At 40.8% G+C, this 135,962-nt stretch overlaps 1 protein-coding gene and 1 non-coding gene across 3 annotated transcripts; both read right to left on the bottom strand.

The window, feature by feature from the left end:
• Nucleotides 1–47,818: 47,818 nt before the first annotated feature.
• LOC112934188 (U6 spliceosomal RNA) lies at nt 47,819–47,926 on the bottom strand. Its single transcript, XR_003237849.1, has one exon. It is a non-coding gene; the product is annotated as a U6 spliceosomal RNA (small nuclear RNA).
• Nucleotides 47,927–72,404: 24,478 nt separating this feature from the next.
• MFAP3L (microfibril associated protein 3 like) lies at nt 72,405–110,830 on the bottom strand. 2 transcript variants are annotated; one of them, XM_072719678.1, is made up of 3 exons: nt 110,634–110,830; nt 89,589–90,013; nt 72,405–78,180 (listed from the first exon to the last, which is right to left on the bottom strand). In XM_072719678.1, exons 2-3 carry the CDS (start codon nt 89,881–89,883, stop codon nt 77,249–77,251), a joined length of 1,227 nt encoding a protein of 408 aa, XP_072575779.1. In that variant the 5' UTR covers nt 89,884–90,013; nt 110,634–110,830; the 3' UTR covers nt 72,405–77,248. The 2 variants fall into 2 exon arrangements, with proteins under 2 accessions (XP_072575779.1, XP_072575780.1); XM_072719679.1 differs by lacking the exon at nt 89,589–90,013 and having other exon boundaries at nt 110,634–110,794.
• Between the last annotated feature and the right edge of the window lie 25,132 nt (nt 110,831–135,962).

Raw genomic sequence — 135,962 nt, 5'->3', positions numbered from 1 at the left:
TTCTTCTGGTCCTTATTTCATTGAGTTCTGCTCAAATCTTTATTAACTCTCTTTTTCTGCTTGGTGTAGGTTTTATTTGCTGTTCTTTCTCCAGGTCCTTTAGGTGTGAGGTTAGCTTGTGTATTGAGTTTTTTCCAATTTTTTGAGAGATGCTTGGATTGCGATATATTTCCCCTCTTAGGACTGCTTTTGTTTTATCCCAAAGATTTGAATGGTTGTATCTTCATTTTCATTAGTTTTCATGAATCTTTTTAATTCATCTCTATTTCCTAGTTGACCCATTCATCTTTTAGCAGGATACTCTTTAAACTCCACGTGTTTGGGTTTCTTTCAAATTTCTTCCTGTGATTCAGTTCAAGTTTCAAAGCATATGGTCTGAAAATATGCAGGGGACAATCTCTGTCTTTTGGTTTCAGTTGAGACCTGATTTGTGACCCAGTATGTGGTCTCTTCTGGAAAAAGTTCCATATGCACTTGAGAAGAATGTGTATTGGGCAGCCTGGGTAGCTCAGCAGTTTAGCACTGCCTTCGGCCCAGGGTGTGATCCTGGATACCCGGTATTGAGTCCCACATCAGGCTCCCTGCATGGAGCCTGCTTCTCTCTCTGCCTATGTCTCTGCCTCTTTTTATCTCTCTCTGTGTCTCTCATGGATAAAATAAATAATTTTTTTTTTTAAAGAGAAGAATGTGCATTCAGTTGTGTTCAGATGCAAAGTTACGTATATGTCTGTGAAATCCATCTGGTCCAGCGTATCATTTAAAGCTCTTGTTTCTTTGGTGATATTGTGCTTAGAATATCTGTCATTTGCAGAAAGTGCCGTGTTGAAGTCTCCTACTATTAGTGTATTATTATCTAAGTGTGTCTTTACTTTGGTTATTAATTGATTGATATACTTGGAAGCTCCCACATTAGGGGCATAAATATTCATGATTGTTAGGTCCTCTTGTTTAATAGGCCCTTTAAGTATGATATAGTATCCCTCTTCATCTCTTACTGCAGTCTTTGAGATAAACTTTAACTTATCTGATATGAGCATTGCTACCCCTGCTTTCTTTTGAGGACAATTTGAATGGTGAATGGTTCTCCAACCTTTCATTTTCAGGCTGGAGGTGTCCTTAGGTCTAAAATGAGTTTCCTGTAGACAGCAAATAGGTGGGTCTTGCTTTTTTATCCAGTCTGAAACCCTGCATTTTTTGATGGGATCATTTAGTCCATTTACGTTCAGAGTTACTATTGAAAGATATGAATTTAGTGTCATCATCATACCTATTCAGTCCCTGTTTTTGTGGATTATTTCTTTGGGCTTCCTCTTTCTTTTACAGGGCCCCCTTAATATTTCTTGCATAGCTGGTTTGGTAGTCACACAGTCTTTCAGTTTCTGCCTATCTTGGAAGCTCTTTATTTCTCCTTCTATTCTGATTGAGAGCCTTGCTGGGTAAAGTATTCTTGGCTGCATATTCTTCTCATTTAGTGCTTTGACTATATCCTGCCAGCCCTTTCTGGCCTGCCAGGTCTCTGTGGAGAGTTCTGCTGTTAACCTAATATTTCTCTCCATATAAGTTAAGAATCTCTTGTCTCTTGCTGCTTTAAGGATTTTCTCTTTATCTTTGGAATTATCAAGTTTCACTATTAAATGTTGAGGTGTTGAATGGTTTTTAATGATTTTAGGGGGAGACCTCTCTATTTCCTGGATCTGAATGCCTGTTTCCCTCCCCAAATTAGGGAACTTCTCAGCTATGATTTGTTCAAATATGTTTTCTGTCCCTCTGTCCCTCTAACCACTCTCTGGAACCCCACTTATACATAGATTTTTCCTTCAGAAGCTGTCATTTATTTCCCTTAACCTCTCCCCATCATCTTTTAATTGTTTTTCTGTTTTTCTCTTTTTTCCTCAGCTTCCTTCCTTGCTATCAACTTGTCTTCTATGTCAGTCATTCTTTCTTTTACCTCAGTAACCCTTGTCATTAGGACCTCCAGTTTGGATTGCATCTTATTTAATTGATTTTTAATTTCAGCCTGATTAGATCTAAATTCTGCAATAATGAATTTTCTTGAATTCTTTATGCTTTTTCCCAGAGCCACCAGTAGCTTTATAACTGTGCTTTTGAATTGGCTTTCTGACATCGAATTGTAATCCTAATTCTGTAACTCTGTGGCAGAAAGTACTGATTCTTTCTTTTGTTGTGGGTTCTTCCTTCTAGTCATTTTGCTCAATGCAGAGTGGCTGCATGAGTGGGCTGAGTCAAGAGTTCAACCACGACCTAAGTAAATTTCATCCTAGATGATTCTGCTGAGGTCAGAGACCAGAAATTGAAAAGAAAGATCAGAACAAAATAAAACAAAAGGACCAACAAAGTGAAAAACAAATTTTAAAACAAAGTAGTAAAAAACAAAAGACCAAGAATCTTAAAGAAGAATTGAAAAAGAAAAAAGGAGAAGAAAAAAAACATGGGGTCGGGACTGGGAGAAGTTGTAGTAGAGGGAGAATGTAGTCTACCTGATGGGTTCTAGAGGGTGATCCTCTTGTTTCTGAGTATATTAAGTTCTGCATGTTAGAAGATGCTCAGTCCCAAATTTATATAAAGCAGAAATACTTGTAGAGGGTCCCAACATTGACCACCAAAACATAAACGAGGTAAAAGAGAGGGGCAGAATGGGAATGAGGAATCTCACAGAATGAACCAGCACAGTATACCACTTGGTTTTGGGTGCATACTGGTCATATTTTAGAAGGTGTTAACTTCTGCCATTGTAGAACAAAGTGAGACAGAGAAAATGAAAAACACAAAACCAAAAAAACCTATCTTGTATATCTCCCCAAATAAAGTTGAGTATGTTGAAAGGAATCTAGAAGTGGAAAATCTATCTAGGGCCTGTGATTGTAGAAATATGAAAGTCAAAAAGGAAGAATCTTAAAAATGAAGAGGTGGTAAAATATTTTAGTTAAGGTGGGAAAAGAGAAAAAAATTGGAAATTTACAGTCTGATATAAAAACGAGTTGTACTGGAAAAAGGAAGGTAAAAAATAGGAGGGGCACCCTCTAGTTCTATATACTGTAAATCCCTCGGCTTCCCCTGGAGCTTTCCAGCACTGCTTGGTCAAGAACTTACTCTTCTCCTGTCCTTCCAGCTGGTCTTCTGGGGGAGGGGCCTGTTGTGCTGACTCTCAGGTGTGTGCACCTGGGGGAGCTGCCCCCCACCTGCCGGATGTTGGGCTCAGTGGGAGCTGTTGACCCTATGAGGCCCCTGTCCCCTAGGGCCCCACCCCTCCCAGACTCACGGTAACACCAGGAGGAATAATACCACTGGCAGCAGCCAGCTCTCCAGCCCTAGAGTCAGCTCCCGCAGTAACTACCACAGTCTCCTAGTCCACACTGACCTGATGCTCCTGGGCCGGCATGGGGGCGCTGATCTGCACAGGTGCCCCGCGGCAGAAGAGGCCTTGCTGTCCTGTGCCCTCCCCACATCCTCCTGTCCTGGGGGGAGTGCAGGATCCTGGGCTGTGTCCCCAGCGCCCTGGGATCCGGGGCCTGTGCTGCTGGAATCGCACTCCTGGGGCGCGGTTCCTGAAGGCGGCAGGGCGCAGCCCCCTCTGTCCGGAGCCGCCTGTCTGACCCTTCCTCTATTAGTGACTCCAGGAGACTGGAGGCTCCACTGCCCCTCCTGCGATTCTGCTCAATTTCCCTGCTACATGCCTTTCTGTCCCTCAACATTTATTACAGCTTCTGTAAAGTCTTCACACTCTCTTCTTGCTCTACTACATTTCTGTATTTGAATCTCTGCATATCTGTACTACACGTATGTATGATTATAGTTCTCTAAAATAATCATTATACTGATGATAATGATCCAGAATGGTCATAAAGATGGTCTCTGATTACATTTAACAGCAAATACAAGGACACACTTCTTCCTCTTTGGGCATATTTAATAGTAAATGGTATGGTAATGAAGCAGACAGCCGTGATGACCAATTTGGTCAGTTTGTTACCTGAGTAGAATAGAAATCAACCAATGGGTACAGAAACGCTTCCCCATTGCCTTTATTATATTGCTGGTCCATCACATACTGCTTAAGCTAATAAACAGAGGACTTATTAATCAAAAGAATGAGTTTGGATCCTAAAGCTCACATTTATTATAATGCAAATGCATCTCCAGGGTGTATGAGTTAGCTAGATATCTGTCTGGTGAGACCCTCTGTATCTTGTGCTCCCCCCTCTCCTCCCACCATGGCTTTGAATGGAACTTGTGTCAGCTTTTAAAGTCTCAGAATAAATTATGTTCCAGAGCTCAGACAGACAGTATTAAGAGGGCCTGGATGAAAGTATGTTTTTACATGTTCTTTGGAAGTACATTCATTGATCTCCTTTAGCCTTTAGCGGGGTTGTCTTCCTTTCTGGATGAACAGGAACAAATTTGGAAGCCAATTGAAGTGACACAATATGAAGACCATGGAAGCTGCTTGTGTGTCTGGGTACTTTATAGACTGTGGTAGGGAGAGCATGGTTAGGCAGTGTCTGTCTTCTTCCTGAAGTCCAGGCTGTATCTGTAAACATACATTTCACTGCTTCTCTGCTCTTTTCTCTCTTTCTGCACTGTTTCTCGCCTTCTCTTCTCCCCTCTCCAATCCCCCATAACCATGTTACAGGATGGAGTGAATTGGTGTTTGCTCTACATGCAGCATGGGAAACAGCAGATGTGTGTCAGATCAAGGAATAGAGTTATAGGGCACACTGCCCTGTACTAAGAATAAACAGGGGAATTTAACTACCATTATTATTATGAAAATGTTATTTTAATTCCAATTAGTTAACGTACAGTGTTATATTAGTTTCAGTTGTACAATATAGTAATTCAACAATTCCATATATCACCCTGAGCTCATCATGACAAGTTTGTTCACTCCTCAATCCCCATCATCTATATTACCCATCCCCCAGCCACCCCCCTGTGGGAGCCATCAGTTTGTTTTCTAAGGTTCTGTCTCTTGGCTTCTCTCTCTCCCTCCTTTTTCCTTTGCTCATTTGTTTTTTCCCTAAATTCCACATATGAGTGAAATCGTGGTATTTATCTTTTTCTCTCTGACTTATTTTGCTTAGTGTAATACTCTCTAGTTTCATTCATGTCATTGCAAATGGCAAGATTTCATTCTTTTTTTGGCTGAATAATATTCATATATATATGTGTATATATACATATATACACACACACACACGTATACACATATAGACTTTGTTTTTAAAGATTTCCTTATTTATTTGAGAGAGATTGCATGCACATGTGAGAGAGAGGCAGAGGGAGGAGGAGAGGGAGAGGGAGAGGAAGAAGGAGAGAAAGAATTCTCAAGCAGACTCCCCACTGAGCACAGAGCCTGATGTGGGGCTCCATCCCATGACTCCAAGTTCATGACCTGAGCCAAAACTGAGAGTTAGACACTTACCAAACTGAGCCACCCAAGTGCCCCTAGATTTCTTTTTTATACATTTGTCAATCGATGGATACTTGGGCTGCTTCCATATCTTTCCTATTTTAAATGATGCTTCTATAAACATAAGGGTGTATGTTTCCCTTTGAATTTGTGTTTTTGTATTCTCTGGGTAAATTCCCAGTAGTTTGATTGGGGCATCCTAGGGTAGTTCTATTTTTAACTTTTTGAGGAACCTCCATACTGTTTTCCAGAGTGGTTACACCAGTTTGAATTCCCACCAACATTGCTTGAAGATTTCTTTTTCTTCACATCCTCTCCAATACCTGCTGTTTCTTGTGTTGCTGATTTTAGCCATTCTGACAGGTGTGAGGTGATATCTTGTAGTTTTTTTTTCTTTAAATTTTTATTTATTTATGATAGTCACACACAGAGAGACAGAGGCAGAGACACAGGCAGAGGGAGAAGCAGGCTCCATGCACCAGGAGCCTGACGTGGGATTCGATCCCGGGGCTCCAGGATCGCACCCTGGGCCAAAGGCAGGCGCTAAACCCCTGCACCACCCAGGGATCCCAGATATCTTGTAGTTTTGATTTACATTTCCCTGATGGTAAGTAATGATGAACATCTTTTCATGCATCTGTTGGCCATCTGTATGGCTTCTTTGGAGAAATGTCTGTTCATGTCTTCTGCCCATTTTTTAATTGGATTATTTGTTTTTTGGGTGTTCAGTTTTATAAGTGCTTTAAATGTTTTGGATACCAACACTTACCAGGTATGTCATTTGCAAATATCTTCTCCCATTCCATAGGTTGCCTTTTAGTTTTATTGGTTGTTTTCTTTGCTGTTCAGAAGCTTTTTATTTTGATTTAGTCCAAATAGTTTATTTCTGCTTTTGTTTCTCTTGCCTCTTGAGACATATCTAGAAAAAAGTTGCTATGGCCCATGTCAAAGAGGTTACTGCTTGTGTTCTCTTCTAGGATTTTTATGGTTTCCTGTCTCACATTTAGCTCTTTCATCCATTTTGAATTTATTTTTATGTATGGTGTAAGAAAATGATCCAGTTTCATTCTTTTGCATATTGCTGGCCAGTTTTCCCAACACCATTTGTTGAAGAGACTGTTCTTACCCCATTGATATTCTTTCCTGCTTTGTCAAAAATTAATTGACCAGATAGTTGTGGGTTTATTTCTGACTTCTATTCTGTCCTATTGATCTGTGTGTTTATCTTTGTGCCAGTACCATACTGTTTTTACTACCACAGCTTTGTAATATAATTTAAAGCCTGGATTGTGATGCTTCCAGGTTTGTGTTTCTTTTTTGAGGTTGTTTTGCCTATTCAGGATCTTTTGTGATTTCATACGAGTTTTAGGATTATTTGTTCTAGTTCTATGAAAGATGCTGTGGTATTTTGATAGAGATTGCATTAAATGTGTAGAGTGCTTTGGGTAATAGACATTTTAACAGTATTTGTTCTCCCAATCCATGAGGATGGAATGTCTTTCCATTTCTTTGTGTCATCTTCAATTTCTTCTATTAGTGTTTTATGGTTTTCAGAGTACAGGTCTTTCACTCCTTTCGTTAGGTTTATTCCCACATATCTTATTTTGTGTGCAATTGTAAGTGGGATTGTTCCTTAATTTCTCTTTCTAATGCTTCATTATTGCTGTTAGAAATACAATAGATTTCTGTATATTGATTTTGTATCCTGCATTTTACTGAATTTATCAGTTCTCGCAGTTTTTTGGTGGAGTCTTTTGGGTTTTCTACATATCGTATCATGTCATCTGCACGTAGTGGATGTTTTACTTCTTCCTTACTATTTGGATATTTTCTATTTCTTTTTTTAAATAATTGTTATTTATTCGTGAGAGATACAGAGAGAGAGAGGCAGAGACACAGGCAGAGAGAGAAGCAGGCCGCTCACAGGGAGCCCGACGCGGGATCCGATCCCCGGATCAGGATCACACCCTGAGCGTAAGGCAGACACTTAACCACTGAGCCACCCAGGAATCCCTCTATTTCTTTTTGTTTCTGATTTTTGCAGCTAGGACTTCCAATACTACGTTGAATAAAAGTGGTGAGAGTGGACATCCTTGTCTTGTTCCTGACCCTAAAGGAAAAACTCTGTTTTTTCTCATTGAAAATGTTAGCTGTGGGTTTTTCATCTATGGCCTATATTATATTGAGGTATGTTCCCTCTAAACCTACTTTGTTGAGGTTTTTTTTTTTTTATCATGATAGATGTTGTTCTTTGTCAAATGCTTTTTCTGTGTGTATTGCAATGATCATATGGTTCTTACCCTTTGTCTTTTTTTTTAAGATTTATTTTATTTATTCATGAGACACACATACACACACACACACACACACACACACACACACCGAGAGAGAGAGAGAGAGAGAGAGAGAGAGAGAGAGGCAGAGACAGGCTCCCTGCAGGGAACCCGATGGGGCACTCAATTCGGGATCCCAGGATCATGCCCTGAGCCAAAGGTAGATGTTCAACCACTGAGCCACCCAGATATCCGTATCCTTTGTCTTACTGATATAATATATGACATTTATTTGTGAATATTGATGCATACTTGGCATTCAGGAACAAATCCCACTTGATCATGGTGAATGATTTTTTAAAATATATTGTTGGATTTGATTTGCTAGTGTTTTATTGCACATTTTTGCATCCATGTCTTTCAGGGATATTGGTCTGTAGTTCTCTTTAGTGGTGTATTTACCTGGTTTTGGTATTAGGATAATGCTGGCCTCATAGAATGAATTTGGAAATTTTTCTTCCTGTCTTATTTTTTGGAATAGTTTGAGAAGAATAAGTATTAATTCATCTTTAAGTGTTTGGTAAAATTCAAGTGTGAAGCCATCTGGTCCTGGACTTTTGTTTTTTGGGAGTTTTTTTTTTAAAAGATTTTATTTATTTATTCATGAGAGACACACACAGAGAGAGAGGCAGAGACATAGGCAGAGGGAGAAGCAGGCTCCATGCAGGGAGCCCAACATGGGACTCGATCCTGGGTCTCCAGGATCACACCCTGGGCTGAAGGCAGCACTAAACCACTGAGCCACCCGGGCTGCCCCTTTTCAGGAGTTTTTTGATTATTGATTCAATTTCTTTGCAGGTTATCAGTTTATTCCTAGGTATCAAATTTTCTGTCTCTTCCTCTTTCACTTTTGATGGTATTGGCCTGCTTTTGTTGAGTTCTCTGTCCTCCTGGATCTGGATTTATATTTCCTTCCCAGATTAAGGAAGTCTTCAGCTATTATTCCTTCAACTATATTCTCTGCCAGCATTCTCTCTCTCTTCTTCTGGGATTTCTATAATATGAATGTTATTATGTTTGATGGAGTCATTGTGTTCCTAAAGCCTATTTTCATTTTGTGTAATTCTTTGTTCTCTCTTTTGTTCAGCTTGATCACTTCCCATTACTCTGTCTTCTTGGTCACTGATTTATTCCTCTGCTTCTTCCATCCTTTAATTTATTCCATCAAGTGTGTTTGTCACTTCATTAATTGAGCCTTTTATCTCTGCTATGTTATTCCTTATCTCTGTATTAAGGGTCACCCATGTCTTCCACTCTTTTCTCAAGTCCAGTGAGTATTCTTATGATCATTGCTTCAAATTCTCTATCATTCATGTTACTTATATCTGTGTCACTTAGATCTCTGGCTATTGCCTTGTTCCATTTTCATTTGGGACAAATTCCTCTGTCTTCATTTTGCTTACCTCTCTGTATCTGTTTCTGTGTATGAAGAAAGCCAGGCTGTCTTCTGCTCTTGAATATAGTGACTTCATGAAGAGGAGGTCCTGCAGTGCCCTAGAGTGCAGCGTGCCCAGTTGACTAGAACCTGGCGCTTCTGGAGAGTAACCTCATGGTACTTACTCCCTGTTGTATCTGAGTCACTTTTCCTCTTAATGCAGTCATATGCACTGACTCTCACCTTGTTGTGGGCTGTGCTTGCTCTCTGTGGTGTTAGTGGGACTCAGGCAGGCCAGCTCTGAGGGAGGATCCTTCCAGGAACTTGGGATTGGAGTGGTGGTGTTAGCAAAATTTGCTTTGGGTCACTAGCCTATGCCAGACCCCATGACGTACTGCTGGGCCTGGATGCAGTGCAGAGGCTGGGTGCTGTGCACCTGGTGGCTAGGTGCTATACATGATGATGGCGCCTGGGGGTATGTGGCTGGGCTCTGCACTGAGGCCAGGTAGGACTTGCCTGCAGCTTTCACAAAATTTGCCCTGAGCCCTGGGCAGAGGCTATAATTGTCTCTGCAGCCCCCTTCCCACAGGTGGCTCTGTGTTTATGCTGGAGATAGGAGAGGAAAATGGAGACTGCCAGCTCCTTCATTTTCAAAGACATCTCCCACCCAACCCATCTCAAAATCAGTATGAACAGATTTGTATCCTATTTTCTGCCCCCAGCCTACATCGTGCAAATTGCCTTTTTTTTTTTTTTTTTTTTTTTTTTTTACCTTGCTCCTCTGCAGGCTATTCTCTCTTTAAGGGCAGAGACCCAGCTGTCACTCGCCCAGTGCTGAGTCAGCTGACTTAAAACTCCAGGTCCAAGTCCCACTGGTTTTGCAAACTCATGGAATTTAGCCCCTCTGGATTTTAAAGCCAAACCTTATGGGTACTTGTTTTCCCCATGTGAATTCCTTGGTATGAGGGCTTGTTCTCTGCCCTCTCTGCCTGTACATCTTCCTCCCTCCTGCAGGCAGCCTCCATCAGCCTTTCTGACCTTCCTAACCTTTCAGCTGCAGCTTCTTCTCTATATTTAGTTGTGGAATTTGTTCTGCCAGTCTTTGGATTGCTCTCTGGTTTATTGACTTGGGCATGGATGATATCTAGTTGAAAACGCAGGACAGGGTGAGCTCAGGGTCCTCCTACTCCACCATCTTCTGAAGTTCAAAAAACCCTCTGATCTACCATCCTTATTATTTATTATAATGTGTCCTAACTATATTTTCATTGATCTAGTGACTTAATATTTCAGTGGGACAGGCAAGACATCTTAGACCTAAAATATCAAGCACTTAAGAAGGTTGTGATTTAGATACTATTCAGAACCCTAGGATAAAAACAAAAACAAAAATCCTTTAATTTCCCCTCTGAAAGTTCCTGAATTTGTTCTTTTTCTTTGGTGGGAAATGATTGCTCTGCATACAAATAACTCTGATTGACTCTAAGTGGTGCTTGAGGTCCAGGAAGCCTGCAATCCTATTGCGAATTGCATTAGGAATAGAGAAGAGATAGAGATGGGGATAGAGAGAGATGGAGAGGGGGACAGAGGGAGGGAGAGAGATAGAGGGAGGGGCTGCAGAGAGCGTAGGGTGATGGGAAGGAAAGTAGAGAATGAATTGAAATCTTTGTCTGGAATCAGAATGTACAGTTTTACTGGTCTATAGCATGATTCCACTTTGGCCAGGTGATCACCATGCTGATACATACTATAATTTCTCTTTTAAAGCATAAACAGAAATGAAGGCTTTAACAGCACTATGAGGCTATGAATTAGGAAACAGGACACAAGATGCTCCTGTTGCTATTGGGGCCTCATGTTGTTCCTGAAATGTAATTGTGACATTTGCAAACTCATGGAATTTAGCCTGTCTGGATTTTAAAGCCAACCCTTATGGGGACTTGACTTGACACCTGAGGACATGGTGTGCTACAGAATAGTACAGGCTAGGTGTGCTGGTATTTCAGTGGGCAAAACTCGTGCCCCTGCCTCAGACTCTTTCTCCTGCTACCGAGCCTCCAGACAGTGACAACTAAATATTGCTCTGCACAGTCATTTGTCTGAAAAAAAAAAAAAAAAAGCTTTAGAACTGTACCTGCCTTATGGCTCAACAATTGTCTAGCCATCAAGAGATCTACTAGAAAAAAAATTACTTAGCAAAATCAAATTTCAAGTCAGCATCACTTACCATAAAGAAAACCACAAATTCAGCCAAAGGGAAAGCAGAACTGAAATTCACCTTCAAAGCTAAATATTGTAGGCCAATTGTAACCTCTAATTCATTGGAAGTTTAATAATCTCCTCTATGTCTCATTAAATCTGAAATTAAGTAGTTAACAAAAGATCTTGGCTTGTTAGATTCTTCTTTCCTTACAGATGAAATTCTTGTAAACAGAGATGAGTTACTGGTTTAAATGTTTCCCACAGCTGGATTCGGAAAACCACTGTTTTATTAGTTCTAGCCTGGAAAAACTAAGTTCTTGTGTGAGGGAGGGGGAAGCCAGACTCACAGAGGGTGGAGTAGAGGAAGGGGGAAGGGATGAGTGGTGAGAAGGGTGTGGCTCAGAGCAGCAACCAGATTGCCTAAACCCCAAAGCAGAGGCGTGGGAAAGAAGAACCCAGCCAGACTTTGAATCTCCCCAATGATTCCGCCTAACAATTTCATTTTGCCTTGGGGAGGTACAAACTTTCAGAAACAAATATTTATTGAGCGCTTCCTGCGTGCAAAGTAGACAAAGAGAGGCAACAAACATAAGGGAGAAAATATGTACATGATGACAATGACTACTTAAAAGTTCATGTCTGTGACAGTAATGGAACAGACTAAAGTGATTCCCAACTTTTTTGAGCTGAGCCACTCTTTTTTATTTCTAGTGAGTATAACTTTATTAATTAATTACTTTTAATTAATAAAGTTAAATTCTATGTGTTAAAAAATATGTATATTTAACAAGCAGTTAATTTGAACCTAGCTTTTATGTGATGTAATTTTATTTATCACAAAGTGCAGTTGTTATAAAAAATGGTTCTGGAGGTTGCTTCAAATTAATCCTTACTAAAGCCATAGCCAGGTGCTGCTAAGAAAAATACATCTGTCATGGCCCTCTTTGGGTCCTCTATTATTTGTGTCTAGCTGGCAACATGTCATTTGCTGATCTTCTATATATTATTCCTCGTCACATAACATCTCGAGTGGCTCCTTTTTAACATTAAACATTTGGGGCAGATCCCCACATGTAATACTTACTTGAATTATTTGTTGACTGAGGAAATATATATTTATATTTATATAAAGCTATTGTGGAATCAAAATGTCTTTCTTGATTATAACAATGACATATTTAAAAGTAGTAGAGAATATATGGGTGAGACATGTTATTGACTTGGCTTAGTGATCAGATTGGGGATTCACAGACCACGTTACAGTACTGTCAGGCCCCAAGGGCAACCGCTGCAGGATTTTGAGGTAGATAGTACATTTAGCTGGATGCCCGGGGAAGACTTCATTGATGAGACTGCCTTTGAACATCGTGCTGCCAGTCCTCCTGTTTGTAAACTTTGTACCATGAGAATGTAGCTGAAGGTGTCATCTTGTCAGATTGCTGAGCAGGATCTAAAAGCTGTCACTACTCTCTATAGTGGCTTTTAGGAAAAGGATGACTGTTTTACCGGCCAAATGTGACTTTAGCTGGCATTGGAATTTGAGTGACTAGAGGAATTTCTCCCTCTGGAACTCTGGAATGCTTATACTAATCTTTTTCTAAACAGAATTTGCACCCAATATTGGTTTCCTATTCTTTAAAGCAGGACCCCGTGCCCAAGTCATTTTCATATTTAGCCTAGGAGAAAGGTCTAGTAAAAAGAACTCAGTATAAAATGTGTTGCTTAGGAGATGATGGAGCTCTTTCCCTGAAGTGGAGGGTAGTAGATTCCTTGGGGTCATTGTCTAGATCACTCAGAGGACCTTCCAGCATCCCTGAAGTTCCATATGACACTGTCCCCTGCCAAAAGCTTCTTGGTACAAGGTACCTGCATGCCCCCAAGTGCATCATTTTAATTTTTTATCCAGAAACTTAAAATTTGGACCTGGGAGAGATGAAGCTGAGTTACATTGATGATGGCTTTCTATAGAGGAGGCCATGGACTTTAATTCATCCTTTAGTTCCATGGGTTTCTCCAATATCTTCCCAATAACTGCCAACCTTTTTTTTTTTTTTTTTTAAATTTTCTTAAGCTAAGCAGAAGTGAGTTCTATTATTTGCAACCCAGAGAACTTTAGTTATATAATAGGTGTTTTGGGTCAGGGAAGTGAATTATTCTGTGTTGGGCTCTATGCTAAATCCATTGAAAAGTTTAAGGATTCTTAAAATTGAGAGTTGTACCCCACATATGCATTATAAAGTCATGGGATTTATAATACCAGTGGGAGTCTGAATAAATGATCATTTATGACCAATCTTGTGTTTTATTAGAGGTGGATGGAGAATAGCTATTCTTCCTCCCTTCCTCTTCCAGTTACATAAGACTTTCCCATGTGCATAAAGGTCTTTTCACTGACCCCGTGGAAGGCTCATCTAATGGTTTGGCATCACTAGACTTGACCAAGCTTGTCTGGCTTAATACCATTTTTAAAGGGGGAGTGCTTCTATTTCCTTCCCTAACCATCAGAACTATTTCTAGAAGGAATGAGTAAAAACAGTACCTTATTTAAAGCACTAATTTTATATTGGTAAATGTAAAAAATAGAAATGTTATTTTTAAAAAAGGAATATACATGCACATATTATATAAATAAAGGAAAAAATAAAACAAGTATTTTTGTTAGAAGATTTAAGAATAAATAGAGCAAAGTGCTAGTAGCTATTGGAAGCAACAGTGAAATCACAGATGCTCCCTTCCCCACCATTTTCTCCAGTTTCCCAGACTTTCCAGAATGTGGTATCATTGCATCTATAATAGTTTTTGAAAACATGGAACACAGGCATAATAAACAAATACACCTAGTCCACTCTAGGGCTTAAAAATTAAGGGAGTGAGGGAGTGAGAGAGAGAGGGAGGAGTAGAGGAAGGAAGGAAGGAAGGAAGGAAGGAAGGAAGGAAGGAAGGAAGAAGGAAGGAAAGAGTGAAACCAAATATTTTCAAGTATTATCAGGTTGTCAGGGGAAAAAAACCTGGTAAAACAGTCTTGAGAAACTTTAAACTTTGATTTTTGGTCTTGAAGCACTGGGAGATTTTTGTGTTTATTTTCAGTTTATGAAAGACTGAGACATGTTTGTATCAACATTTAAAAAAAATGGAATAGAAACTAATGCACCTTTTTCTTCATTGTAACTATTTGCAATGCTTGATACCCCCAGGGATGAAGCAGTTGCTGCTCAGAGAACTGCTACAGGTTTTTAATTTCAGGGTTATTGGACAGAGTTGTCCACTTTATATATTTGCCTAAAATAGGTTATATGAACAACAAAGATACATAAGAGAAACCTCTTCTAGGTAAAAAAAATGATGATAATAACCTTTTTTAAAGTGTAGGTGACAACATCACATTAGTTTAAGCACAGTTTGTAACATAGTAATTCAAGTTTATATGTTATGCTATCCTTACACAAGTGTGGCTACTATCTGTCACCATACAATGCTATTACAATACCACTGACTATATTCCCTATACTGTACCTTTCATCCCTGTGACTTATTAATTTTGTGACTGGAAGTCTGTATTTCCCACTCCTCTTCACTCATTTTGCCCATCCCCCATCCCCTCTAGCAACCCTCAGTTTGTTGAAAACAGCAACTGAAAGGTTATCATTCGAATCCATAGATTTCCTCCCTCATGATCAGTCCCAATATGGAAAAAAAATACCAAAATCATGTAGCTCTTGCATATAAAATAGGGAAGAATTGAAGACCAACATTTAAAGTAAAAATGGAATGCACATGATTACTTGTTGCACTGTCTGGTGAGAAGAAATGCCTAACACTAGGAAACTATAAAAGCACCATCCTGGGAGGTAAATCTCTGGTCTGTATGTAATCTGGGTTAGCATAAATCGCTCCAATTCCATTAATTACCATCCTTTTAAGAGCACTCCAAATCAGCACATCCTCCCCTTTGGATGAATCAAATGGGCAGAATGGTTGTAAAATACTTTGACTAATATGGATAATGACAAGAGGAGGGTGTAGTACCATTAGGGCAGAACATAACAAATATTTAACAAATATTTAATAATTGCTATGATCAGTGGAGTGCCATGTGTCTCCATTCTGGTCAGAGTTCATATTTTTGTTTTTCTAAAGTTTACATCATAGCAAGAGTGTAGATAGATACCTATAAAGCTTTTTCAGCAATTGGAAAAAAATATTCTGGTTTAAGCATGGTGCTAGTGTAATCAAGATCACAATTTTGATCTCCAGATAGGCAAATTAAATAAAACAGTCTAGTTCACATTTATAAACTGAACCCCCAACTGGAACTGGCCTTTTAAGCAATGTGCAGCACTAGACATAAGATGACTGGGCTACAGAATATTTATGCCATATTTGCCTGTCACAATTACTAGAAAAAGCAATACAAAGACCTTGGCCTTATATTTGGGGGATAGCACATTATTAACAATACAGTGAGAAAGTGCTAGACCTAAGTTCAAGCCCAGGCCACTTACCAGCTGTATGACCTTAGGCTCTTGAGCCATTGTTACATCTGGAAAATAGAAAAAAAATAGATTTCTTCCATTATTACAAGAGTGTTGTGGAGAATAAATGAAACAATGAATAAGAAATCTCTTTGTAACCCTTAAGTGTTTATATAACTAGAAGATACTATTAATATTTATAGCATAAATGCTCAGAGGTTGTTTTTTTTTTTAAGAGTTACTGTTATATGTTCATTTTGTTTTCCCCTGGGGTAGCTTGAAAAAATGTGGCCTGCATTTCTGTTATGATGGCATGTAGACCTCTGCTTCTTCAAAGTCAGAGACAAACTTTCATAAATCCTTCTTCTTTATTGAAACAGAAACCCCATATGTCTCCCATGGCACATTATCACCAACAAATATTCAGTTATGATAAATGATCGTGAGGCAAAGTTGATGGCCACTGCATAATTATCCTTCCCTGTAAATTACACTAAAAACAACATTGTGTAATACCTGCAAGACAAGGCTGGCTTTTAGGGAAGTTATTTTTAGTTAAGAGGGTGGAGAGTAAAAGAGATGGGCATGGCACACAGAACTGCCTCCCGACGATCTGTAAAATACCAAGGATAAGTAGCAGTGAGCATTGCTTTGCTTTCTGTTTTACATCCACCCTTTCATCCTGCACAGCTGAGTTGTAAATATTAAAACCACAGACACAGAGAAAGAAGCTCTTAATTGTCTTCCTTCCACTGAAGTAGGCTTTGGTCTGAAAGTCACACAAGATCGCAGAAATGATCTCTTTAAAAAATTAACTTGGTGCAGAGAGAAGCACTTCAGTGACCTGCGGGGGAAAGTGAAAGGGAGCAAGATGTTTCTTCTTGTATTCATATCTTAAACTTAAATCTTTGCAAAGCCCCTGGGTACCAGTTGGAGTATCAACATCTGGGTCACAGAAAAGTGCTGCCTCGTGTTCTCAGAAGTCCTGAGATATGTCAGGAGGAGGGGAATCAGATGAGGAGGGCTTATCAGAAAGATGACTTCTCACTCCTATCAGGATTCATGCTAAATATATTTTCCTCAGGCTTTTAAATAGAACACTCTCTAGTTTCTTGAGATACAATGCAGAGCTTCTGGACATGAGGAAAGGACCGAGATTCTTGTTGAGGAAGGCATTGCACCTCCTTTGGGGAAGGCTTCAGTTTTGATCCATTTCTCATGAAAGAGAGAAGAAGGCCTTTGCCAATTTTTTTTTCCCCTCTGGATAATATGTTCACTAAATCATCTGGTAGAGGCTGGTGAAAGATAAAATGAATATTAAAAATATTGACATAGATGCTTATTTAAGGATATACATGTATGGGATCCATGAGAATGTCTGTTAACACCTAATGTCCATCAATAACCAAGAAAATATTGCGTGTGCTTGCTTTGATATTTCTTTTCTCAGTTTTTTGTCCTAATGGTTGATATTTTTACAAAGGGTTATTAGGATATCTGACAATGGCAATTATGCTGGTGGTAATTTCCCACAACCTAGACTAATTGCTGGGTCATTAAAAGAATCATAAAGATCTTTTAAAATTATTTTGCAAATAGTCCACTATAAGCATGATTTAATATCTCATTTTCCGATGGCTTTTAGCTATGATATATATTAATGAAAACAGTGCAATTTTATATGAAAGTAGCCCTGGCTTTTTTTCTAGGATGAGTTTAGGAGCTGGATATTATTTGATAGTATTTAGCTAGAGGATGCCGCCTCCTGCGTAGTTCTGAAGGGAATCATTCATAAAAAGAATAACATCAAATAAGATATAGCACATTTGCTTTTTAAAATACTTTTTGAGTCTGATCTAAGTATGATACTACCACCTACTCTCTTCAACATGAATCATTTCACCCCATGAAAAAGAGGTTTGGCAGTACAGCACAAAGGATTTGGGTAACTTCAGAGAGTGAGACAATATTAAAACAAGCCTCAAGATCAAGTTGTGTGACCAACAGGTACTTTCTAGCCTTTTCCTGTGTATGCTACATATAGGTGGGGGTGCAAAAATACATACAATAAATTGTATAATAAATGGCTGTGATAGAGGGATAAAAACCTAGGCTCTAGGATCATATGCTTTTGGTCCTAATCAAAGTAACATTCCTTGGTATGAGATGTCCATGCTCCTAAGATGGAGTATGTGGCTTACACTAGAGGCTGATGTGGCGCTTTTAATCTTTCAGAATCCTTAAAATTGAAGTTCTGCCCTTTTTACCTCTGGCTAGCTATGTGATACAGCACCACCCCACCCCCCGCCCCCTGCCCACTGCCTTACTGAAGCAATGATCGGCCAGCCCAAGTAGCATGCAGAAAGAAAGAAATGGCTGCTGGTTTCTAAGACATGGTGGCATCATTGATCCTTCTGCATGGCCTTAACTGAATGTCTCAAAGTAACCTTAAAATTAATGTGTCCAAGACAGGGGTCTCCATATCCAACCCTTATTTTATTTATTTTTTTAAAGATTTATTTATTTGAGAGAGAAAGAGAGAGAAAGAGAACAAAAGCTGAGGGAGAGGCAGAGAATCTCAAGGAGACTGCATTTAGCATGGAGCCTGACGTGGGGCTTGATCTCAAGACCCTTAGATCATGACCTGAGCTGAAACCAAGAGTCAGAGGCTTAACCCACTGAGCCACCTAGGTGTCCCTCCAAGCCCTATTTTAAATGTGCATATCCCCAAGTCTTTCCTGTATCAGTTAATAATACCCAATTGATTAGGCTAAAAATCTGTTTTGCCCTAAATTCCTCATTTTTCCTTCTCCCATCTACAATATCTGGTCCATCAAGAAGGCCTCTTGATTTTACCACCAAAATGTCTTCTAAATTCATACCCTTCTCACTGTTCTTATGCTACTATACTAGTGCAGGCCTCCACAATTTCTGCCTGGATTATTGGGACAGTGTTATAACTTTGACCCTGCTTCCATTCTTGCTTTACTACAGTCATTCTCAGCACCAAGAGTCAGGGTATAAAATGCAAATCGATTCACATCCATTCCTCTGTGCAGTCTTCTTGGGGCTTCCCACTGCATTTCAAATAAAATCTCAACCTCCTGGCCAACTTGGCCATCATGGTCCTCATGGTTCTTCATAGTGGCTGTCCACTTCTTGCTCCTATTCTTGACTACCTCCACCCTACCCCTTACTCTGCTCCAGTCTCCTTGGCCTTGCTTTATCTGATCTTTGTTTGACTGATTCCTTTTTACTTAGCTAACTTGACACCTCCTTAAAGAGGCCTTTTCTGATCCCTTAAACTAAATAAGCTGCCTCCATCCCAGACCCATTACTCCACTCTATTTTATTCTTAGCATCTTGAATCTAAGATGATCCCATTTGTTGAGATGTATATATTATCACCACCTGCTGCAATAGAAGTTTCAAGTCTATTCATTGCCACATCCCCAAGGACAGAAACAGTGTTGGGCTTGCTCAATAAGCCAGCATTATTTATTGAGCTTTTCAGTAAGTAATAATTTAATAAATGAGTAATTTTAAAAAGTCATCCCTTCAAAGTCAATGTTGTCCCATCAGTGTTCTGCAGTAGGACCAGTGAATTTGGCATTTTTGCCTTTTGGGAAGAATCAAGAAGGAAGGTAACAGAGATGTGAATACATGGGTGAATATTTTCCTCTCACTTTAGACAAAGCAATTAATAAGCAAGTATTGAGTTCCTGCTGTGTATTAAGTAGCATGTGTTAGGTACTGTTACAGACAGGAATTACTGAGCGTATTCTGTAGTGGGATGTGTGTGTGTGAGCAACACAAATCAACAAAAGGAGAATTATATATGCTAATAATTACAATAGAGATTTAGAGGGAAAGATCAGTGTGAAATACAATAGTTGGTCTAGGCTTGATGAAAAAAAGAGGATCATTCTCTGACACATGAAGACAGAGAATCTGAAAAAGCAGAGAAAAGGAGAAGGTCTTCCCAGGCAGAGGATGGGTCATAAATGAAGAAAAAGAAGAGGAAACAAATATTGATTTGGGCCTCACTTTGCTGTTAGAAAGCCAGGAAGAAACTGGATTTGATTCTGCTCAAACTATGCATATTTAGAATGCTCAGATATTTATAGAGTCCACAGAATTCAGACTGGGCCTATAGAAACAAATAAGTGGGATGGAAGGTGATTTATTAGAGCATTCCTTTCCTCTCTAAGGCTCTGTGGTATTTTTCTTGGGAACTGGATTTCATTCATTAAGCAAGTATTTATTACCCGCCTCTTCTGTACCAAGCACTGTGCTTGTCACTGGGGATCAAGAGTAAACAAGAGATCACAATCCTTGTTCCCAGAAGCTTATAGTCTCTCCAAGGAGAGAAACAGTATGTGAATAAATTCTTAATAATGATTTGAGCATAATTTAGAAATTGTACATTTCAGGCAAATTCTTTTATACTAATAATGTGGGAAGAGATAGAGAAAGAGGGTGGTTTGGAGAGGAAAGGATACTATTAATAGGTCATTTGTACCTATTTGTCTGTTTGTACCAGTGTGTTAGAAAGGATAGCAATAAGGCTGCCCCCTTTTGTAGTTTGTGATAAAACAGAAAAGCACAGGGGTATCTGGGTAGCTCATTTCGTTAAGCACCTGATTCTGGGTTTTGATTCTGATAGAAAAGGATTTCTTAGAGAATTATGGACTATCTCAGCTTTAACTTAGTTCTTTATCTTGTACTTTGGACTAGAATTCCATTCTGCAAAGGGAGTGATTTAAATACTTGTTGGTTATGTTAGATTCATGTTTTATCCTGGAGTCTTACTCTAAAATCTTCCTGATGGACCTTGAAGATCTGTTTTCATAAATATACATAGTATATTTAAAAACATAAATTCTCGGGACACCTGGGTGGCTCAGTGGTTTGGCGCCTGCCTTCAGCCCAGGGCGTGATCCTGGAGACCTGGGATTGAGTCCCTCGTCAGGCTCCCTGCATGGAGCCTGCTTCTCCCTCTGCCTGTGTCTCTGCCTCTTTCTCCATCTCTCATGAATAAAGAACTAAAATCTTAAAAAAAAACAAAAAATTAAAAAAAATATATAAGTTCTCAAATATAAAACCAACTCTAAACAAAGCCAAGTACACTTTGCCATGATTGAACAATTACCAATTATCAGGTGTTTATTGCAGCTTTATTCTTCCTGTGTTAGTCTGCTAGGGCCACCATAACGAAATACCACAGACTGGATGGTTTAAATAACAGAAAGGTCTGTTTTACAGTTCTAGAGGCTAGAAGTCCAAGATCAAGATGTTGGCAGATTTGCTTTCATCTGAGGCCTCTCTTCTTGCAGAGAGCTGTCTTCTCCCTGTGAGGCCATGGTCTCCTCTGTGCATGAATCCTGATGTCTCCTTCTTTGTGTGTCCATACTTCCTCTTCTTACAAGAGCAGCATGCAGATTGGATTAGAGCCAACCCCAATGGCCTCATTTTAATTAGTCATCACTTTAAAGACCCTGTTCTGAAATACAGCCACATTCTGAGGTACTAGAGGTTAGGGCTTCAACATTTGAATTTGGGGGGAACACAATTCAGTCATAACACTTCCCAACCCTAATATACAGTTTTGGTCCTACAAGCAATGAGTGGGACTCAGAGAATTGGTAGACTACTTTCTTTGGGGCAGTTGGTGGCTTCTCACCGTCCTCCTAGAGCTCAGTGATAGAACGGAAGAGTGCCAGTAGGAACTTTTAAAGTTCTGCATTTCCTTTCTGTTATGCCCTAAAATTCTACAGAAAGAAGAGGCCTGAGCTCTAATTTTGTCCTGATCTAGAGAGATAAAGATGGCATGCTGCAAGATTTCATTCAAGGAGAAGGATGTTACTTGTAGTTGGTGAACGACAGCTTTGTGGAAGAGGTGACATTCCAGCAGGGCCTTGGAGAATGGGCAGCCGTCAGATGTGAAGAAATCAGAGTGTAAGAGGCAAGACAAAGGCCTTGTCTTGTGGGAAAGTGTATGTGTAAGGACATTATTTCTTGTAAATCTTGCAAATACATGAGGCATTTATGTAAGTTATTACATTGAATTCCCCCCAGGACCCCTGTAAGCTAAGCTAAACAAGAATTTACAGTCCTTTTCAATGATGAGGAAATAAAAACTCAGAGAGGTTGAACGGCTTAGAAAGATAGGTTTGAACACACCTGCCTGAGTTCAGAGTTCTCAGTAAGAGGCACGTGTATTAATTTTCTATTGTTCCTGCAACAAATTAGTACAGATTTTATTTTAAACAACTACATTTTATTATCTCACAGTTTTTTAGGTCAAAAGTCTAGGTGTGCTCAATGGCTTTTCAGCTCTGGGTCTCACAGGGCTGAAATCAAGGTGCTGGCTGGCCTGGATCCTAACATGGAGGTTCTGGGGAAGAATTTGCTTCCAGCCTCATTCAGGTCATTGGTAGAATTTGGCTCCATGTATTTATATGACTGAGGTCCCTGTTTCCCGGGTGACTGCTGTCAGCTAAAGGTCAGTTCCAGCTTCCAGGGGCTGTTCACATTCCCTGTTTGTGGTCCTTTTTATTGGGCAAAGCCAGCAGTGGCAAGTTGAGTCCTTGTTAGACCTCCTGTCTTTCTTACCTCCCCTTCCGCTTCATCTCTCTTGCCTCTAGCTAGAGAAAGGTCTTTGCTTTTAAGGCTCATGTAATTAGTTTGGAGCTACCAGATAATCCATGATTATCTCCTTACTTAGGGCTCATACCTCAAATCACATCTGTAAAGTCTCATTTGCTATGGAAGGTAATATATTCACAGGCTCCACAGATTGGGGTGTGAACATGGGGACTGTTCTGCCTACCACAGTAGTGGTGGGAAGGATGACATCACTAGAGACTGGAATTCTAGGGGCTGGGCTGGGCTGAGGCATTAGACTTTCTTTTGGATGTAATGAAAATCTATTAGAACTGTTTGGCAGCTAGACAGCCAACAGAGAGGACAGGGTAGAGGATAGGGCTGTGTCTTGTTAAGAAATGATTCCATTTATATAACATTCTCGAAATGAAAAACAATTGTTGAAGTGGGTAATAGATTGACAGCTGTCAGGAGTTAGGGATAGGAGTAAGAATAGTTAAAGGAAAGGTTGGGGGTATGAGGTAGGTGGGAATGGTTAAATATGGTGGCACGGGATCCTTGTGATGATGGAAATGTTCTTTAACTTTTCTACGGAGGTGGATATACAAACTTACACATGAAATTACACAGAACTAAATAAACACACATACACACAAATGAGAACAAATAAGAGTGGGGAAATCTGAATAGGATCAGTGGATTGAATCCATGTCAGTAGGTCTTGATTGTGATATTGCACTGAAGTTTTTCAGGATGTTGCCATTGGGAAGCCTGAGTGGAGGGCTCAAGCGATTTCTCTATATTGTTTCTAACAACTGCATGTGAATCTATAATGATCTCAAAATGAAAAGTCTAATTAAAAATAATACAATGAAATGCATTTCATATCCATCACATTGACAAAAATGAAAATGTTGGACAATAAGTGTGGGCAAGGAAACGTGAACTTTCCTCCCCTGCTGATGGGAATGTAAATGTGTTTAACAATCTTTGGAGGAGGGAGGGAGGGAGGGAGGGAAAAAACAACAACAACAACAACAACAACAAAAACAATCTTTGGAAAACCATTTGCATATTTAACAACTGCCCAAAGTATACTAAACATGACTGAAAAAGTCTATTCTCGGATAGGACCAATTACATCTTTATGAGTCTTGGTGCAAAATAAAAATGCAAAGCCCCTTATTCAGAAATTAAGAATTCAAGATGGAATGGTAGAGCTTTAAAGCAAGTGCAGTGTCCTCCCGAATGCAGGGCCCTATATGACTGCATATGTTTCATACTGTCCCTGCCTAGGGAATACACCTTAAAGAATCTCTTGGATCATGAATTCCAAAACATGTACAAGAATGTTCAGAGCAGTACTGTTGATAATATCAAATGACTGGGAACAGCCCAAATGTAGATGAATAAATTGTGGTACAGATGCACTAAGAGATTAATCAGCAAGGAAAGTGAATGACTTTCAGTTACTTATGAAAAGGTTTAGAGCATGCTACCTTCAAATATGGCATTTGACATATTGAATATTTTAGGCTGAAGGGTTTTGAGAAAACAGCAAAAACAGGAAGGCCACTCTGATCTCCTCCTGCCTCCCCTTTATTCCCTTAAACAGGTAGTAAAAGCCTTATTTGAGAGGTGCCCTGCCTACCTGTCCCTGGAGCAAGGTTACATCTTATCTCTGAAGATACAGGTTTTCCAAGAAGAATCCCCAAATACAGGCCTTGCTGTTTCCCCCAGTTTACTACTCTGACCTCATATTCATCAACCTGTCATATTCCTCCATGACTGTCCACTTTTCATCAAACCAAGCATAAAATATGTGTCTGTTTCTTTGGGTCTTCATTTTCTTATGAAGGCTCTTATGTCGCATAAAACTTATATTAGCTAAATGTATGCATTTCCCCTGTCAATCTATCTTTGTCAGTATAATTTTTAGAACTAGGAAGGGACCTTAAGAGGGTAAGGAAAACTTTTTCCTCCTCTACACTTACAACCTCATGGAAGCATCTGAATAAAATGCTGACTAAAGAAAGTCCCCCAAAGAATGCATACAATCCTATATCCACATAAAGTTTTAAAAAACTGCAAAACTGAACTATATATTATTTAGGGAAACAAATATATGTAATAAAACTATTAAGAAAAACAAAGAAATGATGAATTTAGAACCCAGAAGAGTGGTTCCTTGTAAGGGGAGCAAGGGATTGGGGCTGGGGAAGGATGGCTGGGAGGGCCATCAGAGTTATGGGGGTGTCCTTTTTTTATAAACAGGAGGGGTGAGAATGGGGAGAGAGGGGAGTCCTCTTACACTTTTGTGGGAATGCAAACTGGTATAGTCACTCTGGAAAAGTGTGAAGGTTCTTCAAAAAGTTAAAAATAGAATTACCCTATGATCCAGCAATTGCACTACTAGGTATTTACCAAAGCATACAAACATAGTGATTTGAAGGGGCACCTGCACTCCAATGTTCATAGAAGCAGTGTCCACAATAGCTAAACCATGGAAATAGACATAAATACAAACTATGGAAATACACATAAATACACACACACACACACACACACACGAATATCACTCAGCCATCAAAGAGAATGAAATCTTGCCATTTGTGAGGACATGGATAGAACTAGATGGGATTAGCTAAGCAGAATAAGTCACTCAGAGAAAAATAATTATATAATTTCATTCATGTGAAATTTAAGAAACAGATGAACATATGGGAAGGGAAGGAAAAACAAAGTAAGAACAAAATTGAGAGGGAGGCAAACCATAGGAGATGCTGAACTCTAGGAAACAAACTGAGGGTTTCTGGGTAGGTGGGGGGGAAGGGATAATTGGGTGATGAGCATTAAGGAGGGCACTTGATGTAATGAGCACTGGGTGTTATATGCAACCGATCAATCACTGTACTCTACCTCTGAAACTAATAATAAAAAGGCTCATGGGTATGTGGGTTTTTGTTGAATCACTATTTTCCATGTATTCCACATATTATATTAGTTTTTATTAACTATTTAATAATTTAAAAACCAATTTAAGCAAGTTGGCATTATTTTGTGGGGGGAAAATGGACAGTTTATTTACAGTAGGAAGTTTCCAGACCTTTCTGCCTTTTTACAAGCTTTTAGATGCATTTTCTACTTTTATTATGTGGTGGGAGTTGATAATTTAAATACACCCACTACTCAGATGTCCAAAGAAAATATAATTCTTTGTTTTCTATAATCTAATTTTCCTCACCCACCCTCATGCTGCTGGGTGGTGATAGTCAGGGGAAGCAGGGGCCACAGCCAGGCCCTCTGTGTCTGTGGGTTTCAGTGGTCTTTTTCAGGTGACTCACTCTCTTGGGAAATGATGAGTCGTTCACATGTCTTCTTTCTTTCTCTTATCCTCCTTAGATATATAGAGCCCAAGAGTGTGACATGCTGGCAAAGGGGAAGAGGTTTCTAGGCTAAACCTTCTTGTTGTCCTCTGGAGCCTTGCTGGTATTCATGGGGGATTTGCCTGCTTCCTGGCCTTCTGCCAGTGCCCATGTGACAAAGGGAGGAACTTCTGGTTTCCTCTTGGCTCCATCAGGTCCTGGCAATCCTGCTCATCCTTCCCCTGCTGATTCTGAGAGCGTAAGTGGCTACTCTGAGTCTCAGCAACAATCTCCAGCAAGCCCTCTGAAGTTCTTCACAGGCACCTTTCCCCTTGCTGTGACAGCTCCCAGCTCAGGCCCACTGTTCTCAATTCCATGGCCTTCCTCTTAGTCCTGGCATATGAAAGAACTTTTCCTCATGTTACACAGGAGTGGTAGGTGGTTCAAGAGTGGTAATCAGGCTCTCCTCATCAAACCAGGTGACCCTGCATTTTTTTTAAAGATTTTATTTATTTATTGATGAAAGACAGAGAGAGAGAGAGAGAGGCAGAGACACAGGCAGAGAGAGAAGCAGGCTCCATGCAGGGAGCCTGATGTGGGACTCGATCCTGGGACTCCAGGATCACACCTTGAGCCAAAGGCAGCCGCTCAACCACTGAGCCACCCAGGCATCCTTGACCCTGCATTTTTATTCAGCTGCAGGTATGCCTGTTGCCTGGACCACCCTGCACTGCTCTGGTTTTAGCTCTTCTCTCTTGTGCAATACTGCTCCCCTTCAGGAAATCGGCCTGGAAGGGAGTTTTCCCACTTTTGTCTGACCCTTGTCTCCCCAATCCCAGCTTCCTCTTTTTTGCATTCTATGAAGGCAGAAGGGCTGGGCCTGGCATTCCCTCTTACCTTGTGACTTCTATGCCACTCCCTCCTTCTTCCTACCTCCTTCCCTGGGCAGGGGAAGAAACTACCTCCGAGAAAGGGAAGATGGGAGTCCTAACATTAATTTTTGGCATTTAAGGATTTTCAAGCTAATTTGTCCAAGGACATTTTTGCCTTAGTTTCAGGTAAATAAACCCATTTTAAGCTACTAATAAGAAAGGAAGGTCCTGCAGGGAAAGTCAATCAAAGGTAGAAAGTGGAACAACTACTCACTTGTGAAACAGCAACCAAAGCACTTTGTGCATCCTGGTTATCTTCTTTGATCTTTATGCTTGGCCTGGAGGGGAATAAAATATAAGTGGCTAAGAACTTAAACTTGTAAATGAGGAGCGTTTCCCCTTTTGCAGTAAGTGGGCATGTAATTTGACCTTCACTTTACACCAAAAAACAAAACAAACCACAGATAATTCGAGTTCAATGTGAGAAAATGAAAATGTAGAAAAACTGGAAAAATAGGATTAAGTATTTATCAAACATCAGGACAGGCAAGGACACAGTAAACTTAGAAATGGCAATGGAAGTCATGAGGAAAAGAATGGGCAAATTTGACCATATGAAATTAGTTTTTAAATTAAAATTAATTTTTACTTAATATTTCTACCTATGATTTAAAAATGTTAATATAGAAGTATCATTAATTATATTTTAGTTATATTTTCATTAATACTGAATTAAATATTAATTTAATCTTAATGTATTTTTTAAATTAAATTTGCTTTATTCTAACTGGCTATTCGTGGAATTGGTCATAGGCAAATTGGATTTTAAATGATCTGGTTTGGGGGGAAATTGGCCAATTCCACCTCAGTGGGGCATGGTGATAGGAACAGAGAGAAGAGATGTGAATAATGTTATTAGAGGCAAAGACAGGATTGGTGACCTACTAGATACACAAGGCAAGTAGGATGAAGGAGTCAAGAATGATGGGATGCCTGGGTGGTGGAGCATCTGCCTTTGGCTCAGCATGGTGTGATCCTGGAGTCCCAGGATCAAGTCCCACATCGGACTCCCTGCATGGAGCCTGATTCTCCCTCTGTCTGTGTCTCTGCCTCTCTCTCTCTGTCTCTCATGAATAAATAAATAGAATCTTAAAAAAAAAAAAAAAGAATGAATCTGAGGTTTTGGCCCAAGGCCACTGGGAGGGTGGCCAAATTGCAATCTGGGAGAGAGAGAGAAGCGGTTTTGGCTATTCTAAGTAGAAATCGCTACCAGTCCTTGGTTCTCAAACTTCAGTCTGTAGCAGAATCACTGTAGGATTTGTTAAAACACATGTTGCTGGTTCCATCCCCAGGGTTGATGATTCAGTGGATATGGGTTGGGTTAGAAATTTGCATTTCTAACAGGTTCTCAAGTGATACTATGCTGCTGACCAAGGGACCTCACTTTAAGAATCACCATCTAGTTTTTGAGGTGGAGGTGGTGGGAGGTATCCAGTAGAGAGGGCCTGGAGAGAGATCATGCCCAGACAGAAGATAATAATTGCTCCTATTTACTGTAAAGCTTCCCATTGGTGTGCCAATATTGGGCCTAAGTATTGATCATCCCCTGGGGAAGGGCTACAGGGTGGGGAGGGGTTGGGAAGATGGAGAGGCCAGAGACCTTGAGCCAATTGTCTTTGACCTGAGCAGCTGTCTCCATTTACCCTAGAGTGCATACAAACATTATCATTTTGCTTATGTAAGCAGTGGTATGAAAAACTGTAAAATATTGGAAAGCACTGATTTGCTGAGTGCTTATTCTGTGGCAGGCTCAAGTGATATCTCCATGAGCAAGATGCTATTATTATCCAGATTTAAGAGAGGAGAAAATGGAGGTTTAGAGAGGATAAACTACTTCAGTGGTTCATTTCAATGTCACATGGCTAGTAATTGGCAGATTCAGGATTAAAGCCCTGTCTGGCCCATTTCCAAACCTTGAGCTTCTAATTATTATGCCTCTTAAAGGATTTGAACATTATCTGCATAGAGGTGATATTTAAAACAATGGGATTTGATGAAACTACCAGGAAAGAGAGTTTAGAGAGAAATGTTCAAGTCTAGTACCTGGGGGAAAAAATCTAGGTTTAGGGCATATGGAGAAGAAATTGAGTCCTAGGCTATATCATAGAAATGAAAAGAGAAGAAGGCATAAAGAAAGAATTTCACTAGTGTCACATACCTTGGAACTGTCAAGAAAGGAAAAGGCTGAGGAAAGGCCACTGAACTTTGAGACTAAGGTCACTGTTGATCTTTATTTATTTTATTTTTTTTTTATTAACTTTTATTGGTGTTCAATTTACCAACATACAGAAAAACACCCAGGGCTCATCCCGTCAAGTGTCCACCTCAGTGCCCGTCACCCATTCCCCTCCAACACCCGCCCTCCTCCCCTTCCACCACCCCTAGTTCATTTCCCCGAGTTAGGAGTCTTTATGTTCTGTCTCCCTTCCTGATATTTCCCAACATTTCTTTTCCCTTCCTTTATATTCCCTTTCACTATTATTCATATTCCCCAAATGAATGAGAACATACACTGTTTGTCCTTCTCCGATTGACTTATTTCACTCAGCATAATACCCTCCAGTTCCATCCACGTTGAAGCAAATGGTGGGTATTTGTCGTTTCTAATTGCTGAGTAATATTCCATTGTATACATAAACCACATCTTCTTTATCCATTCATCTTTCGATGGACACCGAGGCTCCTTCCACAGTTTGGCTATTGTGGCCATTGCTGATAGAAACATCGGGGTGCAGGTGTCCCGACGTTTCATTGCATCTGAATCTTTGGGGTAAATCCCCAGCAGTGCAATTGCTGGGTCGTAGGGCAGGTCTATTTTTAACTCTTTGAGGAACCTCCACACAGTTTTCCAGAGTGGCTGCACCAGTTCACATTCCCACCAACAGTGTAAGAGGGTTCCCTTTTCTCCGCATCCTCTCCAACATTTGTTGTTTCCTGCCTTGTTAATTTTCCCCATTCTCACTGGTGTGAGGTGGTATCTCATTGTGGTTTTGATTTGTATTTCCCTGATGGCAAGTGATGCAGAGCATTTTCTCATGTGCTTGTTGGCCATGTCCATGTCTTCCTCTGTGAGATTTCTCTTCATGTCTTTTGCCCATTTCATGATTGGATTGTTTGTTTCTTTGGTGTTGAGTTTAATAAGTTCTTTATAGATTTTGGAAACTAGCCCTTTATCTGATATGTCATTTGCAAATATCTTCTCCCATTCTGTAGGTTGTCTTTTAGTTTTGTTGACTGTATCCTTTGCTGTGCAAAAGCTTCTTATCTTGATGAAGTCCCAATAGTTCATTTTTGCTTTTGTTTCTTTTGCCTTTGTGGATGTATCTTGCAAGAAGTTACTGTGGCCAAGTTCAAAAAGGGTGTTGCCTGTGTTCTCCTCTAGGATTTTGATGGAATCTTGTCTCACATTTAGATCTCTCATCCATTTTGAGTTCATCTTTGTGTATGGTGAAAGAGAGTGGTCCAGTTTCATTCTTCTGCAAGTGGAGCACCATTTATTGAAGAGACTGTCTTTCTTCCAATGGATAGTCTTTCCTCCTTTATCGAATATTAGATGACCGTACATTTCAGGGTCCACTTCTGGGTTCTCTATTCTGTTCCATTGATCTATGTGTCTGTTTTTGTGCCAGTACCACACTGTCTTGATGACCACAGCTTTGTAGTACAACCTGAAATCTGGCATTGTGATGCCCCCAGCTATGGTTTTCTTTTTTAAAATTCCCCTGGCTATTCGGGGTCTTTTCTGATTCCACACAAATCTTAAAATAATTTGTTCTAACTCTCTGAAGAAAGTCCATGGTATTTTGATAGGGATTGCATTAAACGTGTAAATTGCCCTGGGTAACATTGACATTTTCACAATATTAATTCTGCCAATCCATGAGCATGGAATATTTTTCCATCTCTTTGTGTCTTCCTCAATTTCTTTCAGAAGTGTTCTATAGTTTTTAGGGTATAGATCCTTCACCTCTTTGGTTAGGTTTATTCCTAGGTATCTTATGCTTTTGGGTGCAGTTGTAAATGGGATGGACTCCTTAATTTCTCTTTCTTCAGTCTCATTGTTAGTGTATAGAAATGCCATTGATTTCTGGGCATTGATTTTGTATCCTGCCACGCTACCAAATTGCTGTATGAGTTCTAGCAATCTTGGGGTGGAGGCTTTTGGGTTTTCTATGTAGAGTATCATGTCATCGGCGAAGAGGGAGAGTTTGACTTCTTCTTTGCCAATTTGAATGCCTTTAATGTCTTTTTGTTGTCTGATTGCTGAGGCGAGGACTTCCAGAACTATGTTGAACAGCAGTGGTGAGAGTGGACATCCCTGTCTTGTTCCTGATCTTAGGGGAAAGGCTCCCAGTGCTTCCCCATTGAGAATGATATTTGCTGTGGGCTTTTCGTAAATGGCTTTTAAGATGTCGAGGAAAGTTCCCTCTATCCCAACACTCTGAAGTGTTTTGATCAGGAATGGATGCTGTATTTTGTCAAATGCTTTCTCTGCATCCAATGAGAGGATCATATGGTTCTTGGTTTTTCTCTTGCTGATATGATGAATCACATTGATTGTTTTACGAGTGTTGAACCAGCCTTGTGTCCCGGGGATAAATCCTACTTGGTCATGGTGAATAATTTTCTTAATGTGTTGTTGGATCCTATTGGCTAGTATCTTGTTGAGAATTTTTGCATCCATGTTCATCAGGGATATTGGTCTGTAATTCTCCTTTTTGGTGGGGTCTTTGTCTGGTTTCGGAATTAAGGTGATGCTGGCCTCATAGAATGAATTTGGAAGTACTCCATCTCTTTCTATCTTTCCAAACAGCTTTAGTAGAATAGGTATGATTTCTTCTTTAAACGTTTGATAGAATTCCCCTGGGAAGCCATCTGGCCCTGGACTCTTGTGTCTCGGGAGGTTTTTGATGACTGCTTCAATTTCCTCCCTGGTTATTGGCCTGTTCAGGTTTTCTATTTCTTCCTGCTCCAGTTTTGGTAGTTTGTGGCTTTCCAGGAATGCATCCATTTCTTCTAGATTTCCTAATTTATTGGCATACAGCTGTTCATAATATGTTTTTAGAATCGTTTGTATTTCCTTGGTGTTGGTAGTGATCTCTCCTTTCTCATTCATGATTTTATTAATTTGAGTCTTCTCTCTCTTCTTTTTAATAAGGTTCGCTAATGGTTTATCTATCTTATTAATTCTTTCAAAGAACCAACTCCTGGTTCTGTTGATCTGTTCCACAGTTCTTTTGGTCTCGATATCATTGAGTTCTGCTCGAATTTTAATTAACTGTCTTCTTCTGCTGGGGGTGGGGTCCATTTGTTGCTTTTTCTCTAGTTCCTTTATGTGTAAGGTGAGCTTTTGAATTTGAGTTCTTTCCAGTTTTTGAATGGATGCTTGTATTGCGATGTATTTCCCCCTCAGGACTGCTTTTGCTGCATCCCAAAGATTTTGAACAGTTGTATCTTCATTCTCATTAGTTTCCATGAATCTTCTCAATTCTTCCTTAATTTCCTGGTTGACCTTTTCATCTTTTAGCAGGATGGTCCTTAACCTCCATGTGTTTGTGGTCCTTCCAAACTTCTTGTTTTGATTAAGTTCTAATTTCAAGGCATTATGGTCTGAGAATATACAGGGGACTATCCCGATCTTTTGGTATCGGTTCAGACCCGATTTGTGACCCAGTATGTGGTCTATTCTGGAGAAAGTTCCATGTGCACTTGAGAAGAATGTGTATTCAGTTGAGTTTGGATGTAAAGTTCTGTAGATATCTGTGAAATCCATCTGGTCCAGTGTATCATTTAAAGCTCTCGTTTCTTTGGATATGTTGTGCTTAGAAGACCTATCTAATATAGAAAGAGCTAGATTGAAGTCACCAAGTATAAGTGTATTATTATCAAAGTATTTCTTCAGTTTGGTTATTAATTGGTTTAAATATTTGGCAGCTCCCACATTCGGGGCATATATATTGAGGATTGTTAAGTCCTCTTGTTGGATAGATCCTTTGAGTATGAGATAGTGTCCCTCTTCATCTCTCACTATAGTCTTCAGGGTAAATTTTAATTTATCTGATATAAGGATGGCTACCCCTGCTTTCTTTTGAGGACCATTTGAATGGTAAATGGTTCTCCAACCTTTTATTTTCAGGTTGTAGGTGTCCTTCTGTCTAAAATGAGTCTCTTGTAGACAGCAAATAGATGGGTCCTGCTTTTTTATCCAGTCTGAAACCCTGCGCCTTTTGATGGGGTCATTAAGCCCGTTCACATTCAGAGTTACTATTGATAGATATGAGTTTAGTGTCATCATATCTATTCAGTCCTTGTTTTTGTGGATTGTTCCACTGAACTTCTTCTTAAAGGGGAATTTTAAGAGTCCCCCTTAAAATTTCTTGCAGAGCTGGTTTGGAGGTCACATATTCTTTCAGTTCCTGCCTGTCTTGGAAGCTCTTTATCTCTCCTTCCATTTTGAATGAGAGCCTTGCTGGATAGAGTATTCTTGGTTGCATGTTCTTCTCATTTAGGACCCTGAATATATCCTGCCAGCCCTTTCTGGCCTGCCAGGTCTCTGTGGAGAGGTCTGCTGTTACCCTAATATTCCTCCCCATAAAAGTCAGGGACTTTTTTCTCTTGCTGCTTTAAGGATCTTCTCCTTATCTTTGGAATTTGCAAGCTTCACTATTAAATGTCAAGGTGTTGATCGGGTTTTGTTGATTTTAGGGGGGGATCTCTCTATTTCCTGGATCTGAATGCCTGTTTCCCTTCCCAGATTCGGAAAGTTTTCAGCTAGGATTTGTTCAAATACATATTCTGGCCCTCTGTCCCTTTCAGCGCCCTCAGGAACCCCAATTAAATGTAGGTTTTTCTTCCTCAGGCTGTCATTTATTTCCCTTAATCTATCCTCATGGTCTTTTAATCGCCTGTCTCTTTTTTCCTCAGTTTCCCTCTTTGCCATCAACTTGTCTTCTATGTCAGTCACTCGTTCTTCCACCTCATCAAGCCTCGTCGTTAGGACTTCTAGCTTGGATTGTATCTCATTTAATTGATTTTTAATTTCTGCCTGATTGGATCTCAATTCTGCAGTCATGAAGTCTCTTGAGTCCTTTATGGTTTTTTCTAGAGCCACCAGTAGCTGTATAATAGTGCTTCTGAATTGGCTTTCTGACATTGAATTGTAATCCATATTTTGTAACTCTGTGGGAGAGAGGGCTGTTTCTGATTCTTTTTTTTGAGGTGAGGTTTTCCTTCTAGTCATTTTGCTCAGTGCAGAGTGGCCAAAAACAAGTTGTATTGGGAAAAGGAGAAAAAGAGAGAGGAGGAAAGAAAAGAGAAAAAGAAAAAAGAGAAAGAAGGAAAAAAAGGGGGGAAAAGAGAAGAAAAAGAGAAAGAAAAAGAAAGGAGAAAAAAAAGGGTGGGGTGGGGTGGGGGAAGCAATCCGAAATCAAGAAGAAAGAAAAAAAAGCACAAAACAAAACAAAAACAAAAACAAAAAAAAACAAAAAACAAACAAACAAACAAAAACACAGGGGAGTATCTTCCGATTCTGTATACTTTAAGTCCCTTGACTTCCCCTGGAACTGGTCCGTGTCGCTGGTCTTCTGGGGGAGGGGCCTGCTGTGCTGATTCTCAGGTGTTAGCACTTGGGGGAGCTGCTCTGCCCCTGCCTGGTGCAGGGCTCAGTGGGGGGTGTTCACCCCGTGAGGCCCCGGGAGGAAGCCCCAGTGGCCGGGGCAGCTCTGGGACCCTGGAGTCAGCTCCCGCAGTAGCTCCGGGGCTCTCCGTCTGCAGGGCCTGGGGGCTCCCGGGCGGGGCCGCTGATCTGCTCAGCTCGGGGCAGGAGCGTCCTCGCTGTCCTGGGCTCTCCCGGCCTCTGCCTGTCCAGGGGGAGGCCGGATCCTGGGCTGTGTCCCGGCGCCCTGTGCTCCGGGGCCTGCGCTGTTGGATTCGCGCTCCTGGCGGTGCAGCTCCCTCCGCGGAGCCGCAGACCGAGTCACTCTGAGCTGCTCCCAGAGCCGCGCCGCCCCCTCCGCGGAGCTTCTTCCTCCGCCCGAGCCGCCGCCGAGCTGTTCCCGGAGCCCCGCAGCCCCCTCCGCGGAGCCGCCCCCCGAGCCCCTCCGAGCTGTTCCTGGAGCCGCGCAGCCCCCTCCGCGCAGAGCTTCTTCCTCCGCCCGAGCCGCCGCCGCCGAGCTGTTCCCGGAGCCCCGCAGCCCCCTCCGCGGAGCCGCCCCCCGAGCCCCTCCGAGCTGTTCCTGGAGCCGCGCAGCCCCCTCCGCGCAGAGCTTCTTCCTCCGCCCGAGCCGCCGCCGCCGAGCTGTTCCCGGAGCCCCGCAGCCCCCTCCGCGGAGCCGCCCCCCGAGCCCCTCCGAGCTGTTCCTGGAGCCGCGCAGCCCCCTCCGCGCAGAGCTTCTTCCTCCGCCCGAGCCGCCGCCGCCGAGCTGTTCCCGGAGCCCCGCAGCCCCCTCCGCGGGGCCGCCGCCCGAGCCCCTCCGAGCTGCTCCGGGTCCCGCCGAGCGCTGCAGCCCTTAGGGAGCTCGGGGCATCCCCCGGGGCGCAGTTCCTGTGTTACTGTCCCAGGGAGCCCGAGGGCATCCCCGCCTTTCTGGGGATCCTGCTCCAATTCCCCGGGAGCCCCTTTCCGCGGGGAAGGTTGGTGCAGCTCCTGCTCCTCCGGGACGGGGCTCTCCTGCCCTGGGGACACTCGCCCCGGCCTCAGCCCGGCTCCTCGCGGGGCCCCTCCCCCTTGGAGGCCTTTTGTGTCTTTATTTCTTTTTTCCCGTCTTCCTACCTTGATAGAAGCGCGAACTCTTCTCACTGTAGCGTTCCAGCTGGTCTCTCTTTAAATCTCAGGCCGAATTCGTAGATTTTCAGGATGATTTGAATGTTTTCTAGGTAATTTGTTGAGGACAAGTGACTTGGAGACCCTGCTCTGCCGCCATCTTGCCCCTCCCCCAGCACAGACGTTTTAGGGAAGGGCTTTCCTAGGATATAGATGAGAATATAGATTATGTAGTACTGTGCACCAATATGACCTCAAACTTGTAGCCTAAAACCACAACCATTATGATTTTAATTTCTGTGGATCAGGAGTCTAGGCATGGCCAAGTTGATCCTCTGCCATGAGGATCTTACAAAGCTGCAAAGTGTTGTTTGGGGCTGCAGTCTCATCTAATGCTTAACTGGGGGACAGCCCACTTCCAGGCTGTCATAGCTTTTAGCAGCACTCAGTTCCTTGTGGGGTATTGGACCAAGGCCCACAGTTTTGGTGGCTGTTGGCTGGAGGCCACTCTTAGTTCCTTGCCACATGAGACTTCCCAGCATGCACTTGCTTTCTGAAAGCCAGCAAGAGAAAATGAGTGTCTTTAGAAGACAGGCATTATGTATTTTAATCACATACATGTAATTATGTACATCCTGTCTCATTTGCCATATTCTAATTGTTAGAGAACAAGTCACAGGTACCACCTGCACTCAAGGGCAGGGAACGCACAAGGTCATGAATACCAGGAGGTGGGCATTATAGGGACCATCTTAGACTTGGTTTGTCACAGAAGACTTGAATTTATTTATAGTGTGTAAGGCAATGACCAGAGTAGAGGAAAAATATCAATCATTAGAGATAGGTCAGGGATAACTGGTGGGCAGTGGTTAAGGTCACATGTAAGTTAGATTTGGAAAAGAGGAATTTTCATCTTAAATATATAGGAAGAGGGAAGTAATTGAAGAAAGTAAGAGAAGTTTTAAAGTGTGAAGACAGGAAGTTTCTAAGAGAGTCCTCATCAGTGGATCTTCCTGACAAATAGGAAGTGATACTATTTCCTAAGCCTGAGTGTTGAGGAGGGATTCGTGCTTTGAGGAAAGTGGAAAATATTTGAAATAGGTACTATGGAGAATGTTATAGATGCTGAATAGAAGTGAAAATAGGGGGAGAAAAAGATAATAAACAGAAGATTGGGCTATATTAAGTTGTTTATCATAGATCAATTTAAAACTACTGACAAACAGAATGAAGTTAAAATACCATTTTATCGCATTTTATCGCACATATCATGTGCGATGATGAGATTCAAGCTATGTAAAGAGGCAAATAAAGTCAAGAAAAGTAAAAAAATGCTAAGAACAGAGAGTTTGAAGGGTGTGAGATTTCCAAGAAGGCAAATAGTAGGTTCAATAATACTAAGAAAGTGGTATAGCAAAGAGAATTTTTTAAATTCTTAATCTTATTTGAATTTCCAACAAAATCAGAAACACTCTGTTCTTGAAATATTCTCCTCCCTCAGCTTCCATAACACATACTCTCTGGGTTGTATCCTACTTTTTTGGAGTCTTGATTTTGTTCAGCAACTCTTGTCCTCTCTTCATCCTGAGGGTTTTCCCGTAGGCCTGCTTCTCTTCTTAACCTCACAGGATGCTTTCATCCAATCCCATGGATTTAATTACTCTCCAAAGGCTGACAAGTTCCAAAAGTAATATTTCTGGTCCAGATTTTCTCATTAGTTTCAGCCTATGCCCAGCTGCCTTCATGTCCTGGGCAGTGAAGCTGGACATTACAAAAATAGAAAGCATCATTTTCCCCTCTCTTCTTGCCCTCCTTTTCCTCTAGTGTTCCCTATTTTGGAGAATGGCACCAATACCCACTTATTTGCTCCACTAGGAAACTCAGTGTCATCTTTGACACTACTCTTTTTTTCACCTTATAGCCATCTGTCACACTATCACTCCCCCTTTCTATGTTGCCACTCTTCCACTCCACCGTCATATTTTTTAAGATTACTCCATTAGGTTTCTACACTACCTCCCTACTTCTAATGTAATACTCTACAATCTGTTTTCCTCCTTGTAGTCACAGGGAGCTTGCAAAATGCAAATCTTATTATGTCCATACACCCTTCCTGACACACATACACCACTTAAAATCCTTCTCTGAAAAAAAAAATCCTTCATTGACTTTCTATTGACCCTAGAATAAATTATACAGGATAAAATTTACTGAGAACTTATTATGTAGTAGACACTAGGATTCACACTATACATGTTAAAGAACAAATCCTTAGCATGATCTTTCAGGACTTTCATTATCTGGTCCTTATGTAACTCTATAGTCACATCTCTGTCTATACTTCCTTCTTCACCTGGCTCATTCCAACTCATCCTTCAGATAACAGCTTGGAGATTTCTACCTCCAGGAAGCCTCCCTTTTTTGGGGCTCAAATTGTCTTATGGAACATGAACCTAGTACATTCTTCAGAATTAACCTTCTCATTTGTCTATCTCCAAAACTATTCTGTCTTATTAGTTATTGTACATGCAGTGTCTTTCACAGTACCTTGGTCATAGTGGTTGTTCAATAAATATTTGTTAAAACAATTCCAAGCATTGATAGAATTCAAAGGAATTGCTCTGTGTGTGGCTTTACACCTTCCCTTATCTCTTTTCCCATATTGTTAGCCATTTTTCACACTCAAAAAAATAGATATATAATATTCAGTTTTGAGTTTATGTTAGGAAATTATGAAATCTACCATTATCCACAAATATTCAGTAGACTCCACAATACAAAAGAGCTTTGAATTAAAAAAAATAGAAGGAAATAGGGGTTCAACAGCTGTATTTCCTATATAGGTGATTAAACTGTGTAGATAAAGGGTAGAATTCAAGAAGTAAGGAATGAGTGAGATCTAGAATTAAGTTGAAGAGAAAATGGTAGCCAGAGGTGACTAGGCAAAAACATAATCCCATGAAATCTATGGAGATGTTGGGAGGGTCAGAGGATTTCCAAGACTATATGAACTGTAGATGTGAGCCAATTTTATTTTAATCTCAAAACACGAAGTGACTCCAATTGACACTGCGTTGTGAAAATCAAATGTATGTCTGTGATTATCTTTATCATTAATGTTACAACCGCAAACAATTGAGCATTGTCTTTAGCTATGTGGAACAATCGAAGGGATGGGAGGGAAGGATTATCAACACATTTGGGTAAAGACAGTGTATTTTTGAGAAGATTTGAAAAAACTTTTGTAAATGCGATAGCTTTAAGTCCTTGTAGAGGAGCTCAAAAGAAGGCACGCCCTACCCTTGACAGAGTACAAATTTTGGTGTTGTAGAATGCATAGGATGTCTGTTTTTTTTTCTTTCCAACTAAATGTATATCTTTCCTCACTTCCCTTTTATCATAACTTCATCCCTTTGTTATTTTAGATATAGCATGCCTGGGCATTGTTGACACTCATCACCTGGCATCCCATCCCATTAGACCGGAGTGGTAGGAAGAGTTTATGAGAAGGCATGTAGACCTCCGTGATCCTGCCTGGAGACCAGCATGAGAGATGAGTGAGGGCAATGGTTCTAATGAGATCCCCAGTCAAGGTGCATTAATATCACTTGGGATGAAATTTGCTAAAAATGTGTTCTTGGGCCCCAATTAAGATCTACTAAGTTAGAATCTCTGGGGGTGGGACAATTAGTCTATGCTTTCATAAGCTCTTCAGGTGATCCTGTTACATGTGAAATTTTGAGAACTAGCCTGGGCTGGGTTTTTGCCATGAGTCATTTAGTAACCACAAGTGATAGGTGCATAAGATTAATTTTCTGGTCTCCTCAAAAGGCTTACTACTGAGATGTCTTTGGGAGTTAGATTCTTTAAGTAATGATGATAAAAAAAAAAAAACATACCTGTAGAATACTGAATAGTAGCCTGAGAAACACAATGGCTGCCAACTAGGCTTTTTTATGTGGAACACAGTTCAGTTCATAAAATTCCAGAGAGTACTTGAAGTAAAGCCTACCTCTCTAATTCTCACTTTGACCATCCCATGTCTTGAGTTCTGTTGTATTTCTAGTACAAGCTATAAAAATCATCCCACTTCCTTTTTTACATTTATCACAATCACTCCCAATACAAATGAACCTCAGTTTACTGTGAAGTGTCTGGATTTCCTCTAAGCTGCAGAGCTGCTTTTCTCGGCATTCTTGCCTCCACATGACTAGGGATTAAGAAATGTCTTTGTGCATGCTCCTGGGCTTACATTTAGTTTCCCTGTTGATACTGGGTACGAGGGAGTAATGGATAAAAAAATGGTGACAATTACTTTCACTCTGAAGGAAGCTGGAAGGCATGAATTCAACAAATATTAATCATTATCATTTTGCGTGCTATGTAATGAGAAAGGAATATAGATAAAAGACAATGATAGGTAGTATAATAAGGATGTATATAAAATACAGAAAACTAGATGAGGAACAATTAATGGGGTGCCTGGTCCTTGGCATGCATGATATAAGCTCTTCCAGTAACATCCTTTGATACACAGTTTCACATTATTTTGTGTATATTTTTATTTATATCATATGAATGCTACATCAAAACATCCATATGTATTTTTACAGATTTTATTTATTTATTCATGAGAAACACGCACAGAGAGAGACAGGGAGAGACACAGGCAGAGGGAGAAGCAGGCTTCATACAGGATGCCTGATGTGGGATTTGATTACGGGACTCCTGGATCACACCCTGAGCCAAAGGCAGACACTCAACCACTGAGCCACCCAGGCATCCCAAAACATCCATATTTTAAGTAGATAAAATACAAATTAATTCAATGTAGGGAATATATTGTAATAATGTAATAAAGCATAAGTATATATTCTCTTGCTTATCACCTAAAACTGGAGTTAATACTGAAGTCATAAACAACCAAGACATATATTAATAGTATTTTAGGAGAAAGAAAGAAATCTTAACCAATATCCAGAACATTATCTAATTCAGTATAGAATCTTGGGTTCCCAATACCTAATCACACATATACATTGAGATTGTAACTATCCTCAGAGAGGCCTTCTCAGGCCTTCCTACATAAAGTGGTCCCCTGTATCCCTTTGTTTTTGCAGAGAACCTCAATACGTCTTACTCTTATTTTGTTTATTACTTGTTCATGATCTCACCCTCCCACTGGAATATAACTTCCATGAGGACATGTGCTGTGTCCTTCCTGCTCACGACTATATCCTAGCACTCAGAACAATATCTGACTCCTAGAAGGAGTATAATGGTTGAATGAATGAATATACACATGACAAGACCAAAGTACAACATGAAAAAATAAAGGTAGTTGTGTGATTAGAAGAAGTACTTTTTAATGCAGGACTTCCTTCAATATTAGCTTAGTATTTCAATATTAAAAATATTTTTAATGTGAATTTTAATTATGGAGGCATATTCCAAAGGAAAGACCTGACAAGCTGATTTCCATCTGTGTTATTTAGCTTGCAAACTCTAGTTCTCACCCTAGGTTCTATCTCTTAATTAGAGAGGAAGTCTGAGAAATCAAAGACCTTCCTTCATGGAATTCTGTTTTCTTACACAGCCAGGCAAGTCTCAGCATCATGTCTTCTAGGATTAATGAAGCTTGTCATGCTTTTCAGTTAATACCCAATCTCTCGCTTTTCATGTCTTTTCTTTTATCTTCTTGTGTTCTACCATCACATCATCCCTGATTCATGCTGGTAGATAAGCGCTATTTTCAGAGCCCCATCTTAACTTCAAAATTTAGTTCAAGTCCCTAAACAGACGTAGCAGAACTTAAACTGCATTTTAATAAATGACACCAGTTACCACCTATTTTATGTGCTAATATATGACCAAACATTTCATAGAGCAATTCTGTGAAGTCAGTCTCTATGTTCATGATGAAATATTAAGCAATTGTCCCAAACAGCAGAGTGTTGATGGGAGATATAGTTCTATGCCAGAGGGTTTGGCTAGCCTCATGTGTGCTGCCTATGATATAAGGCACTCAGCATATGCTCTCATCCCTACCTCTACCTTTCTAAAACACAAATAGCTGAAAAGCCAAAAGCAACATTTATCTTGACTCCCTTGCAGCTAGGGTTCTGGGAGTGAACATATTTCAGCAACAAGATACACTTGTGGAAGGTGGAAGGCAAGCAGAATTCATTTTGTACTGCTGAGGCCTGAAGTTTACAGTTGGACTCAGCCCAGTGAGTTTGGAAGGCATTTGTTTTAGCAGAAGAGGCAACAATAGTATCAACCTTCTGATTCTGTCTGATTTTCACCTATGGTGGTAGTATATCTTTGAAATCGGAAGTCTGGTGGTGGCTTCCCAACTCTTGCACTAGGCTGTGATTTCATAGGTGCTTGATATCCTGTATGAAATCTCATTCTGCTTGGAAACACTGACAGCAACTATTCTCTTGGTAAAAAGCCTACTAGGAAGTCAATTAAATTTGCTCTGTATGACTGCTTTGGGCTTTTTGTTTTTGTTTTAGGAGTAAGCATAATGCATAATAAGTGCTCAATAAATACTTATTGAATGTAGTACTTACCCAATACAAAGAAGTTTTATTGAAAAATCAAATTATGTGTTCTACATTAAGCAAATTATAGTATTTTAAAGTCTCTAAATATTCCAGTATATTAATTTATAAGACAAATATGAGGCATACAGTAATGACCAAAACTTACTTCTTGACATACAAATGGCCAACAGACACATGAAAAAATGATGCACATCACTTGGTATCAGGGAAATACAAATCAAAACAACAATGAGATACCACCTTACACCAGTCAGAATGGCTAAAATTAACAAGACAGGAAACAATAAATGTTTGCTAGGATGCAGAGAAAGTAGGAATGCAAGCTGGTGCAGCCACTCTGGAAAATGGTGTGGAAGTTCCTTAAGAAGTTAAAAATAGAGATACTCTATGAACCAGCAATTGCACTACTAGTTATTTACCCCAAAGATACAAATATAGTGATCCGAAGGGGCCCCTGCACCCCAATGTTCATAGCAACAATGTTCACATTAGCCAAACTGTGGAAAGAGCTGAGATGTCCATTGACAGATGAATGGATAAAGAAGATGTGATATATATATATATATATATATATATATATATATATATATATATAATGGAATATTACTCAGCCATCAGAAAGGACAAATACCATTTGCATTGACATGGATGGAACTGGAGGGTATTATGCTAAGTGAAAGGCAATTATATGGCTTCAGTCATATGTGGAATATAAGAATATAAGAAACAGTGCAGAGGATCATAGGGTAAGGGAGGAAAAACTGAATGGGAAGTCATTAGAGAGGGAGAAAAACCATGAGAAACTCTTAACTATAAGAGAGACTCTTAACCCTCTTAACTGAGGATTGCTGGAGGAGAGGTGGGTAGGGAGATGAGGTACTGGGTGATGAGCATTAAGGAGGGCATGTGATGTAAAGAGCACTGGGTGTTATATGCAACTATTAGATCATTGCACACTAAATCTGAAACTAAGTATGTACTTTATGTTGGCTAATTGAATTTAAACTAAAAAAAGAAAAAAACCCTTACATCTTACCTTAAATAAAAGTGGTACAAGATGTACTGTGCTTCATGCTATCATAAAGATGCAAGTAAAATACCATGAGGTCAGATTTGCAATTTTTTACTTCTTTCCCTGGAAGAGGATTATTCATCTTTATCCCCATAGACTTTGGACTTGGCCATGTGATGTGCTTTGGCCAAAGAAATGTGAGAGAACCAAACATGTGTCACTTCTAAGCAAGAGATGCAAGAGTTATTATGAGTTTCTAGCAGCTCCGTTCTTTCTTTCAGCTAAAGAGTAACCCAGATTGGGTGATCCTTTAGGCTGGATCTCAGAATGGAAGGATACACAATATATATGTAATGAGAGTAAGAAAACTTTATTTTAATTCACTGAAATTTGGGGTTTTTTTGCTCTTGCATAGAAATAGGTTGGTACTCATGGAAGACAGAAATTTTATTTTGTGGCAATTTTGCGTAAGCAGGAAGAGGTGCAATGTGAGATTTACGCTGAGACATAAGCAAGATTTCAATGGACAGAGAAGAAAGAAGAAAGAAGAAAGAATATATCCATATATGCAAAGATACAGATGTGGAAAAATTCAGCCTGGGGCAATAGAGTAATAAATAATCTGATAGATCTAGAAAATATGGTATGAATGGAGAGAAGTAGAAGAAAGGCTGGGAAAAGTTTTTCAACCATGTTTAAGGGATTTGAACCTCAGGGGCTTGAGGTTGCAGCCTTTCTTGAAGTAGACATTGAAGAGTCTCTGGAAGAGATAGCCATCAAGAAGATGTCTCTGGATTGAAAACCATTTAGAGGCCAAGGGGAAAGGGCTGGCTCAGAGGTAATAGTTGAAGAAACAAGAGAGAGGAAAATTGGGATCAAAGAAGGAGGCTTGGAAAAGTTCTTCTGATGTTAGGAAAGAAAAACAGTAACAAACATAAACAAAGATAATGAGAAATTCGGAAGCACAGTGACTTTGCACCAGATGCCCTGATCTTAGTGAAGGGAGGGGGGGAGTGTTGAAAGTGATGGTGGGTATGGGGTAAAACAGCCTTGGAAGTGAGAACCATTGCCTCAGATGAGGAAACAGACTCAGAGGGATCACATGAGTTGCCATGAGAGTGAGGCAATGCACACGGGCCAACAAGTAAAGTACCTAGAAAAATTCCTGGCACTCAGTAAATGTTTGACTCCTCTTTTATTTTTCTTCATGTAACTTACCAGATCCCTGAATATGGATTCTTTCCAGTCCAGGGACCACGGGTCAGTGACTGCTTTGCTAATGCATTCCTTCTTCCTGACCCATGCTTTTTACTGTATGGTCATGCAGGCACTGCCCCATCCCAGAAAATCCCACCTTTCACTTTCAGGGTTCACAGGCTGGCATCCTCCCATAAATCCCAATCTCAGAGTCTGTGATGTCACTTTTGAGTCAATTTCATGTTTGCTTCAGTCTCAGCCCTCTTACATGCTTGTTGACTCACATGGTTTCTTAAACTCTATTTTATAGAATCAGACATTTGAGAAGTGGCAAAATTGGTTTGCATGTAGACACTGAATCAAAGATTTACCTCAAACCCAACAAAGTAAATGAAGCCAGAATGCAGCTTCTGCTTGGCATTTAGCAGGGATGGCACAGATTTCCCCAGCATAGCACATGGAGGAGCAAGTGAACAGCATTCCCTGAAGTATTACCAGGAGCTCTCAACTACAGAGTCGAGCCAAATCAGGCTGCTAACCCGATGGAAAAAACTTGGTGTGAATATACATATATATGTTACATGTCTACGTGAGCATATTATACCGTGTCTATATATAGTCAGCTAAAGCTGGCAATGAAAACAAAAACTCTGCACTTTCTTGGCTTACTTAAACTGAGTAAAAATAGAGAACAATATGCAAGCCACTGCTAGTTAAAGGGTGTGTGCATATCTCATGAAAGAATCTGTTAAGAATCTTACAGTCTGACTGCCTCTTGGTTTGGAAGTCAGAGGCCAGCTTCTCATCATATTCTGTATTAATTTAACAAGGTTGACTTCAAGGAGGGATTTATACTTAGGCATGATTTAGGGCCAGGAAGAAAGAAGAATTTTTCCTAAGCTAGTCCAAATTAAGTGATCCCTTTAAGTGAAGAGCCCAATAAATATGTAGGTGCTGGTGGGTGGGGCAGGGAGTTCAAGGGTGAACGAATGCACACAAAATGGGTCCATACATTTGCATGTGGTAAATGTACATACAGATATATAAGCACTGCCATCCATTATGTGCATTTTTGAGAATTCATAGAGATTGAGGCACTGAACAAAAACTTCTGGTGATTATAAGCTAAAATTATATATTTATTTAATTTCTCATAATTTAGGTTAACATTATTTGACATCTGTATTCTCTAAGAAATAATTTGTCCAACAAACATATGTTGAACGTCTATTATGTACCAGGTACCATATTTGGTGCTAACATAAAAGATGAATAAAGCATAATTCCTGTCTTTGTGGAGCTCACAATCCAGAGAGTAGGACAAATAAAAATCATTATTCTGCAATGTTATTGAGTGCTATAATGCTTGATATATACAGTCTTTTGCAATCATAGAAACTTGTAAATTAGCCCAGGACTTAGTGGCTTGAAGCCACCTTTTTTTCATTTCTCACAGATTTGATGGGTTAGGAATTTGGAAAGCGCTTGGAAGAGATGGGAAGGAGATGGCTTGTCTATGTTCCACAATGTCTGGGACCCCAAATGGGAAGGTGTGATGACTCCAACTGCTGACCAAAGTGCGTACACATGACCTCTCCATACAGCTGGGTTTCCTCATGCATGGCAGCATCAGGCTCCACGTACAGGTGCTCTAGCACACAAGGTGGAAGACGTATCACTTTTTATGACCCAGCTTCACAAGGCACTGGTTTCATGTCTGCCACATACCCTATCAGATGAAGCAGCTACAAGTCCACCCAGGAACAAGAAGAAGGAACACAGATCCTAACTCTCAATGAGAGGAATGTCCAGGAATTTGTGGCCATTTAAAAACTGCTGTGAAAAGACAGGGCCTTACCAGCTGGTGGAGTCAGGGAAGGCTTCACAGGAGAGGTGGTATTGAAAGAAGAATGGAAATTTGCTGGAAGTGGCACGGGTAAGAAGTGATTCTTTAGAGGGAATGTCTCTCAGGTGTACACATACACAAGGAACAAAGAAATGTAAGACAAAACATGAAAGATGACTCTGAAGTGGATCAAGCATCAAAGGAAAGTCAGTCTTATTGCTTCCAGACACCTCAAACACATTAACATGTTTGAGCTGCTAATGCAACTCAACAATTGTCCATTGATTCTGAAAGTGTATACATTCATTTGGGAAAGCATAGAGGAGCAGATGGGTTTAAAGTGTGATAGTGAAGAGACTCCTTTTGCTTTAATAGACACAGAGTAGTTACTCTCTACAGATACTATACTAAGGACATGGCAATTTCAACTCAATCCTCACCACAGCCTGACAAGGCAGTTATGTTTATGATTTCTCACTTACAAATTAGGAAGTTGAGTCCCAGAGGGATGAAGTAATTTGCCCGAGGTCACACAGCTGGCCAGTGGCAGACTTAGGATTCACAGCAGAGTCTGGACACCTTACCACTTAACAAGATCACCCTGCAGACATTTGGAGCAGAACAGTGGCTGAAATTGAAGGCCACGCTGGGAGCTTGAATTTGGTCTGTATGGTAACTGGGAGCCACTTAGAGCATCTAAAGTGGACATAAATATGGTCTAAATTGTGTTCACATAGCTAGTTATTGGCTGAGCCAGATAAGAAAACAAGTCTTTTGCTTCTCAGTTCAATGTTCTTTGCTCTTCCCCAACTCTCTTGTGCCTGGAAAGAGTATTTCATGGTTCAGTACAACTTCTCAATCTGTTCAATAATGATTTAAGAACCGGGACTCTTGAAGAAGAAGCAAGCAATGGGGGTAACTCATGCCTTGCCACTCAGGATTTATCTGCAAGGTACTCTCCAGGTTAAGTCAAATCAGTTGATTTCCCTACATAGGTCATTTTGAGGCTAATCTAGAATAATGCAAAGCATCGTTTGTAGTTTGACTCTCAAAACACAATATATAATTAGAAGCAGTTAAATTTTTCCATCAATTCAGCACTGTTTTTTACTGCCATGAGCTATGGCTGATCTAATATTTTGCTGCATGGTGTGGTACAATTTAAATATACATGCTGACATCAGGACAGACAGCATTAATGCAGGCAATATGTCTGAATGAAAACACCATTATATTATTACTATGAAAAATGGCTATATCAGCAGAGTATTAGGGATGGAGCCTGAGTAAAAGAACATTAACCTTGCACTCAATTTTGGTCTCACATCTCTGACTCCCTCATGTAGTTATTATAGAACATAAAATGCATAATAGTTTAAAAAGTCAGGGGAGGCACAATATAATGGTTATCTTAGAAAAATGGTAGGAGCAGCTGGCAGCTTAATTTCAAGTTTTGTGGAAATGGTTTAAAATGGACACTGTGCTAATGATTTTCTACAAAAAAATTTAAACATTTTACTTTTGGATGAATTTACACTTTCACTGAGATATATTAAAAGGTGCTAGGAATAATAAAAACAATGAAAACTGGAGCAGCCTGGCTCAGTGGTTTAGCGCCGCCTTCAGTCCAGGGCCTGATCCTGGAGACCCGTTATTGAGTCCCATGTCAGGCTGCCTGCACGGAGCCTGCTTCTCCCTCTGCCTGTGTCTCTCATTAATGAATAAATAAAATCTTTACGAATTTGTATGTCATCTTTGCGCAGGGGCCATGCTAATCTTCTCTGTATCGTTCCAATTTTAGTATATGTGCTGCCGAAGCAAACACTAAATAAAATCTTTTTTAAAAAAAAAACACAATGAAAACTATAACATCAAACCCCCTGTCTTAAAGATGTCTGCCAAGGAAATTAATGAAAAAAGACTGGATGAGGTGAAGTTAATTTTGAAATTGAAGGTGGTTTCAAAGAGCAAAGCAGTACTAGAATTTGTATATGGAGTGTAGAAAGACATGACATGGAGGAAAGTCAGGCTCATTTTGGCAGAAGGTGTGCAGTTCCTGGGCTGGAAGTTGGTGGACCAATGTTATGCACCCTAATCTTACAAATCATCTCTGGTGAGCTTAAGTGGACACATACAATATATATTTTTGGTGAGTTTTTTCAGAGTAGTTAACTATCAAATATACAACCCCCAAAACTATGGTTCCTTGAACGTGTGTGTGTATGTATATATTTCTTTCACTAAGCATCTTTTTCCCCAGTGAATGATCTATACAGTTTACCTCCCTGACTCTATGCCCACTTCCAGCTGGCAGCAGAAATAGGGAAATCAGAGTATCCGGTTCTGCTTTGTCAATTAGGCCAGTAATCTGCATATGGATTTCCTTTTTTTCTTGAGTCCATTATACATGTTGATGTTGTTGTTTTTAATGAAGAGTGAAAGAGAGCTGAGAATACACATTTGTATGTGACAGGTCTTTTCTATAGACTATTATTTTAAAAGGACATTTACACACACTGTACTCATCTTTTGAAAAAGCTAATGAGAATGTTTACTGATTGCCAAGCTGTAATTTCAAAGACGAAATGGTGGGAAAATTGATCTACAAGTATTAAAGTGTTCTTGGTTTTGTGGCATTACGGTGACGGGGAAAGATCACATATTTCCCAAGACTCAAATCTGTTAAGTACTCATTCTGGCCTATTACAGAGATTTTGAATTTTTCTTTCAAAAATTTTTCTTGCTGACGAAGCCAGGTGCCACTAGCCATGGGATTTCAAAACTTCCCCTTAAATGGGCTTAGAATGTATATAAAAGAGAAGTTGAGCATTCCTTTTTATTTGTGGTTATCTTGGTAACCGAGAGTTGAAGAAAGGTCCATCACACTGCCAGGGCATCAACATCACTGTTGTTCTCTAGCACTTACTCCTCAGGTTTTCATACATATTAGAACTTGGCTACTAACATGGTTATGCCATGCTGAGGCCAAATGCAGAATTTTTGGAAAGAGATTATTATTCAATAGGCTGAGTTTTGGGAAGGAGTTTGTTTCACCTTGCTGACTGAATTGCTTATAAGAAAATGAGGCTATTTTTGGATCTCTTTTCATTCTATTAATGTCAGCTCTGTTGAAGCTCTTTGATTCTTCTACTTTGTTGCTTAGAAACATTTTATTAAATATTGTCAGTGCTTCAATCTGATCTGATTTAAAATGTTGCTTTTATCTGTCAATGTAGAATGAACTTTTGCTTTGCCATTTTTTTCCAGTAATTGTGTTCTAAGTTATTTATAGACAGAAAAATGGTAGGTCAGTGTAAGTTTTATTGACAGAAGAATGATAGGTCAGGGTAAGCCAATATATGCCATATCTATTTTAAGGGCATAGGATGGGGGTTGGTCTAGCAAAAGTTTGTGATAGGCAAAAACAGTAATGATGGGTGTTCTTAACATTCTTCATCTCTGACCTTTAGAAATTAAGAGGAGGCAGACGAGGGATTCAACCCCATTTCAAAGTCCTTCCAACCACTGATCCTATTTCCATCCTGGCCTGTCACCATCTACCAGAAATTCTACTGTTAGTGATATTTCTTTGATCTTGTTTAAAAAGTTATAGGGCTCAAAGTTACTTGGAAGTTTGTTGAATAGCTGGATGGGCATAAGATCTAGTAGAAGTGGGATATAAGATAGGAAGCTGGTGAAAGCTGAGGCATCAGGAATGAGGAGGAAAAGATGAAAGTTAGAAGGTGGAGGAACTGACAAAATCAAGATTACGTATTTCACCTCCCCCAACCCCCACATTTAATTTGGCCTGATTTCCTCAAATTGCTGCTTTATAAAAGGGTTAACTGGGTTAGTAACTCATGTTAAACCTGACCTGCTAGTCTGGGAAAACTCCAAATGCTGTCTTTAAAAGTCACACCCAACTCATACCCTCTCAATAATGAAACAAAATATTGTTATTAATAGCTACATTTCAAATTAACATACTTATATTATGTCTACCATTAGAAAGGTTTTTAGGTGGTTTAGAATTGTTACCGTAATGTTTGAAGTTATTTAAACCAAATGAAATAAAACTTCCCAAATGGCCACTCCAACTAATACACACATTTCACATTTTTATGTGATGCCTGTACTTCATACTTCCTAATAGAGAAAGAGCATTGCCATATTATACCGTGGACTTGGCTGTTTTGATTCTCATAGTCTGTGTAACATTTAATTCTCACTGTTTCAGAATCTCTTAGCTTGCTGGCTGATTGGCTTCAACTTTAGAGCCGTCGACCTTAAATAATAGTAGCTACATCTAAAACCAATGTTTCATACTTAAAAAAAATCTTGTTACTGAAACATACACAGGAGGTCAGACTTCCTTAAAGGATCAAGTTTTATGAGTAAAGTGATGATGTTTAAGGAAGAATACTTTGTCCATTTATGAAAAAATTTCTAACTGAGAGATGCTAATGGGGGCACAAGCTAGGAAGAAAATATTCAAATTAATTGTAATCTGATTATGTCAATATTACTTCTAAAAACAAATAGATTTCAAGCCATGATTCAGGAAGCAAAAGCCAATAATAACTTGGTGTGGAATTACTATTTTTGCCCATATACATCTGGGTGGTTGAAGCATTCTGATTGTATGATTAGGCACAAGTCCAAGCTGTAGAAATACTATGCTCTAAAATAGTTATGTGGGAAACCATTGGAAATGTGTCTCAGCCTCTGAGAGATTTCAACCTGATGAATCAGTACATTCCCCACTCCAGATATTTGACATTTATACTTCATTAGCAAACAAACATACAAAGAAACAAACAACAACAAAAAAAACCCCGCATGTTTTCTAGCACTTTATACTAATGGCCATAATCGTGGTTGACAATATTATGTAATTCTAGTATTCTGGGGATATCATGATGTTTGATGGTTATGTTTGCCTCCCTGAGCTTTAAGACAGCTGGGAAACATAAAGGTAATGAATGGCAAGATATTTCTAGACAAAATGTGGGCCTTCTAAGTGGAAAGCTATTCATAAATAATTAATCTGTAAATATGTGGGATCTAAAAACCTAAGTGTCCCTGTGAAATGTTTCTCTTTGTATATGATAACTCTCAACTTTTAAATTTCATGAACAGTCAAAATGTATAGCATGTACTCTTAATTTGTTTTCTTCTTCTTTTCCCTCTTCTCCTCCCCTTCTTCCTCCTCCTCTTCTTCTGTTGTTGTTATTGTTGTTATTGTTTCAACTGATGGTCAGTTTCAATGCCCTAAGATCTAGGACTATGAAAAAGAATTATCCTTTGATAACTTTAGTGATATACTGCTTATGACTTATGACTGACATATTGAAGATAGATGGAGGTATCAGGTTTGTTTGAGGCTACTGGAAATTTCTTCCTCTCAAGTAGCAACTGAGGCAAAGTGCTAGATCTGAAAAAAAAAAAAAAAGAAAAAATATGTATGAATGTAATTTTCATAGACCGAAGATTCTATGGTTACAAAAACCATGAACTGATTTCAGGGATGATAACAGTAATAGGAATTCTTTAGGTTTAGAGAATTCAAGTCTTTTCCATGCATATATCATCAACTAATTTATGACAAAAGGGTCAAGAATATAAAATGGTTAAAAGGATAGGTAGTGCTGGGAAAACTGGACAGTCATATACATAAGAATGAAAGTGGATCCCTATCCTACATCATATACAAAAATAAACTTGAAATAGATTAATGACTTGAACATAAGATCTAAAACCAGAAAACTCATAGAAGAAAACATAAGGAGTAAGCTCCTCGTTATCAATTTTAGCAATTATTTTTTGGATTTGACACCAAAAGTAAAGGAAACAAAATAAAAAGTAAACAATTGGGGCTACATCAAATTAAAAAGCTTCTGTGCTGCAAAGGAAACATCAACAAAATGAAAAGACAACCTGTGGAATGGAAGAAAATATTTATAAATCATATCTCTGATACAGGGTTAATATCCAAAATATAAAAAGAACTCAATAAAAAAAACCCCAAATAATACAGTTTAAAAATGGGCAGAGGACCTGATTAGACATTTTTCCACAGAAGACATACAAATGGCCAACATGTACATGAAAAGATGCTCAACAAAACTAATTACCAGGGAAATGCAAATAAAAAAATACATTGAGATATCAGCTCATACCTGTTAGAGTGACTATCATCCAAAAACAAGTGTTGGCAAGGATGTGGAGAAAGGGAAACTCTTGTGCACTATTGGTGGGAATGTAAGTTGGTGTAGCCACTATGGAAAACAGCATGGAGGTTCCACAAAAATTAAAAAATTGAACTACCATATGATCCAGCAATTTCATTCCCGTGTACTTATCCACAGGAAACAGAATTACTATCTCAAAGAGATATCTACATCCTCAAGCTCATTGCAGCATTATTTTTAATAGCCAAGACATGGAAATAATCTAAGTGTTTATCAACATATAAATGGATGAAGGAATGTGAGAAGTAGGAGAGGAAAATGGTGGCAGAGTAGGAGGATCCTAGGCTTGCTTCATCTCCTGAATATAACCAGATAACTATCAAATCATTCTAAATATCAGAAATTGACCTGAACAAAACCAACTCCACAACTAAAGGTAGAGAAAAGGCCACATCAAAGAAGTTAGGAAGTGTAAACCACCATTTGGGAGGGAAATGGACTGTGGCCACTGTGGTGGGGAGGGAGACAGTTTCAGAGAAGGGAGAGAGACAGACTGAACCACAGGGGAAAATGAATCTCCATAGCCATTGGCTTGGAAAGCGTGAGGGCCTGAATTTTGTGAGCTCTTGCAACTAGTGGGCTCAAAGCCTAAAGTTTTAAAGGTCAGCATTCCTGGCTCTGAGAAAGCTTGGAGGACATTGAGGCTGCTTTTGGACAGAGGAAGGGCAAACAGCCTGTGTATATACAGCATGGAAACAGTGATCCATAGAATGCCTGGAACACAGAGTGGGGATGTTAGTTGCTTATCTTGGAGCAAGTCCCCAGAGAGGCAGTATGCATGGAGAGACCTCTCTGGGAACAGAGTAACTGTCAGGCACCATTTCCCTGCCCTGTACCCATAATAAACACAGGACCACCTGTGAAAACCAGTGAAGCACCAATACTCACTACCTACCTTGCTTATACCAAACCCTGCCCCTCTGTGCTCCTGTGGAACTGCCTTTCCCAGTCACACTTACCTCAGTCCCAGTGTAGAAGGCCCCCTTCCCCAGGAATTTGTCCTGAATAAAAGAGCAAGATAAGGCCATAGCTGGAGATCTAAGTGAAGCTTAGATATAGGAAACATGCTTGATGGAGAGCTTAAAGCAATGATTGTAAAGATACTCTCTGGACTTGGGAAAAGGGTCTCATCAGTGAGACCATTAACACAGAGATAAGGAATAGCATAGCAGAGATTAAGGGCTCAATAAATGAAATGAGAAACACACTTAATGGAATAAACAGCAGGCTAGAGGAAGCAGAGGAATGAATTAATGGCCTAGAAGACAGAGTAATGGAAATTAATTGAGCTTCACAAAAGAGAGGAAAGAAGAATTTCACAAAATGAGAATAGACTCAGGGATCTCAGTGACCCCATCAAATGTAATAACATTCATATTATAGGAGTCCCAGAAAAAATAGAAAAGGGGACAGAGACTATATTTGAAGAAATAATAGCTGAAAACTTCTAATCTGGAAAAAGAATCATATCTAGATTAGGAGGCACAGAGAACTCCCAAGAAAATAAAAAAAAGGCACATTCACACTGAGACATATTATAATTAAAATGGCAAATATTATGATAAAGGAAAAATATTGAAAGCAACCATAGAAAAGAAGACAGTTACATACAAAGGGAACCCCCCCCCCCCCCCCAATTAGGCTATCAGCATATTTTTCAGCAGAAACTTTCCAAGCCAGAAAACAGTGACATGATAAATTCGACTGGGAAAAATTTGCAACCAAGAATACTCTATCCAACAATGCTATAATTCAGAATAGAAGGAAAGATAGAATTTCCCAGACAAACAAAAACTAAAGGAGTTCATGACCATTAAACCAGTCCTAAAAGAAATATTCAAGGGGACTCTTGGAGTGGAAAGGAAAGACCAAAAATCACAGTATGAAGATAGGAAACACAAAAGCAGTAAAAATGACTATTTCTGTAAGAAAAATCAAAGAACTCACAAAACAAAATATGTAAAATATGACACCATATACATAGAATATGGGGAGGAGAGAGGAGTAAAGAATGGGTTCAAACTTAAACAGCCATCAACTTAATATAGACTGTGATATGCAGAAGATGTTATATACAAACCTAATGATAACCACAAAGCAAAAACCACTAATAAATGTGCAAAGAATATAGAGAACAAAATCCAAATATACCACTAAAGAAAACCAGCAAACCATGAAGGAGAGAAAGACAAGAAAGGATCAGATAAAATATTCAGAAACAATCACAAAACAAGTAATAAAATGGCAATAAATGCATATCTATCAATAATTACTTTGAATCTAAGTGGACTAACTGCTTTAATTAAAAGCCACAGGGTGGATAAAAAAACAAGATCCATCTATATGCTGCCTACAGGAGACTCATTTTAGACTCCAAAAACATAAACGTTGACAGTGAGGGGATGGAATATATAAAAATACATTTGGAATGGATTAAAGACCTAAATGTGAGACCTGAGACCGTAAAAATCCTAGAAGAGAGCACAGGCCATAACTTCTTTGACTTTGGCTGTAGCAGCTTCTTTCTAGATATATCTCCCAAAGCGAGGGAAACAAACACAAAAACAAACTTTTGGGATTACATCAAAATAAAAAGCTTCTTTAAAAAACCCTTCTGCTCATGAAAGACTCCTAACTCTAGGAAATGAACTAGCGGAGGTGGGCGGGGGGTGGGGGTGACTGGGTGGCGGGCACTGAGGTGGGCACTTGACGGGATGAGCACTGGGTGTTATTCTATATGTTGGCAAATTGAACACCAATAAAAAATAAATTTATAAAAAAATAAAAAATAAAAAAACCCTTTTTGGGCAAATGGCATATCCAATAAAGGGTTAATATCCAAAAAATATAAAGAATTTATAAAACTCAATACTCCTAAAATGAGTAATCCAACTAAAAATGGGCAGAAAAACATGAATAGACATTTCTGCAAAGAAGACCTACAGATGACCATCAAGCACATGAACAGATGCTCATCAGCATTTACCATCAGGGAAATGCAAATCACAACTACAATGAGACATCACCTCACACTTGTCAGAATGGCTAAAATCAATAACACAAGAAACAACAGGTATTGGCAAGGGCGTGGAGAAAGGGGAACCCTCTTACACTGTTGGTGGGAATGCAAACTGGTGCAGGCACTCTGGAAAACCGTGGAAGTTCCTCAAAAAGTTAAAAAATAGGGGCACCTGGGTGGCTTAGTTGGTTAAGCATCTGACTCTTGATTTTGGCTCAGGTCATGATCTCAAGGTTGTGAAATTGAGTCCTGCATTGAGCTCTGCACTGGTTGTGGAGCCTTCTTAGGATATTCTTTCTCCCTCTCCCTCAGCAGCCCCCCTTTAAAAAGTTAAAAATAGAATGACGCTACAGCCCAGGAATTGCATTGCGAGGTTTTTACCCAAAGAATATACACTAATTTAAAGGGATACATGCATTCCTATGTTTTTAGCAGCATTATTTACAATAGCCAAGATATGGAAGCAGCCCAAATGTCCATTGGTCGATGAACAGATAAAGATGTGGTATATATATATATAGAATGGAATATTTACTCAGCCATAAAAGAGATTGAAATCTTGCCGTTTGCAATTTTGATGGAGCTAGAGAGAATAATGCTAATTGAAACAAGTCAGAGAAAGAGAAATACCATATGATTTCACTCCTATGTGGAATTTATGAAACAAAACAAATGAGCAAAGGGGGATTAAAAAAGTGAGAGAGAGGGATCCCTGGGTGGCGCAGCGGTTTGGCGCCTGCCTTTGGCCCAGGGCGCGATCCTGGAGACCCGGGATCGAATCCCACGTCGGGCTCCCGGTGCATGGAGCCTGCTTCTCCCTCTGCCTGTGTCTCTGCCTCTCTCTCTATCTCTCTGTGACTATCATAAATAAATAAAAATTTAAAAAAAAAAAAAGTGAGAGAGAGAGGCAAACCAAGAAATACACTCAACTACAGAGAACAAACTGATGGTTACCAGCGAGGAGGTGGGTGAGGGGTTGGGTGAAACAGGTGGTGGGGATTAAGGAGGGTACATGTTGTGATGAGCACTGGGTGACTAAAATAAAAACTTAAAAAAAAAAAGAGAGAGGGACTGAGGGACAAGAAGGCAAAGAAGGCATTGAGGCAGAGATTGGAGTGATGCATCATAAGCCAAGGAATGCCAGTAGCCTCCAGAGGCTGAAAGGTTTAAGGAACAGATTCTACCCTAAAAGTTTCAGAGGAGCCTGGCTCCACTGACACCTTGATTTTGACCCAATGAAATTGACTTTGCACTTCTGGCCTCCAGAACTGTGAAAGAATGGACGCTGGCTTGTATGCATTTTTAAACATTTGTGTACAAATTGGTGTGTGGTTATTTATTTTCATCTCTTCTGCTTTGATACATGGGGTGGAATTGCTGGGTCATATGGTAAGTGTAGAAACTGCTGGAGTGTTTTGCAGTTGATTTCAGACTTCTGGCCTCTAGAGTTGTGAAAGAAAAAATAAATTTCTGTTGTTTTAAACCACCAAAAAAATATAAAGTTTTCTCCCCAAAATAAAGGGGAAAAAAAAAGAAATGTGAGTAGAATATTATTAAGTCAAAATAAAGAGGGAAATCCTGCCATTTGTAACAACAAGGATGAAACTTGAGGGCATTATGCTAAGTGAAATAAATCAAACAGAGATGCATATTTATGGAATCCATTAAAAAAACGATTATAGAAATAAAGAACATATTGGTGGTTACCAGAGTTGGGGGATATAAGGAGGAAGGTGGACAAAAAAGGCACAAACTCCCAGTTACAAGATATGTGAGTCCTGGAGATGTATTATACAACATGGTGTCTATAGTTAGTGGTACTGTATTGTGAATTGGAAAGTGTGCAAATAGTCAAATAGTTGTAAGAGTGGTTTTTTGTGAAGACAATAGATAACTAGAACAATGCACTACCTCTATGACTGGGTAAGGACACTGCAGCTTGTACCGCTACAGTCACGTGGGTTAGCATGAGTAGTTTGGCAAGACCTCTGCCACTGTTGGACCTGGAGGAAGGAAGGATGGACAGTGCCTGGCCCCTGCTTCCACAGGCCACTGCCTTCGTACTGGATCTCTAGATATGCTATGTCTTATTTGCAGAGCTATGTCCTAGGTGCAAGGGAAGCTGGTAAAGTATTAAGCATTTTAATCTTCTAGAGTGAGAGCTACCCTCTGTCTCATGAGGTGGAGGATTCTTGAAACACAAGAAGGGGTCTTAGATATGAAGCTGCCTAAAAGAATGGCAAAAGACCCACCTTAGTGTGCACTGCCAAAGGCAGAGTGGAGATGGACAGAATGAGCTGCTTTCTGCCAGACTCTGCTGAGAGCACAGGCTCTGTACTGCAGAGGAGTGGTATGAAGGAATCTTGAGTTCTGAAAGGAGGTGCCGTGCTCTACTAAGGCATGACTTTAGGGTTGTTGCACCACATGATTTCATTTGAATCCTTGGACTTTGAGTTAGTACTGAACTCCCTCATTTTGCAGATTCCCTAGGTCATATCATTACTGTGACCAAAGTCCTCCAGTGGTATCCCATCTCAAATTAAAGTCACAGATCTCAAAATTGTTGACAAGGGCTTGGGAGATTTGCTGCTTCCTCTCTTACCTCCTGCTGCTCCCCATCACTAGCTCACACTGAATCCTTGCTGCTCCTGGAACACACTGCATACTCTCCTCTCTAGGCATTTTGTACTCATTCTTCCCTCTACCTTGAAATTCCTTGTTTAGATATCCACTTTGGCCTGCTCTCTCAATTTCCTCAGGGTTCTGTTAATATTACCCTATTATTGAGGCCTTCACACAAAGACCACTACATATGGACTGGGACCTGTCCCCGCCTACCACACTTCATTTTCTCTTTACCCTGCATTATTTTTTGCCCTAGCAAAAATAAATAAATATCATAAGAGCAAAGACTTTTCCTTGTTCACTGCTTTGTTTTAGGAACCCAGAATAGTACCTAGCATATACACTAGTAGGCATTTAATAATATTTGTTAAATGAATGATTATTGTCATCATGATCATCACCATTATTTTGTGGTATCATATTTGATTTTGATATATTGATATATATTCTTCGTATTGATCTAAAAGAACATGAATAGAGGAGAATGGAGAACAGTACAGCCAACAAACAGGCTAGGGTGTCCTTGATCACTTGGCTGTGGTAGCATTCGTATATGATCCAGTGAGTAGATATTGGATCATCTATTAATGTGCTGGTAAGGATAGGTATCCAGTCAGTTGGATTTAGACACTTGGGCATGAATTTACCAAGGTTTCCATATTGTCTGGAGATGGCAAATGCACAAATCTATCAGATTGACATGCTAAAGGTACCATGTGCATTGATGTAAAGATACCAAAAGCTCAGCTGTGTTGGCACTATTTATCTTACCCAAACCTTAGACATGTATCAGCCTTCACTAATCAAGTAAGAACATTCCCAGAGGCACGACAAATGGAAATAAAAATTGGATTCATGGGTAAATACTTTCATGAATCTGAGATGGACAGGTTTAAATAAACCCAAGACAGTCTGATTTATTGGTTGCTTTTACCAAGCAAGTGTACAGAGAACATCACAGGAGATAGGGCTGGTAGTTCTTTGGGTGTAGAACTTGTATTTCTATTCTAAACCACACCATAATGATCATTAGTCATTCATGATAGAAATCAATGATTCCACTTTTCTGACAGCGTTTGTTCACTGTTCCCAGGAACTGCCTTTCCTCTTTTCTCAAGAGAGCATTTAGAACTTAAAGCTCTTTCCCTTGGCTTGTTTATTGTGTACTGTTCATTTGCAGAGTGGCCACAGTGTCCCGTGCCAGTTTGGCAGAGGGAGGAGGGTTCACGCTCACATTCCCTCAAGAATCAGCGCTAGCTCTCTGGTGACTGAATTCCCTTCCAAATGTTGGCTGTGGCTGGAGAGGCCAAGAACTTTATTCTAATCAGTTCTAGTTTCTATGGCTACAAAAGTCCCCTGAAAGAGTGATAGAAAATAAGGGCAGATTGTTCTCAATTTCTGAATTCAGTGATATTAAATGTAAAAAAAAAAAAAAATCCACCCTCTCAATCCATTCTCAAGTTGATTATTCTCTTTCTCTGTGTCCCACCCCCCCCCCCCCCACCATCCCCCTCTTTCTCTCTCTCTTCTGCCACTGGGATTATGGCAAATACCACTGGTTGTCACCCAACTACCGTTCATCTGAACTGTCTTTCTTTTTAATAGAACCTCAATTATGCTCACCCCTCTTTACCTCTCTTAATAGTTGCGGATTTCAGGGAGAGGTTGGCCCTATTAACAGGGGAGGTGTTATGGTTGCTATAAGCCAGTGACCGATTTAGGAATGGATGTTTCACTCAGTGCCAGAAATGAGATGTGACAGGAAGTCTGCTGAGTGCACTTATGAGAAAGATTTTCCTTCCTTAAAACAAAACAGAACTAACAGGAATAAGAAGAAATAGCCCTTTTGTATTTTCTGTTTCCAAGTGGCAAGTAGGAACGGACCATATCTGGGGTTGCTTTTGCTACCTGGAGCCTCCATAAGGGAGCCTGGTTGAGGGGCTAAAGAAAAAATGGGGCTATTGAAGCCTGGAGAAATCTTAATACTCAATTATGCTGATGATTTAATCAATCTGAAAAACTCTCCAGAGTTCTTGTTATGTGAGATTAAAAAAGAATAATCCTAATGCTGTTTAAATCATTTGGAGTGGGTTTTCTCCTATGACAGCCAAAAGCATCCTAACTGAGCCATTTCACTTCTGGTTGTTTGCTCAACATGTCTTTATAATCCCCTTCTTTTCATTGTTTTGAGGACTTTTGAACAACAGTTAAGACTTCCTAGGAATTAATAAGTCAAGGTACTAAATAGGATGAGTCTTTATTTCCTATAGAAGACAAATCATAGATTCTATTTTTAAATGCTAGAAAATTCATTGTTGTTTGTATTTTATTTTCAGTATACAAAATGCCATTGCATATTCTCATAGCACAGCGGGCTCTTAAAGTCCTACTATGTGAGGGCGTCCTGTTACCCATGGGAGAGCCTGTGATGTGTGAATGGAAGTCTTGGTTCTTGAATTCCCCACAAAAGGTTTATGCTCAACTAAAGACAGACAGAAGGAAGGTAGCAAGCACAAAGCAGTTTACAGTACACTCTCAACAACAGAGAGCAGGCAGGCCCATGGGTGTCAACTGCCTGAGGCTACAGAGGTTTTTTTCTTTTTATGTGAGCAGGATATTGGGTCATGGACAGGGGTGGTCTCTAATGAAGGCTGCTTCCAGTCATTCGGGGATGAGGACCTTCCACAGGTCAGGAGGGGGAAGTTCTTGACCCTATAAGGTTTGTACCAGAACTCTCTGCAGCCTTCCCCCAGGGGAATGGGAGCTAAAATCAAAATACAAATGCATGATGATGAGTCTAGGGGTTACCCTGGGGCAGAGGTGGAAGAGGAGAGCACTTGCTCTATGCCTGTGCCTCTTGGTGTGTTAACCCCCGGGGTCTTGGGAGCCATAAGACCAGGATGGTGAGTGGTCTTAGAAACCATAAAGTCAGGTTGTTTCTCCAGGTTTCTAATGTGTCCCTATTTATCACTGTTTTTGCCCCCAGCTCATATCTAACTAACTGCCTCCTCTCTCAGTTCAAGGACAAGAAGATATTTAATAATTCCAAGTGTACTGAAAGAAAACATTTCTGTCAAATTGCATGTTTATATACTCATATATGTCAGTTTTGAGTTACTAAAAGGACTTTTAAAAATCACATTAATAATTATAATTGTTCCAAATGTTCTATTTTCTTTATGTTCTCCTTCCTATTTCTGCTAATGACACTGTAATTCTCTTAGTCATCCAGACTTAAAATCTCCAATTTATTTTTGGCTCCTCCTACTCTCTTACTCCAGAAACAATCTGTTGCCAAGCCCTCAATAATGCCATCTTAGAAATACTCATACATCCTTTCCATTTAACTTAGTTCATCTAAAGCCTTCTGAATTGCTTTGCAGAGAGCCTCTGTGTTCTCTCCATTTTTCTTTCTTTTTGTTTTTGTTTTTTTAAGATTTTATTTACTTAGAGTGTGCAAGCAGGGGGAAGGGCAGAGAGAAGGGGAGAGAAAGAATTTTCAGCTCACTTGCTCAGAGTGTGGCACCAGATGCAGGGCTCCATCCCACAAGCCTGAGATCATGACCTGAGCCAAAATCCAGAGCCTGAGGCTCAACTGACAGAGCCACCCAGATGCCTCTCCATTCTTCTTTCTAAAGCAAAGAACTGTCACGCTTACTTTCTCCTTAGTGAGTCCACATTGCCCAAGGATAAGGTCCAAGCTCTACATGCTGGCATTCAAAGTCCAAAGAGCTGGCTCAGCTGACCTCTCAACCATCCTTGTTACCATTGTCCTCTTCACATTTTATGTTCTAGTCTGAGACACGGTTCTTTATTGCCCTTTTTTTTTTTACTTGACCTCTCATCACACATGAGTTTCTTTTTTTTTTTTTTTTTAAAGATTTTTTATTTTATTTATTTTTTTTAGTCACAGAGAGAGAGAGAGGCAGAGACACAGGCAGAGGGAGAAGCAGGCTCCATGCACCGGGAGCCCGACGTGGGATTCGATCCCGGATCTCCAGGATCGCGCCCTGGGCCAAAGGCAGGCGCCAAACCGCTGCGCCACCCAGGGATCCCCACACATGAGTTTCTTATCTTAATTCATTTAAATCCTAACTACCCATCACAGGTTATCTGAAATTGCCTTTTTCTTTATAAAGACGCCCTGATTTCGTCCAGTCAAAACTGTTATGCCCGTCATCCCTTGGATTTTACTGGGACTTCATTTCCCTATTAATTAAGGCATTTATTACTTTGTAACTATCTATATTACTATATATCTTATGTGCTTTTTACAAAGGTGAACTTCTTGAGGACAGGAACCAAATCTTGTTCATTTTTGTGTTCATTTTGGGGCCTAGTATTTCCTTGATTGTTACAAATACCCAATAAATAGAGTTGGATTACTAACAAGTGACCAGTTTTCTGTTAAATCCCTTTCTTATCACTATCTGAGCAATTAAAATATAATAAAGTTTTGGAAAAAAGAGAAACTATTTGGTTCAACCAGTCCATAATGGACCACAAGAGGGAGAATTCTTTAAGAGTAATGAATTCAGGACTATGTTAACTACAAACAGGATAGATTACTTAGTTTTTCATTTCAGAGATGTTCTTCATCTGGAAGAGAGCTTTAATAACATATATGCTTCAGCATTATTCTCCAGATTTATAAGTACTTTTTGGTCTTTCATCCAAAGATGATTATTTGAATTTTACAAAAGGATGGTTGTTTTGTTTTATTGGAAAACACCACTTTTCAATGAGTCAAGAGTCACATGCACCAATACCAAGGTGAAGGACACTTTTATTTTAAAAAATGTCTGGTTCTTCCCTAGGCAGGCTTTTCTGTTTATCAAGGTTAGTACACTGTGGTTTACTAGTAGGTATTGTGATGAGATTCATAACTGCCTAGTTAACATTTAACATAAGGGAGATTTTATTGAACTTCTGGAATCTCTAATCTGCTGGTCTACAGAAAAACAATGCAACATGTACCCATGCTTGGGGGAATTCTGAGAAATATTTAGGATTACTCTCCACATATTCTCACCCTTAATTTTTTCCTGCTGTCTAGCTTAAATTTAATACACAGTGTAAAATAGTAGACCTAGAGGTTATTAGATCAGAGAAACTGAATGGTAAATGTACGCCATTCATTTCCAACATTGTTTATTGGGTAAGAAGATAATGTAACACAGTACCACAGTAGGATTTATTCTGACTCAGCTTCCTGCACGCAGCCTGCTTCACCCTCTGCCTATGTCTCTGCCTCTCTCTATGTGTCTCTCATGAATAAATAAAAATCTTAAAAAAATATTTGTCTGACTCAGTTTAAGGACAGATTACAAAGTAAGACTGTGATAATTGGTAAAATTAAATTCCTGAGTATTTAGCATGAACAATTAAGATTTTATTTGCATAATATTCTCATAAAAGTAAAAAGTAACTGGGCCCACCTTCAATCCATAGCTGGATCTAATAGTTCTTTTGTCAGGTGGTGACAAAGAGGTCAGGTGGGGCTCAGAGAAACACAGCAAATAACTAGAGAGAAGCGATTTACAAAGAGAGTTCAAAAGGATTTCTACTCTGTCATTAAATAATACCAAGGGTCCAGCCTCTCATGACTCTGCAAATGCTAGAAAAGAGGATTTACAGTGAGATTGGGCAGACTGATGTTATATAAGAAGGCAGCAGCTGAGCCACCCTGCCAGATGCCAGGTCAATGGAGCACTCTGTGATCCCAGAACTTTCTCAGATTCATGTAGCAGTGATTATGGAACTAGGCCGCTCAGAGGAGTGTGAAGAGTGGCCACGAATGGACTCTAGCTGAAACAAGTTTGGAATCTGTCTCTAGAATGTTATTAAACTTTAGAACTGGGGATCCCTGGGTGGCTCAGTGGTTTAGCACCTGCCTTCAGCCCAGGGCATGATCCTGGAGTCCCAGGATCGAGTCCCACATCAGGCTCCTTGCATGGAGCCTACTTCTCCCTCTGCCTATTTCTCTGCCTCTCTCTTTCTCTCTGTGTGTCTCTCATGAATAAATAAATAAAATCTTTAGGACAAAAAATAAACTTCAGGACGGAGGATAGTATTGGGACCGGACAAATAACTGGCTGATTTGGTTATGATTGTGTTTCTGTCTGGATGGGGCATCAGGGAGGATGTGAGAGGGGATAGGTAGATTTTCATGGTTATAGATATCAGTCCTACTATTGCAAGATCACATGTGTATTGCATTGTGATGTGGTTCTGCCATTCTGAGATCTATCTTTTTGATGATCTATATTTACTGTTTCTGAGAATGCGCAGAATGGCTCACATCCCTGTTGGCACTTCTTTATCTTCCTTGTTTGCCTCTGGTTGCCAGTAGGGTGCTGGGATGTACATACATGTGTGTATACACACCTGAATACATGTGCAAGTGTGATGGGGGAGATGGGGTGCCTAGGTACATAAGCAGTTAATCACATAGGGAAACAGTTCTGGGCCTAATAACTCAGGGCTTCTAAGACAAGTTTGCTCAGCATCCCAGAGAACAAGGATGAGCGATGATGATAATATCCTGGAGGTGGTAACAATGTTCAGGGTGTGGGTCAGTGGAGGGTGGGCTCAAGAAGAGGAGAATGACAATGAATTTGTGAGGTCCAGGGGTCAGGACAGTAAGGCGGAGTCAGGGTAGTGGAGATAAATGGAGCCTAATCAGTTAAATTTGGAAAAAGAGGTGGGATTAAGGGAAATATGCAGCTTATCTTTCAAAGTCCTCTGTAATATATGGAGGAAAAGTTAGCCCACAACACAGAGCAATTCATGTTTGGACATTTTTGCGTTGTAGTGGATACATATGGTGACCAAGAATGGGTGGAGGGGCCAGAGATAATTAAGGCAGAATTATGAGTAAATGCCCAGTACCTCTCGAAGTGTACTCAGGAGTCAGTCGCCTGTGTAAATGTGAGCAACAGCTCCCTGTGAAGCAGCCGGCTAACTTGAAGACAGGAGGAAAACAAAGGTGTTCATTACCCGCTGGGGTTGAGGCCAGAGCTGGATAACTGGTCCAACTTGCAGACCAAGACCAAGAGGAAGGGGCATAAAAAGATAAGGGGAAACTGGATTTCTCTGAGAAAAGAGAGGAGGTAGGGAGACCGTGGTGAGAAAATGAAGCAGCAGTGATCTTCGGAAGACCTTCCTCTCCCCATGAGTGGTGCCATCCAACGGTGGCCCTTCACACAGACGCTGGCTGTGTATAGCGAGATGCATGCGGGCAACACCAGAATGTACAGGCTCGGGATTTCAGAATCAGTATATGCATCAGTTGGTATATTGTGCCAGTTGTGTTTATATCCTCTGCCTTCTCAATCTTGAATTAGTTCCCTTACCTAATGAGTCAATTTTCTTGCTCCTACAATGAGGTCTGTGCTGCCCTGTTTGTGCCTTGAGGACAAATCGGGGAAGATAAACACCTTATCATTTAGGAAAGGAAAATTAAAAAAATTTTTTTAAAGATTTAATTTATCTATTCATGAGAGTCCGAGAGAGAGAGAGAGAGAGAGAGAGAGAGAGAGAGAGAGAGAGGCAGAGACATAGGCAGAGGGAGAAGCAGGCTCCATGCAAGGAGCCCGATGTTGGACTCCATCCCAGGACTCCGGGATCACGCCCTGAGCTGAAGGCAGATGCTCAATCGCTGAGCCACCCAGGCATCCCAGGAAAGGAAAATTTAAACTCATCAGCTATTTTAGGATTATTTTTCCATCAGAGCTAGTCTGCCTCGGTGAAGATTTACGGAGGAGGTAGCACAAGCTCCAGGAGCTGGATTCTCTAATCCAATTTTTCACCAGAACTTTATTTTGTTTTTTTTGTTTTTTTGTTTTTTTTTTTGAGGTGACAGAAATCTAGAGCAAAACCAGGGCAATCTGAACAGTTAATGTATTAACCTATAACTGGGATGCACTGACTGTCCCCACCACTCTCTGCACCACAGAAAGGATATGGTTTTGTTCTGCTCCATCTTCCAATGACTGTAAAGTTCTTGCAGAGAACAAGACGTGATGACATAGAAGTAATTTCAATGTCACAATTCATTTCTCTTGAATTCGTTGCAGATTTTTAATTGGAGAAAATTGTCTCACCATGACACCACTAGAGTGGACAAAAGACTTTTAAACAGCCCTTTTAAGTATTAAGTTAAAGCATGAAAGAAGAGAACATGGGAAGAAATTTACAGCTATATTCTGTTCACACAAAAAGAAAAAGAAATTTACCCAGAAAAACCATCCCGAGAACAGGGGAGTCTGTACAAGCATGGTTTTAGGTTCAAAGAGATTCTTCAAAATGAATTTTTACCCTTCACTGGGCCCTATAAATGAAGACATTTAATCCAAACCTAATAAATCCTAATTAGCTAGAAGACATATGAGTTTTTATTTGGTTAACATTTCCTAATGACCAGTAATCCTTAAGGTTCTGTAGGAAGCATTGTGGCAATATGGCAATATGGGTGTGATTCCTGTTTGTATAGAGCTCAGCCTGAAGAATCTAGTATGGGCTTAGGAAAATTGCTTTTTTGTTTTTTTTAGAACACAGGATCATCTATTAAGCTAAGATGCCTGTAAGATGGAGGAAGGGTATGTATTGTTACAGAGGAGATCAGAGAAAATTCATTAGGATTTACCCTGCTTTATCTAAATGCTATGAAAAAAGAAAGAAAGGAAATATTATATCCCACTGTTGATAAACAACTAGAAACAATTTTGTAAGACTGTGAAATCAAGCATGTGCAGAGAAAACAGAGTAAAATTTAGGTAGAACAGGATAAAATTGAACATTATGGTTAAAGTGTGGTATGCAGATTCTGTGTCTAATCCTGGGGTTTGAGTGGAAAATACGGAGTAGTAATGTTACTGATCTGGCAATTGTAAAGAACATTCTTGAAATTGATTGAAATAAAGCATCCTAAATTAATGTATCACATTAAAAATAAACAAGTATTTGAAAGATGCTTTCATGTTGCTACTCAGCTGAAAGTTTGCCATCCACTATCACTGAGAATAATTTAGAAACGGCTTAATAACTTGTTTGTTTTTTTTTTTTTTTATAACAGGACCCTACTGATTAGTCTAGAACAAAAATGCTGAGGTTCATGTCATTGAAGAGAGAACAAGGATTAAAACTGAAGGGGCTTTTTTTTTTTTTTTTACTAGACATTAGATGAGTATAATTTTTTATGATTTTAATGACTGATTTGTATAAGCTGATTCATATGTATTTGCCATATTAAAAAAATTTACTGGACATGGTTGGTCCTGAGGTACGGTGTCAAATAGAAGTTATTTTTAGTTTTCTCATGCTTCTCTTGGGAAACTCCTCTTAGCTAGTGGTTAGGTAGAGTCATGGGATTAAATCAATTCCTACTCTGTATTCATGACAAAGGCTAGAAGTGATTATAAGCCTTGGGTATTTGTGTAATAAGAGAAACATGTTACTCTGAAGGGACGAAGTTTTCATGCTGCCTTTTCAGTGGCTCTGAGTGAGGACCTTTCAAGACTCAAGTGACCCAGCGTAGGAATCTGCCTCCAGCATGTTCCCTTGAGTTGGGTGGGCAGAGGATCTTTCCCTTCAACAATGTGGCCAGTTGTCTTGATTTCAGTACTTAAGATGGTAACTGGTCTTGCTAGGGTTTTACTAAGGCCCTTGATGCTTAATATAACATCAGAATCGATTTCTCATTATGGCCTAGGTGCTGGGCATTTAGATTCTAAGTCCTGTCTTATCCAAGAGAGAAGAATACAAGGTTAACAAGACCACCAGTATCATAGAGGTCATTTGAATCTTTACTCATTATTTTCTACCTACTACCCTTAGTTTTAGGAAGTCTGGAGTGGTGGTGAGACTAGACATTTTAGATACTGGAGGGACTACTTTTTCTTCTCTCTCTCTTTTTAAGATTTTATTTATTTATTTATGAGACACAGAGAGGCAGAGACAAAGGCAGAGAGAGAAGCAGGCTCCCTGTAGGGAGCCTGATTCAGGACTCAATCCCAGGACCCTGGAATCATGATCTGAGCCAAAGGTAGATGCTCAACCTCTGAGTCACCCAGGAGCCCCTACCTTGTCTTCCCTTGAAACTTACCAAGACATGTAGAAATCATGCCTGTGTTCTATGTTCAGTGTCTTTTGGCTACAAGAATAGTTAGGGTGCCTATGAGATGTCCAAGAGTTCCCCCACCAACACACTGTGACCTATTGCTACTTCAAATTCCCAACTTCTCAAGAGTTTTCTAGAATTTCAAATATATGGCTATCCTTCCTTTGTGTTTCAGAAACCTCCTCTTTGTCTTCACTGTGTAAGTCCTTCAAAGGGGACAGGAAACCAGTTATCAAGAAACTGATAAATTTGAATGTATTTTTATGGAAAAACACACTTATGATTGGTTCCAGACACATTTTGGTTATCAAATTGTTTACTGATTTAAAATAAATGTGTTCTGCATTGGGATGGGGTAGTTGTGGTTGTAAGGGCTCCTCATGGTGATGGAACTGTCTTATGTCTTGGCTGTGGTGGCAGATCCAGAAATTACACACATGCAAATGAATACATGTGAACCTGGGAAAATTTGAGTAACACTGGGAATTATATAAATGTTGATACCCTGATTGTGATGGTGTACTATAGTTTTGTGAAATGTTACCATTGAGGGGCCCTGAGATCTCTCTATATCATTTCCTACAACTCTAAGTGAATCTACAATTATCTCAAAATAAAGTCTAATTAAAATGTGTTTAATATTCTGGGCTCAGAGTATTTAGGAAGATAAAAGTTACACATGCAACATACAAGCAAACACACATGTCACAAACGGTAGTCAAGGTTTAGCTTGCCATAGTGGGTACATAACACATTTTTGCTACCAATTGGAGACAATTTTGTGTTTCGATAATTCTTGAATCTAAATTTGGTGTCATAAGGCATAGCCATCCTCTTTAGACATCACAGTCATGACTGTATTGTAGTTTTCCTATCATGGTGAATGCACATGTTTAATGAAGAAAAATAATCTGAAGCTTCGTAATTCTATATTTGTATTGATTTTTATAAGTAAGTGTTGAAACACTATAAGGAAAATGTTTGAATAGGCAATCCAAATCTGTATGTGAGGATTTGGAGGAACTAAGTGGCATGTTTTATATGTTCCTATATTGTTTTACACTATTTATCCTTAGTCCGTTCGGGCTGCTACAACATAAATACCATAGACTGGGTGGCTTAAACAACAAAGACTTTTCTTTTAATTTCCTGGATGCTGGAGGACCAAGATCAGGGCATGAACCTTCCTGGTTCATAGACAGTTGAATTCTTTTGCTGTGTCCTCACATGGCTGAAGAGGTGAGGAAGCTGTGTGGTGTCTTTTTTATAAGGGCACTAATCCAATTCATGAAGGCTTCATCCTCCATGACCTTAATCCCCTTCCAAATGCTCCACCTCCATACACCATCACATTGGGGATTAGGATTTCAATTTAGGAATTTTGGGTGGACACAAACGTTCAGTCTGTTTGTAAGCACAGCTTAATAATGTCTTATTTTTGTGGTATAGCAGAAGGCCTTCCATTTTTAGCTTTAGATAAAGAGAAGCATTTATAGATCATCCAGCTGTTCTGCTTTTTTAATCATACTGTAAATTTCTCATTGACTCAGAATGATTAGGTGTAAAATGTTTGACTAATAAAGTAGTCCTGTTACTGAGAGTTAGTGAGCTTGTATGAAACACAGCAATTTGCAATTTCAAAGGACTCAAAGAAAGTACAATATGTTAAACTCAATCACCTAAAATTCATTGTGGAATGAGAGAAGGTAACATAAAACAGTTAAATGGTACAAGAATAGTACTTATATGTTTTTAATTGGGGGGTTAAATTTTTATTCACAACCTGGCAGGGTTTCAGAAATCTCATTAATCACAGTAATTAATGTGATGACCAAAAAAAATTAGGAACGTTATATTCTGCACATTAAAAAATTTAATGATCACAGATGCTCTACATCAGTTGTCATTTCCCCCATACAAATAGAATGTGTTTAAATCATCTGCAATTTCTAAGATCTTAATACTTTTCAAATTTATTTAGGTGAAGACACTTCTAAAAAGATGCCAAGTCATAAGTTTTGTAATGTTTCAGCTTTAAAATAATTTCAAACATAACCAGCATTAACATTTTACCTCTTTTATGTTAAACTGATAAAGTGTCTACTACATGGTAGATGAATTTTTTTCGTAGACTCTATTCTGTAATCAAGCATTTTACTTCAGGCATAGTACTTGGTCTTTCGGCAGACCAGCTGAGGTAATGTGCTAGCAGGGACCAGAGTGCGAAACATCATCCGACAACGGAGGCACTCTGTACAGCTAAGAGAGTTTTACCTCTTTCTTTACACATGCTTGCCATTTTTTCCCTTGATGGTTAGAATTAGGAATCTTCCAGTTTGGGGACAACTTTGTTCACCCCACCATTTGCCTGGTTGGAAGAAGTGTGTAGCACCCCCAGATACAATAGTCAGTCAGACTGAAAACCAGAGGCACCGATCACTTCAGGGGTCTCAATACATATCAGCTTCATTTGAAGCACGAGGAATTTCAGGAAATAGATGCTGTACAGCATTTGCACTGAACACAAGGTCCCCTAATGTTAGGGTCCTATGTGTGGTGATTTTTCTACATAATTCACTGGGACTCCTATTCCATAATGAACTTTAGAACATGAATAAGTATAAGGAAACCTACTCCACTGGTAGTAAGAAGTGTTTTTTGAAAAATTCATACTGTTATATCAATCTTCATTCATGTTTTTAGCTTGTTATTTACTATTTTAGCAGAGTTGTTTTACTCTTGGTATCTTCATTTTACCTAATAGCATACATGCAATTGGGGCTAGCTCTAATTCAATTGCTATTTAAAAATACCTCAATATGCCACCGAACACATAGATATACGTCTGTCAGTAGTCTGTTCTGATAGTCCTTCAAAAGTATACTAATATACTGAGGCAATGGATCTGTTGTTTGATTCACTTTTTTTTCTGGCTGCTGAACCATCCTTTTGTTTAGTGAACTTGTAGCCTTAGGACATGTCAGGAGCTGTGAGGGGGAGCACCCCATTCACCTGACTTCTGCCTCTACCACCCATCGGCAGAAACCGTTCACTCAAAAGGGTGTCTACCCCATGGCATGTTAACGTAGTAGCATCAGGAGCACCCCCAATTTTTGTAATCCTTTTATGCAAATACATTTGTAACTTTAGTTTTGTGTTGACGGTAAAAAGGCAATTTTATTGTGGCAGGACTCATTCACACTTTCAGCTCCAGGTAGCTCAAGGACAAGTGTGGTACCACTTTAACCAGCACTGAAACCCCAGCTGCAGTGGAAAATGCTACTGCATGAGGTAATGAACTCCCTATTTACCGGAGATTTTCAAGGAGAGCTGAATAGCTACTTGTAGGCACACTATAAAAAAATATATGTACATCAGATAACTTCACATTTACTTTCCAACTCAGTGACTATATGCTTATTTGAAAATCACTCAGATTCATATTAATCCTTACATAGCTCCTTTGATTAAGGTCGATGACATTCTAAAACTTGCAAAAAAATTTGAGCAGCTCTTTGTTCTGGGTCTGAAAATATGTGCCAGTCAAAATAACCTGGTTAGCACAAAACTTTCCTGTTTTCTCTTTCTTGATGACACAATTGTTAATTTTTCTATTAATGCCAGCATAATTCTCTTAAACTGTTTTTTTGTTTGTTTTTTTTTTGGGGGGGGGGTTTGCTTGGGAGAACTTGGGAATGGCTAGTTATATGTATAGTTTATTGGATAACTTATTTTGTGTGCCACTTTAGTCTACAGGAAATTACTTTCTGCCTTTTATATCTTGCTTTCCCATTTGGTAGTCCCCTTTCTTGTTTTGCTCACATGTCCCACATCTCATCTTGAGAGAGATTTAGCTTTAGAAGCTTACTGATTGCCAAAGGAACCTACTACTTAGCATGTTACTAGATTTGGCCTGGGTTTGGTTGTCTAGGCGGTGTCTGGGCAGATCTATTACTCATACCTTCTGTGGAAACATGTTGAGCATGGGAGTTTCCTGATCTTTTTGGATTCTCTACAGAATGCTTGATGTTACATGTTAAAAATTATTTCTTGATATAGATAAAAATACATTGCTATAAGGTGTGTTAGGATGAAGTTAAGGTTACTGAATTTCGATAGATTTTGTAGTTTTATATACAAATTATTTCTTTTCTCCTTTTCTCCCAAGATATGTCGTGGATGCAAAAGGTAGGGAAAAGAATCGGTGACAGGTGTCCTACCATTGGAAGGAGTAAATCAGGCCACAGTTATGTGCCCTTTAGGAGGGACAGGACACATAATCCACACACCTGCGCAAATCCTTTATTAAAGCAACAATCAAAATACAGGATGGAGCACGTGGTTTTCTGTTTTGCTACTGTAACATCAACTTAAAAGTCATTTGTATATATCTTTAACGTATTTTTAAAAAGTGAACAATTGTAGTTCACAAAATAAACAATTTGACATTTCTGCCCGGATAACGTTTTTCATCTTATTTTCCAATTTTAACAAAGGACATTCAAAACTAGAGAGATAGCAAGCCAAACATAAGTGCAAGCAAGCATCTTCTTTGACCCTAACTCACTGTAAGCAGCTCTATGGTGTCCGACAGATACATTAGAAGGCTTCTGTTACTGGTTAAATAAACTGAATTTATGCCAGAATATTCTTAGAACTATTTGTTTTCTATTTTTACATTCTTTAAGAGCTTCACTTATGATTGTGGTATTCTAAGGATGAGCCCCCTTAAAAATGATATCTCTAAAAAAATCTCAAAGATCATTATCACCCTCAGATGATACTTTCTTGTATAACAGACATACACTCAGTCCTTTGGAAAACATATTAAGCAATTCTGTTTTGATTTCCCCCCACACCATTGATTTGTTTAATCCAAACCTGATTAATCACTGTAGAAACTCTAAAAAAAAGTCATTAGGAAGATGAACTTTGTTATCTGCTGAGAGATTTTTAAATGAATAGGTGAATGTAAAAATGACTAGTGTCTTGAAGATATCAGGTGCTCAAAATATGTGTGTGAATATACAATGAGGTTTGGTAGGTTTAAAGAGTACCATAAATGAGTTTAAAAAGCAGGGGTAGAAACAGGGATTACAATTTTAAGGGAATGCCAAAAGGATCTGTGAAGAAGGGTACAGAATAGTAATGGAACTGCACTGAGTATAAAATAGAGTATCTGAAAGATAAGTTAAATGCTCAATTTTCTTTCCACCTGAATAACTGAGAGGAAATCCCCTGTTTGCAGAACCATGGGGGGCTGCCATTAAAAGACGTTTAGCACTGATCCAACACTGTATTTCAATCTGTGAATAAAAGGTGTCTGATTTGCCTTTCTAAAACTGTGTCTCCAGTGGCCGGGATGAGTGTTTCTATAATAGCTAAGCTGATCTGTTTTGGCTGCACTACACGGAAAGGGTGCCTGCTCACAACATGCAAATACTCTTTGTGCCTTACATTTTCTTCATGTGCTGAAGAGCAGAGCAGGTCCTAGATCACCAATAAATAATAATCTAAGCATTAGACTTGAAACATATGTTCAGTCTGTTAAATAATTTACATAGCCATAGCTCAATTCAGCCATAGCTCTTTTCATCAAACTGCTTTCTGATCTCACCTTTGCCCTTCAAAGGGACACTTAACATAGACTTCTGCAGTTAAAAATGAACCAAACAATAAAAAAGATGAAGGAAGAAGATTCCAGAATCCATTGTGTGGGATATCAGGCCTTTTCGCCTTACTTTTGAAAAGAGGAATGCTCATAAGCATCTGAGACAAATCATTCCAGATATAATGGCACAATAATGCTTGGAACGGGTGAGAACATTCAGATATTTTTAAAGCAAATTCTATCCATTATAGGTCATGTTTGGTTCCTAGAGATTTTAGTCAAGTATTAGTATTTCTTTTTGCAAAGTATGATATACAAAAAGATGATAACAGTAGATGTGCCCTAAAGATATGAAAATATAATATATAAAACAAAACCATTATAAATTACATAGATTTTCAGTATAAAATTTTTTTCCGTTTAGAATAAATACCGTCCAAGTTTACAGGTCATCTAAGTGAATTAAATATGCACACATATCTGAATCATTTTCAGAATTTCAAGAAAAAAAAGTTGCTGTAGATATGACTCAGAAACCAGAAACTGATATTGAGAATGACTACATAAGACCCACAGGACATGGCTTGGGATTTAGTGTTAAGCTTTTAAACTGCCCAAAGGAGCCTGATGTGCATTTGTGCACACAAGCACACACACATACAGCCATACTTTTATGAATTTCTATGAAGCTGAAGAGTTTATTTTGAAAAATCAGCTGAAAGTCACGAGGTCTTCTGCATTTTATATTCTAGAAGGAGAGCCTTTCTTATTTCATAAAGAAGCTGTAAGATTGATAGGAAGAGCGCAGAATTTCTGGAAGGAGAAATCTCCATTGTAAGCTGACCTCCTTTTAGGCTGGCTATTATTATATCAAGAGCTTTTTGATGCCTTAGAGGGGAAAAGTTTGGAAAACCTATATAATAATCTCCCCAGTCTTAAGAAGCTAAAACCAATCTGGAACATTCTTTGGTCGCACATTTCTGCTCCTGCTTTGTAAAAAAATCTGACTTTACATTTTTTAAATCCCTAATCAATGTCTAGATGGAATTGATGCTTTCTTCTGTAATTTCCATGCAGACATCTGCACATGGGTTTGGGTGGAATGAGAATTGAACAGAATGGGGAAAAGTTCGCACAATATCGTAAAATGAGCTTAAATCTCTGTTATTGTTTTGGGCATATAGATCCATACTAGGAATTTGCTGATCTCCATAGTGAGTGGAAAATGTTTATATTCTGAGAAGTGGAGATAAAACTCTTCTGCAACCTGAATACCTAAAATCCTGGTCCAGAGAGCCCAAATAGAAGTCATGGTTTCTCCTGACTGCCATATTACTACTTGCTTTATGTAACCACCTGAGACACTTCTAACTAGATGCCAGCAGTTCATTCTGGCCAAGTGATGTCTGACCAAACTCCATGTCTTGTTAGATTGCCTCTCACACTAGTTATCTATGAATAAAGAGGCCTGTCAGGCCACCCTTAAAGGCAAACCCACAGCTTTCAGGCTGCAGAGCCAGATACATTTGTGGTAAAATTTGGACAGCAAAAGCAACCAATCTCCTGTATCCATTTTTGCTTCCAATGTTGTCTGTCTCTTGCAGTGGGGCCATCTTGGGAGATTACACACTTGGGAGATTACACACCTCACTGTGTGTGAGATTGACACACACATTGGTCACTTTCCATAAAGCAGTAAATGTCTGAGTTGGTGGGGTCTTGTGACTCTTCAAGTACAACCCCCATATCGTGCAGATGAAAAAGATGTAACCTCCAATGTCCTGACCCCAACACCTGATATAGCCACGACCCTTACAACCACTTTAAGTTTACTCCCCCTGCTTCTAAGTGAAAATGAAATACCACTAATTCTCACCATTAGATTAAATTTCAATTATAGAAGTGGTCTTAATAATGTTTTGGGAAAGAAGATCCACAACTTGCTTAAAATGCTAGGATTATTTGAAATTGATCCTCTTTGAATAAGTAATGCAGCATAAGAAAATGTGAGCTGAATCCAGAGAGAAAAGTGAAAATCTGTTAAGTAACTGGACAGAGAGAAAGCATGATGATATCAGTTTGGCTCTGTGAGAGAGTGAGACTCTTTAGATGGTGCTCAGAGTCCATCTAGTCTGTCTCCTCTGACAAATAAGGAAACCGACACCCAGACCTGCCCAAAGCCAGGCATTGGTCATTGGCACAGTTGGGTAACGTGTTGGGCTTTGCATAGACTGACTTCTGTCTTCTTTCCAAAACATCATTCAGCCTTGCATCTAACTGCTTTCCTGTGAGGCTAAAAGATGATTCCACAATCTGGCATGAAATTTGATGACACAGTTCCCTATGCCATTTTTCTAACCTCTCGGTCTCCCCTTCAAGACCAATGGTTAGCTTTGTAGTTCACAACAGTGGACCTGGTTATACGGCTTCACAGATCTTTATTTTGCTGACCCAAATCCAGTGTTTGAATCACCCAATGGCATATGGCCCTGCAAAGCCCTTCTGGGAAGCCAATATTCTACAACCTACAGGGATTCATCAAATGCCTCTGTCTTCAGAAGCAATACATTTTCCACATAAAGAATCAGTTTGTTTGTAGGATGATGTTACTTAAACATAAAAAGAGCTGTTTTCATGGGTAATATCGGTATATTCAACCTTTTACAGTCTCCCTTCATACTTCAGTTGGGCTCATCAAAAGCCTCTCAGAATTGGACAGGTAAACACATTTTTATTTGGCTATTAAAGTGCTATTTCTGGGCAAAGGTTTTCTCAGTTTCACAATAGCAGCTTCATTGGAAACAAAAAAAAGTGATGTATGAACATAAGCCTGAGAAGTGACAAAAATAATGAGCCTAGTAAGTACTCTGGAACGTTACAACTGACTTGTGGATATGAGCCCCAGTACTGGTGACTGATACCAAAGCCTCTGAGGTACACATTCTAGGGGGAAATAAGGACAAAGTGGCTATAAGGACTAAACCGAAGAGCAATTAGTATTAACATAACAACTACTACATTATAAAGGAACAGTGACAGGAATAAAAACTGAGAAGAAAGTGCAACAAACCCATGTACGTGCATTCGCTATTGTAGCAGACCTATAGTTGTTGTTTTTTTGTTTTTGTTTTTTTTGTTTTTTTTTTTGCAATGCAGTGTGCATTGGACAGGGAGGGCTCTTGAGCTCAGAATATCTTACGATAATATTCTCTTTGCCGAAAGGGCATGACCCATTAAGATGTTTGGCAGAGAAGAGCCTCTAAAATTCGTATCACGTGGACAGACACCTTCTGCCCAGTATTATCAGTTCTGCACTCTGATGTTTCTCACATCCTTTCCTACTGGGGAAATTCCAGGCTTATAATAAACTGCACTCAGGTGTTTCCCCTTTGAAAATGGCATCACTCCTACCTAAGGGATCAGAGTCTCCTGGTAAGGCTTAGCGGCAAGTGCGAACTACATCTGCACTACAAGGAGCAGCCCCTGATTTTCGTGATATGCATAGCTTTTCATAGTTGATATTAGACATGGCTTTCATAAATAATGCAGGTGTTTCTGTCATGTGCCACTGCTGGCTCTGGAGTTTCCAGGTGAGCTGGTGGCAGAACTCTATCTAGTACCTCAACAGGTGTTGGCTCTTCAGATGTTAGCTCTGTGGATGTTATATCTGTAGAAGGTTCTGCAGTTTCTGGGGAATGTTCAGCAGACGGTTCTGTCTCCTCTTCGTCTTTGACCTCAAATTGTACAGCTTCCTGGTCACCCATGTGATCTTTTTTGGACTGTGGGTGAACAGACACCTTGATGGCGATTTGCTGGGGCTGCTCATGCAGTGATGAGGCATCCGAGTCCGCGGTGGGTGAGTCACTTCTTTTCAGGGAGTTTGGGATCGTGTAAACCTCATCCCTGTCGGAAGCCTCCTGGCCTTCTGGAGTATGCCGCACAAAATTCTGCCCCTGCTCCTCAAGTCCAACTACTTCCATGATTTCCTCCATGATAGTCCTACAGTTCATGATGAGTGGAGGCAGAGGCACACTCCTGGCAAGCTCTTCAATATAGCGGGCAAACTCCATGGTTTTGAACTGGGTGACTTTGGCAAGCTCTAGAGTTTTGGCTGAGGTGATGATGGGGATCCGCTTGGCAATCTCAAATGCCTTCTGCAGCTTCTCTGCACCTTCTGTCCTAAAGAATTCATTGATGGCTTTCTCAGTCTTCTTCAGGTGGCTGCTCATCATGCACAGGCGGGTGATATTGAGGATCATGACAACGGTGAAGGCCACAAGGCAGACGACCATGTAGTAGACGCCCATGTCTCCAGAGGTAAAGATGACTCTCAGGGTCACCGTGTTGTTCACAGTGCCATGGACGTTAGAAGCAACACATGTATATTTACCTCGGTCTGAAAAAGACACCTTGGTGATGTTCAGGAGGCCACTGTCGTGCATCTGCCATTTTCCTGTTGGAAGGAAGAGTGGAGAATTCAACCAAGAACATACAGCTCCCATCAAAGTGTCTACAAAATCTCATGTTACTAAAAACATCTATTACTACTACTACTACCACCAAGGATAATGACAATGAATACTTAACTGTGTGCCAGACAGTGACACATACTAACTTATTTGATCGTCACAACAACTCTGCAAGGTAGGTACTGATACCAGCTCTGTTTTACAGGATGAAGAAACTAAGGCACAGTTGGATTAGACCACCTTCCCAAGGTCACTAGTTTGGAAATAGTAGAGCAAAAAAGATGAACTCAAGCTAAAAAGGCTACACTCTTAAAGCCATAAACCATACTACATAATCCTGCAGCCTTGTGAAAAATAGGAAAAATAAACTATCTGGAAAATATTGTGTTCTTATTAAAGAATTCCATAAACATAGTGTCTGGTTTTCTAACCTGCCTGGGAGCATGACTGTTGAATACATGTTCACTGGGGAGATTAATGCTTCTCAGAATAGAAAGTATTTCAGGACCAATGTAAAATCTGGAGTAAGGCAGTTAAATTATAATTGTTTACTTGGGTTTCTCCTATTTGAGGTTGGAATTATCTCTGTATAACCTCAGTTAATTAAAACATTAGATGTCATTAATTTTGAGAACTTATAATGAACTGTTTATAGTACTTAAAAGTTACAAGCTAACAATGTGAACATTCAGAGGCTGGGTATGAATTACCATCAATTTGCTTTAGCCTTGCAAATAAATTATAGATCCATCAAGTTGAAAGGAAGCTTCACATAATAGAGAATGCTTGTTGATAAGTGCAATTCTTATTTCCCTCCCTGGCCTGGAAAGGATCTAGTGTTGCTCTGGCAATGAGGTTCTAAATCAGGAGAAGCTCTTTTAGTTGGGATTGATTCTTTGTATACTCACAGGTCAGAAGACCCCTGGGAAACATGGTAAAACATTTGGCTTCCAGGTCTTGTGTCTGAGCCTTTCTGAAATCCTACTACCACCCTACATTGTCCTACAGGGAAAGAAGGGGTCCAGATCAGGCCTCTTGGGAGTTCTGAGGAGCAGGCAGGCAGATATTTCTCCATAAAAGCACTCCAGTTCCCTAAGCCAACTACAGGAACCTTCCTAAGAGATGGGGCAATGTAACATTTAGTTTTCCTTTTAAGTATTTATTATTGACTTGTATTTTTTTCTTGTTTCTTCCCCTTCTGGCAGTGACTTTTCATTCTATTTAAAGTCTGATATTTCCCCAAAGCAACAAGCAATGTGTCTCCTCCCCACTTTTTTTTTTTTTTTAAACTTGTGAGCACCTAAATGACTACTATCTCAAGGAACTATGGAATGAGGCAACAGAGGGCCTTCTTTTTTTCCAGCATCTTCTGCTCCAAGGAACCTTCTTAAGAAAGCTACATGAAGTAATGAGGTATCTTCCAAGGGCCTACAGTTCCTCCTACTTGCTAGCCACGCTGGATCTGGCAGGATGCCTCTTGTAGATGCCATCCTATTACTTTGCTTTCTCAAAGAACATCTGTGAAGAGTGGTTCCTGGTGTCCCAGAGTAACCCTTTTCTAACAATTCAGCCAGTGTATTCTCCCTAGGAGTAGAAAACACTGGTTTGGAAAATCCAGTGAATTTTCAGTTTCTTGTGAATGTTTCTTAACATTCACAAGTACCCAGTCTGTGGCATCTCTTGTTCAGATTGGGCAGGGACAAGCCCTCTATCCCTTTGGTTCCCTGAACATGGATTTAGATATTTCAGCTGCAGATCAATCCAAGTATGGAAATAATCTGAGGCAAGGGAAATTATCCATTCATTTTCTTAAAATTTACATGTTTCATAAAAGTGGACACCAATAGGCACAGGAAAAAAAATCTAGTTGATTGGAAGATTATGGATATGGAAGGTATCTGGTTCCAAAGACTTACAGACTATACTTGTAGTAGTTTCTCAAATTTACCTTTCTTCTTTTGTTGGAAAATAAAATAGGTAGGGACACCTGGTGGCTCAGGCAGTTAAGTGTCTGCCTTTGGCTCAGGTTGTGATCCTGGAGTTCCAGGATCAAGTCTCACATGGGGGAAAAATCCCTGCTCAGCGGGGAGTCTGCGGCTCCCTCTGCTCCTCACCCTGCTTGTGCTCTGTCTCTCTCAAATAAAGAAAATCTTAAAAAGAAAATATAACAGAGAATACGATGGGAGAGGGTGAGGTATGGGGAATAATTAGGGTCAAATTGTCACCTCCTAACAACCCATGGCCACCATTTTATGGAGGAATTACCTCCAAAGTAGTCTGAACCTGGGTATAGGAGATGAAAAGCAGAAAAGAACAGCAAACTATTAAGGCAGGCATCCGATGGTACTATAAACAGCTTTTTCCTCATACTGAATAATTTCAGTGATAATTGTATTTTAATTGTTATGGGTCACAAAGCAAGTCTTTGGTAGCCAATACACACACATACCCGTACTAAGACTCTGTATAATTTCCTCTCAATCTCAGCTTGACTTTTGATTAGTGAAAAATAAAGATTTCTGCATGTTCTATTACCATTTGCAGCCCTGAAAATAAGGAAGATGGCACAAATTGCACTGGGAGGGTCCTCCCACATCTTTGGGCCCAGTCTCACAAAGAATCTCCATATGTAACCCAGCAGCTGGGATCATCTGGAGAAAATTTTCTATGTTGCACATTGCCATTCACCTCAGGCTATAAATCCTTGCCTAGACTCATTCTTCTGGAAGGGTCCTTTGACTTTAACTTTAGTTAAAGAAACAAATATAACCCACAATGCCTGTCACTGGAAGCCATCAGTGCTATAGATATAGTGGGTATACAGGGCCGTTCTCGATGTTAATTGAGTGGGAATGTCAAAGTTATGTGTTGAATTTTCATTAAGCTGCCTCACTTCAGCACAAATAAAACCCTAAAATGTCAGCAGCTGATGCCAAGTCAGTTCTACATGCAATGACTTTGGAGAAAGAAAGAGGCGGATGTTTAACCATGACTTTCTGAATATATTACCAAAGATGACGTGTAAAATGTTTCTCCAACGCCCCTGATGGTGATTCGTTCATTCACATCCTGTGTCTTGCTCAGAGCATAGCTCTCCCCTGGGAAACCCCTTCTCCCACTTCCTCTGGTCCCACTGTGGTCCTGGTGACCCTCACCCGAAGGCTTCATGCTAAAGTACTGCCACACGCGCGGTAGAAGGGCTGCTAGAATCTACGCTACTGGAGACCAGAGTTTGCCCAGGAATCTGTCACAGTCTCCCCAAGAAACTCCAGGCACGTGAAAATCTCCCATGTGTGAACAGAAGTAGTGTGGTGACAATCTCTCCTTTGCAAAGAAAAAGCTAACAGATGTTATTTCGTAGCTGTGCTGCTGTGTATATTATGCTGCAAACACACAAAAAAAATTTGACATTTTTACAAGGGCAGTGATCTTTTTAAATTTTGTTCACGCATTTAGTCAATAAATATTGAGCAAATTGCATTTGCACCAAGTTCCACTCTAGACTATGCAAATACAAAGATGAGTAAGACAAGATCCCCAACTGAGAAAACCATCCAGCCCAAGGAGGTACACAGACTGCTACAAACAACTGTGGATCACTTGGCAAGTGCGCTGGCCCAGGGCAGTGGGGTGGAGCACCAACTTCTTAGAGAGGCGTGGGGTACTAGGCCAGGATGAGGGCAGGCTGGGTGGTGCAGGCAGGATGGGGATGCCGGGAGTGTATGAGCAAAAGAGGGAAGCTGTGCTGCTCCAGCTGACAAACCATGTATAACACCAAGAAGGGCTAGGGTAGAAACGGGGCTGAAGGAATGCAAGGTCAGAATGTTCAAGAGCTTCATATTTATCCTGTGGGAGAACGATAAACCCTCATCCTGCAGGACTACTTTTCCCTTGACAAGCTGGCCTTATTTCATTTCTTAGAGCTGCCACAGGGCCTTGCCACATGTTTCCTCAGCCTGGAAAGCTCTCCTCCCTCCCCACTCCAAGCCCTTACCTCACACATTCTTAGTCCAGTTTAGACCCCACCTCACATCTCATCGTATTCCCTGAGAAAGCTTTCTCCTCCGTCTGATTAAACCAGTGAAGACAATCAGAAAGACCAGAAGCAGATGCCAGTAGGCATGGGAATTTTAAAAATAAGGAAGACATTTCAAAGCAGGGAAAGAAAAAGAAAATAAAGTTACACTCCTATTTTATATGATAGGTAAAAATAAATTCCAAGTATTCTGAAGATCTAAGTGTAAATTAAAAGTATAAAACTAATAGAGGATATAAAAGCATTTTTATAAACTGTGGATAGGAGGGCCTTTTTAAGCTTTTCAAGAATCCCAGAAACTATAAAGGAAAACTGATGGAATTCAAAGAGATTAATTTTAAAAAACATAATTTTTTACACTTTTCAGAGTGCCAGAAAAAGCAGGAAGGCACCAATTAGACTAAACATGATGTTGCTGAGAGAATGGAGAAAGGATGCTCACACACTGCAGGTGGGAGTGGGCCTGGTAAAACCTTTGGGAGGTTGATATGGAGGCATCTGTCAAAATTCAAACTGAATGTAATCTGTGACCCACTTTTAGATTTCTTGATATTCTTCAAATCAGATAAGCCAAAATTGACTGGAAAAATATTAATGAATGTAAGAAAATCAACAATGAATGTAACAAAAAAAATTCTCCTTTTCATGACAGTTTTTCTTCCAGGGATATAGTTCCAGAGCTTTCCTCTCCTGTCAACATTCTCTGGGAGAAGCCGTAACCTCAGTCCCAGGACAGAAGGTTGGGTGACCTGGTACCATGGTGCTCACTGTGGGGGCACACGCACACCCACACAGGGGGAAGTCACTCCAGAAAGCACAATGTCTTGTCAGTACGACGGTGTCAGTCAGGTAGATCATCCAGTAATGAAAGAAGCAGATCAACGGCATCACATGGCTATAGTCAACCTGCAGGATTACTGTGGCTCAGAGTCTAGCCACTGAATGACACCAGATCAGAGCTATAGCTCATGCAAACAACTTCTAACCAAATTATTGCTGTGGAGAAATGAGCAGCATCGATACCTCTTGGGCCTAAAGGACCATAAAACAAGTGAGAGCACAACTTAAAAGATACTGTAATTACAGCTTCCTTCAAACATCATGTCCACTACAACCCTAAATTTCTCCAGCTTTTCCTGAAGATCATGGAGCATTTGACATTAACAATTAATGCCCAAATACTAAGTTCTTAGAATTTCTCCTCAATTACTTATTAGGCGATAAGGATTTCTTTTTCTTTGGAGATATCTTTCTGTGAATGTGCAAACAAGCTGATATATGGCTTGTCTATCTCTCCAATAAGTAGTATGAAAAGATTAAAAGTCTGTTCACAATCCCATTTAGATATGTAGGTTCTTGAGCCTTACATGCCCATGCCTTTTAGGAGGAGGGTTCAACTGGCCAAAATAAGTAGGCTACTTTCTTGAAACCAAGTTTAAACATTTTTATGCAGTAAGAGTTCCAATTAGTGTTTATGCAAACATAAATGGGAGGATGAGGTTCACTTGAAGGAGTATCACATTGAATTGACATTCTTTTTAAATAGGAAAAAAATGCCCGTGTGTGTAGGTGTCTATAAACATGGCACTCCTTTTCCAATATGTGAAATATAGGCCACTGAAGAGAAAGGATCCATGCCTTTTTTACAAAACATAATTGAAAACAAATTTAGCACTGCATGGCTGCACCTGTTCCAGGGCTTCTGCAGTAGATGACAGCTCCTTAAAGCTACTGCAAAGACTCTGGTCATAACATTGCAGGCTGCAAGTGCTCTTGTGCCCTCCCTTACCCCTCACCAGCCTTCTGCCCCAGTCCTCCCAAAAGACCTCTTCAGAGTGTACTAGGGCAGCTCTAACAAGCTATTTCCTACATCATGTGGAGCAAAGGTAGCCTGGGATAATACGGGCTTAGCTCAGCTTTTGGTGCAGGAAGGTGGGGGTGGAAGGCTATGCTGTTCAGAGCCTCCAGTTACACTCTGCTTAACGGTATAAATAATATCTGAAAAGAAGCTACTGTCTTTTCATTTCCTGGCAAAGGAAACATCTGACCCTCTAGCTAATTTGATCAGATGATCCTAATTTTTAAAAAAGTGCCAAGCATGTAATTCCACAGAGGTTAACAATGGTCTTTTCTGAGAATAGCTACAGGTGGTTTTCCAAGACAAGAGCACCCTACGCTGGGTTCATATAAATAACTTCCATCTGGGGAATCTCAGCTGTCATCTTTATCTGAGATGGATCTGGAAGGGTCTTTTCACAGCTAAGACTAGAGCACTCTGAACTCATATCCCAAATGGAGCACACCTCATTAAAGAAAAACAATCAATGGTGGGTAGTTATCAGCTTGGCTCTTGATATGGCTCAGTGAACCAAAATAAATTAAATTAAACCACGTTTATGGGGAAATATAGAAGGTTCAAACAACTGACCTGAAGATCTACTTTGGAATGATTCTTTGGTTAGCTGAAGAATGCTTCTTTGAGTTAGATCAGGGTTTCCCAACTTTGACACCCCTGACATTTTATGCCGAATAATTCTTTGTAGGGGGTCTATCCTGTGCATTATAGGGTGCTTAGCAGCATTTCTTCCTTCTGCCCACCAGATGCCAGTAGCACAACTCCCCCCTGCCTTTCCCTCCTCCCCTAAGTTATGACAACTGAAAAATATCTCCAGACTTAGCCAAATGGCCTCTGGTGGAAAACAGACCGACCCACTGAGATCTACTGAGTTACACAAAGTTTATCTTGTGTATGCTAGCTATGCTTAGTAATTGCCCCATATAGTGCCTTTTCAGAGATAGAAGCATTTTGGATATCAGTGGGCCCTGTGTACCCAAGAGCAATGTTGGGGCAGGGGCAAGCCTCTGATGCAGGAGAGGCTTCCAAACCTGCTGTCAGAGCAGGAACAACATGGTCTTGAAATTTCAAATAAATTTTAAAGGATATAAAAGTTCTTATATCAATTAAAAGCTTTTAAGGTTGAGAAACTGAGCTAGAGAATAAGAAATTACCCTGAAACTTACTTCCTGTCTTTTCAAAACACACTGGATTCTGACATAGGGATTTAAGCACTTGGAATCTGTGACTGTGATGACACAGGACAGTATTACCAGTAACAGTAACAGCAGCTGCCATTTATGGACAGCTTGGTATGTTCCAGGTAACTATCCAAAACATCTCATACACAGTGGTTTATTCAAGACTCTCAGTTCCACCTGCTAGTGAAAAAGGATTGTCTCTATTTTACAGACATGAAAACTGTGGCTCAGGGAAGTTGACGCACTTACTCAAAGAAAAAAGACTCTTGAGTCGTTCCTCTGAATGCCCCACAATGCTGATCTTAGAGGCAAAGGATAATTTACATTGAATGTGGGAACTGACCTTCTCATGCAGGCAGTAAGTGGAGAGGTCATAAGCTATGGTCTGAGAACTGGACTGGCACAGTGTGTTGTCCCTTGCAGAAGTACTTAATAAGCATTTCATCGTCTATTCAAAAAATTTGAAAACTGGAGGTAAAAACAATGCAGTGATGTGAAGTAAATGCAAATTTACAACCATGAACCCCACAAAGCTTCAGTAGCAGTTGTGATAATTGTGACCTTTGTGCGGTCCAGTTTACTCTGTGCGTGTTTACTTTGAAAGACCATTCATAATCATTTTTGGTGAAAAAATGCTGCAAGGGTATGGAGAACAAACCCACAGAAAAGTCCCAAATCTAAACTTGAAGAATTGCAAATGTAATTGCTCACAAGACAGACATGTTTACCAAGGCCTGTGCCAGCTGACTTTCTTGAAATTCTTGTTGTTTATCATCTGATAAAGGTGCTAATGCGCATTTGAATGGCTTAAAGTCAGAGCAAGAAGGCATGGCAAAAATACACTGGCTAATTCATACCCGAAATAACTGGTACTTTTTTCAGAATACTTTCTGACAACTATATATTTCTACTCACCTCTCGCAAAAGAAAAATTGAAAACAGTGCAGTTTGTGGCCATTTGTGGTTATGCATGTTACTAGAATTCTGAGTTATTTCTGTAATGTGGTTGATGGACCACCCCAAACACATCCTTTGGTGAACTACCAAAAAAAAAAAAAAAAAAAAAAAAAAAGCCCTCCTCCAGAAATAGATTATGCATTAGCCTCTCCTGATCCTGTGGACTTGAAGTAACAAGCACCAGGGAAGCAAAGCAAAGCAGCTGCTGCTCCTGTCCAAGACAGGAAATAGCCCCATTCTTTCTAGGACTGCCAGTACTGGAATGAATAATAGCGATCTCACTTTTTCAGCATAACCAAGCAATGAAATTGTTCCTTTCCATGTTAATCACACAGTAAACAGTGTTGTGCTCCTGGAGAAAGTGACCAGACGATTCTGATATTGTGTGTGCGCATGTGTGTGCCACGTATACACATGGCAGTACATATCCTAACACTGTGACTGGGATGTGGGTGGTCATCATGCATTTTCCATCCAGGAAGGCTTCTCTCATTTGCTTAGTCTGGGTTAGATGCTCTTCAACATTCTTCACCTAGAAGACCTAAAGGATGAGCAGATGCTGATCTGACACAGAGGGAGGGTAAACACTAGCCGGGCCACACTGGTTGTACAATATACTCTCTATTCACCTGGTTCCTCATCTGTATATATGATGATTAGTAATATCTACCCATCATGCTTATGGTAAGAATTAGAAATAATATCTGCAACTTGGTCTGGGGGCTTAATCAATGGTAGGCATTGTGAATGAAAATTACATTGATGTTGTTAGTTTGGTTGTAACAGTAGCCTTCTGTATCTAGGTAATGTTTCAGGGGTATTAGCACCATTTCTCACACTGTATTCAATTACCTCTTTGCTGAGTTATAAATGAAACATGGCTGCATTTAAACTTCTAGGCTGTCAACTTAAAAATTGAAAGTTTTGTCTATGGTTTTAATATGGGCATTTTTTTCCCATCAGAAAGGAAGAGTTAAAGACTTATGCGTCTTCTAATAGGCCATGTGAGAACTAAAATTCTATTTCATGACCAGGAGTCTCATTTCTGCTATTTCTTATGTCTTGCTAGGTTGTTAGGCACAGTGTTTTGTGTATTACCCTGTGTTACGTATGTTCTGAGATTACTATTATTATGCATCATAACACAAAAGCTGAGATAGAACTATCATCAAGTACCAGTATCATGAGTTCTATTTAAAAATCTGCAGTGCATCTTCCTTATGAGATTTAAAAACAGCTAATTGACTTAGCAAGACTGCTGGCAGCACACATGACGCAAGCGCTGGGTTCTGATGGAGCAGTTGTCTGTACCAAAGGCTCTCAGTGGCCACTCCTGGTTCCAGAGTCCTGGGATAGGCTGCTACGTTAGGGCCACCCAAGCACCCGCAGAACAAAAGGAAATTGAGCCATGGGGCTTCCATCTAGTCCAGCCTCCCAGGACACAGACAGAGATGGCAAGGTGCAGGCTGTGCTTGCCAGACTGAGTTAACAGTTATAAGGACTATTTCAAAGGAGGCGATGCGTGATCTCTTTGAAGCAAAAAGGTGGGACTTCAGGACTGCACTTACAATGTTGTGCCTGACATGCAGGCCCCTGCGCTGTGTGGCTCCCACAGTCCTCCTCCTCTCTAGAATTCTAGTTCAGTGCCCCAACCCCAGCTCCTCCATACTGGGCATGACCTGGGCTTCACTGTCCGTGTGAAAGGTAGGTTCAGGTCTGGAGTCCATGCTCCCCTGACTTCAGGTACCTTGTTATTCCTTGCAGTGGCCCAGGCTACAGAAAGATCTGATGAAGCACAGGCACTTGAGAGTCTATGTTACCATGGTTACCGCCCCCTTCACAAGTGTGATATCACTTCCTTTAGACTTGTAGTCTGGGAGGAAGGAACGGGGGGAATGGAAACCAACCGTGGGCTAGGGGTGGTAGTGGCCTCATCTTACAGCCAATAGTGAAGGTTCTAGTCACTGCCACTTAACAGTAGGACCTCGGGGAAAACGTGGGTAAGAGAGGGATCTGGATGATGTTGTCTCTAAGTCCCTTCCAATTAAACATTCTATGGCCCCGTAATCGTACTTGGTCGGGAAAGAGTTCCACTCTCCTAGGTTAAACTGACAGGCACACATAGGATACGTAATTTACAGTATTTTCATTGAAGGGAAGAGGCTTTGTCATATTGCACAACCTTGAATGGTAAACCAAAAACAATGTAATAAGAGCACTACAAGGAACCCCACATCCCAGGCAGCTGGACTGCCAGCGGCCTTAACTATGAGGAACACAGCTGTGAGCCAGAAGCATGTAATTGCAAGAAAACTCCACTTGCTCAGCTCTTGGACAAGACATAAGGCATTAGCCTCTACTCTTTTTCAGAGTTAAAAAAGATGAAATGAGGGAAAGAGGCTAAAAATGTAGGTTTTCTAGGAGTAGAAAGTCTCTGGGGTTTATTCATTGGTCGAAGGGCTGTGGGACAGGAAGTAGGATCTGAATGAAAAGGGACAGAACCTCACAAGCTGCTACTTTAGAACAATCGTCTTTCTACTCCCCCAGCTCCTTAACCTCGCATAGTAAATGCTTCAGAAAGCACTGTAACTCCTTTAGGTCAATTAGGTTTAGGCTTGGCTTTTAAGACGAGTACCTCTCACATCAGAAACAAGAATTGTGTTGATTCACAATGACCAACCAATTTTCTCTCTGGTTGGAGACTTCCCTGAAGCGAGCTTGGGGCTTGGGTAGGTGATTCACATTTTTTTGGCCAGAAATGCACTCATTAAAAACCAAACATTCCCCTACTGCCACATGTTATTTTTGCTATTGAATCTTCCCTCCCTCTTGGCCTCAGCTGTAACAGGACAATCTAGAAACTTCAGCCAGGTCTTCAGGAGCACATGGAACAATCTCTAGTCGGTGGCTGACAACCTTGCAGAGAGACTTCCTTTAAGAAGTGTGGTCCTTAAATCCATGGTCAATGAATTAAGCTGACATTTAACCATAAACAACTGCTAGATTGTTTCCTGGAGCCAGCTCCATGAAACAAAATAAAACTCCCTTATAAATGGAACGTATACTAATGGAAGATCCATTTTATATTCATCCCTGTAACATTTTGTATGCATTATATTACAAAATTCCAAGAGGCCTTTTAAGAGACTTTTATGTTTGCCCTTTGTCTTCTGAGTCGTAGAGTGAAAACTATGAATTAATTATTGCTTTGAATCCTTAAGGATATATATTTCTCTCTTGCCTTAGAAAAGACGACAGAATGAGATCTTCAAATGACTTGCATAAAAACAACTAATCTCCTCAGCACGGGTTCTAGAGTCTGGGTTTCTATTTTATGACATTTGACACAACTTAAAAGCCTACCTCCTCCTCTCTCCTTCTCCTCATCTTCTTTCAGCAGCTTGCCAACGGAATTATACCACTTGAATTGTGGATCGGGGATGCCATAAACACTACAATTAATCAAGGCACTGTTCCCTTCCTTGACTATGATATGGTCGGTTCTGGCAATGATTACGGGCACAGAGCCCAAGACCACGTCACTGCCATTTAAAGTGCTATTAGTCACAGTCTTAGCAGTGGCTAGAGTGGATACTAGGACTACAAAGGGCACAGTAGGTAGAAAGCACACAGGCAGATGGTTCTTCAATCGATCCATCTTCTTTGCTTGCTCTATAAGGCAACAGAGATGGTTTGCCAATGAAATCTTCTATCGGACAACACGCTTTCAGAGCAGACCATGGGACAAACCTGTCCTGGATCCATAGAGTTGGTTCTTGATTAAGAACCTGTTAAAAAAACAAAACCCACACACATAAATATTAGCACTTATTACTTTAACAGTATTATTTATAAAATGTTAGAAACCCAGCTAAAATACACACCTTCATAAGTTTTAAACACACAAATCAGAAGATGTTCTGAATGTTAAATTATATTTTTCGCAGAAATCGTAACAATATAATTTTATCATTTTTGCTACTGAAACATAGAGCTCTCTTAGTAGGAACAAATCTATATTTTGGAAGGCAGCTATGCTCACCACTATACCACCAACGCCCAAATCTATATTTTGTGTGTGAAATTTGTATCACATGACTTCAGAGAGTTCCAAAACCAATTCAGGCTTCTTTCACTTAGCATTATAATAGGGTCTCCTTCTATCCCATCACCTGTTGCTATTGCAGATGACCTGTTGACCTGGATCCTTCCTAACCTCTTCTCTTTCCTTCCAGTTTACTTCAGTGGTCATGGCTTGGGTGCCGCCAGCATTTGGAAGGGCTCCACCAGCATCAGTCTGGCATTCTCCTTGCTCCCTTTATGGCTTCTAGATATGCCTTCCCTGCTTTGAAGCAACTGCCCATGCTCCTTTGAGCTTTGTACCATCTAGCTCTCTCTGTTCCCCGTAACTGTTATCTACCAACTTGGGATCGCTTACGGAATTCCTTTGTTTCCGTCTCCATCTGACTCCTGGAGGCAGGGGGACATCAGTGTGAATGGGGTGACATTATGGTGGCTGTGCCTCTTATATCCAAAGATCTAACTGTCACCTACATCTCTATCCTCCATTTCATCCACCAATCACGCAGCCACACCCTGGACCTCTCATCTCTCAGAATTCTAAATTCCCAAGTTCCATGTAATTCTGAAGTTTGACCATCTTTAACTGCACCCCACCATTCTTCGAAATCTCTTACTCTGCTCTCGCTAGACTTTCTAGACCTTCTATTTCCCTCAGTCTCTATCTCTACCTCCCCCTCTCTGCCACCCGACCTGCATGCTCCACTTCTGTCTCAGTCTAGACCCAGTCATGTAGACCACAACACCCTTCTCTTTCTACCACAACTACTCTCCAGTATACACCTGTGATCAAGCTGATCACTTCTCATCCTGGCTCTTGTGCCCAGAAGGCTGAGCACCTACTGGAGAGAATCCTACAACTATATCTAAAGGAACCATCTCCAACCCCAGCCAGGCCCTCGGTGACATATGGCAATTTGTGTATCCATGCTGAGTCAGTTCAGCATCCTCCTTTCCCCAAGATCCTTAGATACCTTAAGCTTTTGAATCAAGCACCTTAGCCCAGTGGCATCCTTATCTTTCTCAAAAATAGCTTTCTCGTCCGAGGGCAGGCTGCTGTGAATTCGCGCTTTCCCACCTTTTGGTAAGAATCCCCTGCATCTCATCCTAACTCTCTCCCCCACCCCGCCACTCCCTCCTCAGAAGACTACATTCTGTATTTTGCCTGCTCTTCACAGATACAGCTCTTGCTCAAGCCACCCGTCCCTCAGAGTTGCCAAGTTTTCAGTCTTTCTCTTGCCAGATCTCTGGCAACAGCTGCTGCTCTTAACTTGTGAGAAAAGTTCTTCTGTGGCTTCCACACTCTGCTCCTCCTAACTGCTCTCATCATTCTTCACTGGTTCTTCTTCTTCCCAGTCCTTAAGAGGTACTTGACCCCTAGAGTTTCATCATTGGGCCTCTTCTCTTTTTACCCTCAGCTCTTACCAAAGTGCCACTCCCATGCCTTTATTTACCACCTACAGCCTAATGACTCTCAAATCCATATCCTCGGTCCTCTTTCCTGAATTGCTGACTGGTATTACTAACTGTCCACCAAACCACTTTAGCAGGATGCTTTGCAAGTACCTCAGAATTAATATTCCCAAGCCAAACTCATCTGCTAACTGTGCTACATTTCCTGCATCCCTTATTTCAGTTCAGGACACCACCATTAACTCAGGTATGCACAGATATAATCCTCAATTCCACTATGACCCTCGTCCCCTCAGAACTATAGGTTGCTGATTCCACCTCTTAAATGTTGCTTGGATTGTTCCAGCCCTTGTGTCCTCTGACTGAGCCTCAGTTTAGCCTCCTTACTTTTCCTTACCAGGAATGGTGTGGTAGCCTCCTGTATAATCTGCCTGCCTTCAATTTTACCCCAGTTCCCAATCCAATCCCTATAACCATTCTGCAATACAAATTCTATGATGCCGTTTCTATATTAACAACCTTCAGTGTTTCTGCACTATCTACATAATAGAATCTGAATTCCTTACTCATTACTTTATATTAATTTTTTAAAATAATTACTGAACATCAACTATTAGGCAGACATTATTGTAGTAGGGTCTAGAGACAGAAGAGTGGACAAGACAGATATTCCTTGTTATGTGGATATTACATTGTCATGGAGGAAAACAGACAATAAATACCATGTAAATAAGAATTTCAGCTAGTGACACATGTACTCAAGTGGTGAGTTAGGCAATCAGGGAGGACTTCCCTGAGGAGGTGGGAACTTCACCAAGGAGGTGGCCCCTGAGCTGGAGTCTCTTTGGGAATCAGCCATATCTAGATCTGAGAGAAGAGCATTCCAAGAACTACAAAAGCAAATGGAGCACTGTAAGATGGGTCACAGGAGTACACAGGTCCAGATCACCTAGGACTTTGGATTCCACCTAATGTTCACTGGAAAATTTTAAACAAAGGGGTGATGGGATATGATTTCTTTTTTAAAACCAACTTTATTGCAGTATAAGTTACAAACAATAAAATGTGCCTATTTTAGGTATACATTTTAGTGGGTATTGACAATTTATATATTATGTAACTACCACAATAAACAAAATATGGAATGTTTCCATCATCACCAAAAGTTGCCTTGGGCCCCATTTTTACACTGATCCACTCCAGTATTTTTTTGTGTGTAGATATACGGCATGAGGTAAGGATTGAGACTCCTTTTTCCCCCATATGGATAATCCAGTTGTTTCAGTACCAGTGGATTATCTTGCCTTTTTGTCAAAAGCAATTGAGTCTACTTCTGAACTCTATTCTGTTGCACTTATGTTTATGTCTATCCTGTGCCAGGACCACACTAACCATTCTGTCTGCCTCATTCATCTTGGCACCTGCAGTGTGTGAAGCTGGCCCTGACAATAAGTTACTGAACAAATGATTCTCTCTCCAAAGGCAGAAATAATTATTCCAGTTCTGTAGACAATGAAACTGAAGAGGTAAATAAATTAGAGGTGATAAATTAGCTTCAGACCATATACTTTTTTCAGTGGAAAGGACAGAGAGTTTTCTTGGTGCTGCAGGCTTCCATTACTCCCCCGTGGACTTGAGCGCCTTCCTGCCCCAGGAAGACCAACACATTTTTCCACCAGCAGGAATCATGGTCTAAGGGAGATAGCATAGGCTGCAACAGCATGACACATACCCTGTTATGACTTTGTAAATGTTTTCTTTACTTGGCTAACTTGTGGTTTCCTTTTAATAGGGAAGTTGTAAAACTGACCTATTCAATACAGAATGGTTGTTTAAGGGCATGGCCTCGAGTTGTAGGTAGACTGGGCCAGGATCTGGGATCTGACCACCCTTACTGGCTGTGTGTTTTTGGCCAAGAACTCAGGAAGTACAAGATAATTATAAGGATTCATGATCAAATGTACATAAAGCACTTCTATAACATTCAGCTTGAAAACAAAGAATTATCAATTATGTATAAGGCATCCTTTGCTGAAATCAGGCCTCTCAAATTGATTTTTACCAAAGCATTCAAAAGACATACCTTGTTTTTGTTTTTACTTAAGACAATATTAACTGCCTTCCCGCCACCAGAAGTAATCACAAGGGATTTTTAGCACTGGGTCCTTTCTCAGGGACTCGAGTTTGAAAACACACAAGGCCCCTTTGGGCAGACACTGCACTGAGCATCTTCAGGACAGAATCTGGAGTCAGTCCTTTCTGACTACACCAGAGGAGATGCCTGACTAAATAGTTTGGGGAGAATGACAATCGAGACAAAGTTCAAGGTAGGTTCTAATACATATATGTAGTAAATATACTATAACTTTTTTTTTTCACAACTAGGAAGAATGCAATCAATGGAAGACCAAACTGAGTTTTAAAATGCAGAACTCTAGAACTGTTTTCAAACAAAGGCTGTTGGTTTTCAACTTTAAAACACCTTGTGCTAGCAAGACTAAAGAGCATGGAACACTGTTGTTCTATTTTAATAATGTCAGTAGGTACTTTGCACTAGAAACACAGCAACTGTTACAGAACTTTAACTAGTTCCTGTAGAGACTTTCACAGGTACAGAGGCAGAGATTTTGATTCTAATGCAGGCATTTCAGTTAGCAAATTCATTCCTCCCTCCTCCTTCATACTCCCATCCTTTCACATTTTGAAAAGTTATCAAAGTACAGAAATCATAATGTGTAATTTGTAGGTTGTTTGTGTCAATGCATTTTTACTCAAAAACTCTCTGTGAACATTTTAAAAAATATTATTTATTTATTTATTCATGAGAGACACAGAAGGAGAGAGGCAGAGACTTAGGCAGAGGAAGAAGCAGGCTCCATGCAGGGAGCCTGATGTGGGACTCGATCCCGGAACTCCAGGATCACGCCCTGGCCCGAGGGCAGTTGCTCAACCGCTGACTCGCTCAGGGATCCCTGAACATTTCTTTTTGAAAATAAAGCATTTAATTAATCAACAGTAATGAATTACAAGTTTTTAGTAGGAATTCACCAAATCTCATACCATGCTCTTTCAGTTCTTTTTTTTTTTTTAAGTACTGATTATGTGCTGACCACACTGCTAGGGGTCTGGGACAGGTTGGGGTGTGTGAGAAGGCTACAGAGCTCAATAAGCCACAGGCTATGTCCACTTATAATGTACTAGGGAGAGAGATACAGCTAATTTCAGTATGTGTTCTCTAGGTGCAATGAGCTTCAGGGTGGGTATGTAGAAGAAGCACTGGCTGGTCTGCTGACACTTGGAGGGGATGTTTATTGACGGCCTATCCCACATCCAATCCCAATTCTACCTTCCCCTTCCTACAGCCCCAAAGCTCACAGCTCACAGCCAGCCCGATCCTTGTAATCTCCCAATGCACCTGTAGCTTGTACCAAACTTGTGACACTCCTCTCTGGCATATGATTTTTGCTTTTTTTTTTTCTTAGTTTTGTGTTGAGGAAACTTCTCAATTACAAGGAGAGCTCCTTGATGGCAGAAATTCTGGCATATAGCTCTGTAGAGTTTCCTTAATAGTGAGTACCCAAAGTCATGCTTACACACTGGCTGTACGAAGCCTCACTTACGTGGGATCCAGTGGCAACTACAGTAAATTCACAGTGTATTGCCAGAAAAACATAGAGACATCATGTCATTTTGGGTACTGGGGAAATATTCTACAAATGTACTTTGCGAAGCTTGTTGGATTTGACAGACAGCACTGTGAAAAGTTCAGTTAATAACACTGTAACACTGTGAAAGACATTTTAGCTACCAAAGACTAAACCAGGAGTACCATAATCCAGCAGTTTAAAAGGCAGTCCTTCAAAATACAAGAACAAAGGCCACAGATTCCAAAACCAGGATTTAACAAAAGCTACAATGGACAAATTGTTAAGCTTCACGTGTTTGCTCATGGCCCTTGGGAAAACTTTCATAGAGTATTTTCTATAAATAAAAGAGAAAATATTTAGCAGACACCAAACGTCCTTTCTTTACCCAGCCTCTTCCCTATTTCCCAATGATTGTACTTTATCTTAAAAACATGTAGTAAGCAGCTTTGTTGGATCTTACTTTATTTTTGTTTCTTCACCCATAATAAAACATGACTATTGACCGTGTATTTCGGGAGTTGGGAGGAAAGGGCCCCTTGTTTAAGGGTGTTTTGAACTAAATGAATATACATTGTTGTTTTTTCTTGGCACAGCTCAAGCTGGCATTTCCCCATCAACTATGATGAGTAATTTTATAGTTATATAACTAGATTTTGTCACAACATCTACTGAGAGTCACCACTATTTTCATTTGTGCATAAATGATGCCACAGACACAAGGGCTGCCTTTTAGTTTAGAACATATTCTTGGATAGCTTTCTCCTCATGCAGCAAGGACAAAAAAAATCCCAACTTCATGGGAAATGACAAGAGACACTAAAATACTCATTACATCATAAACACTAACTTTTTAAAACTGGGAGGCAACTGAGGCCATTTTAAGTTATGGCCCCATTTTGGACTCCCATGACTTCTTTTAAGATCAACATACATTGGGTTTTTAGGTAGGTAAGGTGGTGTCTGAATATCCCCCAAGAACGTGTAGAACGAGAATATTCCAGAATCAAGTAATTTAAGTGCTAAGTGTAATAAGTATAATCTCAATGTCCAATCAATCATATTGCAGAAAGATCCATACTTTGTTTCTTCCTTATAAATACTCCAGAATCTATCCATGTAGAGATTCTTGATGCTTCTAGTAACACAAAGATAATTCCTCACTCGGATGGCAAATGTGATCATCACATGAAAGAAGGACAGAATACTGTTTTTAGGTCACTTTTAGAAGCACCCAGATAGGTCAGTTCAACCCGAATCAATACACAGTAAACAGAGAAATGTTTCTGGCCACACTGCCAGGGGTGAGGAGTAGGACACAGTCCTTACCTCTGTCACCCACAAACCTAGTAGGAGGAGTGAGAAAAGCAAAGCAACAACTGAAGACAATGTGACAACTGACCCATCAGAAAAAGGTCAAAGATCCACTAGGGGTACAGGAGAGGACACTCAAGTGGTCTTGAAGGGTTGAGAAGAACCTTCTATAAGAAGTGGCCCTTTAGTTATAAAGGATTTTACCAAATAGAGCAAGGGACTGGAACTGACCCAAAAGGAGGAAGAGCATATTTAAGAAAATGCTGATTGGAGGGAACCAGGCACAATTAGCTGTGTATGATTAGGTACCACTTTAAGGATGCAGAAGGAAGGAGGAGGAGGAAGGCAGGAAGGGTAGCTGGTCCCAACAGTGAAGGGAATGGTACATCATACCAAGGATGGCGTGCACTCACAGGTTTTGGAAGGCGGAAGTGACATGGCCAGTTCTGTGTGTAGAACGATGACCTTTCTCAGAGTGTGAGGCTGATGATGTAGAGGCAGCTAGAAGCTTCTTACAATATCCAAGAAGGAAAGAACAGGGGCATGAACTAAAAGCAACAGGGAAGCAAAGACGTGGGCAGGTCCAACAGAGGTACAGGAATTAGAACGTACAGGATTTAATGAGTGCCTGACTCTATAACTGGTAGAAGTAAGTCCAGACTTCTGCAGCAGCAGGGCCTAAGGACAAATGCTGGCACTGTGTGTGGAATACATATGAACACATGAGCCAGGAATTTCAACCAACAACTCCCTGGGGCTGCACTGCCCAGCTGCTGCTACACTTGGATGAAGGCCTGTCTGCTGCCCATGGGGCTGAGCAGAGCCCATGGTGGCTCATGCCTGTTCGACTCACCTCTCCTGGCTTCATTCTTTCCTTGCTCTGAAAGTCCTGGCTGATGGAAGGTTTGTGAGGACGAGCAGCAGCAGAGACACTTAAATTTATGAACTGTCACAAACTGAGAGCTATATGGGAGCATATCATGGGAAGAAGTAGGACTGTCTTATGAAAGTAGTCAGCCCCTAGAAGGAAAAAGAGACTAAGAGCCCTCATGGCATTCTTGGCACACCCTTTGTCTATTAACTGCATGGTATTGGGATAATTTATAGCTACTTAATGGGTAGAACAAAATATATACCCTGACTTGTTGGACTGCTGTGAATGGCCACCAGATGAGCTCTTTAAGCTCACCAAACAATTTAGAAGGAGCCAGAACAAAAGGTCTCAATCTTACTTCAACTGCAGTAATGTTAAGGCCTCTACAAAATTTTATGCTTTGTTATTTTTTCAACAAATGGATCTATTTCACTTTTTTTTAAATTTTTTAAAATTTATTTATTTATGATAGTCACAGAGAGAGAGAGAGAAAGAGAGAGGCAGAGACATAGGCAGAGGGAGAAGCAGGCTCCATGCACCGGGAGCCCGATGTGGGATTCGATCCCGGGTCTCCAGGATCGCGCCCCGGGCCAAAGGCAGGCGCCAAACCGCTGCGCCACCCAGGGATCCCCAAATGGATCTATTTCAAATCACTGTTTTTAAAGCCTGAAAATGAACTCAGGCCCAGAGATGCCATCTTTGTAATACTGTAGTTTTGGTGGTGCACAATATTAAGAAACTATGCTTGGATCTTCATCACAATTTTCCCACATGGAATGTTTTTCTGATTAAAAGTAAGACTGATATAAATAAAGCTCTCAGGGGCACTAGTGTGGCCCAGTGGGTGAGTGTCTGCCTTGGCTCGGGTACTGGGATTGAATCCCACATTGGGCTCCCTGCAGGGAGCTTGCTTCATCTATGTCTCTGCCTATGTCTCTGCTTCTCTCCATGTCTCTTATGAATAAATAAATAAAATATTTAAAAAATAAATAAAGCTCTCAAATACAATGTGTAAAAAAGGAGGAAGAGAAAAAGAATTATAGTAAAGGTTTTCCTCTACAATTATCATTAGGCAAGATAAAAACAGGTTTATTATACATATTTGTTCACATAACTAGAATATTAGAGAAGATGAGCAATTACCCAGTACCACACAATTTAGTGGCTTAGAACAAGGATGAAAAGCTTACACCCAGATTGGGCTTGAATTACATTACAACCTCTAGGTTCCATAAGGGAACTTGTGAGTTGTCCCAGTAGCTGAAACATACACTGAGGGATCTTCTTATCATAGATACACCTTTTGGAAGAGTTTACTGATTCTTTGGTGTGTATTCAGCTTCTTCAAATTCTCATTCTAAATGAACAGGCTAAAATAGTTTTAGGCCCAATTAATGCAAATCCTTAACGGATGAGAGAGATATTTCCTCCAGAATCTGATAGTCCAGGAAACAAACCAAACCTGGAAAATGAATACAAATGGGATAGATGCACTGGTGGATGGTGCCTTTATGTTACCAATTCAATACCCAAAACACATTACAATGCAGATTGAAAGGGTTAAGGTGCTGTCTTGGCATTTTTCTTGAATCTCTGACATCATCATTTATTGGATTCTCTACACCTGTAAAACCTAAAGCTGGTTCAGAAGCACCTCTGTTTATGCCTTTCTCTTCCTGTCCCTATCACAAGATGTTTTTTCCAGTATCTCTTCCCTTTTAAAAACATGTCCTTTCAAAATATTTTCCCTACTCACTTGAAGTATGTGCATAGGGAGATTCACATTCTCTTTCTAATACAATTAATTTGTATTACCTGCTAATCTATAGCACTACTTCTGCCAACTTTTATTTCTCATCTTCATTTCATCTCAAGCCCCATTTCCTCAGTTCTTGATGTGTTCAGTATATAAGCCCCTATACCCAGAGTGAAGTCAGGCAGGGGCTGACAGGCATCTGGAAACCTAGACACATCAATGAGTAAGAACTCTTCTCTGGCCTGGAAAAATGGCCAGAGGATCCCATGGGATCAGGGAAATGTTTTATTGAGGTGCTGACCCCTAGCTGCCTGCCTGCAAACCCGGGCTGGCTAACACTCTGCCTGGAGAGTGGAGGCAGATACATGTCCACTGTGCAGCCTGCAGAGTATACTGCTCTATAAATCAGAAGCAATATTCTTAACACGCTTTCCTAAATATGATATATGGCCCAAGGCAACTGCCAACAGATACATTTTCTTGTGGATTCCGGTATACTTTGCAAACTCTTAAGGCCTTTGTAGTGAAAGTGCCTTTCTCAGTTTCCCCACTTGATTGTACACAGCTTCCCAACTGGCCAGATGCAATGCATTTGTGGGCAGTTTTCCATTGACGTGATGTAACGGTGGTTGAATATTTTGTGCTTGGACAGCCTGTGATAAAGCTATTTCACTTATTTTAAGTATGAAGGACAGCATTAATAGTACCCAACCAAGACACAGAGTAATGTCTAATAGGAATACATCCAGTATTTCAAGTGATGGCCAATGCAAAGAGGAATTTGCCACTGGACTCTCTGCAGCCAGAGGAATCAGATAATAATACAGCAAAGGGTTGAAATCAGGTTCCTAGGATAAGAAATGCGGCATGCCCTAGGGTTAAAGTCGAGAACAGGAGTTTTGGGGTGATCTGTGAAGAGGGCACTAGTTTATCATTTTAGGATTAAAACCCACAAACCCTTTCCTCAGTTTTGCCATTTACCAGTAGATGACTTCTGGGAGTCAGTTGATCCTTCTTAGCTGCACACCCAGCTGGTAGGTCTCTTCTGACCTACATTCTATGACCAGGATCAGTGGGAGTGTGACTGGGGCTGGCCAAGGGATGGAATGGTGAGTGGAGAAGAAGAGGGAAAGAGCAGGGAGTTTTTTGTGTACAATGAAGATCCCATTGCAGGAAATCCAGTCAGGACAGAGAACTGTGACTGCCCCTCAGCCATTCGTGACTTGGTGATAGCCCAGGAACCAGCTTTGGGCATCATATGGCACATGGTACCTTGTTCTCCATAGGGAAGGCAACTTCTTGAGTGTTTCTCACATCCTAAGCGATATAATGAAAAAGAAAACTTACTCAAGCTCCCAAGGCCTTTAGACCCTCCATCCACACCTTCCAGACACCCTCACCACATTCCTGAGGTGAATCAGCTCATATTCCTGTGGCGCTGTACCACTGAGAGGCTGATCGAGGCATACTACAGTTCCTATCTGCGGCCTTGAAATCTTCATTTCACTTGGTAATTCACTACACAGAGTTCTTGTGTCTGCTCTTACCATTTGGGGGTATAATTTTTATCATGAAATTCCACTGTGACAAAACGTGGTGGGTGCTCAAATATTCATTGACTATCCTAGGAACCATGTGTTCCTGCCTTTTTAATGACTAGTAACAATCTATGCATGGGAAAGCTTCAAAAAACAAAGCTTCAAAACACAAACACTTTAAAATTATCACAATGTACATTTCCAGAGGTCCTTGGTTCAAGGGTAAAAAAGCCAGAGAAGGCCTTTCTGTGGACACTACAGTGTTTGGCCCCTAGCAGTCTTGCAATCTTCATTTCTGACCTCTAACCCTCTCTCGCTCCCTGCCAGCCACATTGGGCCCTGCTAATCCTGGAATGTGCCAAGTATACTGGAGCCCTTGTACTTACTATTCCTTCTGTCTGAAATAAGTCCCTGGGATGCCTGCAAGACTCACTCCCTACATTTCCTTTCTCAAATGTCACCTCATTAGTGAGGCCGTCTCTGGTTATCCGGTCATTTTACAAAAATAGTGCTCTCCACCCTCTATCACTTCTTGTCACCTCTACCCTGCCTTTTTCTTCATCCCATTAACTACCCTGTTCTTACTAAGATGTGAGCTACTGGATAGATGGACTTCTGTGGTTGACACTGTTCCTGTAGTATCCCTGTGTCTAGAAATATGCTTTGCTCATTGTGAGGGCTTAGATATCTGCTGAGTGAATTTATACTAGTTCTATGCCCTCTCATTTAGATATATTACTAACTTATTCGGCATCTACATTTGCCCTACATATCCTGCAAATTCTACCCATTTCTTAGAAATTCTGGGTAACTAGGTCTATTCTTTACCACGAAACTAACTTTGAAATATAAACCAAGATTTCTTGAAAAGTCAGTCTTCAGAAACACATTCTTCCTCATAGAGAGCTCTGAGAGGTGGAGCAGCTCCTAATGCAGCCTGGGAGCAGAGGCTTAGGGAAGTGGGTCTATCAGAGGACTGGGGTCTGCTGTCTGACAGGAGTAATGAATCTGGGGACTATTCTCTATGCCTGAAACATACATTCTTTTTATTGTTGAGATGAAAAGCAACTGCCTACTTAATTTATACATCAAATGTTGAAACCGTCCCTTACTCCTTATCTCTCTGCTTGTTTGACTAAGACCATTCAAATTCCCAGTGTAGGAACTGAGGGTTTCTTCTTTCAGCGGAGTAAAATTTCATCTATTTGAAAAAATATGCTCAATAACTGAAAAGGGTAGTTACAAAAGCCTTTCCTCCTTCCTCCTTTACCAGCTTATTATCACAAAGCAGAATTGCATAATGAATATTTCTCTGAATCACATATGCCGTTTTTCATAGACACTAAGAACTGGATCTCAGTGAAAAACGGATCAGAAGAGATCCTGTAATTCAAACTCTATTCGATTTGTTATTAAGAACTCAGTAACAACGTCCCTATGCTCACCTAGCACTTATGGTTTATAAAACACTCCCACAGATGGTATCCCATTTGAGTCTCATACTACCCTTGGCCACAGGCAGGCCTGTATGGTTCTTTCTGTCCACACTGACAGTGGAAGCAGCAGAGGCCAAGGTGCCAACCTGAGAGCAGAAGCTCCTCACAGAACCTCATCTTCTCTCACTCCCTATGCAGTTATCACCAAGTGAAAACCACGGCTTGGCCAAATTGTCTAAATGTCTGCTCTGTCATAATTGTAATTTAAAATTATTTCAAAACATTGCTATCATTTAAAAAATATTTTAAAATTTTGGACATAAAATCGGTATCTTTCAAAATTTGGTTAAATCCAGATAATCTTCTATCTTGACTTTAGTGCATATCCTAAGATCAATCTTGCCCCCAAATTAAGTGTTTTTCAATGCAACAATACGGAAAATTACTTTAACTAAAAAACAAAAACAGAAAAAAGTTGAAAATATGGATTCAGTGATTACTACACAGAATTTGGAAGGAAGCTTTGCTATTCTCTCAGCTTTGATGGGAAAGGGCTCTGAGTACACTTGCCAGATGTTCTCAGTGATTTCTCACCTGTGCAGTCAGATGCAGCTAAGTGATAAAAAATTAGGAGCCAGTTATATCAGTTAAGCTGAACTCAAAAGTATTTATGAGGCCACTATTATCAGTTTACTACCAATTGCTATGGGCTTAAAAAAAATTTTAAGACCAGTTCTTTACCCTAATGGTGCTTAGAATCTTGGTGATAACTGCATACAAAGCAATATGTAATTAAGCACTAAACAAGGAAAATACCATGGAAATTCAGAGGAAGGCCAGCTGGAAAGGTCATAGAATGTTCCCTGGGGTTGGTCAAATCCTGAAGGATGAATACAGGAGACAGGATAGTTTTCTCAGCAGGAGTAATGGCTTAGTTTAGACAAGTAGGGATGGAAATAAACACAGCATGCCAATTAAAAATAAAAATCTATGTTATAGTATGTTTTTGCAAGTCTCATACAATGGATGAGATGGGCATCATCATCTCAAGAACTCTGGGATATTAGGGTACTCCTTCAGAAATTCTATTTAATAAGGGCTGCTCAGGAGAAATGATAGAGAGGATTCTGGGACAAATGATCCATTACTTAGGAAATAAAAACTAACACACCAGTGAAAGAAGGGGAGACAGCCATGACATGGAGGTAGGGACGAGATGCTGTAGGAAGGTGAGAAGGAAACAGACGGGGAGAAATGCTCTGCCCTCAGTGAAGCGAGGTATTGATAATACTCAAATGTTTTCTAGAAATTAATTTCAAGTTCCTCAAAAATGTTTTAAGATGGAGAAAACCAAGTTACCTTTGGGAAGTCTAACAAGAGCAAGGCTCATTCAAGAGACCAAGTAATGGAGGGTTGTCCTAGCTCTGAAGGAAAAAAACCTTCCCTCCAATCTGGGACCGACAGCAGGAATAGCACAAAGGTGGGTGGGGAGAGGGCAAGAGTAGAAGCACAGGCATGATTAGTAAGGGCAGTGCAGCCCAGCGCCTGGCTTCCGGAATCGAAGCAGAAATTTACAAAGCGAAGTTAACACCAGCAGCTGAGAAGCAAGAAAGCTTAAACAGTTACTAGATGTTTAAACCATCCCCTGGCCATCCTAGAGTCTAATGACCTAGAAGAAAGTCCTGGGTGAAGCTTAGGGCCAAATACTAATGCAGTCTTTACTCAAATACCTCCCCATGCTGAGGACCAGGGAAAGTGGGTTTTGCATCTTTAAGAAAACCCGATCCCTACACATCTACTTACTTCTTTACAGGGGAGCTTGGCCATGGGGAAGAAAGGAATTAACTAGTCAATTTGGAATAGTTCCCACTTTCACAAATAGTATAGAGCTCTTGCTAGTTCCAAGAGGGTACAGAAAAGTACAGACCCCGGGACAGATGCATCCTATCTTGTCTAGGAGAGGTACTGCTCTAATAAGCCAATGAAAATGAAGGGAATTAGCCTCAGCCAGGGCCCTCCAATCCTAAACTGGGTGGGACCTGTCAATGAGTAATTCTGGAGCACTTTACTCCAACTCATTTATTTCCTTAAGGAGCAAAGCCTTCCCTTCACACTTCTGGCACCATCAGCCAACTCAAATCCTCATTGAAAGGAAAGATTTTGAATTATATTTAAATACCTGTTCAGCAAACTTCCTCTTTTCACAGATTACAAAGAGCCAATTTCAGCCCAACCTTTAAATTACCTTATAATCCAGAATTAGGGAAGTCTACCCTGTTAGCAATATCGTTTCAGCCTCACTCCATCCCCAAATACTTCTGCCCAGAAGCTGAAAAACCATTCGGGAATCAATTCCTTCCTTCTTTCTTTGATGCCTCCCTTACAGAATGCATGCCCAGCAAAGAAATTCTGATTTTCTCCTCCACACACAGCTCTGAGTTTGGGCTTTCCTACTTCTCTGCTGCTCTAGGTCCCTCTCATGAAGGACGTGCAGTGGAAGTCAGCATCTCAGGTCCTGCAAAGTCTTGCGCTCAGCAGAACCCTTGAGAGAGTATGCCTTCCACATTCTACAGTATCTGACAGACAATCTGATTGCATGGGAGTTGCTTCAGATGCCTTCTCTCCTTCCCTGCCCACATGGCCACCACATCCCCGGTCTGTCCAGCTTTATGTACTCATCATCTCTGACTTGGCACCACTCTACTAGATCCCTTCCTCACTGACCTGCCTCTACTTCTTGCCTGCCTCCAATCCACAAGCCACACTGTTGCTAAAATCAGTTGACTCTAAAAGATCTGACTTAAAACATATTCTATGTCTTTGCCAGTAGTATAAAACTAAAGTCCTTGGTAGGACATACATGACATGATCGGACTCCTACTCACCTTTCTCACCTCATCTCTGGAACTTCTCTTGTCCCTCTTCTTTCCTGACTTCCCCGTGTTCCCCACAACACTTCTGTGCCTCCAGCTAGCCATGCTGCCTTTCATAACCTTGCATGTCTGGCAAACGCCTACTTGGCTTTCAAGTCTTGGTTCAAAAGCCCTCTAGGACTCTCCTAGGTAGCCCCAGACACTCTTTTTCTGATTTTTACCCATACCTTCATATTTCCCCTGCAATTACTTTGGTGCACCACCATTAAGCTCTCAGGTCATCAATATTTGTCAAATGGATTGGTGAATTAATGAATGAATGGGTGAGAGACACTTATCAGAAGATACAAATTCAGAGACATTGGCATGTGGGCTAGTGACGCAGTCATGAGGAAAAAGAAATCACCCAGAAAGAACAAACTAGACCACAAGATGAGAAGACCAAGGTTAGAACTCAGAGAAAAGAGTGACAAACCCTCATTAAAAAAAAAAAAAAAGCATAGGGAGAACTAGGGGCAGTATCTCGGCAGACCAAGGCAGAGGAGATTCAAGAAAGAGGAATGGTTTGCACCAAGCTAGTCCTTTACAGTGGTAAACAATAATTATTCCATCATTTTATAAGGACATTTTGGGGAAAATCTTATAAAGTTATACAAACAGGAGCTATACAATATAGACAGTTTAGTTTTTATTAAAATGATTCTTAGTCAAGTCTTATTGTTTCCAATTTCAGATTTTGCCAGCCGAGGTCTTCCTTTACCATGTTGTCTGAAAAGTGTATTTTTCTCTTACCAAGTTTTTCTGACATATAGTATAGTTTCAATGCAGAGCCACTCTCATAACACTAAAATAGATTTCTTTAGGTTAGGTTTTCCAGACACAGAGATGTCAACTTGACCACACTATAAGTTTTTATAGGACAGAATTTAAGCCCTATACTTAAGAGAGAGTGAATAAATATGTTTGGAAAGAATGACGGAATTTCTTAAATTTTAACACAGAAGTTAGGTCATCTAGTATTCTAGCTGTCATCCATACCCTGGCAAATATGGGGCCCTATGGCAAACATTGCTAATTGATTTCGGCCATTTCCCAGCTGAGTCTGCACAAGCCCACAACACCCCACAAGCTACGAGCAACTGGTCAGAGCTGGCCCAGGTGACATTACATCATCTCAAGTTAACTGCATTAGATTTGAGCTTTCATGGCTCTCTGTTCATGACTGCATGGGATACAGCCAGCAGAGCAGCTTGTCTGCTAAGATGACAATGGGCAGAAACAAAGTAGTCAAAATGTGACTTAGCCCTTCTGCTTTATTGTTTATGCCCTTCTTCTATCACAAATTGTGAATAAGAGCTTCTTAAGCTATTCATTTCACAGATATATGTGAATGCCATTTCAGATCAATTCAGAATTGAATTATATACCATGAGGGTTCCAGATTTCTGTCACTAACCACCTCTGGCTGGACACCCTTTGTCAAACAACTGTATGAAACTTGGGGTTTAGCCATACACTGCTTTTTTTAGGAAGATAAATCTAGCAGCAGTCTGTTCATTCCATGTTCCTGTTTAAAAATGCTTAGCTGGTTTCCCATCATTTATCTATAACAGGATAAACTCCAAACTCCTTTGCATGGCATCAAGTTCATCACAACGAAAGGACAGTTTCATACCCTTTCTCCTGCCTCTGCTCATTATTCCATCATACCAAGTCCTTCTTTGCATAACAGTTGTATTAGCTTTCTATCACTCCTTTCTATGACACTAAGTCAGAAACTTAGTGACTTAAGCATACAAATGTATTGTCTTTCGGTTCTGTGGGTTAAAAGTTCAAAATGGATCTTACTAGGCTAATTGGAGAGTTGGCAGTGCTGTGTTCCTTCTGGAAGCTCTAGAACAGCATCTGCTTCCTTGCTTTGTCAGCTTCTAGAGCCTATCCACATTCTTGATTTGTGGCCCCCCTCCATCTTCAAAGCCAGCAATGGCCAGTCGAATCTTTTTCACATGGCTTTACTCTAACATGGACTTCTGCTTTCCTCTTTGACCCACACGGACTCCAGTGATTACACTGGACCCACTGAATATTCCAGATAATCTCTCCATCTCAAAATCTTCAACTTAATCACACTGGCAATGTCCCAGAGTGGACATCTTTGGGGGAGGGCTATTCTTCTAACTACCACAGTGGTGTTCCTTATGCCTGGAGAGTTCACTTCTCTGCTTGGAAGATTTCTACCCAAATTCCTTGAGCATTCCTTAAGATCCTATAGACATGTCACTATTTTCATGCTCCCCCCCTCCTCCAACCCAAGGAGCTCATTTCTCTTGTCTCCTTAGTCCCATATGCAAATGCCTCTCCTGGAGCACTTACCTTGCACTATAGTTTATTTGTCCTCAAGTATGGACAAGTAGATTCTGAGTCACTAAGTCTTATTCATTTCTGCAACCCTTGAGGCCTAACTATTAAAGACTGTGGGGGAAGAAAAACGAATATGGCATTTTAATGAGTGAAGACCTCATGTGAAGGCCAAGGCAAGACAATAAATTCATAGGGCATTATAGCAAACTTAAACCATTTACATCTAAGGATATTTCTTTTCTTTTTTAAGGATATTTCTAACTTTAATGTGAGTTGCCATTGATCACAAAATGTCAGTTTTAAGTATCCCCCTGGAAAGCTGCACCCCCAAGGCTTGGTGAGGTTAGCAAGTGATGCTATTGGAATGATTTCCGAATTCCAAAAAATGACACTCATCTAACAAATCTGACTATACTACATTGGAGGTTAAAAGCAACTTTGCCACACTATGTATTTAGTATTTTAGTACCTGGGAGGTTGTCATTAAAAAAAAAAAAAGAACAACAAAAGGTTCGAAATTAAAATTTAAATAGCCTCTACTACTCAACTATTTAAATTGCAAGCCAAATGACACATTAAATACGTAATGGCCACATGAATCCAGGAGGATCTATTTTTAAAGGCCAATGGTTTGCTATGAATATCTAATGTCACTGCCAATAATATACAGTTTAGAAATTGGAAAACAAGGAAATAAAACGAAAAATTACATGCCTAGCAGTTGAGTTGAAAGAACGCAACAAGTGCAAAAAAGAAATGATCACCTGTTTCCTGATTTGAATACAGTCTACTTTGCTATTCTTTCTTAATTAGCAATAATGAAACTCCTCTTCAACTTAAATCCTGTCAGTTTGGGTCATTTTAGTTTAGAAGATGCCATTTTCTTGTGGAATTCCTGAGGCAGCAAGCAGTGTTTAAACATGCCTTTGTTAAATTTCACTGCTTTGAGACACCTGGGTGGCTCATTGGTTGAGCATCTGCCTTTAGTGCAGATCATGATCCTGGGGTACTGGGATAGAGTCCTACATGGGGCTCCCCGCAGGAGGAGCCTCTGCCTATGTCTCCGCCTCTCTCTGTGTGTCTCTCATGAATAAATAAAATAAAATAAAATAAAATAAAATAAAATCTTAAGAAAAATTTTTTTCACCGCTTTTCCTAACCTTGAAAAAAAATGAGGTTTTTTTTTTTTAGATCCAGAAGGGGGCCTACTGGCCTTTACTAAACCTATACGCACATATTCCTAGGCCTTGCAGCTTCCTTTAGGTTAAGAAGAAGCCAAAGCTAAAGGGAGACATTACTGCCTGCCACTTGGGAATGCAGCCTGAGAACCAAGACCTGCTACACAGGATAAGTTGCACAGGTATGCAGTACCTGGAGGCAGACTTTAAACTTGACACATTTTTTACAGAAAAGAGAAGTGCAATTTCTCAAATATTTACATGGATTTTTCCTCAAACTTCTAAATTTTTCTATGAATGTACTTAGAAGTACATTTAGGAACAATGAATACCACCAACCAAACCCTTTGGCTAACATGGAAGACTTCAGGCCCAATTTGTAGAAACACTAATCATGCTGTTGCTATTGTTGTCTGGACATTTCAAGCGTTCCTGTTCTTAAATCTTAGTTATGTGCAGGCAAGCATAAAGCCCACTGGGGAAATCACTGAGTATCTGGAATTAGAGCTGGAACCATCTCAGGCCAGAACAAACATTAAAGGCTATTCACAAACCATTGAAAAGTCAACACATCTCCAAAGTCTATTAAGGTCTGTCAAGAATGCAAACAAGAAGTTTTGTAATAAGCTTAATAAATAAAACAACTGAACCTACTAAGTTGTACTTAGGGAAACAGGCTTGAGGATATAGCCTTAGGGGTAGAACCGGTTCCTACTAGAACAAGGACTGTTTACCTCGCTCCTATAAATCCAACAATCCTAAGAGTGGTAATGGTACTAAATGTTTAGGAAGAACCAGGAGCAGAAACCCCAGTAGGATCTACAAATTGCATTTTTCTGTAAAAGTAAAATACCATTAGGAACGACATCGTTCTAATGTTCTCTCTCTTGAATATAAAGCCTCTTCCATCTTGTATTTCATCCTGAACAATTTTACTATGTTCAGCATAGTAGCAACTGAAATAAATGTGTTTCATCTAGAAGCAAAAGTGAGAAACCTTTACAAAAAACACTGAGCTTCTCCAACGCTAGATTTCCAAGTTCTTCATATAAGCTAACACAAAATAAAGATTGCTACAGTAACCAAACTTTTCTGCTAGCAAGTTTCCCTAAAAAAATGACAATTCAACCATAATAGATTATTTTCTACAGTGTGAGCAGATAATAGACCTACATTCTTTTTTTTTTTTTTTTTTGCTAGCTTGCTTTATAAATCTTGCAAGTTGCAAACTCAAGTTTTTTGGAGGCGAAGGCAAGTTAATAGTCGAGCTTAAAATAAATCGGCTTTGCAATTACTTTTTTTTTTTTTTTTAAGTCGATGAAGCACGTTTTCCCCATTCCACGCCATGAAGCAATTCGATGTCAACTTGCTATGGAGTCAAATGCGACAAACTCCGCGAGCTCCCGTCGCGAGGCGGCGGCTTGCTGCACCCACAGCCTCCCGCACGCCTGCAGCACCAGGACGCTGCACTCTTTAGGCTCTGGACGCAGCATCTGAACTCAGGGCCTCTGGGCCACGGGACAGTAGACCCTCCCCCCCCACCCCCGCCCCGGGGAAACTGAGGCACGCTGATCCGAGCCACCTGGCTTCCCCCGAAGGCCCCCGCCGCCGCTCGGCGTTCCCCGGCGCCCCGGAGGCTTGGGAGGCTACTCGGCAGCATCCTGTCTACACCGCGGTCTCGGCCGTAGACGGTGATGGCACAAGCCTGTCCGCAGCCCACCGGCCCCGGGTCCCGCCCCGCAGGACCCCCGGGACCCCCGGGACCCCCGTACTGGGACCCGGCGGAGCCTCCAGTACCGCCCGAAAGTTCCCGGGCCCCAGCGGCCGCCGCCACCCGCCGCCCTCCGCCCTCCGCGCGGGCTCCTGCCCCCGCCGCCCCCGCCGCCCCCGCCGCGGCCCCGCGCCCCCGCCGCCTCCGCGCCGCCCCCGCGCCCAGCTCACCTGACGCCGCCGCGCCGCTCCGGGGGCCGCCGAGCGCCCCTCGCCATGGCCCGCCTGTGCGGATGCCGCCGCTCCGCCCCGCGCCCGACCCGGCAGCTCCTACCGCGGACGAGCCGCCTCCGCCGGCGCCGGGGAGCTCCGCGGGCGGGGGCGCGGGCGCGGGCGGGCGGTGCGGGGCTTGCACCTGCGGCAGCCGGAGCGGCCGGTGCCGAGCATGCCCAGTGCGGCCCGCGGGGGCGCGGAGGGGCGCGGAGGGGCGCGGGGGGGCCGGGGGCGCGGGGGCGGCGCGGAGGGGCCGGGGGCGCGGGGGCGGCGCGGCGCAGCGCGGGTGTCGCCGCCGGGGTGTCGCCGCCGGGTTTTCGCGGCAGCCACGGGGAGGGGCGGGGCGGGGCGGGGCGGGCGAGCTGGGGAGGCGGGGCGGGGGTGGGCGGGCTGCGGGCGCGGGGTCCGCCTCCAGCGGGCGCGGGCTCCGGGCTCCGGGTCCCGCCCCCGCTCGCGCACGCGGCTGCCGCGGGAGCCCGGGGCCCCGGCTCTGGCGCTGCGGGGCGGGGGCGGGGCTCCCGGGGCCTCGGGGCCCCCGGCGCCCCTTCCCGGGGTGCCGCGGCGCTCGAGGCGCAGGGAGGCCCGGAACAGGTGCCGCAGGGTCGCACCCCGGGGCGGACGCCCCCCGGCGCCGAGGCCACCTGGAGGCCTTCCCGGGGGCTCCGCTGTCCGTGCCAGAGCCGCGCAGGAGCAGGTGGAGGAGGACGCGGCAGGACCTTCTCCGCTGGCTTCTCAGCGGTGGGGTTCCAGGGGTTTTTAATTATCTTCTTGTTTGATTATTTACAGTTTCTAAGTGTTCTCTAGTGGACAATATGGAGCTTTTATAATAAGATACATTATTCTAAAATTGTTATTTAAAAACAGCTGCAGAACTTCGGCAGCGCGATCCTACGATGTAAGCAGCGCCCCCATCCCCCCCCACCATTTATTTATTTACTTATTTATTTTTATTTATTTATTTATTTATTTATTTATTTATTATTTATTTATTTATTTATTTATTTATTTTTAAGACTTGCGAGACACTATTTGGGCCGGGACCGGGCTCCTCCCCCCTCCTTTCGGGCCGCCCCCTGGCCCCGCCCCAGGCCGACCCTTTTACTCCAGGACCGCCCCCTTCTCCGTTGGTTGCTGAGAAAACCCGGAAGGGTGGACTCTCAACACCTGCCGATCCCGGCGGCCCCGGTGCCCACTTGGGCCTGTTCCGCCGCCGGGTCAGGGCCGGCTCACCAGGAGCGAGGCGTCTCGGAGCCGCTCCCAGCCTCTCCCCTCCTTCTCCCCGTCCTTGGCAAACCGAGCAAAGTAGCACCTCCGACCCCCGGCCCCGAGCTGGGACCTGCAAAGTGGGTCAGGACTGGACTGAGCATGCTCCGGACGGGGCCGGGATGCCGCACGCGGCTGCCTGTCGTTGCCCGAGGTGGATGGAGCTGCGCTCCCGTCACGACACTGAAGGTCAGGAGGAGGTGGAGGCAGGGCCCTGGAGGTGCGGTGGCTTCCACACGTGCACAGGTCGCTTCGACCCAGGCCCTGGTAGGGGAGGCGAGGGCGTGGGGTCTGGCCTGTGAGGGACTCAAAAAGCGAGATTTTTCCCTAAAATTTTGAAATTGGAACTATTTTAACATTGGCTTTTCGGCATCTCCAATAATAACACGTATTAGCTCTAAGAACTTCTCAGCCCGTCTTTCTTTCGAGAAACCTACATCTTTTTTCAAGTATTCTTTACATTTGCACTAGAACCCTAAATGTTAACTCTCTTTATCAGAGATTAAATGTTTGTGCTCAGTTTCAAACAATTCCACGGTATTACGTACCTTTTTTTTTTTTCCTTCTTTCAGACGATTCACTGCGACTCCTGTCCACCTCTCTTCAAATTCTCAGAGAATCAGCAGAATGCTCTCGTGCTACCTTAAACAGGCTTGAGGCAGGTGGGGGAAACTTGCTTTTAACGCTCTCACAGAAGAGAAGACTGAATTGGAGAAGGATTACAGGAAAGAGATTTTACGGGCTTGAGGTGAATAAACCCAAGAACCCAGAGAGAGCCTTGCACTGAGCCCAGGCAGGTCAGTAGATAGATGTCCCTATTCTGTCTGAGGAGGAAGAAACTAGACAGATGGGTCAGCTGCCCAGTGACCTTTGGTATGAGAGTGGGAGATACCCTCACTAAGAGTTGGCTTCATTTCGACCTCTCCCTCTCATCCAGCCCAGGTTCAGCTTCAGCATGATTGGAGACACCATCTTTAGTGGAAGGTCACCCCTGGGAAGAGCTTGTGTTCCCCCTAGACTCTGACTTGTGTTGGGTCACCCTCATCCCTTGGCTTTGAGACTCTATTGCTCTTGGTACTTCCTGAGCACTGCTCTTGATCCCTATAGACATCTACACTCCAAATTTCTGGCTGAGGAAAAGATGGGTAAGACATTTCTTTATTTTATTTATTTATTTATTTATTTATTTATTTATTTATTTATTTATTTATTTATTTTTAAATTTATGATAGTCAGAGAGAGAGAGAGAGAGAGGCAGAGACACAGGCAGAGGGAGAAGCAGGCTCCATGCACCGGGAGCTCAACATGGGATTCGATCCCGGGTCTTCAGGATCGCGCCCTGGGCCAAAGGCAGGCGCCAAACCGCTGCACCACCCAGGGATCCCAAGACATTTCTTTAATAGTTCATACTGCCTTTCCTTCCCATCTTGAAGCTTCCTGGTCCCCAGTTTTTCTTAGTTTTCTTGTCTTTCTGATGGTTCCTTCTCATCTTTGTTCTCCAGGTTCATTTCCTTTGCACCACCCTATTGTAAGTGTTCTGTCCTGTGGCACCTTCCCTTCTGCTTTCCCTTCTGCTCTTCCCATCCGATGACTGTCACTAGTAAGGTGGTGTTCAGTTGATGTGTGCACATGAGGCTGTGATAGCTTTTAATTGCTGCAATTCTTTCTGGTCCATCAGGCACCTATTCTGATTGGCCCATGTCTATGCCTGACCATTTGTCTCTACTGATTATTAATATTTTTGAATATTTTATTTGCCTCAGATATTATACTTCTCTCGAAATCTCCCTGAGTTCAGACTCTTGTATGTAATCTACCAAGTATCTAAATGGCTGTGACCCTCAGGAAACTGGAGCCCAATATGTCGCAAACAGAATTCATGTGCTATAGCTGCTCTTCTACTTACATGTCCTAACATGGTTACTGGTACTCCCACCTTCTCAGTTCTGCACACCACAAATGCGGATGCTATCCTCGATCCACCCATCTGCCTTTCCTTTGTCATCCAGCTGGTCACTGGTACTGTCCACCCTGCCCTGAGACATCTCTGCAAATGGACCGTCCACCTGCACTGCCTTCTCAGGCCCATCATCTCTTCCAAATGAGTCTTCTCCTTCTGTATTTCCTCCAATCCAATCTCCATGCCTCCTCAGACTTTTCTTTTTAAGCAAATTATATTTTAGTGTCTTTGCTGAGCCCTTAGAGTATGGGTTCTTAGTGCCTTCAGGATAAAGTCCAAGTTTGAAGCATAGACTGGCCCCTGTTTCCCTCTCCAGATTAGTCTCCAGCCGGTGTCTGCTGGTGTCCCATTTCCTAGCCAATCTGTACTACTTGCTATGCATATTCATGCCTCCATGTTCCTTTAGTTTTTCTGTTCCTCTTTCCTCTTGTTCACCCCTTGGCAACTGTTAAGCCTTCAGGGTCCGGTTCAGGCTGGGTCCCCCGTGACTTCCTCGAGATGACCTCCTCCTGAATACTTCAACTGTATACCTTGTACTTTGTCTTCATTTTGACACCTAACCTTGGCTTATTTTTTTTTTAACTCCTCCACTACATTGTATGCAATGTGACAGCAAGGGCTTGTCTTGATATCTTTGTATCTTTGTATTCAGTAACATTTTACCTAATAAATGAATGATTGACATTTGTACCCATACAATATTTAAAGCTCATTAATTTCTAAAACCCTTCCTGAGTATTGTAAATAGAATGCAAAGAAAAAGTATCAGAACAGTCACATCACATACAACCTGCTGAATGGAGCCTTTTTGAGGAATATAAGCAAGATCTCAGATTTGACCTTAAATCCAGTGCATTTTCTTTGGTTTCAGAAATCCAGGAAGTGTGTTGTGAGCCAGATGTATTATCAGTCTGAAACTGCACAAAGCTCAGCATTGTATTGCTAATTAATCCACAAATTCCATTGTTCTCTATCACTGTGTTTTCTTCCATGGGGCTGTTAAAATCCTCTAATTATATATTTAATCCTTAGAATAGATTTTGTTTATTTTTTTCTGTTGAAAGTTTGGCACCTCTGGAAAGCAGATTAACCCTTTAGGAATGAACATAATTTTTACACTTTTACCAGCTCCCATTGTCTGCCCAGAGCACCTAGAGCTTCCTGTGGAGGGGACTGACCACCTGCTTTAGAAACACCCCCAGCAGATGAGGAACACATTCCAGACCTCAGGGAAAGAATGGTCTCTGGGGCAGCAATTTTAACAAGTCCTCAAGGGATTTCACACACCATATTTGAGAAATGTAGTTCTATGTCATGGATAAAAGGAAAAATAGTAACTGTTAGTCTAGAACTTCAAGTAGCCCAGATACTGGTTTTCTTGGGCAGACAGATATATATGAGTGGAAACGGTATCTGTCTGTTTCAAAAAGTGTCATCCTTATTTGTGCTTTTTAAATAGCCTTGACTTATTTTACAGTCTGGAGAAAATAGAAGAGCACATAGTAAGGTAGCTTCTTGTTTTTCTCTGTGCTGAAGCACCCAGGGATCTTACTCAGTGACCATGTTGATCCACTTGTTATTCACCAGCACCTTAATCCCCGGTTCAGCCTCCTTTGACAAAAGGTGAGGAGGGCAGTGGAAGTTCTGACCTTACCCTCTTCCTGGAAGAGGACAGTTAGAGGTCTATGACTCTGCGTTAGGCTTTTTCCTTGTTCCTGCAAGTCTGAAAGGGCACAATTAGGAAGGGGCATGAAGGAGGAATGAAAGAAAAATACATCTCTCCACGATCTTGTGATTTGCTGGCCAAGGAGAGGGAAGCATCTTGAGAAGTATGAATCAGTACTAGGAAAATATTCCCTTCCTCATTAAGGGTTTAGGCTGAGCCCTTGCGTCGGTCCTTTGGAGGGGTGTGTGTGTGTGTGTGTGGTCCAACCAGTTAGCCAGCGGCAGCAATCAAGAGAACAGATGGCGTGCCTGCAGCTCACGTGGGGCAGAAGCTTCAGCTTCAGGGGTCACGCCCTTCCTAGACTCCCTGTGAGGCGGCACCAAAGCCCTGCCCTCCTGGACCCTTTGCCAGTCTGGAACATTAATGACCTTTGCAGCCAAGCCTCCCACTGGCCAGGGCCTCCGTGCACACAGTGATTCACCTGTGGGAGGAATTACTGGCAGGTTAAAGGATGAATCTAGGATTCGTTTCCTGTGTGTAGGGGCTTTCTGAATGGTAGATGGACATTTGCACAGGAAGGTTAGAAGAGGGGACCCCCTTGGTAAGAGGTGCGAAAAGAGCCCTGGAGAGGCCAGCCGGGCAGATGGGGTGAGTCCTAGAGGGACCCCTTTGTAAAAACTTAACCTCACAGGTGCTTCTCTCTTAGATTTTAGGAAAGGTATGTTTTACACATGGCTTAAAATTTTGTTTTAGCTTATGATTTCCCTGGGAAGGAGGGAAGGGCCAACATCCAGCTTCCCACCATAGCGGGGGAAGAGGTCAGTGTTGGGTGACCCAAATATCCAAACAAATCACTGTGCAACAAGTGGGAAAGCAAACATCTGAAGGAAGGCAACATATTCTCCAGGAGCCCCACAAGTACAATCCTTTGTCCCTGACACTTGACAGGCAGGTCACAGTACCAACTTCAAAATGCTGCTCAGGCCCGTGGGGCTCTCAAGCCCAGGTGAACATCCTCAGCATCACTGTGACCTCAGCTGGAGTAACCGGCTAAATCTGTACAATGAGAAATCCAAAATAAACTCAGTTGAATTGTCTGCTTTTGAGCTGGTGATTTTTGTGCCTCTCTATTTTGAGTAGTAAATATACTAGAGTTGAGATGGAAGGGAAGGAAATTCTACATTTTTTTCTTTTTATCTTGTGAAATGTCCCACCAAATGTCTCTGTGTAGACACAGGGACTTCTGTGAGGGCAGAAGCCAGGAAGAAGCCCCAGGGTGTGGCTGGGGCAAAGGGCAGAGGATGAGGCAGGTGATAGGGGAGTACAAGCTCTTTGGGGAGCTTAGGGAACTTCTAGAAGCATAAGAATGGAGAGAATAGGGGATGCCTGGGTGGCTCAGCGGTTAAGCATCTGCCTTTGGCTCAAAGCATGATCCTGGAGTCTCCGGATGAGTTCCACATCAGGCTCCCTGCATGGAGCCTGCTTCTCCCTCTGCCTGCGTCTCTGCCTCTCTCTGTGTGTGTCTCTCTTATGAATAAATAAATAAAATCTTAAAAAAAAAAAAAGAATGGCGAGAGTAAGATGCTGGAACAGCAGTAGGTAGAAAGAACTGGTTTTCACTTGGTAGGATTTGAAGGACACTGGGAGGCTAAGAAGGCCCTCATTATATGGATATGTGGTTTCCTTTCTGGGGCCTTCCCCTCTGCTAAGCCAGGTTTCCCTAAAGCTGTGGTCCAAAGTCCAGGTGCTTCCTCGAGAGGCTTCATAGTGGGGAGTGTGAATGCTTTGGACACCAACAACTGAATTGTCACTACCGACAATTCGAGAGGATTGAGAGGGCTGAGAGGGTAATGAAATGTACTCTTGATGATCTTACAGTGGTGGTTTGAGCCAATCCTAGGAATGAAGTTTTCTAACAGATTGAAACTCTGTTCTTTCCCATCACAAAAGACACAGGGCAATGTCCTATAGCCTTCAGTGTGATCCCTGCACTCCCTCTCCCAAATAATAAATACAATTTCTGCATGTAATTACGGGAACCATAGTGTTTAGTTCATTCTCCACCATGGTCCAGTGTGCTTACAGATCGTTATTTTCACTTAGGGACATGTGGGGTTATGATATAACTGGTTGGGGATGCCTGGGTGGCTCAGCGGTTGAGTGTCTGCCTTTGGCTCAGGGGGTGATCCCAGAGTCTTGGGATCGAGTCCTGTATCAGGCTTCCTGCATGGAGCCTGCTTCTCCCTCTGCCTGTGTCTCTGCCTCTCTGTGTCTCTTATGAATAAATAAATAAATAAATAAAATCTTAAAAAAAAAAAAAAAACAACCTATGGTCATCTGGCTAAGGGAATAGGTCTCTCCATTTGGACCATACTTGCTTTTCAGGCTTGTGTAAGCTTCCCAGCTTCTCTTTAGTATTTCAATCTAATCTAGTATAGTTTCTGGCATACAATAGATGCCAGTAAATGTGTTGAATTACATGCTGGGTATTGGTGTTAGAACTACACACTGGAATGTCTTGGAGGCAGGCATCTTAAAATACAAATACCATCAGTCGCTTGGCTGGCCTGAAATGTCATTCAGACTTTGGGCTCAGTCTGCATGACTCGGATTCTGCTTTTCTTTCTGATGAAGTGTTTCAGATCTGTTACCAGCATGTTTCTCCCTGATTTGGGTCAACTGGCACAAAGGCAAAGCTGCTAATAAATTGTGGGTGAGTGTCGGGTCAAAAGCATGAAACATTTTGAAGAAGGTTTCTGAGGAATAGTTAGTGGCCATTTTTCAGCATCGTGGTTTATAGGTTCTCTCTTGTAATTTCGTCTATTCATTATATGTAATAGCATTTCTGCTAATAATTTCAACAAGTCTTCTTTTTGCTTTTGTAGGAATTTTAAAGATGGCTTCATTTTGAAATTAACCAACCCTAAAACGTGAGGAATTCTGTGATTATATTTATGAACTAAATAGGCCAATTTCCTTTAGGGGAGCTGAAATTACAATTTGGTACTCACAAGGCTAGAATGCAGGGTGAGGTGGCTCAGAGGTACAGCTAAGAATCATTAATAAGTATAATGGCATTGGCTAGCAATGACAGGGAGAGAACAGAGTGGAGTATAAAAGCACTCTGCATGTCTGTCTTGGTGTGATTGATTTCAGTGATTTATAATTCTGTCTGTGTGATTTGGCCTGTAGGACTAATTATTGAAAATGGAGCAAGCTTGAAAGGGGAGTATCCAGCCCATCTTTAGGAATCTTCTACTGTTACGTGAATATTACATTTAATTACATTAAAAGTCCACTATTGCTTATTGCCCATAAGAGACACAGTAGGTAATGAGTTCACTCAGAGCAGAACTACCTGTCATCCCTTAGCCTTTACCAGCCTATAATTCATTTGGCACTGGGCCCCAATTCCTAAGGGTACCAGGAAAGCAGGAGAACCGAAGGGATTTCTGAAGGTGGTAGTATTACAAAAGAGCACCAAAACAGGCATCCAGAGGAAAATCACACTCCCTCACCCTGCCTTATGCTCATTTTATAGATTAAAGTTCAGTATTTTGAAGTCACTGGATACTCTTTTTGGAACTAGGGTGGTTTGCTTATAAAGGTCTTAATCTGGATATCTGTCTCTGTCTCTTATTCTTGTTTGTATTTACCCTCACACTATTTTTCTTGAGAGTGTTATTTGCCTTCCTTTTATAATATTAAGAGGAAACTCATGAGAAAACTAATGGGGAAATGGGGAACCGAAGACATTATGGGAAGAATCTGAGAGACCTCTCGGATACAAGCCAGGCTATAGTTCTCCAACCCCATTCCTGTCGCCTGACTTCCAGGACCATTCCCAAAGACCACATGCTTAAATGGTTAGATCGATTTATTTCTTAAAAGATTCTGGCTCTGGCATAGGTTTCCTTTAAATAGTAGTTGTTCTTGAACCTAAAATATTTAAAATGTGATATGATAGGCAAGTCAGGCACATATAAGTTACACAATTCAAGGATCACTGGCTCTTTGATGCCAGTGTTTAGTACAAAAATGCACCTTTTTCAGTTTGTGAGACCTACTTATGAATGCATTTAAATTGTTAAGAAACTACAGTAAGAAAGTAGTATTAATAGGCAGCTTCAGAGAGGCTGCTGTTTTATCAGATCCTTTCTTAGGCTTCCCTTGTTTAACTTCCCCAGCTTCCCCTAAATCTACCCCAACTCTGCTCCCTATACACCTGCCTCCTCCAGGGTCTCACTTCTTTAGGAAAGGGCCTCTCAGGGTGACCTCGGTGGCATGGTGGGTGGGCATCTGCCTCTGGCTCAGGTGTGATCCTGCAGTTCTGGGATTGAGTCCTGCATTGGGCTCCCTGTGGGGAACCTGCTTCTTCCTCTGCCTGTGTCTCTGATTCTCTATGTCTCTCATGAATAAATAAATAAAATCTTAAAAAAAAAAAAAAAAAAGAAGTGGACCTCTCTTCAGCAGTGCTTAGGGGCCAAGAGGCTGAAGTCCAAATACAAGGTCCAAAACAGGCTTCCAGGTGCTCAGGTTTAGCTTGGATGGGGAGTGTGGTAGGTCCCTGCTATGCTCCAGCTCTTTCTTGGCTCCTGTCTTCTGTCATCAGGGTTGAGGGTGATGAAAGAATGTAGTTAGTAGTCTTTTGCCACTGCCCTTAACTACCCCTGCCCCCATCTCCCAATCCTTTGTGGTGGCACCAGATGGAAGCCTGGTGTTGGGGCCGAAATGATTCCCTGTGCTCTGATCATCTCCACTTCACCAAGCATGGGCTGATGACCTGGTAGTTTTTAGTGCTGAGGCACTGTTACACCTGACCCAGTCCTAGTAAAGGTATCTAGCATCCCATGGATCACTCCTGGGGATTTCCTCAGAGCTCCTCAAATACCAGTAGGACTCAGAGCCACAGCTCTATCTGGAGTTGTGGTTAGAGCTGTGAGTTTCTTTGAAGGTCCAGAGGTGGGGCCATGGAGTGATAGAAATGGGGATTTAAGAAGAGGATATGTATATATATCTTCCCTTCATACCCTATCAACTGAATGCGACTTTTTAATGGAATAATGATCTGTAATAATGATCTTTAATATCTGTAAATGCACATTGTTTTAGAGTGAGATAATTTTTTTATCCTTTGCATTATCCTTTGCATTAACTGTCAAGCGTATCGTCCTAAACATTAAATATTAAGGTGACTGTGGCTCACCAGCACACCTATGATGATGTGGTAAATTGAGTAATGTTTTATGAGTTTCAGTATGACTGGCTCTTAATGTCATCACAATAAATTAGCCATATAATTCATGAGTTTTAGAATGAATTAGGTGTAATATTTTGGATCAGTGAAACTAATATTGCAATAAGAGGGGAAATCAAGTCTAATGCATATATTTTAATTTATTATAAAATAAATGTATGCCAGATTTGTCTACAATGCAGGAACATTGCATAATTTATAGTGACAGTTCATTTACAAAAGAACTAGGCTGCCTTTTTTTTTGTCAGCTATAAAGCAAATTGGAAAGTGACTCTTATCCCATGAGTTATTTATAGTGGAAGATTAATAAAACCATTAAGCATGATGAATGAATTTTCAGTGACAGGCTTATAGCAAGAATAAATATCAGCAACAATAAAAATAGAATGAATTTTATATTTTTAATCAGTCTAAAGAATTTTCCTAAACGTCAAATGTGGTGATTTTATTTTTATCTAGTACGATATTAAAACTGTTTTATTGTGCAAGCTACATTTAACATGCATTACCTAGCCACCCAAACTAGTTAAAACTTCCAAGGATAGAGGCCATGTCTCATGTTCTTGCAGACTCTGCATCCAGGGTATTATCCGACACATAGTAGGTATTTGCTAAATGTCTGTTGAATAACATAGGAGATTAATAGTGATTTATATAGTCTTCAAATAAAGTAGTCTATATTAAGAGAAGAGGTATATGCAAAATAGGCAATGACTTCATTTTGAATAGTTGTTTGCCTTAAAAAAAAAAGAATGATTATTTGGTTAGAAACAAGTTGGTATTTGGGGAGGTGTCTTCTCATGTAGAGTTAGGTTCTAAAATCAGTATATAGTAAAACTCAATCTAGAAAGTTCCTTCCTTCAACCATAAAATTTAACATACCTGTTTGAGTATATAATGTACTTCCAAAGAGAGGGATGAAAGAGAAGTCTCTATGTAAACATCTGGGCATCATATCCATCTGTTTTGAAGATACCAATCAAATTCCCAGGTGAATGGAGCCTAGGGGAGAGACATGCAAAAGCCCCTGCTTGCCCACAGGAATGTCTGCATTCTGGCTTAATATTAAATCTCTGTAACTGTAATGCCTAAGAAATGCATAATACCATGAGGGTTAAACATAACAAAGATTTGTATATTCTGTATCTTACAGGGATTGGATGTTGACATCAGAGGCTCCACTGCCTTTTGTCCTATAAATAGCGGTTTTGTGGTGTGAAGGAAAACTTTGGTTCTTTGATTCAGTCAAATTATTTGAGAGTTGCTGGGGCTCCATGCTGTGGCCATGCTGGATGGGGTTTCACAGAGAGGTTTTGATCCAGTTTGAGCTGTTTGATGAAGGCCTGTTTGGTCGATTACCGGTCTCAGATCAACAACATACTGCAGCGTGCTGGAAAAAACAAGATATCATTTATGTTTGGAATTTGATTTCACCATGTTCTGGTTTTTGGAGGAGTGTCCAAAGTTTTAAGAAGGTCACAAGAACACTGACACTCACCATCTTGTTGATAAAAACTGAATGATGGAGAGCATGGATTTCATGAGCTCCATGAATCTTTGTGCTCTTCTCATTTAATTATGCCTAATATTTCCAACCCAGAGTGGAATATAATGAACCCCTTTCCAAAAGGCCTGGTATTCGATGGGGGCAGAGTAGCTGGGCCTCCACATACTGAGTCCTACATGCCACCTTTCCTGCTGGCGTCTTCTGGCCAGCCTGCCACGAGTGCTCCTTTCCTCTCATCCGTGTGTCCTACCATTTGAGTTCTACTTCATGTACAAAATGTGTGTACTGATCCTTTCTTCAAGTGCTTGTTATCTGGTGTGGGAAAGTGATGCCTGTCTATGGTGTTTTCCTGTTTACTAAGAAGCTGTAGATACACAAGTGTCCACAGCCCACAGCACTTTTGAGTGCATGTGCTGCCCTGTCTTAGCCCAAACTTCAGGCTCAACACTCATTGGTTTGAGTTCTGCTGTGTTTGTGTACTGTGTGCAGATGAGTCATGTATGTGAGAGAGGACTTCAAAAGGTGAGCAGAACTGGAAAAATCCTGTGTGTTGCTGTGGACTCAGTTATGTCCTTCCCAAATCCATATGTTGAAGCCCTAATGCCCAACGCGATGGATGGTGTCAGGAGTGGGGCTGGAAAGTAGTTAGGTCATGAGGGTAGGGTCCTGCTGGGATTAGCACTTTTATAAAGAGAGACACAAGATCTTTCTCCCTGACATGGGAGGACACAGCCAGAAGGCAGCCCTCTGCTGCCAGGAAGGGACTCTTACCAGAGCCTGTGTGGGCACCCTGGTCTCAGACTTCTAGCTGCCAGAACTGTGGGCAATAAATGTCTGTTGTTTAAATTGCCTAGCCTATTGTATTTCATTGTAGTAGCCAGAGCTGACTAAGGCCATGTGTTTCCAGAAAACATTTGTCTGGAACATAGTGTTATCCTTCAGGGTAATAGTCTTAATGCTGACTCATTTCTCCTTATATGGAATAATCAATTTACAGCAGGACAAATGAGTGACAATTTCGGAAGGGACCGACATTCGTGTCACATTGATGCAATGTGCTTCTATCATGAGCGCCTGAGTTTTCTTTTTTGTAAGGATGCAATTAAGTTAATCTTTCAAGAGAGAGTGGCTGTTTTGCCATGCAGTCTGAGCGTGGCATGCACGGGATTGGGTTTTGAATGCAACAATACCGTATGTATGTTTTCTAAATAAATGGTTCTTTTTTGTTTGTTTATTTTGAGACTCTTCAGGATAATTCAAAACATCTCTTACAGTAAAGGTCTATGATCATTTGTTCTTACTAAAATTCTTGGATTCTGACTTTTTTCTTGAAAAATTTTCTAAAAACTCAATTTGTTACAGATTTTAAGTGTTGTCAGTCATTTCCCACCCCTGCCTTTTTTTCTGGAGCTGCAGTTCTCTGTGTAAAAAGATTTGTAAGGAGTTGTAGTGCTTGAATGTTTATTTCTCTAGAAAAAATGATTCAAGTCATTTTTATTTCTCCTATTTTTTACACCCTTCTGTTATATATTTGGCTCTTATCATAGTTTTTTTCTGTCTCTTTTAGAAGTTCTGTCACCTTTAGAGTATATACAAGAACAAGTTAGAAACACACATGCAACATTTTCCACAAAGTGAATATTGCTGCATGAGGAGTTTATTGTGTTACTGAGCCTATTATAGGGAAATGTAATCAGCAGATAATAAGAATGAGAAATGGGAATTCCACCTACAACTATGATTTACACTGATCCATTTACCTTTGATTATCTGTTATGGGTAAAAGGTAACATGATAGCAGATAAAACTTATTTCAGAATAATATGAAAGCACACATCATTCTAATAGCACAGGCATGTGTTTCCATCAGGTGTCTGGGAAGCCCTGACAATTCCATAAAAATAGACTATAGAATGGGTGGCTACCCTGTCCATTTCAGATCATAGAGTTTATAATGTACATGTTGGCCAGGTGGTTTTGTTTGAAGTCACCTCAAGTTCTTTTCAGAGATGGGGATGTTAGTTAATAAATAACTCACCAAATTAAGCAGAGATGTAGACAGTTTGTGTGTGTGTGTGTGTGTGTGTGTGTGTGTGTGTGTGTGTTTTCAGAATCAGCACAGTAGTGCCCCCAAAGATAGAGAGTCATAGATGTGTAGATCATGGTCAGGAGCATTCTGGATCATTTTTCAGGTTGGCAGTTAGAGCTGAAAGCCTAGTTCTACCATGCAAGGTAGTTCACTGCCAAGTGATATGCCATTAGAGCAAGAACAAGAAGAGTAACTCAAGGAGAGCAGTGTGCCTCACGTCAGGCTGTTGTTCCAAACAAGCTGGTGACTGATAGAGCAGGGGCACAGCCCACCTTCCACGTGATGTGGAACCCAGAGAGGAGCATCCTCTGGCCCCTCTTGGTGTTCCACTGGAAACAGAAGCCACACTTCATTTCAAACTGGCAAAGGAAGATTTACCCAGAGTGTTTGGATGTATACAGCCTCTGCAGGAAACAGTTTTTCTTCTGATATGCAATTCTAATAGATGCTACATCTGAATACTCATGCTGGATTTCACTGTATCCATTTGTCAAGGTAGTGAATTCTGTTTGATGTGTGTGGTCAAGTTGCTCAAGGGTTGCTGTAACAAAGTATCACAAACTGAGTGACTCAAACAGAAACTAATGTCATAGTTCTGGAGGCATGAAGTCCAGAATCAAGGAGTTAGCAGGCCATGTTCCCTCTGAAGGCATTAGGGAGGGATCATTGGCTTCTGGCAGCCTAACTCCAGTCTTCACATGGTGTTCTCCTTGGGTGTGTGTCAGTGTCCAAATGTCTCCTTTTTATAAAGACACCAGTCATAGTGTGCTCATCTACTACTCCATTGTGACCTCATCTTAAGTAATTACATCTGCAACCACCTAGTTTCCAAATTAAGTCACATTCTGAGCTAACTGAAGGTAGGACTTCAACATATGAATTTGGAAGGGGGAAATAATTCAATCCATAACAGTGCGATTGGCATGAAGAAAATCAGCTTATGGAGGGTTAGCACTAGTAGGATCCTAGAAGATTAATTATGAGATACAACCCTCTTATGAGATTAATGGGGAGTAAAGAGCACATTATTTTAAAAATTAAATTAGGTGAAGTGTCTTCCAAATGTTCTATAATAATTAAAGCTCTTTCATGTTTTCTCACGTCTCTCTCCTAACCCAAATGACCCTTCTCTTCTTTCTCTGAGTCTCTGACATCACCCCAGGTCCAGCTCACCTTTATCGCCATCAGGACATCTTCCCTAGCTATTCTGACAGGCACACTGTCAGCTCCGTACTTGTCATCTGAACCCCTAGCCTTCAGTGACTTGGTCCATTCTGTCTCCTGACTTTTATTAGATGACATTTGGAATGTACATACTTCCTTATGTTTTTATTATACCGTGTGTTTATTAGATGCTTGGCATTTGTAGATTGAAAATTTTCTGGTTCTCTAACTAAAAGGAACTCAGGTACCCAGACACTTGAAGCTTTTCTGAGATACAAATTGTAATCACCTGAATTTGGAAGTGTGGATGTGTGAATGTGAGGGGGTCGGGCTGTGGTGTGAGGTGGTAATGAGTAACTGAGTTAATGAGTGCCTAGTCGACCATTCTTTACTCAAAAGTCAAACTAGCTCCCATTTTGCGCTTTGATAATGTAAGCCTTTTGAAGGGAATGTATATGCAATCATACATTTAGAAATTTTAGAAGGTTCCCAGAAACATAAGGTTCTGTTGGTCTTGTCTCTATAATATGGTTATATGCTCCTCAAGGGCAAGAACCTTCTCTTTTCCTTCACCCAACAAAACTGCTGGGTGACTGCATACTTATGAACTTAATACATTAGTTAGTGAAGCCAGAAATTGTCTTAATGTAAATAAGGTAAAGAAAGAAAGATTCTTTTTGATAAAGCACAATGCATTATCTTACTGTGCTCGCCTCAACATATATTTTAAGAGTAAACATAAATTTACCATGGTTTTCTGATGGGGTTTGCCATTTTAATTTTGAATAGTGTGAGAAATATACTTTTAAATGTAGAATGAATGAAAACTTTAAACTTTTTAAAAAATTAAGTGAAACAGGAATATGCAATATAAAATTATACAGGTCTCACATAGGAAGACAGAACATATGAAATATCTTAATGAGAAACCAATATTTAAACATATTATTTCCCTCCATTATAATTTAGAATAGTCTAGACATTTTACTTTGTGTCTAGTGTGTAGAAATGTCTTGATGATGAATTCACTTAATACATGTATTCTCTTGTATTCACTAAGTTGAACGAATAAACTTAGTCAACATTAGTCATGAAGTTACAGGACATCGCATGATTAAATAATGTTGTATTTCTAATTTCTGCTAAGTATGAGATATATTTGAATTTTCGTAATGATATTAGAATCAAAAGTTTACTGTAATCCTGTTGCAAGGTTTTTAAGAAATCATCATGAGGTGAGCCTGCCACCTGCTGCTCAAGGTTTGTCACTTCACTTTACATTTCATAATAACTTTGGCATTTTTCATTATAGCATAGGAATGTAATACAATATAAAGCAATTCTATATGCCGACTTGAGATTTCCTAGGTTGTCACAAATTATTGAAGCCTGGGCATTCTAACAATTTTCGCCCCCCAAAGGGTGAAAAATTCTTCCCTTTTGATGACCATTGATAACAAATTTACAGCTGTGTATTTCTGAGTCTTTGATATAGATTCTTGCTTCTCCATTGAGCCATTGTGTGCAAGAATCTGCCTGTAGGTAAAAGGTCCCTAAATGCTGCTAACCATCCTGCAGAATTGCACTCCTCTGCCGCTATTTTTCCTGACCACTCTTGTACAAACATTGCAGGTAATGCTTCTGTGTCCCCTTGTGGGACCCCAGCCTGTAGCTACCCCCATTCATCTGGCTGGCCCTGAGCCCGGACTTGGAGTCATTCATCACTCAGGCCATCTAGAAACTTAGTTTCCTCATTTGTAAAATGGGGCTAACAATTCTGCTTCCAGTTGTTTTGAGCATTAAATTAGGTAATGCATGAAAGCACTTAGCTTTATTATTATTATTAACCTTATAAGATATTAATGTATGCCTATTATCAGTAGCTAGAGGATTCATGAAGATATAACAATATGACTTTTCACCTGAGCTATTTTGCCATATCCATTTTTTTAATCCTTGTTTTCTGCCCTTTTTACTTTGAAGACCCCCTTCATTGGCAGATGGACTTTGCAACCCCAGGGACTAGATATTGAGCACATCACCATTAACATGACAGGAATCATCTGGAGGCTGGAGAGAAATGCCCCCATGGGTCCTCCAAACATTTGAAGATTCTCTAGCTTTACTTGTATGTTAATTAGCCTGCACTCATTAAGCCTAACTTTGTATTTGCTAGAAAGAGAGGATAATCATTATGACTATTTCAGTAAAGGAGAGCAAGTGAGGTAATTAGTTCAATACATGTTAATTCAGTGCTAACCATATGCATTACTGGGAAAGGTACTGGGTACAGAAGATCAAGAAAAGAGCCTTCGTTCAGAAGCTGTTCAGAAAAATTTCTCAATTGTTTTAATCCCAGTAACAGGTTAACGCTCCTTATAAAATGTCACGTTTGGGTTTCCAAAGATTCTCTTTTACAGGCTTCACGTGCCTGAAATTTCTCATATTTCCCTTCTCTCCTCAGTATAGTTGACAGGTGTATCTGCTAGATGGGTCTTTGGCTATCCTGCATAAATAGTGTTCACAGTGTAAATTAAGCACTTGGCAATCACATTCATCTTTTTAAATGCAGTGTTTTTAGCAAGTTACGGCTACATGCAAAGTGTTCCATAAACATTTATTTTAATTATTGAAAAGAATTTTGAAGTTGTAAGGGTACTATTTAATTTGAAAATGCTCAGTAATTGAAGTTTGGGAACAGCAGACAGTATGTATATCATTTGGTGTCACTGGGGCTAAAGAGAAGATGGGGAAATGTCTGAGAACTGAGACTGACACCCAAGAACTTGTTTTTCTGAGATCTGAGCCCCCTGGAACTCAGGGTCAGCCCCGGGCCATGGCAGGTTAGTAGTTGAAGCACTTAGAGATAGATATTGATAATAATTTTATTTTTACTTATTAGAGAAGGAGTCCATGTTCATTTCAGCTAATCAATAAAAAGATATAAGGAACAAAAACCTTCACCTATAATCACATGACCCAGAGACACTGCTTGTCCAAATTTTTATGTAAGTCACCAGACTTCTTACAATGAACACAGCTGTGTGCCATTCTTCCCATTCTTTCTAAAACCCACTCTAGTCAGGCTTAAAAAAACACCCTCTCACAGAACTGCTTTTATCCAGGTCACCAATGACTTCCACTTTATGTGATCCAATGGGTCAGTTAGTTCTCAGCTTTCAGCTAATCGACTGATCAGCAACACTCAAGCGTGGGTGGCCATTCTCTCCTCCTTGCTGATATTTTTCCTCTGGTTTCTAGGGTGCCGGGCTGGCCTGGATGTTTGTGCCTTTTTGGTTCCTCTTCAGCTGACGTGGCCTGTCCAGGTTGGTTTGTTCAGGCTTAGTCCTTCGACTTGTGTCTCTCTATGCTTGGTGATCATTCAAGCTCAAGATTTACATGCTGTCATTTGCTCATGATGTGCAAATGTCATCTCCAACCCCAACTCCCCCCCCACAGACGCCACATTGACATTTCCAACTACCCACTGCACAACTCCATTTGCATGGTTTATTGGGCAGGAAAACAGAAAACTATGCATGCTGATTATGAATTGGAAGTTTAAACAATGGATAGAAGGTCATTGATTAGAGAAAAGACACAAAATTGTCACTTGTGTTTCAGCCTGCAGCAAGCACAGGTCTGGAAGCTGTGGCAGATTTCAAGATCCTCCCACCAGCTCCTTCATGCTACATCCAGTTATGTCCTGAAGCTACTGTGAATCACAAGCACCTATCCCCATGTGGGCATTTTTCAGAAAGCTCACCCAGAAGCCACTTGGAACTTCACTGTGGCTGCACCACGCACATAGAACTGGTGCCTCAAAGCTCAGGTCTCTCATTGGCTGATTCTGAGGAATATAGTCCTAGCCTTTTCTGAGCAGATACTTTAGCAGAACGTGCCAGTGATGATCATTTGAAAATAATCTAGCACAGATGTTTGGTAAACGGCTTAAAAATAACACATCCAAAGCTAAATTCCAATTCTTTCTTTTCAAACTAGCCTTCATCCTCTGCCTTCATTTTCTTTATTGTCAACTCCATCCTGCAGTTGCTTAGATCCCAAACTTTGGTTTTTGATTCCTCTCTTCACACCTCACATTCAGTCCATTGGGGAATGCTGTTGGCTCTGTCTTTGGAAATCTGGACACTTAACTTCTCCTAGCCACCTGTTCTCTTCTTTCTTGAGTCTGAGCCACCATCCTCCCTTGCCTGGATTACTGTACTAATCTTTAAATGGTCTGTCTACTTCTCTCACTCAGCCCCATCCTCCACTCTCTACCCTGTTCAGCAGCCAGGGCCATCCTCTCAAACAGGGATCATCCCTCTCTTTGGTCACAATCCCACAATGGCCCGCATGCCTCATGGAGTGAAAGCTGAAGTCCTGACAATGGCAACAGGGACAATGGCTACCAAAACCTCCTCTCCTGAGGCACTCCCTCTTGTTTGCTTTGCCACAGCCATGCTGGTCTCACTGTTCCTTGAGCAGAAGAGGCTAACACTCTAAAACATGCTGAGGGCTTGCTGCTCTGTCATATGCCTGCTTGGCTAATTCTTTCTTGAGTCTTTGTTCACTTTCTCAAAGGATTATTCTAACTTCCCTATTTAAGACTGCAGCCCGGCGGGGGAGGGGGCACCTGGGTGGCTCAGTCAGTTGAGCATCCACTCTCTGTTTGGGCCAGGGTCATGATCTTGCAGTAGGAGCCCCAAATGGGCTCCGTGCTCTGTGGAGAGTCTGCTTGGGATTCTTTCTCTCCCTCTGCCCTTCTCCCCACTTGCATACTCTCTCTCAAATAAATAAATGAATCTTAAAAACACACACACACACACACACACACACAACACAACTGCAGCATGCCTCTCTCCAGCACTATCAAATCTTCATCTACCAAACCCCTGCATCCTCCCCACCCCATGGCCTTTTTACCTTCTAACATACTGTATAATGTTCTTATATGTTATGTTTATTACTATAGCTAATCTCCCATGCCAGAATGTAAGCCCCACAATAACAGAGATCTTTATTCACTAGTATCACAAACCCTTAGACCCGTGTCTGGAAATATGGGCATTCAATAAATATTAGTTACATTAATATACATATGGGTATTCTTTTGTCAAGCAAAACAAGGAGATCATGTTGTATAAACTTTTATAAAACTCTTTGGCATAATATTTCTTGAATATTTTTCCATGTCAGTAGACATACAGCTCAAATACTTTTTTCTAACTACATTGTATGCCATTGTCTGGCAATTTTCATTAGTTTGTTTAAATAATTATGTTCTTTTTTAAAGGATTTATTTATTTATTTTAGAGAGAGAAAGAACAAGCATGCAATGGGGAGGGGCAGAGGGCGAGAGAGAGAATCTCAAGCAGATCCCCACTAAGTGAGGAGCCTGACGCTGGGCTTGGTCTCACAACCATGAGATCATGAGTTGAAATCAAGCTGTTGGTCTGAAATCAAGAGTTGGTCACTTACCTGACTGAGCCACCCAGGCACCCCCTAATTTATGTATTGATGGTGACATCTTTTTAAAAAAAGCTTTCTTGAGATATAATTCACATATCATAAAATTTATCCATTTAAAGTGGAATAAATATGTGTTGGCATTTATTTATTGAGAGCATACTGACTGCTGTATTTATTGAGAGCATATTGTCTGCCGAACAGTGATATACTCTGAGAATAGAGCTGTGAAGAAAATGGGCATAAGCTTCTGTCCACCTAGAGATTATCATCTGGGAAGAGAAAGGCACAGGAAACATTAACTAAGAATTGCACAAAGAATTACTGTTGTGAAAAGGCAAAGAGATAGGGTGCTATGTGAGTCATTAGCAGAATGCCCTAATCTCATCTTGGGGCTCAGGGCAGAATTCTCTCAGAAAGTGGAATTTGAGCTGAGCCTATAAGGATGAATAGGAATTAGGTAAGTGAAGGAAGTAGGGCCAAGTGGGGGCGCTAGAAGAAAGATTGTTATGGCTGGACTTCTAGGCAGTTTCATTCTTTCACAAATATATGCTATGATGAGGATCTTTAAAACATTTTCTAATGGTAAATTCTTAGAACTAAAATTGCTACATCAAAATGTATGCAGGTTCACCCTCCCTTCTTCCTGTCCCTCCTTCCTTCTTCCTTTTCTTTCTTAATTTTTTCCAGGTATTATGTTGCCGGAAGGGTGGAAGTTTAGGTGTCTAGGGATTCCAGGACCTCTGTTATTTTGTTGCTTTCTTCCCAAGATGAGGTTCAGATGGGGTTCAAGGAATCTTGGAAAAGAAAACCCCATGGCAAGTCTGGGAGCCGTGGTTGGCAGAAGGTTGAAATGCCACAAACATGGAGAGTATCAAATGATCTGAACATTTTTTTTTTTTGGATCTGAACTTTCAAAGCAGCTTCCCATATGTCTGAGTGTAGTAAGAAATGTTTTTATTAAAAAAAAAAGAAATGTTTTTATTTTCTCTTTATGTAGTTTCTTCCTTACATATAAAATTATTAAGGGCTTCACTAGGTTCTAATTTTGATTGCTTTTTCAATGACTCTAATGAATACATGGTTGTAGTATCTGGATAATGTAGCTATTTGAATACAAAGTGTTCTTGAAATTATGACCATATTTCAAGTTAGTACTTACATTTTCAACTTCAGTTGTAAATTCTAAGTAGAAGAAGACACAAACTAGTTTGCAAAAGCAGTGAAATAAAATGAGAATGAAAAACTCTGATAGCAGGAATAGAAAAGAAAAGCAAATTAGCCAAGCCAAACTAATAAGATTAATAAATAAGTTACATATTCAAATCATGTGAGGGTAGGAATCTTCTAATACTTATTTCACCTAAAGTAGCCTCTTTGTAGTCAATTTCTTTCTTTTTGAAAAAATTTTTATTTCTTCATGAGAGACAGAGAGAGAGGCAGAGACACAAGCAGAGGGAGAAGCAGGTTTCCTGCAGGGAGCCTGATGCAGGACTTGATCCTAGGACCCTGGATTCACTACTGAGCTAAAGGCAGACGCTGAACCACTGAGCCACCCAGGCATCCGTATATTCAACTTCTATTGAAAAATTGTTTTGCTTCTCTCTTTCCTCAGGTATCTCCATGACTTTCCCTTTACTTTATTCTTTTACTCCCATTCAATGCCATGTCATTAGGGAGTTCTTTCTTGACTGTTCTAATCAAGAGAGAAAGTCTTGTTTCCAGACTACTAAGCCATCTCCCAGCTTCTAACCTTGCTCCATTCCCATCCATTTTCATGCTTGGGGTAAGAGTGACCTTTTGAAATCCAAGAACAGCTCATGCTGTTCTTCTGATTAAAACCCTCCAGTGGCTTCCTGTTTTTATCAGAATAATTCAAACTTGAGGCCCTACTGAGTCTACTCCTCTCACCCTCCCATCTCTCTTTTCCCTAAAGATTTATTTATTTATTTTACAGAGAGAAAGAGAGAGAGAGAGGAGAGAGAGAGAGTGAGAGAACGCGTGATCAGGGGAAGGGGTAGAGGGAGAGGGAGATAGGAATCCAAAGCAGATTCCATGCTGAGCACAGAGCCTTATGCAGGGCTCCATCCCAGGATTCTGAGATCATGACCTGAGCCAAAACCAAGAGTTGGCTGTCCAACTGACTGAGTCACTCAGGCGCCCCTTCTCTGACTTTTTATCTTTTACCACTTTCCTATTGTTTGGGCTGAATTGTGTCCCTCTAAAATTTATGCATTGAAGTCCCAACCCTCAGTACCTCAGAATGAGACTGTATTTGGAGATAGAGGCAATTACATTAAAATGAGGTCATAGGATGGGCCCTGATCCAATACGACCTGTGTGACTGATGTCTTATAAGAAGAAGAAATTAGGACACAGCCACGTATAGAGCAAAGGCCAAGTGAAAACACTGGGGGAAGGTGACCATCTATCTGCCAAGAAGTCTCAGAAGAAACCGACCCCACTGACACCTCAGTCATGGACATTTATCCTCTGGGACTGTGAGACTATAAATTTCTCTTAAGCCACATGTCTGCAGTACTTTTTCATGGTAGCCAAGCAGACTAATACACTTTGGTTTACTTTTTAGCATCTCTGAAGTCTGTATAGCTCCTCAGACTTATCAAGTGTGGTCTCTTGTCAGGGCTGCTGAGCCTCCAGTTCACTCTGCATGGAGTGCTTCTCACAGATAACTACCTGGCCCATCCCCTCACTGCAGTCTGCTTTCTGCTCAAATATCACCTGTTTCAGGGGCTTCACTGAGCCCTTTTTAAAAAGTAGCATGCCCCACTTTATCTTTACCTATCCTTTTACCCTGTGAGCACTCATCACTATGTAAAATACTTTATTACTAAATTTCTTTGTTGTCTGTCTTCGTTCACCAACTTTTGCCCCATTTGTAGGCTCTGTGTTTTGTTCACTGCTGTGTGTTGAATGCTTGGGATAGTAGACACTCAACAAATATTTGCTCCCTGAATGAATAAAATGAATAAATGAAATTTTAAATCCTGAGGTGTAGACGTAAGGTAACTGGAAAGGAATGCTCATCAATAGATACATTTTTTTTAAAAATAGAATTCTCCTAATTACCATTGGGTTCTGAAGAAAGGAGTTGTGGTTTTTTTATTTCAGGTAACTTAAAACCTTAATAAACATACTTCACCAGTTAAAAGTTCATTGATATTTGATTTTTATCAAGACTTTTAGAATCTCCAAAAAGTTTAATTAAGCCTCCTTTTGATTAATAATTTCCACCCATAAAAAAAAAATAATTTCCACCCATGTGAGATTTAATTAGCATTTGAAAAGGAATTTAAAGATATACTGTGCTCTACAAGTATTATGTGGAAAGTATTAAAGACCTTCTTACATGGAGGAGAGGAAATTGCTAAAGTTGACAAACATTCAAATTTAAATCAAAAGGAAACCATGCAAAGTGACAACTTCTATTTTAGGTCAACTTGAAATACTCATATTGGTTTCCACCAAAACCCAATGTTCCAGCTGCTTCCATTCATTGTGGACAATGTTTTGTGACACCCTGGTTTCCACATAGAAGCTCTGTAGACTAATACTAGGAAACTAAACCAACTTCTAACCAGATCCAAATCAACTGCAGTGGCATGGATATGACTTTCATTTTGATTTTGTATTACATGGTCATTGCCCTCTTGCTGTCCCTAGATCTTCTGATCATTGCCTTTAGGAACCTCTGCTTATCCAACTGAAAAAAAAAAAAAACAAAAAAACAAAAAACTGTGAGTAGTTTGCTTGAAGTATTAAAAATTAATTTTTTAAATTATGAAAGTAAATTAGTACAGAATATTTTGAAATTAAAGAAAAAAAGTTACCTAGTTGTTGCTTTTGTGGTAGATGTGTTCTCAGTTTTTATATAGTTGTAGCTACAGTATATAGTTTCATGCCCTGATTCTTCATTCCATATTATATGTAATCATTTTATCATAATGATTCATAAGTGAATGACATAACTGTTTTCTTACTGTGAGACCTTTAGTCAGGAAACCTCTACCCCTAACCCTGGCTTTTTGCTGTTTTAAATTACAATTGCTATCTTCTTATTTTTTTACTTTCTTCCATATTTTGGGTAATTCTCTAAAATGTCCATAAGTGGGGTTTCTGGTGGGTGGGAAAGGATTAACTCAGCAGATCTGGGTCACTCCAAGAAGGCACATTCCCAAGAAAGCACTGTTTTTGTGACTAGCCCCTGACTGGCTCCTGGGAACTGAGCTCTTGGAATATTCTCACTGATGAGTGAGTGTATTGCATGTCTGGGGTCTTGAGCCATGCAGCAGTAACTGTTTTCTAGGTAGTTTATACTAACAATGTGATTTACGGTGAACACCTGATTTTCCCCTGTGGGTGTGCAGCTTCAGTACACATGATGAGGTCCATCATGCAGGCACTGTATATCTATTTGACTGACCCCCCACCCCCCACCCCATAAAACCCCTGGGCAACTGAGCTCAGGTGAGCTTCCCTTGTTGACAATGCTTTGCACTTGTCACACATCATTGCTGAACGAATTAAGCATATCCCCTGTGACTCCTCTCAACAAGGGGATTCTTAGAAGCTTGTGCCTGGTTTCCTCCAGACTTTGTCCCACATACCTTTTCCCTTTGTGATTTGACTCTATCCTTTTTGCTGCAATAAATGGCAAGTGTGAATACATTTGGATCCGCTGGGTCCTTTTAGGGGACCATCAAGCCTGAGGGTGCTCTTGGAGACCCTGACACACCTGGCCTGTTTGCATTCAGTTGCAGATTATAGAAACTACTCTAACTGGTTAAAGCAAGAAGTCTTTATTATGTATTCTGTGGTTTCCAAAATTGTTGGAATGGTTGTAAAAGTAAACGGGGCTTCCAGAAACAACTTCTAGTCCCAGGATTTCACT

Source organism: Vulpes vulpes, chromosome 9 (genome assembly GCF_048418805.1).
Source record: "Vulpes vulpes isolate BD-2025 chromosome 9, VulVul3, whole genome shotgun sequence".
NCBI lineage: Eukaryota > Metazoa > Chordata > Mammalia > Carnivora > Canidae > Vulpes > Vulpes vulpes.
The sequence above is the reverse complement of the archived record's forward strand: the minus strand, read 5'-3'. Positions and strand labels throughout refer to the sequence as shown.

Bases quoted from the DNA above. Each gene is read 5' to 3' on its own strand.
- MFAP3L (XM_072719678.1), bottom strand. From the start codon at position 89,883: ATGGATCGATTGAAGAACCATCTGCCTGTGTGCTTTCTACCTACTGTG. The intron at 78,181-89,588 runs GTAGGCTTTTAA...TCCTTCCAACAG, and splicing joins GGAGAAGGAGAGAGGAGGAG to GAAAATGGCAGATGCACGAC.